Raw genomic sequence first — 144179 nt, 5'->3', positions numbered from 1 at the left:
TTGGTCCTTGGCCAATGCTGAGAAATGGGCATCACTGGTGATTGTTCAACTACACTCGCCTTCTTGATTTCAGACTTGTCTTTTAGATGTCAGCCAGCTTTCTCTGACTGGTCTTCATGCTTATTCTCCCTCCCAGAGATGACTTCTGGCAGACTCTTCCTTTAGAGTCTGGTGCTTTGTGGTAAGTAAATCAATATAATTTTAGTGATAGCAGAAAGGGGGGGTAGTTGTGCAATTCTTTATTATTCTTAATCTCTCCCCCAAGAGAAATAAATCTGGAAAAATAATAGGGAGGTTCAATGGGAAAGGCCAGGGTGAATTTTGTTTCTGAGAAGACAGGATTATAGCAACAGCTGTGCAGGGCAGGAGGAGCTTGCCCTGGAGTTCCCCATGAACTCCTGGCAGCTCCTTGCTTATCGCTCCCCTCATTCCCTGTCCACCCACACCCACACTACTTCTGGTGGTTTTATAAATTTGAAGCAATGCATTTACAAGGTCTGAGACCATGACTGATCATATTCCCTCACAGGATAGTTCAGCCACCTAGACCTAGACTACCTGGAAAGACTTCTGAATTCATGTTGTATCTGGGTAGACAAGTGTGATATATAATTCTAATGTCAAATGAGTCAGGACACACACTCCAGCTCAGATAAAATCTTGCCAATGCTTCCTTTGGACCAACACCTCTTTCAGAACTACATCATCTTGTAAATTTGTTCCTTGCTTATTAGCAGGTGTCATGCACAATTGCACCAACTGTAAAGTCACCAGTAATTACTGCAGTTCAGGAGCTGTCCCAAGTGCTTTATAAAGCTCAATATGCTAAATTCCTAATAATCTCAAGAAATATCTATTTTTTCTCTTCATCAGGATGGTGAAAAACAGGTCAAGAAAGGGTCAGCCTCTCTGTCTAACCACTAAATAGTGGTATAGCTGGAATTCTGACTGAAATTGTTGGACTTTAGAGTTTATGCTTTGGTCTTCCTATACTCACCACTGTGTAGCAGAAAGTAGTAAACAAATTAGCACATAATAAAAGCCTGAGCCATTGGATGTAGGTGGGGAATGTCTAAAGTAGAATCACAGAAAATGTTATAATATAATCTGGTACTGTGTATTGTATGTTTTCCACCTCTATCAGAAATGAATACAGAATGTTGGACAGTTAAGAGGCCTTAAGCAAGGAATTGAAGCCTGATTTCACTCTACCTCTGGGGCTCCATCTATTCTGCCGGCTGCCATCCCCACAGTCCTTTTTTAGGAGAACCACATGGAGCCTCCATAATCCTTGCACTTCCCAAGGCAGAACAGTTACTGTATGGGGCCCACCAAGTTAACTGGTCTAAGACCTCATAACAGTGGACCTCACCTAGCAAAGGATTAATGGAGATAGAGGTCTGTAGTTCCAATGGAGCCCATGGATGTCCACTAGCTCTCATGTGGTCTTGTCTAAGCCTCTCCCAAAGGTTGACTCATACAAAAAGTGAAAAAGGCTCAGTTATGTACCTGCCCGACCAGGCATCACTTCTCTTTGGTTTGAAGGAGTGAAAGGAGAGAAGATTGGGGCCTGTTCTTCAGCTTCCATCATCACTTTCCAGTGAGACAAAAAGCTCTGAGGCTCTTCAAGCAAACTCCAGCTTTCTGGGATCCTCCCAAACACACTGACATAGCTCTCCACCTCAGGTGACTCCTTTGCTCCAGACTTTAATAAAAAGTCATCATGATACATTTGGGAGTCTTCGACAGATACCATGGGGGAGGTTTTGGTTTACAAATAAAGGCACAAGAGTTTTAGTTTTTGAATAGAAAGTTATCATGTCCTCTGATTTTTGTTCACTCACATTACTTAAATATTCCCATGTTAGCTATGAAACTAGAATCTGTCCTGTGAACCTCACATGTCTTTGGTGATGACAGGAGTCAAAGCACTTGGTTGGCATTTAAAAACATCTCTTTACACAAAAACTGTGTGCACAACTGGCTTCACTAAAATGCTTTGGTTTTTCTTTACCCTCTTCTCCTTAGGGACCAACAATCTTGTTGAAAAAAAAAGAAAAAAAGTTACTGTGGGAAATTTTATGAGTTTTTTTTAATCCCCACACAAGACTCCAGTCTGAATCTTGGTTTGCAGAAGAGTTCTTGCAAGAGGTCTTTCCGCAGACAGTACTTTATGACATGTCAGACTGATGTGGGGAAGAAGACTGTGGTGGCTTGTTCAGCCATGCACTTACAGTTTTGGTCTTCCTGTTGATTTTAGGGAAGTCAGATTACAGATCAAGTTGTTTTCTGTTGTTGTTTCAATCTAGTTCTCTTCTGCACAATCATATGCATATAGTAATTGAAAGAAATAGATTTACATTATTTCAAATAAATCATAGAACATTGGGAATCACATAAACCAAAAAAATCATCATTGAAATCTACCAACCAGAGTTATTATGATATTGGTGACTGTCCCCTCCTTTTGTAGGTAACACTCAGAAGAATAAAGTGTGTCTGTTCTTTATAGATAAGAAAACCATACCTGTGTCCATATATCCTATACTGTAGTCATTTTCTTCTCAGCTACAAATACACTGCCTGTTACATATTGAACATTTTCCAACCTAGGAGTCTATAAGAGGATAGCCCATCAACAAACTACAATGTATTTTTACAATGAATTTGTACTCAGCAATAAAAAATGAATAAGCCATACAAACACACAGCAATATGGACACATATCAAAAAATGATTCTTAGAGGAAAAAAGGATTTACACATAAAAGTGCCATATTGCATTGATCCATTTGTATGCAGTTATAGAACAGATAGCATTTGTATATGCTGGAGGAAAAGAGATTGGGACAGTGATTGTGTGGCCAGATGGAACAGGGAAGGAGGTCAGAGCACAGGAACTTTCTAGATGACTTTGATATTCTGTATCTTGATAAGAGTTTGTCAATACTCATCTAAGTATTCTGTAACTTTGTACATTTTGGGCCTGGGGAGATGACTCTGTGCTTAAGGGAATTTGCTGCTCTATAGAGGACCAAAATTGGGTTCTTGGCATCTACAACGTGGCTCACAACTGTCTGTAACTCAAGCTCCAGAGGAACTAATGCTTTATTCTGTCTTCGTTGGGTACCTACATATGTTTGCACATAACCTCCCACTGACACAAAAACATAAAAAAAAACTTTGTGGTTTTCAAATTGTGCATTTCATACATGTAAAATGTATGTGCAATAAAAGAACAAATATTGAAAATGTTTGAGGGAAGTGAACTCATGTATCTCTAATATTTAAAAACAATAAAATGAATTGATTAGGGATCAGGAGGAGGGGATGGAGAGGGAACTGTGACTGGTATGTAAAACAAACAAAATTTTTTCAATAAAAAATAGACTGATGAACACAGAACTAGACAGAGGAATGCGTGCTATAACAATTATAGTGAAACTTAATTATAGAATCTAATTGTATTTATAAGAATGTTCTCTACAAACTTAACCTACTTTTCTGTGAACTTGGAATTTTTAAATTTCATACCTCTGTGAGAAAAATAATACAGTACGATTAAATGTCAAATATTCTTATGAAGCATATCATAGGTCTGATTGAATCAGCAATAGTTCCAGAATAAAACACCTTATAAGCATGATTAAATATTTTGGTGATATTTAGGCCCTTAACTTTTACAATAAATTGAAAAATGTGTGGAATTGAGGAGGTAGCTCAGTTAGTAAAGTAATTGTCTTGCAAGAACAAAGAGCTGAGTTCGATCTCCCAGTACATATGTAAAACAAAAACAAACAAACCAACAAAAACTGCAGGCCATAATAATATAGGGCTTAACTCCAGAGCTAGATCATGTTGGTCTCTAGTACTTACTGTCTTATTTAGTTACTCCAAGGCCAGAAACAAACAAAAATACAAAAGACAACCTCCTTAAAATTTGGAATGTGGATATTGCTTAAGAATGGTACTCTAGGATGTCCTCTAGCCTTCAAATTCACACACTCACACACACATACACACACAAACACACACACACACATGCATGTGTACACCTGTATACCCATGCATGTGTAACCTCCTTCCGCCCCATGCACAAACCAAGATCTGTAATAGTAAATGTTGAATCCCCTGAAGTAGAGGATTTGGCTCAGCTTCTGATTCAAATGTTTCCAGGAGAACTGAGGGCTGTCGCTCTTCCTAAAGAGAATGATCTATTTCATTGAATTTTCAAAGTTTCTTGCATTTTTTGCTGATGACAGTTTATCTGTAGACTGTCTCCTTTAATTCTTCAGAGACAAACAAAAAAAACTGCACAGAAAAAGACAAATTTTAATGCTTACTCCTGAACCCCAGTGCTACTTGCCTCAGAGGTCAAAGTCATGTTTACATCTTATTTTCATTATTTGAAGTGGTATCCATCCTTCATATAAGAGCCTCTGATTGAAAATAAATAAAAGTAGTGACTTTTCTATGAATATCCTATGACTACACAAGATACTAATTATAAGAGGCATTTACTTCCCATGCTGTTATATCATTGTAGTTTCTCATGGACCCCAGACTGATAGCTGGGAAACCAGAATAGTACTGATCAAGACCCCCTGAATGTGGATGTCATTTAGGAAGTCTACGCAATCTATGGGGTCTCTGGTAGTGGATCAGTATTTATCCTGAGTATACGAATGGACTTTGTGAGCCCATTCCACATAAAGGGATACTCTCTCGGCTGAGATGCACCGGGGAGGACGTAGGTCTTGATCCAAATGATATAACAGACTTTGAAGATCTCCCATGTAAGGCCTCACCCTCCCTGGGGAGCAGAAAGGGGATGTGTAGAGAGAAGCCTTTTTCTTGTCAGCCACTTTGCTTTTTTCCCCACCAGTCGCCTGGGCTCTCCCGCATTGTAGTCCCCAAATAACACAAGACTCTGTATTAATTATGAAGCTGTTGGCCTTGCTTCTTTCTTACTGGCTATCTCTGACTTCAGTATTTACCCCATAACTGCAATCTAAGTATTTCTCTTACCCGAGAAATGTTTCCGGGCTTCTTACCCCTATGGCAGTTACATCCTGACTCGCTGTGTTTCTCCTACCAAGAGTCCTCCTGGACTCCTAGTCCCACCTATCTTGCTTCCCTATTGGCCAACAGTGCTTTATTGACATATACACAGGACTTCCCCCATCAGCGATAGAATAGGGAGTCGGTGGGGGGCAGGGGAGGAGAGGATGGAGGGAATTGGAATTGACATGGTAAAACAAGCTTGTTTCTAATTTAAATAAATAGTAGTAAGAAAAAATATCATAATTTAGAAGTTATCTTTGTGTTAATACAAAACTACATAAAACCCACGAAATGCCAAATTAGGCTATTAGTGTTTAAATGATTAAGAATTTAGACAATCTAGGTTGAAATTTAATGTGTTGAAGAACAATACACAAGCAAAATATCCACCTGTCTACTGTTCTCACCTTATTCCTTGTGGTAGATACTCCAGTCCCCATTTTATTCCTTTCTCAGGCTCTTTCAACAGCAGATAAAACCACGGAAGCATACAAGCCAGTTCATGAGACCAGACAGCAATTTCCCTTTCCCAATAGCAGCACATGGCCCTTCCCTGCACTTTACAGACAACCTTTGTGGCTGTGTATTTTGATGTCTGTCTAAACAAAGTAACACTTCATCATTGGGTTATATAAGAGCTTGAGATTCAAAATGAAAATTCTCTCTCCCGGGTGTTGATTTGAATCCAAGGTATTTTAGAAAAGAAAAAAGGAAATATGGGTGTATATTTACTTATTCCTCGTGGAGATTTATTGCTGAAAAGTGATAGATGTGGTTTACAGTTTCAGAAAATGGCATGGAGTGCCAAACAATTTCTCAGCATTACTCTGGCATCAACTTCCAAAAGAGTGAGTTTAATCTACTCTTAGGTCACATTCTATTCTTTATACAAGTTAATACTATTGACTCTTGGAATGTCATTTTCCTCTCTGATTTACTTCAGAATGTGCTTTCTGCCCTCCCAACTATCTCACTCTCCCTGTGTTTTCTTAATTATCTTAGTGCATTATCACTAATACCCAAAGTAGTTATCACTCAAATATCAACAGGCAGTTTATGTTCTGTTTTGAACTTGGCAAATTCTGGCTTGCAGACCTACTCATTGCTTTAGCTTCGTGTTTCAGTTTTGTTCATATGCATAAATATTTCCCTTTTTTTCCTACTTGGTTATGTTCTTTTGAAATGCATTACACAAAGTCAATGTGAAGTGAAAACTTTTCTAATAATTTTAAAAACCCAGAACAATTTTAAAATGAAAACATAAAGTCAGTATCAAAAAAGAATGAAGCAGCCGGGCGATGGTGGCGCACGCCTTTAATCCCAGCACTCAGGAGGCAGAGGCAGGCGGATCTCTGTGAGTTCGAGGCCAGGCTGGACCGACAACCTTGAAAACAATACAGAGAAACCCTGTCTCGAAAAACAAAAAAAAAAAATGAAGCAAACAAACAAATGAAATTTATCTTAAATTTAAATATAAACAAATACATATGCCTAAGTTGAATACTAGAAAAATTATTTTATGAGAAACTATATTGAAGTACCAAAATAAGTTCTACTTTATTTAGATTAAATGTTATTTACATATATTGCTAGATTTGGTTAATATGTCTTCATTTGGCATATTACAAAGGAAAATTCATGTAAGTCTAATAACTGAAGAGCAATGTAATTAAGATCCAACAGCTATTAAATATGGAGAATCTGAACAAACTTTGAGTGCAAGAAAAATGGAAATATAAGAGACTTTAGTAAAATCAACTATTGTCACGAGTAAAACACTTTAATTAAAACAGGTATCAACTATTTCATTATTTATTATTATATTTTGGTTCAAGTGAATATGTGTCACTAAAATTCCTTCTCAGGGGTTAAATATAAACTGTCTGCCCTCATCCCAAGGTTCCAATGACAAACCAAGTCACAAATATGCTAAAGTTCACTCTGGAAAACCAATGGGTTTGTTGGGTTTCCCTACAGAACATAAGTGAGAGGTAACTTACAAGGCTGTGGGTATTCCTCTCCCAAGCTGCCAACCTGGGAAGCCTTACCCAGAAGGGATGAAGGCTTCCCTGTACCCTCATGGATGGAGCTCTCACACTAGTCATCCTAACTCTGCATTCTAAAGACCCTCCCAGAGGCCACATGCAATGAATACATTTCTCTTAGTGGGAAGGGGCTCAAGAATAGCAACAGAAAGTATAAAAAGAACAATAGAAGGTTTTTTGTTTCCCAGTCTAATAGGACTAAATCGAAATGTGTGGAATAAGCAAATATGACATCAGAATAGCTATGAAATGATTCCTCACTCAGTAGAACAGGACACAGAACCCACAGATACTAGTATATGTGATAACTTTAAAGTTTGACTAAACCTGTAATCATTTGAAATGAAAAGAAAAATAATATATTCATAGTCAATCACTAGTCTGAATGAAAACAAAGACAAAACAAAACTAGACCTCATTATTAAATCACTTAAAGAGATAATTTAAATATGATACAAACTAGTAGTACTAATGTACCCAAAATAATTGTAAATTATCTAAATGATCATACGTATAATCTAAAGCTGAGCTTCTTCACCAAGACTGACATGTGAGAATTAATTAAACATAGATAGATTTGAATTTCTAAGATGAAACTCTTACAATGTAGAAAAATTATCATGTGCTAATGACGATAATTAACTAGTGATGTTTACAGCAAAAATGAGCTCTACAAGTGGATACAAAAGATAGCCCCAAGGAAGACTTTCTGGAAGATATGATTGGGAAATTTTATTTGCATATGTGTGTTTTTCTGATTTCTTTAATTATTATTATTACAAGAATACATGCATATAAATATATAACTTGCTGAGTCTATTTAGTGCTGCTTGCATATATACATTCCTAGGGCTCACATTTAGGGGACTCATCCCTGGGAATCTGATTCTTCCTCTGCTAATGGTCATTAATTGCCTGCACCTCTTCATCTAGGAGTAGGCCCTTATGAGATTTCCTCCATCCGTTCTTGTAACTACGGTTGACCTTGTTCTTGTAATATTTGGGTTACCATGTTATTGAAATTCCCTGTTATATATAAAAGACATTGTCTCATAACAGACATTCTGGTCCTCTAGGTCTTAAAATTGTCTCCCACTCTGTAATGCTGTTCCTTGATGTTCCTTGAGTCTTAGGCATAGGAGTTGTATTATAGATCTATCAGTTGGGCTTATGCATCCCACAGAAACAGAAGAGTCATCCTGTATTCCACTGCAAAGTCAGTATTACTCTAATACAAAAAAAAACAGGTAAAAACACAACAACAACAAAAAACTACAGTCCAATATGTCTGATGAACACAAATGTAAAAAATCAGTAACTTATTTTCAATGGCAAAGGGCTGATAAGAAGATCATGGAAACACTCAGTCAGAAGAAACTTTTTTAAAAAATCTACAAATAAACCTAGCCCAGGAGGTGAAAGACCTCTACAATGAAAACTTTAAATCTCTGAAGAAAAAGATGGAGGAAGATTCTGAAAATGGAAATAACTCAGATGATCACAAATGGGTAGAATTACAATTGTGAAAATGATCATCCCAGAAAGATAAATTCACAGATTTGGTGTACTCACAATGAAAATCTCCACAGCATTCTTCACAAAAAATAGGAAAAATCCTGAAGTTCATTTGGAACCACAACAGATCCCAGAGATCGAAAGCAATGATGAGCAAAAGGAACAATGCTGGCGTGAATACCATACCAGATTTCAAATTATATTGCAGAAACATAGTACTAAAAACAATGTCATTGGCATAAAAATAGACATGTAGATCAATGGAAGAAAGCAGGAGACTCAAATGTAAGTTGTAACTATAAGAACTTGATATTTGACAAGAATGCAAAAAGCATACACTAGAGACAAAATAGGGTTCTAGGAGATAAAGAACATTCTATAGTAATAAAAGTTTCAGTAAAGCAAAAAAAGGGCAATCTATAACAACATGTAAAACAAAAACTGAGATTTGAAAAACAGATTATTTCTATAATGTGATATGAAATGTTCATTCATCTGTTAATAATCTATACTCACTATTGAATAAAACTCCCAAACAGAAGATATATAAGGAAACAAGGATAAGAAACTAACTAAATAAACGGCACATGTTTGTGTACATATACACACAAATACACACACATGTCCTTATGAGCTACTCTACCTAATAAAAAGAAAATGAAGATTTTTTTCATTTACCTTTGAAAAATTCTCTAGGTTAGACCTCATGTGGAACACAAATTAAATGAAATGGACTTTGAATATTAGCCCACAAAGCCTGTCCTCTGATTACAATCATATGGAGTTGGAAAGCAATCATAGGTTGGTGAGATGGCTCAGGGGGTAGAGGTGCTTGTCATCAAGCCTGATGATCTGAGTTCAATTCCTGGGCCTATATGGTAGAGAGGAGAGGCAATTTTTCTGGGTTATTCTATGACCTTCATATATGTATGACTGTGGAATGAATGTGCATTCATTCCATACACGTGTGCACACAAAAACAAAACAGCAAGAAGGCATAATCAAAATAAATACTGTGGCTACTTAGATTTACAGTTCCACAGAGATACAGTTCATCTCAGAAGGATGCATATATCACAATAGGAAGACGGCAGATGACTCTGTGTTACCACTTAGGAAGCAGAGCGTGAACATGAAGTAAAACCAGGACATAATGCCTCAAGGTCAGCTCCTATTTTGTCCCACTTCCACAAAAGTCCACTTCCTAAAGGTTCCACAACCTTCTCAAATGTACCACCATCTGGGGACTAGGTAAACATATCAGCCTATGGGATGTATTTCATAGTTAGCTCACAACAATACACTAACAATAATAATCTCAATAAAAGTAAACAATTTTAACCAAAATAATGTGAAAAATCATTAAAATATTAGTGACTTTAGTAAACTAAGAATGCCAAGACATTGCTGAAAGAATTTAAAGAAAAGAATGATATGAAATGTTCATTCATCAGAAGCCTTAGTGCTAAGATGTCAATTCTATTAAATTCCACATAAAGAACCAACACAATTGCTATCAAAGTCCCAGTGGTGGCATTTTGCAGAAATAAATGATTATTTCTACAATTCACATGGAATATTAAGACACCACGAATAGACAAAACAACTTTGAAAATTAAAATCTGAGACATTCACAGTTAATGCTTCAGTAACCAAACTACATGTTCCTGGAGTAAAGGCAGACAGGAACCACGGGCATACCATGGAGGACAATGAGGGAAGCACCTAAACACAGTACAGGGTGGGGGTGTTATGAAGGATCCAATACCATCTCATAGCCAAAGGGCAGTCTTTTCAAAAATGATGCTGGGAAAACTGGACACCCACACCCAAAACAACCAAGCTAAATATCCTCTAACATGATATTTTGAAAAAACGAACTGAAAATACATCAAGGGACTAAACTAAACTTGAAATCCACAACTTTCAAATCCATAAATAAAAGCATAAAACTTTACAACATTGGAATTACTGGGTATGGTACCAAAATATACTGATAATAAAAAAATACACATACTACTTTATAATAAAATCTCTTTGCATCAAAATGTACTGGCAAAAAAAGAAGAAGAAAGCAAGAAGGTACATGGAAATTTGATTCTTGTGCCCAGGAGAGTATATGTGCAGAGAAGGAAGCCCTGTGTCTTGTTGGAGTCAATACAACTAAGGAGAAGAGCATGATAAGTCTTCAGAAGTCAAAAAAACAAAATGATTCCATCATGCCAATTCCAAAATAAGTGAACATATGGTCTTTATGATAGATATGAATGCCCGTGATGATGGCAACATTATTAGCCATAGCTGAAATGTGAGAGCAACCTAAATATCCATCAACAGTAGATTAGAAAAATTATATATATGTATAATTATATAAATACATATATATACATATATTTCATCATTTCAAAGGAAGGGAATTCTGACATTTGCTATAGTATAGATGAATCTTGGAGACATTTTTAAATATAATTTTATTTTTTAAATTAGTATACAAAGTTTTCGATATCTCTAACAGCATTTTTAAACAAAGTGTGTCATAGTTCATTCTCTCTATCTTAATTTCGCCAATCTGTCTTCTCCATTTTTGCTTTCATGCGTCCACACACACACATGCTTGTGAATGTACTCTGTACATATTCTTATCTTCTCTGTCTCCTTTAAAGTTTTTGTGGGTTTTATCCACATTTCTTAATCAAATGGTTACAAAAAAGTACTTTCTGATGCTACTTTTGTGAATTATGTAGAGGCTAAAGCAAGTAGAATAGTAGTATAGGTTGCTGAGGGGGTGAATAATGGACAGTGATCGTCCATGAGAGATAGAGTTTCAATTTGAAAGATGAAAACCGTGCAGGAAATGATGCTGTTTTCCCTAACATAAGAATGTGCCTAAACATCCATCCACATACTTGGAAACAGTTAAGATGGCAAAATTTATGTGTACTTTACCCCAAATCAAAATCTTCCAGGGGATGTGTATTTCAATTCCCAAGTAAAGTTTTCCTGTATCCTCCCTAGGAATAACATGGATATTTAATCTCATATTGCCCCTGCACTAAATGAAATCGTACTAAATAAAATAGCACACTCTGCAAAGTGGGACTGTTTACAAAATTGAACTATGATAGAGATGAATGCAGTACTTGCCTGGAGAAAGGAAAACAACATTTCAGCAACTGGAGTGGGTGTGTTAGCTTATATTATGTGTTTGCAGAGAATGTGTTTTTAGCTGCCATCTTTTACTGTGAGAATATTAATAGCCAGCCTCGCTTCTTTTCATGGAAATACATTTGAGCTTCCAGAGACAAATTGAAATGCTAACTGCCATCCTGAATGGATGAACATAAACTATGAGGGTTTCAGGTCCTTCCATAAGCTGATTTTATGATGCCTGAAAGCAAGCCACTCCTTGAGACTTCTTAAGGATTACCCTGAGGCTTCAAATTACTTCCCCAAATAAATATGCTGGCTACTGTTCTTTGATTAAAGGGTTAAGAGAACGTTCACAGGACATGGTTGACCTGAGTTTGTTATTAATGGCTGATCACTTGGTTTTGGCAGGCTGAGTGGTAACACTGACTTCCAGAAGAGAGGATGTTTTGGAAAATGATAATGTGTGTGACTGTCTGTGCCAGTCCATCCTGTGTTGGCAGAGACTCTATTCTAGTGTCTGTTTCCTTTGGTTTGGTTTAACCTATTTTTCAATATTGTGAGTTCACATTCTTTCCAAGACTCTGGACAGGGTCTTTCGTTTTTTGCTTAGCATCAGATGAGATTTTACTGCAAAACCTCAAACCATATTAAATTTGATCACTCTGAAACATGCCATTGACTTAGAGTTCTAGAGATGTGCTTAAATGTTGCCTCTTTGTCCAAAATTTTCCTTAAAGGAAGCAGACAACCTTTTGGCCTACAAATTACCAGTCTTTGTGGCCTTTGTTAGTTGGTTGCTATTTAGACTCCATTTCATCAATTCTAAGATTTGTTTTAGTAAGAGGAATCATCTCTGGTTACAAAGTCTCCAACCATCACCATAATCAAACTTGAGACTAAAGGATAGAAAATGTGAGAATATATTCCTTTCTTGTAGCCAAGGCTCATTTGGAGGAATAGGTATGAGACATGTGCCACACTGATTGTCCAATTTTCATTCACCAACTTATGTTATGCTGTACGTCAGCATAACAGAGTTGAGAGAAAGAGACTAAACCTAGGTATAAGACACATCACATGACGCTCATGGTATGATTCCAGAAATCATTCCTTTCTCATCAGCACTCTTTCATTATGTTTAGGAGGCTGTAATGGTGGCAGTATTTCCATCCTCATCAACTTGAGGGAAAACGAGCATGTGTGCAAGCACATTCACTGTTACATTCAAAAGAAGCAATGGGCACAATAGACTTAAGTGGGACTACAAATTATGGCTAGTTTCTTTTTTCCTTTTCCCTCCTTCCTCCCATGGATAGTTTCTTTAATTCTTTGGAACCTTCTATCTCTCACCAATGACGATTTAAAAGATTTTTGAATAATGAATATAAATGTATGTATGAATGTGAGATGTTTCAGCCTTTAGTATGATATTTATACATGCATATGTTTTTTCCTAACGAATTAATGGTGGAAGACTCCATGATGCCATTGGAACAGGGCCATGGTGGCCTGTTATTTGCCAGAGCACCTATGTGCTCTGTTGCCTGTGGCACTTTCCATATTCTGAACTCCTTTTCTCATCTTTGGCTTTGACCTTCATAAACTCATGATTATAGTGAATATTAATACAGGAAGGCAGACAAGCCACATATGCACTCCTTAAATGCAAAGTTGTGTGCCCCTTCTATTCAGCTTACACCTTACACATGATATGCTGTGTTATCACTTCTTCAAGCATCTTGATCATTGTTTTTCTCTGGGGCAGTATACAGACTAAAACTTCATCAAGTGGAAATTAAGTTTCCTATTATGATTATATATTTATAAGAGTTTAATGAGATTAAAGTATAAACTTAAAATAGTAAAATTGCAAATAAACCTGAGGGATACGTTTTAAGTTATAAATGATAATGTGTATGGACTAGAAGCATAGGGTCAGACATTCTTACATTAGCAGAGGTGTTAACTTATACTGATGAAGAGGGCTGGGGAAAGCCTGACAGGAATTGCCTATGGTTCTTAGCTGGATTTTGAAAATTTCATTAGTCAATACCCTTCGATTCTATCTCCTATTCACTCAATTTCTCTCTGCCAGTGAACATATTACTTAGGACCTGTGAGCAATACTTTGAGTGTAACTACTGGTATATTGTCTAGTTCATTTTCTCTTGATATAGCAAACACTTGAAGATGAATATTCTATATAAATCAAAGTGATTTGCTTGAACATGAGTTTTTAAAAAAGTAAAACAACCACAGAAATCAGGAGCTTGGTGTCATTATCCAATCTGCTCTATAAAGACATCACGCTGTCCCATACATGAAAGGAATATGTAGGTGAGCCTAAGAAGTGGTTCACACAAGCAAGAGTGCAGAAAGGGGGAGACTTACTCCATAAAAGTGCACTCTTCTCAGAATTAATTCCCTCTTCCAGTCTCACTCGAATGACATTAATTCTCTTTAAAACTCTGCCATTCTTCAACAGCATTACATTAGTATCCAAGTCACAATAAGAGTTCTGGTGGGGCACAGCTGTAGCAGATCAAAGCAAATATTGTAACATTTAAATAACATGAGATCGACAATAAATATTAAGTGTGTTACCGAGAATTTCAGGTAGTCCTTCCTCAAAATAATGTGCCAGACTTTGTTGACTCCCCATGGGAAGCCTCACCCTTTGTGAGGAGTGGATGAGGGCAGGGTGGGGAGAAGGTAGGGGAAGCAGGAAGAGGGGAGGGAGTGGGAACTGGTATTGGTGTGTAAAATGAGAAATGATTGTTTTAAAATAAAAAATGATTAAAAATTTTAAAATGAGGTTGTTCAATCTACTTGAATTTAGGCTTATACACTCTAAATATAAATGCCTAGAATTGGCAATACGCATGGCTATAACAACAGACAGAGAGTGTTTTACTATCCACACTGCAGTTCACCATATTTCCTGATGAGAAGCTCACAAATTTATTTGCCCTATTGGGTCCACAAGTGGCTTATGATGCCATTGCACCTTCTTCAATCCTATAATCTCATCGACACTTTTTGGGTTTCTCTTTTCCTTGATTACAGCCATCTTAGTGAACATGAAGGGGTATTTCATGGCATTTTGGTTTGCATTTCTTTATTAATTGATAATGTTGAGCACCTTTTCATTTCCTTTGTAATGTGCATATCTTCTTTAGAGAAGTATCCACTCAAGTACTTTATATATTTCTTTATTTAGGTTGTCCTATGGTCTGAAGATTGGTTTAGGATCCTGGTGCATACATGGTATATATTAAATAGAATTAAAAATTGCAGACTTACAACTGCAAAGAAAAAGAAACCGAAGAATGTTCATCCCTAAACAGGATATCTCTATCACCCTGTATATCACAATGCCTCTCCTCCCAAGGCACAGGGATCATTTCAAAAGGAGGGGTAGAAAAATTGTAGGACCCAGAGGAAGTACATAGTCTTCCACACACCAAAACTATTTTCTGGACATAGCAGGGTGATTGCTCATATGCATTCACAACAACTGAAGTAGCATGAGTAAGACCTATCCAAGATTAATCCAGTCAAAATGGTTGGTTCTGGTAAAAGAAGAGTCAGTTTCTATTAAAGTCCCTGGTAGGTTGCCCATGCCTCAGTGAAGGCCACACATCCTAGAGTATATGGACAATTGTACTTGATGGGTTTAAGGAAAAATAAAGGACATAAAGTTGGGTGGGCAGTGAAGAGGGAAATATATCTGTGAGGAGTGGAGGAAGGGAGGAATACAACCAAAATAGATTACATGAAATTCTCAACAAATAAATAAAAATGTGAGAAAAAAGAGAGTTGTTGTATTTAGGAAAGTGTTTGAATTATAGAGGCTTCACCTACATAAATGGATTCAATTCTTTGCATAGGAGTCTGAGGTAAATGAGTTAGAAGCTTGGTGAGGGCATATCAATGAGAAACAGACCTTAACCAGACACAGAACTTGCCAGTCTGTTGATTGTGGACTGAGCACCTTCCAAAACTAGGAATAGTAAATTTCTGCCACTTGTAAATTCCCTGAAATTAGAATGGGGAGATGACTGTGGGCAAATCACTTGTCACACATGCATGAGGATTGGAGTTTGGACTCCCAGAATCCACATAAGGAGCCAGGCTGTTGTGACTGCTTCCTGTAGTCCCAGTACTTGGAGCAAGTTGGCTAGATAGACTAGTCAATTACTGAGTACTGGGTTTAACTGAGAGACCCTGCCTCAATAAATAAAGTGGAGAGTGATCAAGAAAGACACATATTGTCAACTGTGGGCCTCTACAAGCACATATGGCCACACACATGTGCACCCATAATTTTAACACATATTTATATACACGTACATCAAAAATATCACAATCATTGCTTAAATCACTTGAACATGCTGAGACATTTGCCTGGATGTTTTTATTAATTAAGGTAGGGAGTTCTTTATGGCTAAGCGGGACATTCGATAGTACCAGACAGAAGGATTGTAAATATTGTCTTCCATTCTTTTCACTTTGATGATGATTTTCTTTTTTAAAAAAAGAAAGTCTTGAGTTTTGATAAATTTCAATTAACCTACTTTATCTTTTTTAGTTTTTTGTGTCATGTATAAGAATTCAAGCACCCACACAGTTCCAGGAGATCAAACAACCTCTTCTGGCCTCCTTGACATTTGCACATACATAGTGCACATACATAGAGTCAGACACACAAAAAATAAATAAATAAAATTTGCTTCATTTTCAGAAGCATATATTGGCAATTCCAAGATTAAGAAGATGCATTCTTGATTAAAAGTTATTCATCTTTAACTCTTATAACTTTGATCAATTTTGAGTTAAAATTGAATGTATATGAGGAAAGGGTTCAATATCCTTCTCACTTTTTTTGCATTTAGTTGCCCCAGCACCACTTGTTAAAATAATACTTTTTGTTCCTTGAATGACTGACACAATTTTATTGAAAATCCATTTGCCACAGACATACAGGTTTACTTCTGAATTCTATGTCCTATTTCAAGAGTTTATGAGTTATCATTGTGCCACAATGTCATGATGTACTGGTTGTTTTGGCAACTATACACAAACCTAAAGTTATATTGGAAGAAGAACCTCAGATGGGGAAATGCTGCCATCAGATTACCTGTAGGCAAGTCTGTAGTGCATATTCTTGATTAATGATTGGTGTGGGAGGGCCCAGACCACTGGGGGAAGTGCCATTCTAGGCTGGTGGTCTTGGATGGTAAAGAAAAGCAGAATGAGAATTTAAATTTAAAAATTACATAAAAAGAAGATAATGATTATTTTTAACATCAGAGCATCCCATGTTACAACTCTGTGATCATAGCAAGAAATCAACCACAGAGAGGATGAGAGGAAACAAGTATGTCTGTCCTATTGAAAACACAGCATTAGAGTCTCACACTCATGGTCATCATTAACATCATCATTTTATACCTTTCCCATGACAAAAGTCAGGCTGTGCCAAATAACATATCCAAATAGTTAGAAACAGAATCCCTAGAAATTGTAAGATAGAACATAAAACTTTTAGGTCCTTTATAGCCATTCTTATTAAGATGCTAAAATAAAGCATTGCCAACTTGGGGAAGGAATAGTTTATTTGGCTTAAAAGTCATTAGCCCATCATGCCGGGAAGCCATGGCGGGAACTAAAGCAGGTAAATGGAGGCAAATTGCTTACTGGATTGCTTCCTGGGCTCCCTAAGATTTCTTGTATAGCCTGGGGCTATTGACCTGGAGATGTACTGCTCACAGATAACTCAGCACTCCTATATCAATAACATGCATGCAGACCAGTCTGGTCGAGGCAATTGAGTTTTTCTCTTCCGAGATGTGACAAGGTGACAATGAAACTAACCAGGACAAGCAAGATACAACTCCATGTGATTAAAGAGGCTTCTAGAGCTACCAGGTTCCATTTACGATTAATAATTTAAAAATCAGTCAGGATATATCTATCACCTACTAACATTTAGCCTTAGAGAACAGAATTTTCTTTTAATTATATCTTCACCACTAGGTGGCACTCACCAAAGTTTTTATTCTATTACTATTAATTAAATCTATTTTTAACACATTTTCACACATGTACACAATTCATACCCACCTCACCCACATCCCTCCTCCACAAATCACTCTCTCATATTCATGACTACTGGTTTGCTTTGTGACCCACTGAAATAATCCAGCGCTATGCGACCAGGTTATGGAGCTACTGGTTGGAGCCCTGTTGACTCAGCAGTGGGTGCACATAGTTTCTCCTATCAGGAACCAAACCAACTAAGACTCTCTGGCACTTCTATGGGGAGTGCATGCATGATCCACGCTATCTACTGCTTATGTTCATCTGCTTTCACACATGTTCCAGTCTGGTATGTGGACATTGTTTTCTTTCTAATCTTTACACTAGGAATCTGCTCAAATTTTATTTTATGGATTTTTCTTAGCTATATCTGTTTATTACAAGACAGAAAAATATATTAGTATTGAAATACTCTTCAGAAATACAAACTTTGATGTTAAAACAGAAAAATAAGGGAATTATGATCTGTCAACATACAAATGAATCTTGAATTAAAGACAGATAGCAGAGGGTCCAAGACAAGATAACATTCTCTCATGCCAACAAACATCTTGTTGCAAAAACAGTCTATAATCTTAATGGCTACAAACACTTTCTCTTAGAGAATTTATGAATTAAAGTATTTTGTAAAGATGAAGCATAAAACCTTACAATTGCATTTAGACTACATGAAGCATCCTCATCAGTTCAGTGCCAAGAAGATGATCTATAAACCTATTTGTTAAGGGAAGCTTTTTCTTTGCTAGCCGCTTTGGTTTATCCCCCGCCAGTCGCCTGGGCTCTGCCGCGGCAGCCTGGTTCTAGAGCCGCATTAGTCCCAAATAAACACACAGGAGGCTATATTAATTATGAAGCTGTTGGCCTTGCTTGTTTGTTACTGGCTAGCTCTGACTTAAGTAATTACCCCATAATTGTTAATCTGAGTATGTTTCTTACCGGAGAATAGTTGCCGGCTTCCTACCCCATGCGAACTCTCTTGTCTTTCTCTTTCCCAGAATCCTCCTCGACTCCTAGTCCCTCCTATCTAGGTTTTCTATAGGCTCAACAGTACTTTATTGACAAATAACAGGACTTCCCCAACACTATTGAAAGGAAAAAAGAAATAATTATTCTTTGCCATATAAGAGCTAGGGATCCATACAACCAAACAGACAATGACAGCTAAAGGAAACTTCCAACACAGAAGAATATATAAATAAAATCATCTTTAAAATTTATTCTCACTTAAATATAATCTGCAGCCTTAAGCATAGATCTGAGATGATGCACATATATAAAGAAAATGCTCAGCATACAATTGAATATCATGAAATGAACAGAATAGAAATGGCCTTGGCCAATTTGCTTTAGATGTACAGTAACAGAGAAATATAAATACTGATCAACCAATAAGAAATTCTCAACACAACACAAAGTCATAGTTGAAATGAACTGTTTACCAACTCAATCTCCACCACCCATCTTCAGATCTTATTTATTATTTCCCTAAAACCCCAACACTACCTAGGCCCTTTGTTGGAGCTAGAGCACCAGGACCGTCAACATCAGTGTTATCCAATTATAAGTAACCACCACCTAACTTCTGAACACAAACAAAACATGGGTATCACTAACTAGGAATATTCTTTCCTGAGCATTAAGATGTGCCTATATGAGGCAACTTCCAGAAGTGGAATTAAGTATACATTCTGAAAATATATTTTAGATCAATCAACCCTCCAGGAAGGTTTTTTTGTCACTGTAGTACTAATTTCTGTATAAATCAAGAAAACTGACTTGTGAAGTCTATTTAGCACAAAGGTGAATGTTGTTAAGTAATTCTTTTATAACAGTGATAGAATACATTCTCCAGCAAAATAGCAAGAATTACAATTAAAGATCTATTAATTCAAGTTTTTGTTCTTTTAATGTTTAGGCAAAGCCATGTGCATTAGTATTCTCATCTGTTAGGGGAAGTGAAGGGAGCTAGAATTTCAGCACTCCATGCTTTCCCATGCTGTATTAGTGTGAAGCAGACATCCTCTTTCCAAGTCACCCACCCCCTAAACCAGGATACTCTACAATTCAGTTCCAGGATATAGCTTCAGGATGTTTGGTCAGAGGTATGGAAGGAAGCTTGTTGACATTGTGGTTGTTCTTTGTGGTTTGTAGGCAGTCCACGTGTCAGAATTGCAGTTATATTTCAATTCTCACAGAATATTATGGGATTCCATGCTCCAGGGTGCTTCAAATGAAAACAGAGACCTCCTTCTGTGGCTATGGAGTGACATGCAGCATCATGTCACTTCATCAGAATTCAGCTGTTCAACCAGAGTGTTTATTATAAAATGCAGCAAAGCAGAACAGAACCACAGGCAAACATGAAGCCTCCCGCATCTTTTTAAATTAGTTTGAGGAGGGTATTTTCCTTTATGGAAGGGAAAAGGGGCCTACTTTAGAGTTCACTGTACCCACTAGCTCTCTCTCACAGAGTGAACTTCCCATGAGATCTATAAAACCATATGACTGGGGTAAGAACAAGATAAATACATGTTCTGCAGACTATTGCTTGAGGCCCAGTGAGTATGAGGTTCAGAGAAGGGGATATAAGCAAGAATGCTTTAGGACCACAAGTTAAAATACCTCAACAAGGTTACATATTTGGTGTCAAAAAAGAGCTGAAAGAAATCAATATGTGTCTAACTAATGTATGTAGACAATGACTTGAAAATTCTGTCACTAGCTTGTTGGTCAGACTCTGCCACTGGCTCCTTTGCTGATCTGGATTCATCAAAGCCAGTTTTGCACTTCTATCCTATGTGTTGACATAATTGAAGGGACAGAAAAAGAACATACAACTTGTCTTTTTTCTTCTTTCTTCTTTTCCTTTGTTTAAAAACTTCAGTTGGCTAGAACTTCTCTTCTTTCATTGCTTGAGGCAGCTAGAAGGTTGTCTGATAAATCAAAGCAAGCTGTTATCCTTTCTAAACCATTAAACACTTACATTTGACTGTTCAAAGAGCATCTTTTCTTAAGTATCTTTACCTTTGATTGAACACAAACATTTGGAAACAGTAATTTGGAGAATGTATCACTCCATCAGAAGTCTCAACTTAGTGAATCATTGCTGAGGGACTAAAAAAATTAAGAACCAGGGCGGACTTTTAAAAACGTTATCCTTGGAGTACAAAAGTATTCTAAACCAGCAAAGTGAAGGACATGGTGAGTTCATGGTGGTTTTCGTTGAATTTCACCAGCTTAGGCCAAAATGAAAATTTGCTTAGGTGGGCAATGGATCTTTTTACAGAGCCTGCCATTCTCCTCCCTGAGGTCAGGGCATTGGTCCCCTAGGAAGAACTACAAAAGCTCTGGTGATGTTGTGAAGCACTCAGAGGCACAGTGTATAGAGACAGCTTCCACTCTGGCATGACTGAAGCCATATGAACACATACGTGTGTGCGTGCGTGCAAACGTCTCTCTCTCTCTCTCTCTCTCTCTCTCTCTCTCTCTCTCTCTCTCTCTCTCTCTCTCTCTGTGTGTGTGTGTGTGTGTGTGTGTGTAAGAACTCAAGAAAGTCTTCAAAGATAATAGATATTCAGCCACAAAGCAATAAGCCTACAGCGTACTCTAGTTCCCGTGTGAGCTGTGGGTGATATTATTTAAGGGTACAGAGGAAAATCAAATTAAATGCTAATAAACTGTGCTGGAAGAAAAAAATCATAAATCTACTTTTTCCATTCTCCGGAAACCATTTCTGTGACTCTTCCATTTGCATACTTTGCAGATTGGGCAAAGCCGTGGTTATCCACAGCAGTTAATGAGAACAGCCCAAGAGTTCCATTTTTCCATAGTGTTTCAAAACCTCCAGGCCAAGTCATCCTCTCGTTGACGCATCTTCAAACATTACACCTCATATCCGATTATCCATCACATGGCCTTTTATTAAAAAAGTAGTGAAATAAATGTGCAATTGAAACTCCCTGTGGTACCATCACCTTGAAAAGAGCCCTGCTGGTGGTAGCTCACAATCCCAACCTGCTTAGGTTATATTTAAGGGAAGCCTACATGCTGACTTTTCCCGTCCTTTCCGATAGTCAGCACTTTCCAGGATCTAATTAATAGTTACTTTTAGCCAGATTCTTCTTAAACCTTAAGGAAAATGAGATGGGAATTAGAGAAATTGTTGAGTCAGAAGCCCTGCTCTCCATTCCCCCCAGTATTGATCTGGGACTTTGATGAAGACACAGTTGGGTGTGATGGAAACCATTCTTGGGGCCCTTGCCCTCTCTCATTAAGCTGAAAGGCCAGTCTGGTTGCATTTAGGCCTCAGGAATGTGTGTAGCTTCTAAAATCACAGATTGCAAATCCCTGCACCCTCACCATGACCTCCCAGCCTTCCAGTTCTCAGAGATCATCTTCCCTCTGGCCCTGCCTTTATCACAGAGACATCCTTGATCACCCCCTCCCAACTTGTGACTGTTCCCTCACCACAGAGGCTTCTTTCCCTACTCTGATCTCCAGGACTGATCTGTCTTCTCTCCCACCAGAGCCTCTGTCTGCTTCTGTCCCACCCTCCTACCACAATCGTTCTGGATGTTGTGCTGTCTTTGTATAGAAGAAGTGATACACATTTGTGATCTACCACCTCAGAGACAAAGCCCTGCCAGAAGACATAATATGACCTTGTAAAAGAGGAAGCCAATTCTTGGAGTATCCGCTTTGCCAAGACACTGCCACTTTTATGTGTGAGCAGTAGCTTTTTCTTCTGGTCCCGAGGAGACTTTCTATAACTGAACTCTAAGTTTTCTTAGTTCACAACCCAAACCCATTCTGTGCCATTCACATTCTCACACAGCTTTTCAATCTCACTTTCGTGCTTGGATTATGTTTAAGACATTTAGCAGTTTGTTTGTTGTGGGATACATTTTCCATCCAGAACTTTACACCATCTGAAAAGTTCCCACTAATGCGTGTTCAACTTTCTTTCTTCATATCTAAAAGTGGTACTTATCTGCCATCCTTCCAGCCATGGACCATCTCTCACATACCCAACTTTTCCACACCTGTTCTTTGTCCTTCCTTTCCCCCTTAAGACAAGATCAGAAACCTACACTTAAAATGCATTCTCTGAGAGCTATCTTTACATCTTTGAAACCCAGATTAATGAAGGAGAAAACACTAGGGGACAGCCTGCCTAATCTGGCATTTTTACTTCTGAAGGTCAAGCTTGACATCAAAATTATTCTGCTAGACATTACCCTAAATTTTAACAATCATTTTTGTTTTCCATCATCCTGACTTTCTCTATATAATACTGTTCATGCTATTCCTTTTATATTTTGATTTTTTTCTTTACCAAGACACACTTTTATCTCTATTCTAATTTCTATATTAAAAACCCCTTTCTTTCATGTACTACTAAACCTTAGACTGTCTATCTTCATCTTCAGAAATGGGTAGAATCAACTGGTGTCTGTGTACTCTGGAACTCTGTCACCTGTGAGTGGCATGACTGAGCATCTGTGATTATCTGCAGAAGATCATCACAAAATGGAGCCCATCAATGTTCTTTTGAAGAAGGGAGGGAGTGTCCATGAGACAGCACCAGTGCCTCACAAGGTGGCTTACAGGCCCTGTTCCTAAGGGCAGTGGTGACTGGGGTCAAGGCACTCTGTTTTGACAGTACAGTGGTTGTAAGTTACTCACACTCCTTTGAGCAACTAAACTCACTGGATCATCAAGGAAGACATGGGTGACACTGTTTCTCTAGGTTGCCATTGGCGATCTGTCTAGGGGAAATAGACATTTGTTCATGTCTCCCTAGGAAGAATTAGGGAAACATAACTCTCTGGGACTGATATGTGTATATGCAAATTGAAGATTGTGGCATCTTTGCTCCTCAACATCAACAATGAAAAGAAAAATAATCTCTTGAAAAGTCATCAGAATAAAACCCATAGCCTAAATGTATCTTGCACTGTATTTCCCTACAGACTTGGAGCTACAGCTTTGCTTATTTGTTTTTAAACAGAATAAAACAAAGCGCAAACTATATGTGCCTCTAAGAAGCTTAGTAAAAGCTTGCCTAGCATGTTCAAAGTTTAACTCCCATAACTGCTAAAGATATACTAAAAACTTTCAGCACTTTTTATTATTTCTTCATTTGAGAAGAATTCTTAGCATTGTTTTAGCTTTACTTTAAAGGTATCAGTGTTTGCTTTTCTTCCTGTACATTTTTTGCTGTTGTTTTGTTGACTCTTATAGTTTGTTTGTGTTTCTGTACTCAGGCAAATATACAACCACTGATCTACATTTATTTATTCATTTAAAATTTTAAAATGTTTGATTTAATTTGGTTCAGGGTTTTACTATGTGCTTCTGGGTACTTGGAATGTTGACTGGGATGACTTCGGGCTCACAGAGATCCACCTACTACTGACTTCTAAGTGCTGGACTTAAAGACATATAACACCACATCCTCACTAGGCTTTTCTTTCTTTTTAAAGATCTACTTTTATTATTTTCAAAAGGCGATATTTAAATTATACGTACACACACACACACACACATATACATACATATATGTCTGTGAAGATATAAATACACAAAGGCCAGAGGAAAGCATCAGATGCTTGGAACTGGAGTTACAAGCAATTGTGAGTCACCTCAAGTAGGTGCTGGAATGCAGAATTGGGTCCCTGGAAAGGTCACAAATACCTGCAAGCATTGAGTCATCTTTCCAACATACCTTTACTCTTTGAAAATTAAAATTGGCAGTATGGGACTTAGGGTATATTTTTGCTTTTTAAATCATTTATATAAGATTAATACTCCTAAAACAGATTTGTCTATTGTTGAAACTTTCTTATTTAATTGGATTGTTTATAATTTAGTGATATGTGGGAATTACTTGAAGCAATGTATGTGGAGAGAAGAAACAATTAAGCAGATGCATTAAAGGAGAAGTTGGCCATGAGTTGAATTGATCGTGGGAGGTAATGATGACGTTGTTGTACTGTTCTCTAGACTTAGATGTACAGATTTTTAATGTCCCTCATCTTCCTGGGCACATTGTTTCTGTAGAAGGATGGCACTGCTTCATCTCGAGATCCTGTTGCAGAATTATGTGTGGTTTCGTATATTCCTTTTGTTTGTTAAAACAGGATCTCCCTATGCATCCCAGGTTCAACTGAAGCTTGTTCTTCTCCTGCTTTAGCCTCACAAGTGTTGGAATTGAAATCAGGCACAACTGCTAAATTTCACTTATTACTTACAATAGAAAAGACATTATATTCCACTCTTTCTATGTAGCATCTCATTGTAATGCCTTCCGGGCTAATTTTCAAAATTAACACTTATAGGATTTTTTCTTGGGTTTTTGGTTTTGATATACAAGACAATTTTGTAACATTTTCATTCACATGGTTTGTGAGTTTGCTGTCCTAAGAAATTATCTAGATTTGGAATCTGGACCAAATGGATAAAGTGTATATGGTGAAAGTTGCTTACCTTTTCCAAGGTTGTACACACATCTGTAAAATGGGTCCCTGTGCTCCTCTCTGCAACAGTTACATAGTGTACTTGCACAGGATTCATACAACTCCAAAAAAGGAGAGCATTCCCTTCCTGAATGTAAGAAACAGGTTTTTCATTTGTATACAACTTAGAGTCTTTTCTTACAGGAATGCACAGTAACTTACAAGCAACAGCCATTCTAGTTTAATTAAGGATGCTGATTCAGTGGGTCAGTGTATAGCATAGAAGCTAGGACTGGGGAGAAACTCAGAATTTTGACGCAAAACCTCAGAATATTCAATGAGCACCCATACCAATGTGTTTATTCTAGGGAGGGGTTCGAAATGGATGTTACAGTATTTATAAGCTGAATTACCCCAGTCTTTACAAACTTTCTTGATTATGAAGCTCCTTTGAGAAAATTTTAAGATGTTTGTAGGCATTCAAAAGCCCTCCCCTGCAGAGATGTATGCATGGGGACCAGGGCAGGAGTCTGGACTTCATCTGTTGCCTTAGGTGGTTCTTATGACCAGGAAAGTATAGGAATGCGGCATCAGATGAGCTGTCTGTTTTGCTGACTTAGGGAAAGTGTATATAGGAAAACTAACCACAAAAATTAGATTTTTCTAAGTCATAATATGACCAAATTCAATCACTGTTTTCTCAGAGTTAGGAGTGGGCTGAAGCCTGTAGGGCTGAAAAGTTAATTACAGTGAAGGTCATTTGGCCACATAGTACTCTGTGGCAGGGTTGTATTTCTGGGTTAATCTATGTAGCAATTCCTTCCCTCACTATTTCTCATTGGTACTTCAGGATTTCCTTCATCCCCAATCTATTTCCCCCAATCCCAGAGTAGCTAACACTAAAGCAGAGAGCAAAACCAAAGGAACTTTTTTTCAAAATCTGTTTGTCTTACAATGAGGAAGAAGAAAGGTCCTCTTCTCTACCCTTGGATTTTGTCTGGTTTTATTTGTAGAGGTCTAATGTATGCTGGCATAGTTCATATGTGCATCAGCCACATTTTGTCTAGATGAACATAGCAAAAACCAATCCCTAATAGTAGCTAACACAGACCCACAATGGGACAATGTGCAGAGAGTGAGAGACATGGAGCACTCAGGGAGCTATGAAGAAAGAAGATGAGGTGGAAAGACTACCAGCCAGGGGTGCTGAACAACTCCAAGTAACAATTTTCTCTGGAATGGAGTATTTTTACAAGTTTGAGCTTGAAGCTGCAAAATATAGGTTACTAACCAACCAGTGATTGAGACAGTGCCCCCTCTTTTCCTAGTGTGTGGGTACCTTCCAGAGCAGTAAGGCACCTTTTACTGTATCTTCTAAAGTGACCTCAAGCAGGAAAAGCATAATGAACTCATGGTGACAACAAGTGTATATTTTAAAACATGAAACAGTTTTGTCTTTAAATTTAGAAATCACTATGACAGAGACAAGGCCTTGTCAATTCTGGACCAAGAGTCTAGAACTAGGCATTTTTGTAAGACAAATGGGTTAAATTTTAATTTGAAAACAAGAGGCAGTTTCCCTGACAGCAGTGTTTCCTTCACATCAACAGGAAGGAATCTTGTGAGGATTCTCTTATTCCCTCTGTCAAAATCAAATTACCTCTCTCTTCCACTCAGCGACATGTTTTATGCAATAATTTTGTCACATTGCCCCGTGTCAGTTCAGTGACATATGTGCATAAATGTCATCTGTGTCTTATCAAAAATACTAGACAGTCCTGATGGACATTGCAGCTTCTTAGCAGTGGTCTGAACAACAGAATGGATCCATATTTTTTGCATACTTGAAAGCGCTGCAAGGGCTCCCAGCACTAACTGTGAAGTCATGATGTTGTGACTGGCTGTGCCTATCTGGATCCCTGTTGCTGCAGCTTTCTTTCTCCATTCCACTCCAGTAATGCAGCTGGAGGAATCCACCCTTCTGCAGCAGTTTTATCACTCTAGACAAGAGTGTACTTCAGCAGTAAATAGTTCTTGGCATTGGCTTCAGCTCTTGTCTTTGTTCTGATAGCTAGACCTGGCCCCGTATCAAATAAACACAGACAACAACAACAACTCCCCTCCCACAACAAACCACTTATGTTTCATACCCTGCTCCAAAGTGATTTACAGCCTTAAATATGAATAGAAAGCTGTAGTACTTTTAGGGGAAAAAGTCATAGAATATTTTAGGATGCTCTCAGATTTGGCCAAAACACATTTTCAATAGAGGGAATATAATAACTAATCTCTGTTGTCAACTTGTCACACCCAAGAAAAGGAATTGCCACTATGAGATTGGTCCACGGGCATTTTTAAACCTTTTTTAAAGATTTTCTTTATTTTTTATGTATGAATATTTTCATATGCAGGCCTGGTATCCCAGAGGTCAGAAGAAGGCACAGCATATCTTGAAGCTGGAGTTACAGATGGCTGGGAGCTACCATGTAAGGAACCAAAACCAAACCAGGTGCTCTGAAAGAGCAGAAAGCATTCTTACATATTGAGCCATTTCTCCAGCCCCTGTGGGCATTTTCTTGATTGCTGATAGATATAGGAACATCCAGTACACTGTGGGTAGTACCATTCATGGTCACATAGGTCTGGGCTATATAAGAATGGGAGCTGAATTTGAGAAGCAAAGGCAGATGGATCTGTGTGAGTTGGAAGCCAACATGGCATACACAAAAAGTTCCTAGTCAGTCAGGGCTATCTATCTATCTAGATGTATGTATGTATGTATGTATGTATGTATGTATGTATGTATGTATGACTTGCCAGAGGAACAAGTCAAAAAGTAGTATTCCTGCATGGCTTCTGCTTTACTTTCTGACTCAATGTCCCTGGTTGGCAATTTGCCTTGAGTACTTGCGTTGGTTACCTAACTGGATGGCAGACTGCAACCTTTAAGCTGAAAGGAACCTTTCCTCTCCAAGTTGCTCTTGGTCATGGTGTTTATCAGAATAACCAAACTAGGACAGGAAACACTGTTAAACTGGAGTTCATTATCATTAAAAGATGAATCTTAGTCATGTTAAGAAGGTAAAACCACAGCTACAAGCCAGAAGAGAATTTTTAAACTACAAATCTTACAAATGGCTAGTATTTAGAACAACACAAAATTCTTACAATAGAATAAAATAAACAGTTCAATCACAAAACAGGAAGATGGCATTTTCAAGAAAAGGGTATGTAAATGGCAAATAACTTCATGTTCATGCAATTAGCCATTGGGAATATAAATTTAAGCCAAAGCAAGGTATCACTGCATACTTGTTAGAATGTATAAAATAAAAATAATGACATCAACTGCACAATGGGACCTGGGCCACTCCTATGCTGGTGAAGATGTGGAGAAATTGTATTGTTCATACTGTGTTGATGAGAATGAAAATGTATGGCTTGTCCAGACAACAATTTTCCAATTTGTTTTAAAAATTCTCCATGCAACTACCTTTTAACCAAACAACTAAATTTCAGAACATTCAAACTCAAAGAAATAAATGTTCATGTGAACACAAAATCTTTATATCATTTTTAGAGTAGTTTTACACATAATAGCATTTGGAACCAAACCAGATGTCCATCTATGGCAAGTGGTCAAATAAATCAGATAATATACATATAATGGAAAACTGTTTGAGAGTATACAGTAACAAGCTCTTGTCTTGTGCAGAAACTTGTATGAATATCCAGAAGAGGAGAATCAATGTTTTGACAATAGTCCTCCTAAATTAATCTGTATATTCAAGTACAATTCTAATCATAGATCTGATTATGCATTTATATGGAAATAAGGAAATGCCAAAGGAACAGAAAAAATTAATTTTCAAAAAGGAATACATTTAAAATATGCCACTCCAACTGTAATTTCTGATTTCAAAGTTTTTTTAGTAGAGCCACAGACACTGTTATAAATATATAAAGGCACAATGATCAAAGAAGTAGAGGAAGCATTCCCAAACTAGATCTACACAGAGAAATAGCAATTAATTTCCAGTGAAGATAGCTGCACAATTTAATATTGGAAAAAGCTTTTCAAATAAATAATGATGGATATTTAAATTTGTGTGTATAAGTAAAAGTACTTCAATCAATAAAGTCTCTTGGGAAAATAACAGTAAATCTTCATGACCTAAGGTTAGGCAAAGATTTCCTGAATAGAAATCCAAAATCTACAAACAGTAACAGAGAAATAGAAGATATATACAAAATAAATTAACAAATGATGATATGGACATAATCAAAGTATTTGTTCTTGTCATTAAAAATTAAATGTAAATCAGATAAAAGATTATTTTCAAAGCCAGAATTTAGCAAGGAATTTCTCTTGAGAATAGGTACAGAATGTTTGTAACTCAGTAGTGAGAACATGTTTTCTATTGTGGAGTGAGCAGCTTAATGTCAGAACTATGACCACTCTGCCAAAATGACCTACAAGCCCACTATAATTCTGTACAATATACAAAGGGCTTGTCTTATGAATGCAGTTTGGTGAGATGAATGGGGCTATTATGGAAATGCAGATGGACAGAAAAAATTGCTCATGAAGGAAGGAAGTCAAGGATTCCAGTTTTAAAAAGTTCTCATTTCAAAGCAATAAACTTTGGAAAAGACCAATAGGACAGTATAAATTATAAGACAGAGACACATATATGAGGAAACTCCATGAAAGGGGAAGATGCCATTGTTCTGGCTGACTGTCCTTCTACAGAAAAAATAGATCTCTGTCTTATGCTTTAATTCCAAGTTTATCCAAGTCTGAGTTAAACCAAACAAATGTAGAAGATACCGCAATAAAACTTTAGATAGAGAGGAAAAGAGATATTTTGATAAACAGGAGTAAAGAAGAACTTTATTCAACAACAACAAAAGCATAGACATACAAGAAAGAACTAACATATTACCACATTAAAATGAGTCACAGTGAGAAAATGACAGAAATAAGACAAATAAAGTTTATGCTGGAGAGGCTGTGGAGAACGAGGAACATTCCTCCACTGCTGGTGGGAGTGCCAACTCATATAGCCACTTTGGAAATCAGTATGGCAGTTCCTCAGGAAAATGGAACTCAGTCTACCAAAAGACCCAGCAATCCCACTCTTAGGCATATATCCAAAAGATGCACATTCATACAACAAGGACATCTGTTCAATCATGTTCATAGAAGCATTATTTGTAATAGCCAGAACCTGAAAACAACTTAGATGCCCCTCAACTGAAGAATAGATAGAGAAAATGTGATACATTTACACAATGGAGTACTACTACTCAGCAGAAAAAAAACAATGGATTCTTGAAATTTGCAAGCAACTGGATGGAGCTAGAAGAAATCATCCTGAGTGAGGTAACCCAGTCACAAAAAGACAAACACGGTATGTGCTCACTCATATATGGATTTTAGATATAGAGCAAAATCCACACCACTAGAGAAGCTAGGAAACAAGGAGGACCCTAAGAAAGAGACATACATGGTCCCCTGGAGAAGGGGAAAGGGACAAGATCTCCTGAGCTAATTGGGAGCATGAGGGGAGGAGAAAGGGAATTAGGAGAAAAAGAAGGGGAGAAGAGGAGAGGAGAGGAGGATGTGAGGGAGCAGGAAGATTGAATCAGGGGAAGAATAGAGGAGAGCAAGAAAAGAGATATCATAATAGAGGAAATTATAGGTTTAAAGAAAAATCTGTCACTAGGGAAATGCCCAGAGATCTACAAGGTTAACCCAAACTAACAATCTAAGCAATAGAGGAGAGGCTACCTTAAATGCTCTTCTCTGATAATGAGATTAATGACTATCTTATATGCCATCCTAGAGTCTTCATCTAGCAGTTGATGGAAGCAGAAGCAGACACCCACAGCTAAACACCGAGCTGAACTCCTGGAATCCAGTTACAGAGAGGGAAGAGTGATGAGCAAAGGGGTCAAAACCAGGCTGGAGAGACCCACAGAAACAGCTGACTTGAACAAGGGGGAGCTCATGGACCCCAGACTGACAGGTGGGAAACCAGCATAGGACTTTTCCAGACACTCTGAATCTGGATGTCAGTTTGGAGATCTGGACAATCTATGGGGCCTCTAGTAGTGGATCAGTATTTATCCCTAATACACGAATGGACTTTGGGAGCCCACTCCACAAAGAGGGATACTCTTTCAACCTAGACATATGGGAGAGGGTCTAGGACCTGATCCAAATGATATGACAAACTTTGAAGATACCCCCATGGAAGGCCTCATCTTCCCTGGGGAGCAGAAAGGGAATAGGATAGGGGGTTAGTGGGGAGCAGAGGAGGAGGAGAGGGAGAGGGAGCTGGGATTGATATGTAAATTAAAAAATAAACAAAAAAGACAAATAACAATGACCAACAAATTTAAGAAATTTATAAATTATGTAACCATAGAAGTTTGTCCAAAAGTATATCAACCACAAATGAACAAGGAAAAATATGGTTCAGAAAACTCTATTCAGTAGAAAAAGTGCTCAACAAATATGAATACAAATTTCATAAAAAGGAAGAAAAACAGGTGTTCATTAGCTATCAGTGAAATGCAATTTTAAAAATAAGAAGCCACTGTTTGAACTGGAGTTGGCTATGATATTAATAGGTTTTGCTGTTTTTCCAGAGAGCCTGAGGTCCAAGCACTCTTGCCGGGAGACTCACAACCTCCTATAAGCCCAGCTTCACTGCAGCTGCTACAGGGTAATGTGATGTCCTCTTCAACCTTTCCCGAGTGCTCACATCCACATGTAAACATTTACACAGACATACACAACACAAACATTAAAAAAGAAAATAAAAGAAACTGCTATTATCCACAAAACAGAAAATGCTGTAGAATTTATCTGACGGAATGTTAGGGAAACAGAGTCCTTATCCACAAAATGGTGCTTTGTACAGTAATTGCTAGGGAAAATAAATTTGCCTATGTAGAACCCTTTAATCTATCATTATATGTTTTTTCAGAAACTTCTGCATTTTTACATACATATATAAAAGACATGTTCTTCAGTATCTCTAGCAGCTATTCTTATAATTAATTGTGGACTATGCCTTTACACTGTATGAATATATGTCACTGTAATTGGTTTAATAGAAAAAATAAGTGGCCAGTAGTTAGGTAGGATTTTTGGTCCAGAGAGAATACTGGGAAGAAGGACAGAGTCTGAGTAGTCATCACCTATATGCAGAGGAAGCAAGACATGTACAAAGTGAGGTAACAAGCCATGATCCACTGGCGTCAAGTGAGTAAATAGAAATAGGTTAATTTAAGTTGCAAGAGTTAATTAATAACAAGCATAAGTTATTGGCCAAGAATTTATAATCAATAATAAGACTCTGTGCGGTCATTTGGGAGCTGCCAGCCAGTGGTCCTAATGAAGAAAAACTCCAAGTACAATAAATCCTGTGTCACTTAAAGCGTAAAGTTGTGGTGCAGTCATACAAGGGGAAATTAAACTAAGGCTTACCTTCATTTGTAAAAATAAATCTTAAACATTATGTTGAGTAAAGGAAGCAAATCATAGAGAAGAGCAGTAATTTACATTACACTACATTCAAAACCATATAACATTTAAATTTTGTTAATGGATACCAAATAAGTTAAAAACAAAACAGTAGAGAAAGATGAGGTTTAAGTGCTCCACATTGATACAGAGCAGGGAGAGGGAATAAAAGAAGGGAGGGAGCTGGCAGTGGCTTCGGGTATCCACCAGTACTGTTGTCCTTGGTCTTGCCTTGGCAAAGGTTGTTGGACACCTTATAATTGTACTTTAAGCAAACAACATACGTTCTCATAATCTCTACTGTAAACATGCTATATTTAACCATATTTAAAGGATTAGATACAGAAACAAAAACCACAGGAAGAAAGCCTAGATTTGAAATAAGTACACGAAAGAAAACAGAAATTTTATCAGTGCCATGTGGGAGAATATATGATATAGATTGGAAACAAGACAATCACTTTCTGATGCAGAAATTGAAAGAAAATTCAAAGAAGTTCACGGGTCTAAGTCCACCTGAGCTCTGGACTGGAAGCCAGGTTCAGGTAAGATCAAGAGACTAGAAAACACAAGGTATCACACACTCACACTCATGGCTTCATTCCAGGAAGTTGGGTTGGTCATGAAGAGGCCCACAAGTAAGTGTGGGAGTGGTCTGGAGGGGAATGCCCAACAAACTCTAACTGACCAAAGCAGCAAGTAACTAGAGCTTTGAGGAAGCTATGGGCAGAAGGAAATGGGGTGCTGCAGAAGCAGCCCCACAAGCAGAAATGGAAAGCAACTACTGGTCATATCAGCTTTGGGTTTTATGTAAATCTAGTCTGCATTGAAATGGCATGATGTTTCACTGGAGGCAAGCTGAAATCTGAGACTGGGAGATGAGAGAACAAGCAACTGATAGGCAGACTGACAGATAGACCAAGCGCCTTGGAAAAATTAAGTTCCAAAACATGAGTAAGTAATAGCAGCTAACAAAATGAACAAACAGAAACTTTTGACATAAATTCTTGAATTGATAGGTTTAAAAAGCACATAGAAAACTTATTAGAATCTATAAAAACAAACAGAAATCATAAAACATGAAGAATATTGTGAAACTGGGAATCATGATTTTTAAAATGGAACTAAAAATTTCATAAATACAAAATAATGTCAATTAATGTAATGGGGACAGTATAAGTCAACAAAATGAAAATAGCACTGAGGAATTTCCCCAAGGCACAGCATGAATAGTTAATATATTAAAATGCAATGAAAGAGTACACAGGATGGAGGAACACCAAAGAGAATATGACATGTGCCAGAAAAGGTTGAAGCAACAACAGTCAGTGTACTGGGTAGAAACCACAACCAGAGAGAAACAACATTTTGCAGGCGAAGCATGAGAAACATTTCTTTAGCTTTTTTCTGTCAAGGTGACTAGCCTACCGAGGGCCAATCTTTCATAAATTTCTCCTACGTGGAAAAATATTTATACAAATCCTTCATCTCTCTTACCTACTAAAACCTTTTTTACTCAAAGACCTTGGTCAATTTCTGGCACTTGATGATCCCAGTGGCTGAGCTCTCCCTCTTGCCTTCATTTCCTTTGCACCACTTTGCAAATTTGCCAATCAGCAGTAGACTGTAAGACTGAACCTCAGCTGGTGAGGAACTGCTGAGATCCTTCCTTGAGTTAGTAGTAAAAGACAGAGGCACCTTGGCCCTGTGTGCTGTTTGCCAGTCCAGTTTGGGTCATGGTGCATCCTTTTGTAAAAAAAAATTCTTTGCTCATTACTTTTTATTTTGTACAAGTGTTTCTTTGTGCAACCATAAGAGTATTTTTTCTCACAAGTAAATGACAACACAGTTACAGTAGGAGACTTCAATAACATTCTTCTAGTAACGAATAGTGCAATGGGAGCCAATAAGGGACAGGACAACTTGGACACTTACATATCAACTGGACATAGACATACCTAAGAAGTACATCCCACCACCGTAAGAATATACATTATTCTCAAGGGCACATTGAATAGCCCACAGTGTAAACCCTATGCTAGGCCACAAAATGGGCTAGCAAATTAAGAGCCATACTGAGTATCAGTTATAACCATGTGCTGGATGGACAGCTTTTTCTTAATTACTGTCTGATGTGGGAGGGGCAGCCCATTGTGGGTGGTGTCACCTCTACGGAGGTGGTCTTACGGTATATTGGAAAACAGGCTGAGCAAGCTCCGAGGATCAAGCCAGTAAGCAGCATTCCTCTACATGACAAAAAGTCTATGACCTCTACTTCAGTTCCTATTTCCAGGTTCCTGCCTGGAGTTCTTGCTCTGACTTCCACTGATGATGGCTTATAACCTGCAAACTGTAAGAACCCCTTTCCTCCCCAAGTTGGTTTTGGTCATTGTGTGTTAGCACAGCAACAGAAACCTTGAGACAAACCACAATGGAATGAGATCAGAAAACAGTAGCAGGAGACCTGTATGCTTCATGAAAGCAGAAGTCAGAAAAGTCTTAAGAAAACCAGGTCACAGAAGAACTCTAAAGGAATTTAGAAAATAACTTGGGAAAGTGAAAATACAGTATACCAAAACTTACTGGTTGCAGTGAAAGCAGTACCAAGGGAAGATTACAGACATGAATGCTGTCATTAAAAAGGCACACTTGAAACTAACAAGCTAATGTTAAACCTCAGCAAACCAGAAAACAAGAATAACCTAGTCAAAATTTACAGAGGAAGAAAGTAATAAACATTAGAGAATAAATAAATAAAATATTGTAATAGAAAGCCATATAGAAGCCAACATAATTGAGATTTTTGAAAGATTAACAAAATGGATAAACTCTTGGCTAAAATATGAAAAGAAATCGGGGAAAGACTAAAATAAAATCATATGAAAGAGGAGATACTACAAGTGATATAATATAAATTAAAATGATTATAAGAATCTAGATAGATGGCTCAGCAGTTGAGAGTGTAGTTTTTTTTTCTCTTGCAGAGGATCCAGGTTCTGTTCCCAACACCCACATGGTGGGTCACAACAAACTGTAACTCCAGTTACAGATGATCCTATGAGTTCTTCCGGCCTCTTTCCTCAGGCACTGAACACACAAGATGGACAGATATATATGGAGGCAAAACCCCCAACCACATTAAACAAAAACATATTCTGAGACTAAATAGTTATATGACAAATTGGATAATCTAGAATTTGGATAAATTTCTAAAATCATATAACCTACAAAGACTAAAACGTGAACAAATGAAAGTTCTTAAAATATCTGTAATAAGGAATCGAAATTATCTCCCAACAAGAGTCTGCGACAGATGGATTTCCCATGGAATTCTACAAGTACTTTAAAAAGAGAATTGACATTAATGCTTCTAAAGACTTCCAACATACATACTGAAGGAGACAGAGAAGGAGCATTTCCAAAGTCGTCCTAGGAGACAGGAAATTACACCTATACGAAAGCTAAATATTAGTTGCATTTATATATAACCACAGGGGAAATGTTTTAAAAATGCATTAAATAATCACCATATACTTCATCAAAAATAGGGTTGGGAAAATAGCCCCCTGATAAAGTGCTTGCCTAGCATTTGTAAGGCCATGGGTTCTATTCCTAGCATCACAAAAATATAAAATAGTTTAGGGACTGATAAGATGGCTCAAAGGGTAAAACCCTGAATTCTATGGATCATAACTTGAGTTTAGTTTCTGAGATCCACATGGTGGAATGAGAAACTCAACTCCCATAAGTCACCCCCTGACCTCCATACTCATGTGCACACGTGCACACACACAAAATAAATAAATTTAATAAATTAAGTAATTAGGAATAAAATTAATGAAAGAAAAAAAAAGACTTGTAAGCCTTAAACTACAATATTCTGCTAAAAAGTTTAAAGACAAGGGTAAATGAAGGAACATCTCAGAAGTGTGTGCTGAAGGACAGTGAACACAGGGCCCATACTACTGAATGAAATTTTTGCTTTTAATGTAATCCTTATACAATGTTAATGACACTGCTTTTCAGAGATAACTAAAGGAATCCTAAAATTCACATGGAATATCAAGAATCATAAACAACTAACACTATGCTCAAACAAATGAGCAAACACCACAGAATTAAAGATCTCATGTCTCCTGATTGAAACATTATTAAGCTAAAGTAATTAAAACCAATGCCACAGAAAGAGAGGCATTTGAACCAATAGAACATATATATGAGGAAATATATGAGAAAAAGGCCCTATTAGGTTTGTATTCCAATGATCATGGATAAAAGCAACAAACTACACTAGGAAAAGATTACAGTGGTGAAGTGCAGTGAGAAAATCGGATACCAGCATGCAAAACAATAGATGTGCATGTTTACAATGCATATTAAAGCTAACAACAGATTAAAAGTGGAAATATTAGAGATAAAACTGGCATAGGCACAAATTTCTTGTTACTAGATTTTGCATTTTTTTATTCTAAAACACAACCATAGGAAATAAGGACCAAAAAATGGGACTACTTAAAATTGCTCATCAAAGGAAAATATAAACAGGGTAAATAAACATCCATTAAAGGAGAAAATATTTGCAAATCATATAATTTTCTAAGATCTAGTGTCAAAATGCACAAAGAACTCCTAAAACTTATCAGTGAGCAAAAGCAACTCAATGTGGTTCATATGGCAAAGGACTTGGAGGGATTGCTTTACCAAGAAGCTACACAAATGAATAAGAGCATATGTCTTATGTTGTTGGTTTTTTCCTGTTGCTGTGATAAAATATGCTGAGAAGGCAGTTTAAGGGATAAAGGGTTTATTCTGTCTCACAGGTCAAGAGTGCAGTCCACCAGGGGAAGGAAGTCAATGTGGCTAGAGTTTGAAGCAGCTGGGCACATGACATCTGCAATTAGGAAGCAGACCACAGTGCCCAGCTCACTTTCACTGCTTATATGGTCTAGGATTCCAGCCAGGGAATGGTGCCACTCACAGGGGGAAGGGATTTCTACCTCAATTAATGTAATCAAGATAATCACCCACAGGCATACCCATCTCCTGTCTCCAAGGTTACTCTAGATTCTCTCAGGTTGACAACATGTATCACAACATATAACATAATCCCAGCAGAATTACTCATTACAGAAATGAAAATAAAAACTATAATGAGATGTTACCCTCCAAAAGGCCCCATTCCTGAGATGTGGAAAACTGGAACTTCTGTGCTCTGCTGATATAAATGTAAAATTGTGCATCTGTCAGGGAAAAGCAAGGATGTTACTGTTTTAAAAATCCAAATATATCTACCACGGGATTCAATAACCCCATTTCTGTGTAAATACACAAAAGAATTTAAAGCAGCATCTTCAAGCAATATTTTCATACCCACGTTCACATGCAGCCCCATAGCCAAGAGGTAGAACCCCAAATAGCCTCAAAACACAAAAGAATAAAGCAAATATATACATACAATGCAATACAATTAAACCTTAAGAAAGTAAATCCTGTGATATCTTTATGGCATGGGTGGACACTGACAACACTGTAATATGTACACTGAACCAACTACAAATAGAAGAATACTAAATAATCCCACTGATATGAGATATTTGAAAGGAAAAGTCATAGAAACAGAGTCCCTGGGCAGGAAGAAGAGATGTGAATACTATTCAGTAGACGCAGTTTCTACAAGCAAGATTAGAAAGTTCTAGAAGTTAATTTGAACATAATGAGTACCAGTTAGCTATACACCTAAAACCAAAAAAGCTAGTTGAATTTTATATAATTCTTTTTATTATAAAATCAAAACATCATGAAACCCTGTGGCCCAGAGATGACAGAACCACCTGCAAAAAAGTCACATTAAAGTAACACCACATTTCTTACCTGCTCTCTATGCCACCTCAGTCTCTTTTCCATGTTCTGCCAGCTTCATGCTCAAGGGGTCAGAAATCACTGCCAGGGCATGGTCAAGGACTAGTTAGATAAGGGCATCTCTTCCTTAATAACAGGTTATCGACTTGTATTGAACTATGCTTTCCTTCCAGAAGATGGTAAGGTGCATTCCAACTCCAAGCACAGATCTGTGGCTTATAACTAATAGTTACATAGGAGTGGGCAAAAGGAATATATAGGACCACTTTCATCCACTGGCTAAGCAAGAAATTTCATACCCAGGAATTTACAGAAGAGGGAAAGCGATAGCTAAGATGCCGTCAGATGTGTTTTGCTTGTTCAGTGTGCTAGACACGAAATAGCTGTACTGGCAAGAGAGATAACTTGGAAAGATTGTACACTAAACTGTTAGCAGTAGTGATTTTCTGGATAGCATTAGGAAGTGGGGTGGTGGCATTTGAAAGATTTCACTCTTTACTGGAAATATATCTATTATTTTATTTATTACAAAATAATGTATTCACATATTATTTATCTGACACAAGCTCAAAGTTGAAATTTATGCATCATGAAGGTTCATTTCACATTGGTAAGGAATGGGTCTGAGTATTGTCCAGCTACCTGTAAGCAGTCCTTAATGAGTCTCCTGAAGTCAAACAGGCTTTGAAAATGTTTGACTCCAACATTGTCAATAGTTGTGAACCAAGTGTAGTAGAAATTATGTTTTCTCCAAAGTATGAGTTGTGTGTGTGGTGGGGACAGGGCAGGGGGTGTTAGGGATACAGCTGTCACCTCATTCCTCTAAACTTTTTTTCTTTTGTTAATTAGCCTTTTTTTAAGATCCCTTAGTAGCCCTGCTTCCATGAGTGACCAAGATAAAGTGGGCAGGGAGCAACCAGCTGGTGCAGGGAGTGTCACTTCTATATTTCATTTATAAACAGGACCAAATGGACAAGTACAGAGTCACTATTGTGGTTAGAAGTTGGCAACATGAGATGGGGAGGGAGGAGGAGTGGGGGTGTCTTTAAGAATAGTAAGGCTCTCTCAAAAACTTGGTCTTCTTCTATTCAGTAATCAGAAGATAGAAACTAGTTTGGACTGGCCAGAGACATTGGGATGGAAGGAGGAGGGTGGTCCAGGGAGTGGAGAGATGGGGATATCTGGCAACTGGGATGAAGGGATTGACCTCCTTCTGCTGGTAACCCCCAGACCCTCTGGTCTGGCAGGAAAGAGGCAGCCTGTAGCACCCAAGAGCAGGTTTAGGGCTGCCAGATACCCGAGGCAGAGGGCTGGAGGCAACTCGCAAAGGCTTGCCCTCTAGGGGCAACTGCTCTGCCACCTAGCTCTTCTGCCAGGGAGCAGCGGTACTTGACCCCCTCCTAGAAGTTTGCTTGTAACTCATGCTTGATTCCTGTCAGCTTCTTGACAGCATCCTTGGACCTGGCATAGACCATTTTTCTTGTAAGGCGTGCACTCTCGGGCCCCAGAAAATGACCACCAGAGTCCTCCTTGCTTTCCTTGGTCTCATAGATTGCATCACAGAGAGCATAATGGCAGTTCTTGTCCAGCAGCATCTTGACAATAGTGATGTAGGAGTCATCCACAGTCTGCCCAACTCCTACCAGGATCCCCTTGTTGTCCTCCAGGATGACTTTTTGGTCTCACTCAGGCAAAAGAGCCCATATTCTTGTGTTTCTTCACTTTGATATTGATGAACACCTGGATGATACCATCACAGACAGTCACAACAGAGGCCTGTTTCAGGAAGCAAAAGAGAGACAGGGAGAGCTACAGAAGAAATGAAGAGCTGCTGCAGTTACTGCCCCAAACCTGATTCTCCCCTACACTTCTAAACAGACAAACAACAAAACAACAATTGATGTAGTACATCCTTCTGTATTCTATGAATGTATGTCTCTCTTATTGTTTTGTGAATAAATGCTGATTGACCAGTAACCAGGCAGGAAGTATAGACTAGGCTACCAGACTAGGAATGTGGGGAAGAGGAGAATGGAGAGGGAGCTGCCATGTAGCCATCCAAGCAGTAACATGCCAGAGCATTGCAGGAAGCTTGGGCATTCTCTGGTAAGAAAAGGCCATGCAGAAATACATAGATTAATATTTATGGGTTGATAATTAAGAGAGAGCTAGCCAGTAACAAGCCTAAGCCATCATCCAACAGTTTATAATTAATATAAGCCTCTGTGTGTTTCTTTGGGACTAAAGGGCTACGGAACAGAAATTTCTGCCCACAAAAAAACCATACAGAAGGAGGAGGAGGAGGAAGAGGAGGAGGAGGAGGAGGAGAAGAAGAAGAAGAAGAAGAACAACAACAACAACAACAATCACCACCACCACCAAACACCCCAGTAACTCTGTCAGCTCCTGTTAGTGAAAAACAGATATCCCAAGAACAAGTGCTGACTGTTTATTGTTGCCTACATGTGTCATGCATGATTTATTTCCTTTCCAAGGGATATTATGGAGAACAAAACTTATGGAGAAAAGTTTGCACCACTACAGGGCTGCAAAAGCTAGGAATTACAATCTATTCAAATTGTGACATCACAGCAAGAACAGCAAACTACAGATGCTTACAGTAAAACTAAAACTTCTCAATAAGAGAAAAATGCAATGAAGATAACTTTCTTTGAAGACTATTCATAACAATAGTAAGCATTGCTTTCCTGGATATTCCACCATTATTTTGGCCCTTCCTCACACATTACCACCAGAAATTTCAGGAGATTGTTCCTGCCAATATAAATATTGTGTGAAAACTTTGTAAGTATAGCTGGGAAGAATAGGCCCGTGACCTCTGTGTGACTCCTTGATACTTTGCAAGGAAAAGGCCTAATTTGACATGTGGATTTGGTGGTCTAACCAACCTTGGCTAGCAGTGGGTCCACATGTAAGGGAGATGCAGTGGTTCCCTACCCAGGTCACCAGCTCAGTCTCATGCATGGTGAGTCATAGTGGCAGAAGGGTACCTCCTTCCTGGCCATTTTGACTCACTCAGTGGAGCAGGAGAGAATTTTCATTGGAGTTGTGGTCCTGAGTTACATGAGAGACCACATTGAGCTAAATAGTTTCACCAAAATGCAAATGGATCCCTCATATTTGGAGAGAACAGGATGGAAATGACCAAATTCACTGATTATTTTGGTTGGCAAAGTTCTACCAAGTTCTAACATTAGCTATGGACTCATAAATCATATTTTCTTTGTCTTTTCAACTTCTTAAAGGTAATTTGCTACATCTGAACCATACTATGCAACGAGCTCTATAGGAATTTTTATTCCATTCACTATAAAGAGTAAGTTATCATTCAAAGTCCACCCAAAATAGACACAAATGTCTCAATTTGATTTAGATCCCATGGTCTGGATTGTGTGGATTGTCCACCTCCCAATGTCCTTTCATGGTCTTGTTCTTTCAAAAACTGGTGTGTTTTTCCTGTTTAAGTTGGAAACAGCAATCCTGGTGTTTAAACATTATTTATTTAACAACATCATTTCTTGGAAACTAAGTAATAATATACCTTTGTACTTTGTCTATCACTAAATGATTAAAGGGATTGTTCTTTTAGACAAATGACTAAAACTATTTTAATCGCAAATTAATGGAAAAAGAAAGGCATGGAAAATGTCAGCACAAAACATTTCTTCCTTCCTTCCTTCATCAAATGACCCACTGCAAGCCCTCACAGAATTAGTCTAACCCATGCGGTTCCACGCATCATTTAATCAATTTAATAAAGAATGAAATCATTGCTGATATGGTCCCAGAGTTGTATGATGCAACAAAAATTGAAATAATGATGAATATATGGGTAAATATAAACACTGTTTATGTAAATTAAAATTGAACTCTGCTTGATTTAAAAGACAATTTAATTGCATGGCATATTTACATAATACTAAGGAAATTAAAATATTTGAAGGCTTGCATTGTACCAACTAGAAAGAATATTTATAGTAGATTCCAAGAAATTAAAGATTAATTTTTGTAATGTAAAGGTAAACTGCAGGGTAAGAAAATGTATTCAAAATATTTTCACCACTCTAGTTAGAGGAATGCACCTGGGAGAGTGGAGCCTAAAAACTAGGGGGACTAAAGTCTCATACAATAGCCACTTTATACAGGGTATCAGACAATTTATAGTATGAGGATATTTTGAGGGTTAAGCAAGGTTATGTAAGCAAAGTTCACTTGAGTTCAACTTGAATACAGTCACAAGGACAAGGTTGCATGAGTTTAGGCTGTATACATTACGGTGGATAACTTGTGCTTGTAAACATCTTTCTGAACAATAACGGCTAAGGTAACGGGTAAGCTAAAGTAAGCTGACCTTTATCCTACACCTGGAGAGGGGCACAAAAGCACATTCCAAGAATGAATCCATGTTATGGAGGAACAAAGGTTATAAGACTCTTGTTTACTGGACGTTTTCTCACAAGCTCTCAGACATCTCCTGACACAGCTTCATTTTGTTAATCCCACTGGGCAAGAATAAGATCACCACCCCAATTTTTGAGATAAATTTTAAGCAAACTTTATTAAATACCAGTCAGCATGACGGACACTGGCTAGATCCATACCCAGGATTACCAGAGAATGGCAGCAAATTACATTAGTCTGGTGTGTATAAAGGCAAAATCCACAAGGCTACACACTTCCTGCCTTTGTACAATCAGTGGCAAGCTTATATCCTAATGTACTTCCTGCCTATGTACCTCCTGCCTACATGTTATCAACCACATCTCATGTAGTTGGGGCAATCAACCTTGTTTACTGAACTAAAAACATGTGACTTACATTATCTTACTTGAACAATAGCCCCCAGCATTGCAAGAAGTTATCTGTCCTTAGGCAAATGGAGCTTAAAGATTAGAGGCATTTTGTTGTATAGATCTCTTAAGCACAGTAATTAAAACTTAAAACATAACTTTAGCCCTCATAATTCATGGACTGTGTTCCAACACAATGTTTGAGATGAAGGACTCATTAAGAATGTAAAGTATCCTTAAGAAAAAGACAGATAGTATAATTAAAGAGCAAGAAAAAAAACTTTGGCAGGCATTGACAAAAGAAGCTATCCAAATAATCTAAGTGTATAAACTTGTTTTTATCTAGAAAATGCAAGTTAAATCCACATGGTGATGTCCATAAGTATACATGAGCAATAGATTAAAAGACATATGTACAAAAGAACACAACTGAAAATATTATCTTTGCCAAATGCTGAGTAATCAGATTTTTTTTCCTTGTTTGTGAATGTGGAAATTGATGAAACCAAAAAATATCCTGGGATTTGACCATTACTGCTAAACACACACACACACACACACACACACACATATATATATCCTATGGCATAGTGATATGACACTTCATAATATACCAAGATCAAATGTATAGGTGTAGGCACAAATGATATGGTACAAGAATATACCCAGCAGCATTATTTGTAATTATGACAAACTTTAAATAACCCAATATTGAGAAACAGTAGAATAAATAAAATCCTAAATTATGAACAAAATTGAGAATGTTAAACTACTACAATATTCTTGTAAAATATATCAATTACAATTGTAATATATAAATTTTATAAATATGATGTTACAGTATTACAAATATTACTTATTTTCCTTATTGCTTAGATAAAATATAAAACAAACAAAACCAAGTTAAGGACAGAAACATTTATTTTGTCTCACATTTAGGGTACACTCCAAATGGCAAAGAAGGCATGATAGCACCAGTGTGAGGCCTATGGTCAGAGGCATACACAGTCTGGAAACACATCAAGATAAATGCAGGTGCTCAGCTCATTTCTCCATTTTATTTGTTCTGGGACTCCAGAACATGAATGTTGCTCCTCATATTCAGGGTAGGTTTCCCACTCAATTAATGCAACCTGGAAGCTTTCACAGACATGCCCAGAAGTCTGTCTCCCAGGCAATTCTAGATCCTGTGAAGTTGATAATCAATATAAGCCATCATGGATATCAACGTAGCAGAGGCACTCAGATTTTGTCCATTGTCTGGATTGTCTGAAATCAGGGGAAACAAATGGAAGTGGCGGTAATTTCAGAACAGGGTGTACTGTTTTAATTTCTACCAAGAAGGCTTCTGCGTTACAGCAGTTACACAAGCTGCTTCACCTCATCACCCAAATAATTTCACACAAAATTCCTGCACTTAGTTTGTATCTATACAAACACCTTGTCCTTTAATTTTTTCACTCCTATCAATTTAGGTTAAAAACAAAATGAAACTTGCATGCTAATTTCTCTTCAAAGGAATGCTAGAAAGGATTATTTAAATGCTCTGAGTGGAAATGGACACTGCAGCAGCACTAGGGGATCTTATCAGAGGCATCTACTGCTAGGATTGAAGACACGTATATCCTGAGATCCGTGTGTTCTCTTTTTATCTGCACCATAGCCAGTACTTTGACAGAACTAGGAAAAAATTTAAAGGTAGCATTTCTCCTATTAACAATAAAAGAAAAACAACTGTATGTCTGAGGGCACAGAAATGGCAAATAATACCTATTGGTTCTAAGGACTTTTGCACAACATTTAAAAAACCATGAAGATCAGAACTTGAGTGTTTACAAATATTGTCACATGTCAACGCACTAGGACCCATCACATAAATATTGGTATATACACAAGTTTTGCACATCTTACAATGTTCAAAAATTTTGCTCGTATATAAAATTACTTTTTTATAAAAGTATTTAATTTCAACACTGTTTTCCTCCAACAGGCTGAGCATCTTCAGAACTGCTAATGGCATTTACATTTTTTGAAAAATGTAACTAACCATCTACTGGGAAAAGCATAAACATCACTTAGTGCTCAATTTCGTGTATAATAATTATGCAAATACAATATGCATTACGGATTGGGAGAGAGAAAGAAATAAAGATTTTCCTATGTAAGTCTGGGCGAGTTGAGATTTATGGTGATCCTAAGAAAGTTCTTAGTGGACAGCTCAAACCAAGGTGGCAGAGCTTGAAATCCACCCTCAGGATTACTTTTCACTGGCAGCAGTCTAAACCCTATAAAGCAACTAATCGAAGCCGGCATCAGGAAGATGAAACCAACTCCAACCTGCAATTGTAAACTGCTTAAGCTAACGAACTCTGGAGGCTCGGTCTAGTTATAGACCCGCCCACTTACTCCTTCCAGCGCCGTTTATTGGTCGTCACGAGAATGACAATTCCACAAACGAATCTGCTGTCTTCTGTACCTCTTCACTGTTCCGGGGAGCTGCAGCGTCTTGCGTGATCAGCGCGTTGACGTCAGCCGCGGGTCCCGCCCTGCAGCCCCGCCCCAGCCCGGCCGGCCTGGACCGTGGAGCCGGGTCTGCAGGCCAGCGGGCGGCTCGCGCCACAGAGGAGGTAGGCTGTTTTCCCGAGCCCTGAGGGCCAGGTCACAAAGGTTCGGGGCTCGCCGGAACCCCCACACCTGGCCAGGACCATGTGGCCTATGGGTGCAAATGTGGCGGAGTATGGGAGGGATGCTGGGCCCCGGGCATACTCCCACACTCACCAGGAGGCGAGTGATCCAGCCTCGGCCCAGTGCCACACACCCCTGTCATGACCGAGATGACATGCAGGTGTGGGCTGGCAGGTTACTGTCAGTTACCAGCCTTGCACCTGCATCAAAAAAGCCCTGATATAACAAAACAAAACGAAAATTAAAGCATGAGTCACGGATGTTCAAGCTATGGTTTTAGCTCTCAGCTTTGCCCACTCATCCTGCCTTTTATTATTATTTTTTCAAATCTCAGTAGAGTTCTTTCTCTTCCTCCTTTGGTTGGAACAAGGGTGGTCATTGTGGAACTTTTCTTAGTGTTCTCTTAACAACGGCAGTTGCAAAGGCATTTGTCTTTATTCACAGATGGAATCACCGAATCCATCACTTGACCCAGTACTCGTTAGGGTAAGGTTAGTAAAGGTGAACTCAGTGATAGGTCCAACTTCTCAGTGTACTAGAGTTACTCCAGCATGTTCCGTCTGTTGTCTTTGTTTAAGGATACTAAAGGGAATTCCCATTTTCACTTCATCTGTCCCTCTTCCTCTTCTAGAGCAGGATTTGATAAAAAAAAGAACACGTTTTGCGGTATTTTGGCTGTGTTTATGGCTAAGTAAAATGCTGGATAAACATGCCCATGAAGGGACAGTGTATACTGTGTCCCCCTCTATATCCACTCCTTGATATCCATACGTATGTACTATTTTGTATTGTTAGGAAGAATGCATTTTTCTTTGAAATCTCCCAGACCTTTACAAATTACATCATCAAATGCATTTAAAAAAAGGAAATTAAAACTGCTTTGTGGATTTATCTTCTCAGGATAGTGATTATTGTTTGGATTTCTCACAGTTTATATGATGAATGTCTATGCCACACGCTGTTTTAGATGTTGGAAATTGAGTATTGAACACCCTCAAATCCCTTAGTTCCTGGTGAAAATAGAATATATGTGCAGGTGAAAACATGGTTCTGGATGGGAATGATTGCTAGAAAATGGAGCAGTAAGACACATTGCTGTGACTGTGGTATGTGGGATCCAGGAAAAGGGCTCTAAAGAGGTGATGGTTTGGATGAGTCCTGAATGTTTACAGTGAGTCATGGGAAGATCAGGAAGTTTCCAGTAACAAGGCAAAGTCTGGAAAGGAAGCGGTAGCTCAGTGGGAGGGGAGTCTGGGATGGCTCTAACAGGAAAGGGTGGGCCAGTGCACCTTGGTTGGAGGTGATGCTGCACAAGGAACAGGAGTAGCCTGTGTGAAGGGGCAGACTTCAGACTTGCGCTCAGGCTCTCAGCAGTTTTCTGTTTGTTTTGATTATAGAATCATTGTTAATTCATTTTCTATTTCCCCCTTTGGGAGTCCTCTTAATGAAAAATGGCCCTCCTTTCCCTAGCACTGTATGCCACACAGCTGTTCTTCTCCTTCATTGATGTGTGCAAACTCAAACCCTCTGCTTATCTTCAGCACTGGCTTTTATCTCTTTACTCCCCATCCTCAATCATTTTCAATACAGTCTTTGCCTGCTTTCCATTGGAAAGCACTGGCAGCCAGTCCTGCTCTGTCCAAACACGTGCTAAGAAAGTGCAACAGTAAATAGATTAGCCTCTCCCATTAGAACTTGTATTAATGACTCTGTCTTTATTTAGTTTCTGCTGTTTTCTGGGCACATTATGTGCATTCTGTTCCTTCAGACATACTGTAAATATGTCAGCTAGACTAGAGAGGTCTTTAGCTTTACTCCTATCCACTTTTACTGTGTTACATCCCTTCTCTACCAAGCATGTAACAGGATCTACAGGTTGATGATGTTTCAAACTTGGTTCCTGATGTGATATTTTAGAGCTCATGTAATGGACCCTTTCAGGGGCTCTGGAATTGTAGATGTTGCAGTAGTTTCTCAAACTCAACATGTAAAATGGCTAAGCATGCCAAATGCTTACCTCCAAATTTTCATGTTGGTGTTCTATTTTGTTCTGTTTTCCTTCTTGAAAATCCTTAAGCAAAGAGTGTCTGCATATAGTGAAGAATAGCATGTCAGTATCTTGAACGCATTGTTCCTGAACTCATAGGAGGCAGTTTAAAAGCTGGGACAGTACTTTTCTTTGGACTGAAATAATCCTCCTTTAATTTTCCCCTTTTGTGAAGAAATACATGTCAGCACTTTACATGTGCCCTTCCTTTTTGTTAGAATGTTATCACTTGTAAGTGACTCCCTTTTCAGTGATACATATGGCTTGTAAGCGACTCCAAATACAGTGATATAGGATTGTAGCACCAACCATATGCAAAGCTCGGGGAGGGGACATCCCAAGTTGTAGTCTAGCCTAGACTACAACTTAGCAAAACCATATCTTCTAATAAAAATAACAAGCTTAGGAAAAGAATACTTGAACAGCCTTGGATTCAACCCACAGTGTACCAGAAGTTTTTTTTTAAATACAAGTTTTAATTTCAGAGATATTTGGAAGATATTTAAAAGTTGATAATACTTTCCGAGCCTGATCTTATTCTTAGACATGTGGCATGCAGTGTGCTGGTTTATTGTTTCTGGTAGCAAGTGGAGTTCTTCCCATAAGTGAGGAAGTACTTGGGTCAGCTCAGTGATGTAATTTCTCTCATGCTACTTTTAAAAAGTAGAAACCAGTTTATAAACTTTTTATGGTTGAATAACCAGTTTGTTGCATGGTTGAGAAATAGTGTAGCATGGTCCTACATTTTAAAAAGAACCATTAGTTGTAAGGTTCTCTCTTGATAAACTACATGAGGATAATAACATTGACTTATAAAAATTAAAATCAGTAGTTTAATTTGCTTTCTGGTTGTCCTTTTGACCTGTTGTCATAATGTAAATTGAGTTAAATGGCTTTAGTATATATTAGTAGAACTGGCATCTTTCTTAAATATCAGAAGATATTTACACTTATGCTAAAGAAATTTTTTTGTACTTTAACCCAAAATGTCAAAACTATATTTAGACCAAGTCTCACTGTTTGTAAGGATGCTCCTGTAACCTGTGCCCATATTCTTAGAGATCTACGCTGTCAAGATCAGACCCCACATTGTAGGCATCCAGAATATCTTCTCATAGTGAGTCCTGTGCCCCAAACAGGGACCCTGATGGCCTCAGTGCCACTCTTGTGTTCTGCTTGACAGCTGGCCAAAGCTCTGCCTATGCTTCAGAGTCCACTCTAATGTTGGACTTTCTCAATAAAATGTTCCTTTTGTCTCCAGGATGTGAGCTTTCCCTTTTCATAGCACTTCTGGGATGCTTTCTGTTTCTTTACCTTCACACCTTTGGTCATGGGTTATGATAGAGGCATCCTCAACTCTGCGTTGGCTAAGGTTTAAAAGACTTCATCTGTGCTGTACACGGAGTGATTTGTGTAGTGTAGAGCCCTCTAGCTTCATTTGCATTTTCAGTACTGTCTTTGAGACAAGTGCTGGTGTTTCTTGACTTTGATTCCACAGAACTGTCTTCCTGTTGCAGCTTGGGTCTGACTTCTATGGTTTCCAGCCAGTCCCTTTTGAGAAACTTAAATCTTTGGATATAAATGTTGAGAGCACATTACTACTGAAAAAGTCATGGTCAAATAGTTATGGTCATTAATATTGTTAGTATAGATGGAAAAGCTGAGGTCCAGAGAGGATAGCCTAGGGGCTCTTGGCTACTTACCTGGGCCTGGTCAGCTCTTCAGCTCTCAGCGACATCCTTCTTTTCCTGTGTTGTAAATTCATCAGAGGTAATAGCAGCTTTTGAGGTGTTAAAAGTCACTCCAGCACAGGTGAAATCACCAAGTCAGGACTTGCTTTGGCATTGTTGCTGGTAATTAGCACAGAAGATTTTCTGCGTCAAGAGCTGTGTCATGGGGCTATGCTGCTAGCCTTTGTTATGGGGCTTGCCTTTGCATTGTAGGGGGCTCAAGGCCTTCTCTGGTCTCTACCCATAGATGGACAACGACATGGCAAATGCCACAGGGCTGCAAGCAAATTCTTCTCCCTAATGCCCCTATCCCATAGGGAACCTGTGCTGTTTTTAATTTATTCTCCAAACCTCCCTCTAAATTAGGTCTTGTGGAAATTAAAGCTGGTCATCTAAATGGTCTGCCCCAGTCTGCTGCTGATGTAAACTAAACTGCCAGCTTTTAGCTGCGACAAGTATTGTTCATAACTTTCTCTTTTATGACTTAACACTTGCCCCAGTGTTTAAATAACATCTCGTGGGATGTTGAGAACACATGGACTCTGGAACTGAATGTTTCCTTCCATCCTGGAGAAATGAACCACAGCCATACTTCATAGTGTTGAGAGCCGCTTACCCTGGAGTCCTTGTTTACCTTTCTTTGAACAAGGAAGTTCTCTGCCAGTGTTTAGAAATACTGAACTCTTGCCGGCCTTTGGTGTTTGCCCTGTCCTTCTGACTCTGCTCCTCTCGGTCCAGGCTGTGGGAAAGGAGCTTTCACTCCCATGCTGTCCTTTCACAGCTCTCTCTGACTTATCCACTCCCCTCTGTTCCAGCCTTCCAGTTGTTTCCTTTGGTTCCCTCGACAGGGTTCCCCTGACAGAGGATGATTCATTGTTGGTGCACATGCTCGCACTTAATCAATTTTAAGTTGCCTTTGTCTTCCTCTTCATTGGTACATTGAACAGATTTTCAGGTCATTCAAAGTCATGTTCTTCTAAGGGTAGCCTTTTCCTGATGGCATTTCTGGTACCCCTATACCTGTTTTATACTTTGTCTTCAAACTACTTGTATAATTTGTACATGAGAGTGTCTTTTCCATCTTACTTTACCTCACAGCAACTAGCACAATACTGTTCATGCAGCAGATGCAGTAAATCTGCCCATCTCTTTGGGGTGGTATCCCAGGCATGTAGTTGATGTGTTTTTGTTTTCTGTGTATGTACAGCACTTTTGTGCTATGCCTTTGCATGTTGGAAAGATAGATGACCAATCTAATCTATTTGGGAAGGTTAGGACATTCTTACTAATTCCATTGTCAAGAGTAGAAACTGAAATTATTATTCTTTATTTGGGACTAAGCATAGTTGTACATGCAAGAGAGTCAGGGCAAGGACACCCTCCCCCCACACACATACTACACAACGAGTTCATGAAACCCTAGCTCAGAAAAGCCAAAATCTTCTCAGTATATTAGTGTATTATGTTGAAATTCTAAACATGTATATACATTTCTTTATTTTAGTTAGCAAGTACCCAGACTCTATTCCCCCCTTCCTTGTTTGAGACAGAGTCTCTTTATGTAGTCTTGGCTGTCCTAGAATTCACTATGTATACTTGGCTGACCTTAAGTCACAGAGATCCTCTTGTCTCTGCCTCCTGAGTGCTGGGACTAAAGGCATATGCCATACATTGGTAATTGTAGTTATAAATCTAACAAGCAAATAAGATGTCTTGAATGCCCACCATTTCTCTAGGATACAGAATTGTTCTCTAGGAGGTTTTCTGTTTGTGTTTTTGTTTTCTTGTTTTTCTTTCTCATTTTGTTTTGTTTTTGATGGGGCCTCGTATAACCCAAGCTGGCCTTGAGGTTCCTGTGTAGCTAAGGATAACCTTGAACCTGTGCTTCTCCTGTTCCTGTCTTTACATTAGGTACCTCTGTACCTGACTTTCTAGGAGCTTTTAATGTGTAAGAAAAATTGTTAAGGATATCTCATTGTTCTATAGGAGCTTTTGATATTGTGCTTCACAAAAAACCTGTGAACAATTTGTGAAATATATATAAGATGGGGGAAATCCTTATTTAGTTTCCATTTTTTTTTTTTTTTTTTGGTTTTAGGAGACAGGGTTTCTCTGTATTGTTTTGGAGGCTGTCAGTCCAGCCTGGCCTGGCCTCGAACTCACAGAGATCCGCCTGCCTCTGCCTCCCGAGTGCTGGGATTAAAGGCGTGCACCACCACCGCCCGGCTTTAGTTCCCATTTTTAAAAATACATTTTTCTTTTGAACTTATAATTACATTATTTCCCTTCCCCTTTCTCCCTCCAACTCGTTACATATATCCATCTTTACTCTCTTTCACATTCATGGCCCCCTTTTTCATTGTTGTTATATACGTGTGTTTGTGTATGTATATTTCTAAATATATAAGTACAGCCTGCTCAGTTTGTATAATGTTACTTATATGTAAATGTTTTCAGGGTTGGCCATTTAGTATAATAGAGGTTAGTTTGATGATACCTATACGTATTATAACTAGAAGAAGTAATCTGTTACTATAAGGTAATTTTATAAAGGAGATGCTTATTTTGTAACTAGAGCTCCTGCTTAGCTTCAGCTGTCTCCTTGGCACTGCCTAGGGTTACTCTGAGGGAGGTTCAGTTGATGGATAGCCTGTATCAGAATGGTTCATGGGCGTGCCTCTGGGGTAGTTTTGATTGCTAATTGATGTAAGAGGGCCCAGCCCACTAGGGAAGGTGAGCCTGGGCTTTTAAAGAAAGGAGCTGATTGCAAGTCTGGGAGGAAGCCAATAAGCAATACTCTTCCATGATTCCTTCTGCTGCTGTCGTTTTTAGTTCCTGCTCTGACTTCCTCAGTGATGGACTGTGGCCTGAAGTATAAACCCAATAAACCCTTCTGTCCCCAAGTTGCTTTTGGTAATTGTGTTTATCACAACAACAGAAAGCATGAGAACAGCATGCCACCTTTGCTGTAGAATGGGTGCATCTTGAGCACATTGTGATAAATAACAGAAGCCCCACACTAAATACAGCATGTTCATTCTTATGGAATATCCCAAACAGATCAGTGTTGTCAGGGCAGGACAAAGGGGAGGAATAGGGAGTTACTGTGTAATTGCTATGAAATTTCCATTGGCAGTGCTGAAAATATTTTGAAACTATATAGAAGTGAACATTATACAATATTGAAAATATGTTCAACACCTCTGAATTGTACACTCAGTTTTTATAATTTTATATTATGTAAAGTCTACCTCAGTGTTAGAAAGAGAGGTTATTTAGCTCATTGTTTTGGTGAGATAGCTCCATAGCTCAGTCTCTGGCAAGAGTCCCTGACTGTCTCAGCATAGCAGAGGAATGGACAGGCAAAAGCTCTGTGCAGAGATTGCATGCTAAAACAGAAGACTCAGGGCCCACAACTTCTCTTTTGTAACCTTGTGCCTTTCTCAGAAGCAGCCATTCCCCGGGAACTGCAGTAATGATGCCTTTCTCCAGTGAGCTGATTATCCCCACCAGGCCCTGCCTCCTAATGCTTTCCCCATCTGTTACATGTCTCGCTCTCCACATTGAGAATCAAGATGCTAGCACCTGAGCCTTTGAGGGAGGCACTCAGAAGCCCTTGGGGACCTGGAGAGTGTTTTGAGGAGGTGACACATGAGCTTTCTTGAGGAGTGGGTAGGCTGATGATAGGCCTTCTAGGTAGGGCTGAAGTATGGCAAAGGTGCAAATGCCAAAACCTGTACTGAGAAGATGGAGGGATGGCTGCTGGGAATTGGAAAGGCTGTGTTGTTGGATGAGAGGTGAATTAGAAGAGGCTTCTGAGGACTGATAGGGGCTGTGTATTTTTGTTTTGTTTTACAGGTGAGGATGGTGCTAGCCGCATAGTCAACCTTAACATGTTTTCCTCTCAGAGCTGTAAATCAGACATTATTGTTGATTAGTGACTATTCTTAGATATTTGGAAGTGTTTATAGGTAATGTGTATATGTCAGTATCTTTGTTTAGTCACTATAATTTTGACTTTGTAATTGCTTATTTCTAAGAATTACAAGATGAAACTTTTTGAGAATGTTGTTAAAATCTTTACAGATACCTGATAAGATTTTAGAGGTCCTCCAACAGCCCACATGGTGGAACATGCCTGTCAGTCCTACAGTTGGATTTTTGGGGTGGCAGTAGAAGGTTCAAGGTTATCCTCTAGTACATAGCAGTATCAAAGCCAACCTGAGTTACATGAGATTCTGTTTCCAAATAAATGAGAGAGGGGACAGAATGGAGAGAGAAGGGGGGAGAAGAAGAAGGAGGGAAGCAGGATGGTGTTTTCACTTTTGGGTATGCAGCACACGCTTTTCTTAGAATATCAGCCTGTAGTTGCATTGTATCTCTTAGTATTCTTTGTTCTTTTATATAATTCTGTTTTCTGAAACACAGATTAGTTTTATAAAGATCATAGTGGAAGTTGTACCTGATTCTTGTCATTTGCAGACCTAATTTCTTGTGTAAGTATGAAAAAAATATCTAATGAACAAAGAAATGCTTTAAAAAATCTAGATATCAGTATTTTAAGATGACATCTGTAGCTCATATTCACTACATTTTCAACTACGGACATTTATCTGTGGTAGAGATTAGAAAATTATTTTTGAAGCTGTAACCATCTTGTGTGCATATTGCATTGTAGGAAATGATACATGCAACTTCTACCCGTAAATACTCTTTGTCATACATAAAAGTGACTCATCCTTTTATTGAAATGCTCTAGTTTGTGAAAGAGGAAGGTGGTCTCAAGTGACTTTAGGGGAATTTGATATTGTGTATGTATTCTCATGTGTTTTCTTCTTGAGTCCTTCTTACATTAGAGGCAGTAGGTTGATTTGCCAGCAGCTAGAATGACATGTTCAGGAGTTCCTACCCCACCTTCCACAGAAAGAGTCCTGTGATATTAAATGAATAAAAACTCATCTCCGAAGATGCTTGTAGAGGGGGTTGACTACTTATTAGGCTGCACTTCAGTTCAGCTCTTGTCTATCTGCATTAAAAAAGATAGGTCTGGGAAACATCAAGAATATGTGGTAAAGCCAGTCCTAATTCTGGTTTTTGGGATGCAAAATAATTACTATAAGAGGTTCAATTTTAAAAATAATGCTTTTATTAATTATTGAGAATTCATACAGTATATTTTGATCATATTCATCCCCTCCCCCAATTCTTCTCAGATCCTCCCACTTCCCTATCCAACTTCTTACCCCTAACCTGCAACATAACATGTTCAGTTTGTGATGGCCAGCTACTCCTGGGTATGAGGCCTGCTCTAGAGTGTATTTGATATGTCAAATGTCACACCATTAAGTATAAATTCTCTCTCTCTCTAAAAAGCAGTCAGATGCCAAAAGATCATCAAATAAGGGTGGGACCTCATTCCCACTTCCCTCCTGTAAGCTGGGATTTTATCTGGATTAAGCTTGTGCAGGATTTGTGCATGCCTTCACAATCACTGTGCGTTTATATTTGCATCTTCCCTCTTTTGTCTGGAAACACTTTCATTGAAGTCATCACCCTTTGCTTTTAAAGTCTTTCTGCTCTTTTGTCCATAAATGATCCCTCAGCCTTGAGGGGAGTGATGAGATAAGCACATCATATTGAGGGCTTGTGCTGGTTAGTTTCTGTGACTTGATGCAGATAGAGTCATCTGGAAAGAAGGAACTTTATTTGAGAAAATGCCTCTATCAGATTGCCTTGTAGACAAGTCTGTGGAACATTTTCTTAGTTGATGGTTGATGTGGGAAGGCTTAGCCCACTGTGGGTGATTCCAACTCTTGATAGGTGGTCTGGGGAGGTCTAAGAAAAGTAGCTGAGTGTGAATTTGGAGAACAAGCAAGTAGTATATGGTATTGCTCCATGGCTTCTGCTTCAGATCCTATCTTGAGGTTCATGCTTGAACTCCTGTCCTGCCCTTTCTCAGTAATATATTGTGAACTGGGAATTGTAAGGTGAAATAAACCCTTTCTTCCACAAGTTGCTTTTAGTCATTGGTTGTGGTGTTTGTCACAACAGTAGAAGGTAAACTAAGGGACTGGAGAAATGGCTCAACAGTTAAGAATTTATGCTGTTTTTCCAAAGGACTTGAGTTCAATTCCCTGTATAATCTCATGGTTATCTTACAGTTCCACCTGTAAATCCAGACCTAGAAGGTAATCGGATGTGTCTGACCTCAGTGTGCACCTGCACTTATGTGCACATACCCATACACAGACTCACACACATACTTAAAAAGATAAATCTAAAAAAGCAAACCAAGATCGGACTGAACACTCAGTAGTCTCTTATTCTCTGTGCATCAACCAATTCTGAGTATCTCTGCATTAATTACCATATGATGTAAGAAGAAGCTTCTGTTGAAGGTTAAGCAGTGTATTGATATGTGTGCATAGCAATGAGTCATCAGGGAGCATTTTAGTACCCTTTCCGTTTAGCAGAGTAATAGCAGGATCTCCACTAGGACCTATCTAGCCATAGGTTCTTGACCTTGTTGACAGTGTCTGTTTAGACACAGATTCTTGGCCTTGTTAACAGTTATATCTAATTTTAAAAAATTGGTTGATTACTCCTATAACATGCATGCCACTGTTACACCAGTGAGCCTATGTTACCAGGCAGATCACTGTTGTACCTTTCAGGATTCACAGCTGGGTGAGATTAATGATTACATTTCTCCTCCAGGAGCAGGCATATCATCTTCAAACATTATGAAGCCAGCCAACAGGGTTGAAGCTTCTAGTTAAGTACCAGCTAATTTTTTCCATGTTCTGTGACTCAAGTATATTGCTACAATCAACAATATGGTCTTATGACCAAATTCTGGATAGGAACAAACAGTGTTGGAAATAGCCTATAATGTCTGGGATTCAATGATACTATTTGCCAATAATGCCAAATGAGATAACCCATTCCTCTGAGAGATTGAGGAAAAAGAGTTTTAGGTGTTGTGTGGAGATGAAATGTTTTGAGTGTAATATTAGAGCCTAAGATGCCAAATTCATATGAGTACTAGAAGGGCCTTTCTAGGAGGATACTCAGGATTGGAGAGACAGTAGCAATGGAGGATGGTTACTATGAAGACTCCTTTGTTCCAGTTATCCTGGAGTAACTGATAGCAGCTTCTGAAAAACTTGAGAAAGAAATCAAAGAACCTGGAGTCCTTCTTGGGAGAGGCTTTCACTAAAGCAGTGATGAGGTATGGCTGTACCATTGTACCCATATAACTTAGCAGTGTAGAGTGAATATCAAGTGTTGATCCCTTCAGGGTAGGTGAGCTGCCAAGTCTTATACACCACCCAACAGGACCTTGGCCACTTTGTGACATCCTGTGGAAGAAGAAAGGCATATAGGCTGATGTCTTGCAGTCATAGCCCAAGCAGCAGCCCCAGTGACCATTATTATCTTGAGTTTGCATTGGAATTTTCTCTTGTTGAGTCACTCCCTTGTTTTGTTTTCTTTTCTGACCAGATGTAGGTACTACTAGCAGCAGGGATCTTTGATTCAACATTTTGAACTTTCTAAATGTCTCTGGTATTAACATTTTCTTGATGACTAGGGCTTGCTTGTTAATATGGGAACTCTTAGTAAACTCACATAGGACCCATCCCAAAAATATTTTATGTTCTGCAAATAAATTTACCTCATTAGTTCTTTTTTTTTCCTTCTTTATACTTTGAAGAGATAATGTTATGGAATCTTTTGGCTTTTAGTTCTGTCTGTCCTGTGTTGACCCAATAATGTATGTATCAGCCAGTGTCTGGCCGCTGAACTTCTGGTTCACCTCACGGCTTATTTTTATTTGGATTTGAATAAATACCCTCTACTTCATGCATCAAACAGAATGCCTATTCTGTCTCCAGTTGTCCTCCCTCTGTCTTCTCCATTTCTGTATGCACCAGCCTTTTCTTGTTCCCTTCTGGTTCTCAATTCTTTCCATACATCATGCCCAGTCTCACCTCAGATACTCTGGGCTTGGCATGAGAACCAGGTAGTTTTCAGTTTTCATCATCTCTACTGCCATGACCTAGTCTCCCATCTCCATATATTTTTTTCTGAGTTACTGCCATATTGTGTCTGCTGAGGGGTCCTTGGATTCTGCTTCTCTTCACAGTGTACATGCTTACTGTACACATGGGTCATAGTTGTCTTCTGGAGAACACCTTCTAGGGAATCCTATCTTATTTGGAGTGGAATTCTCATATGCCCAGGCCTTGTTACCCTTCCCAGTTCTTATCCTCATGTGCGTCCTCACGTACTTCAGCTGCTCTGACTTGTTGGCCACACTCCTTCCTGGGTGGCCAGCCACACCTGGAGCCTTTCCTCTGCCTGCTGTACACCCACTCATCCTGATGCCTGTCTGTCACTTCTCTCTTGTCTCCTGTTAGTATTGCTCAGATGAACCCACCAGTGACATCATCATGGCCAGTTTCAATCACAGTGTTCACAAACCCTTGTCTTTTTCTTTTTTTTTTTTTCATCTATGATCTCTAGAAGGTAAGCTCACACAGCAGAGGAAATGACCTGGGTTTGTTAATCACTGAATTCCGGTGCTCAGAGGATGGCCTGCTCAAGCTCTCAGTATGCAAATGTGGTTGAGGAATAGGTGAAGAATGCCCTTAGCAACCTTTGGATTTTTCAGTCATTATCTATTCTGAGATCTTACAGTCAGGCTCTTATTTTGGCTCTCAGTACATAGTTCAAACCCATCTCATAAATTATGAAAACACTGTCACATTCTTATCCAGTCTTTGTATCTTAATATTTCTCTCAACACACTTGTTAACTAAAAATTCAGTAAAATTTTAATATTGCTAAATGAACGTTTCATGTTCAGTTATATTTATATTGTATATTTTCTTATATGTATTGTCTATAGAATGATGTAGATATAGTAACTCCGTCCTCAAATACGGTCACAGCCTGTGGTTGTGAAACTACTCTGACATCATTTGCAAGTATCTAGATGCTTAGTCCTCAGTGCTCCAGAATGTGTCTCTTCTAAGAGTGAGGGCATCCCATGTAACAAGTTCAAAACGCTAATCCATTCTGCAATTGTTGTTTGTAGCCTTTCCCTTTTTTGTTCTTGAAAACTAAAATTTTCTTTAAAACTGGTAAAAAATACGTGTTTGTGTGTCTGTGTGCACGTGCCTGTGTGTGCACACAGGTGCCTGTGTGTGTAGGCTCACTGAGCTGTGGTGTACATGTGAAGGACACATGTGGGGTCTGTTTTCTTTTTCAGCCTCTCTGGACTCCAGGGACTGAATGTGGGCTGTCATGCTTGGGCTGTATATGGTTTTAACCACTGAACCATCTCACACCCTTGTTCTTTTTTAATTCGTTGTACAAACAAGGCCTTCCAGCACTTTTTGTTTGCTCTTTATATCCTTTTCATTTTGAAGAGTTTTCACACTACTGCACTTAATGTTTGTTGACTGGTTTTTGTATGTGATCGATTGCTTCCTTATAACTGCTTACTTATAACTATATGCAGGATAAACGTTTATAGTAGGGAGTATGCTGTAATTGTTGTTACATGTTTATTACAACACAATAAATGATATCATGTGTACTTGTTCCAGCATTGGTCCAGGTGATCACTGCCAAGTCTCCTGTCTATAAAAGTATATTGTCCCCAATAGAACTGAACTTATTCAAGAGGTAATACTTTGAGACTATTTCTCACAAACATAATACTTGTTAGCTTCTACTAATGTTTTTTTTCTAAAGAATCCCTGCATTGAGAATTGTAAACTGACTTTTTCTAATTTTCTTCCTCCTACATGTTTATCTGACCTCCTGCCACTCTTAATCTGTTTTTACAATATAGCTGTAATCTATTAAGATTTAGGTTTTTCCCCCAGCATGAATTCCAACCATGCTGTTACAAGTCATACATCAATTTTCACAATGTCTCAGATTGGACAGTAGGTGGTCTTTCAAGACAGCCTGCACAAAACTTTTTTAAAAAAATAGTCAAGAGATTTTGTTTTTTGGAGATTATAACTACATAATTTACCCTTTGCCTTTCCTCCCTGCAAACCTTCCTATCTACCCCTTCTTGCTCTTTTTCAAATTTATGGCCTTCTTTCATTAATTTTTATTATGTATGTGTATACATATACATATATTTCTAGATACATAAGCATATACATATTCATTTGTATGTTTCTAAATACATAAACACAACCTGCTCAGTCTGTATAATGTTACTTGTATGTATGATTTCAGGGGTAGCCATTTTATATTGGGTAACCAATTGGTGTGTTATTTCCTAGGGAAGATTAGTCTCCACTCTCAGCATTCCTTAGTTTGCCGTATTTCTTTGTGTAGGGTTGAGGCCTCATGGACTTTCACCATCCATGCTATCCATGCTGGCATGCCCATTGTTATTGTCCTTGTTCACTTCAAGGTAGTCATAGTCAGGAGACTTTATGGCTGAGCCGGTGTTTCCCATGAATGTGAGTACATACCATGCTTGTCTTTTTATGACTGGGTTACCTCACTCAGGATGGTTTCTTCCAGTGCCATCTATTTGCCTGTAAATTTCAGGATGCCATTTTTTTTTCTGTTGAGTAGTACTCCATTGTGTAAATGTACCACATTTTCTCTATTCACTCTTCAGTTGAGGGCATCTAGGTTTTTTTTCCAGGTTCTGGCTATTATAAATAATGTTGCTATTAACATAGTTGAGCAGATGTCCTTATTGTATGAGGGTACATCTTTTTGAGTATATGCCTAAGACTGGAATTGCTAGATCTTGTGGTAGACTGATTTCCATTTTTCTGAGGAATCTCCATACTAATCTCCAAAGTGGTTGCACAAGTTGGTATTCCCACCAGCAGTGGAGGAGTGTTCCCCTTTCTCCACATCCTCTCCATCATAAACTGTCATTAGTGTTTTTGATTCTAGCCATTCTGATGAGAGTGAGATGGTTTCTCAGAGTTGTTTTGATTTGCATTTCCCTAATGGCTAAAGCTGTTGAGCACTTTCTCAAGTTTCTCTTTGGCCATTTTTGACTCCTCTATTGAGACTTCTCTATTTAGTTCTGTGCCCCATTTTTTTTAAATTGGCTCCTTTGGTGTTCTGGAGACTTGCTTCTTGAGTTTTTTGTAAATTTTGGAGATCAGCCCTCTGTCAGATATGGAGTTTGTGAATATCTTTTCCCATTCTGTGGACTGTCGTTGTATCTTGTTGACTGTGTCCTTTGCCTTGTAGAAACTCCTCAGTTTCAGGAGGTCCCATTTATTAATTGTCGATTTCAGTGTCTGTGCTACTGGTGTTATGTTCAAGAAACTGTCTCCTGTACCAATTCGTTCAAAGGTACTTCCCACTTTCTCCTCTAGGAGATTCAGTGTGGCTGGATTGATGTTGAGGTCTTTGATCTATTTGGACTTAAGTTTTGTGCATGGTGATAGATATGGATCTATGTGTTGTCTTTTACGTGCAAGCCTCCAGTTACTCCAGCACTATTTGTTGAAGATGCTTTCTTTTTTACATTGTATAGTTTAGCTTCTTTGACAAAGATCAGGTGTTCAAAGGTGTGTGGGTTGATATTAGGGTCTTTGATTCGATTCCATTGGTCTACCTGTCTCCTTTTGTGCCAGTACCAAGCTGTTTTCAGGACTATAGCTCTATAATAAAGCTTGAAGTCAGGGATGGTGATGCCTCCAGAGGTTCCTTTATTTATTATACAGGGTTGCTTTGGCTACCCTGGGTCTTTGTTTTTCCATATAAAATTAAGGATTGCCCTTTCTAGGTCGGTGAAAAATTGTGCTGGTATTTTGATAGGGATTGCATTGAATCTGTAGATTGCTTTTGGTAAGATTGTCATTTTTACTACGTTGAACCTACCTATCCAAGAGCATGGGAGATCTTTCCATTTTCTGGTATCTTCTTTAATTTTGTTTTTTAAGGACTCAAAGTTCTTGTTATACAGATCTTTCACTTATAGTTACCCCAAGATATTTTATGGTGTTTGTGGCTATTGTAAAGGGTGATGTTTCTCTGATTTCTTTCTCATCCCCTTTATTGTCTATATACAGTAGGGCTACTGATTTTTTTAGTTTACTTTATATCCTGCCACTTTGCTGAAGCTGTTTATCAGCTGTAGGAGTTTACTGGTAGAATTCTTTGGGTTGCTTACGTAGACTATCAAATCATCTGCAAATAGTGAAAGTTTGACTTCTTCCTTTCCAATTCATATCCCCTTGATCTCCTTCTGTTGTCTTATTGCTCTAGCTAGAACTTCAAATACAATATTGAAGAGATACGGAGAAAGTGGACATCCTTGTCTTGTTCCTGATGTTAGAGGAATCGCCTTTAGTTTCTCTCCCTTTAGCTTGATGCTGGCTGTTGGTTTGCTGTATATAGCTTTTATTATGTTTAGGTATGTTTCTGTTATCCCTGATCTCTCTGAGACCTTTATCATGAAGGGGTGTTGGATATTGTCAAAGGCTTTTTCAGCATCTAGTGAGATGATCATGTGGTTTTTCTTTTTCAGCTTGTTTAAATGGTGGATTACACTGATGGATTTCCGTATGTTGAACCATTCCTGTATCCCTGGGTTGAAGCCTACTTGATGATGGTGTATTATTTTTCTGATGTGTTCTTGGATTCGATTTGCCAGTATTTTATTGAGTATTTTTGCATCAATGTTCATGAGGGAGATTGGCCTATAATTCCCTATCTTGGTTGTGTTCTTTGTGTGGTTTGGCTATTAATGAAATTGTAGCCTTGTAAAAAGAATTTGGCAGTGATCCTTCTGCTTCTATTGTGTGGAACAATTTGAAGAGTATTGGAATTAGCTCTTCCTTGAATTTTTGGTAGAATTCTGCACTGAAACCATCTGGCCCTGGGCTTTTCTTGGTTGGAAGACTTTTTATGGCTACTTCTATTTCTTTAGGGGATATAGATCTGTTTAAATTGTTTATCTCTTCTTGATTTAATTTTGGTAAATGATATCTATACAGAAAATCATCCATTTCCTTTAGATTTTCCAATTTAGTGGAGTACAGATTTTCAAAATACGACCTGATGATTTTTTGGATTTCCCCAATGTCTGTTGTTATGTCCCCTTTTTCATTTCTGATTTTGTTAATTAGCATGTTCTTTTTCTGTCTTTTAATCATATTTGATTAAGGTTTGTCTATCTTGTTGATTTTCTCTAAGAACCAACTCTTTGTTTCTTTGATCTTTGTTTCTATTTTATGATTAAAATTTTACTGGAAATTTTATTAAAAGACTACACATACATGTACATGAATGTAGAATTACCGAGTCAACATAGGTTCAAAAGTTAGAACTTCACCATGTTCCCAGCTTTAAGCTTCCAGGCACTATGTCCCTCTCTGCTGCCAAGGAAACTACTGACTGACTTTCAGTGCTATAGATTAGATTTTCATTAAATGCTTGTGGTTTGGTTATTTCCTTTAAACCTCTAAAAGTAGAGTTACTCTAGCAAGATATATATTTTAAAATACCGGTTCATATTATCTAATTGCTTTAAAAAAGATTGTTATTTGATACCACCATATGATACAAATGCATGGAGAGGATTTTTATACCTAAGAGTAGGAAAATAGAGAATAGAGCCAATTGGAAGAAGAGAGGGTGCTGGCAAGTGAGTAAGACTGAATGAGACCACCACCACCTTGGGGAAATCTTAATATTCTGTTTTCAAATTCTGTTTCATCCTAACGATGATCTTGGTCTGAATGCTGCCAGTCATGCGGCAGAAAGGTGAGCATATGAATCTGGACACAAGAACCATCCAAATTTCTGTCTATGTTCATGGCCAAAGCAAAACACGAATATCAGTGGAGCCAGATGTACAAACATAATCCTCTGGCAGGAAGAGCTATCACTGGATGGAAAGCTGGAATGCACAGCAATGCAGCCACTCACTGTTTGTGTTCAGTGACCTCACCCCATCATTGAGAAATCTGCTTATTTAGATTACTCCTCTTCAGTCTTATTGTAGAGTAAAACACTCCAGGTTTTGGGGAATCCCTATATGGAACCATAACTTCTGTAGTTATCAATCTGGTGTTTACATAGTACTGGACTTTTAGGGGTATAAACCCTGCCTTCCTTAGAAGATGCCTGGAAAACGTACTTGTTCATTAAGAGATGGTAGGGGAATGCTAAATTTAGTGATGTCTTTTTGGTAGAAAGCAGTTCCTCACTAGGAGCAATTTTATAGCTAGTTCATGTGTTCTGCTTCCATCATCTGGGAAGATGTTTGGTATATGGCTTCCTAGCCCACAGGTAATAGCAAGACCATGGAGATTTACCTGCTGGTGTGGCAAGGGAGCTGGCTCCCTGTTCTGGGGAATGCTTTGGCATTGTGTTTAATACCCTGTCTTAACCACTTCTTACTGTAAGTTTGTTTTCTTATTCAATGGCATTCTTTTCTAAAGCAGCTACTTAGTAATACTAAGGACAAGTGTTGCTTCTTATTATACTTCTTTTTTTCCTATCCAAACATAAATGTCTTATGGGAAAGCCCTGTGGCTCAATTAGACTGAATCTCCTGCTGGTGAGGATGCTTGTATGACTCCCGCAGGGGTTTAACATAGATTTTCTCTTTTGTTCTCTGAAGGTTGCTTCTCACTAGGGATGGTGGAGTTGGATGGAGACTCCTTTAGTCCTCCTCCAGGATGAACCACTTGCCAGAAGACATGGAAAATCCTCTGACTGGGAGCCAGAGCTCACACGCTTCTCTGCGTGACATCCATTCCATCAACCCTGCACAGCTCATGGCCAGGATTGAGTCCTATGAAGGAAGGGAAAAAAAAGGCATATCTGATGTCAGGAGGACTTTCTGTCTGTTTGTCACCTTTGACCTCTTATTTGTAACATTACTGTGGATAATAGAGTTAAATGTAAGTTGATTTTGTTCATAACTTCATATTTCCAGAAGTATAGAAGTTTACATTTTTCTCATCATTTTTGTGGTATTTAGTGAATTCCATCTTTTTTTAAACAATGCAGTGGTTACCCATCTCCAGCTGACTTAAGTGCTTCTTACTTTTTAGTGTTAGTATGTGAAACACACTTGGTATAAAGTTTGAATTCCTGGTGCTTAGTTTAATGATACAGAGTTGAAAGCAACACAGCCTGTAGGACAAATTCAGCTGGCTGGCTTTACAAAACCGCTCTAGGACACTGTAGTGCTCATTGTACATGGGTTTAGTTATCTATGCCTGTTCCTTGGCTTGAGTAGTTGAGGAAAACCTGACTTCAAAGGCAAACATAACTATTTCCTGGGTATTTTTAGATAACAGTTTCCTAGCTCTTCCCCTAAAAAACAAAAACAACATGTTCAGGGTAGAGAGATGGCTCAGTGGTTAGGAGTACTGGCTGTTCTTTCAGAGGACCTAGGTTCTATTCTAAGCAAAGCATCGTGGCTCACACATCTGTTAACACCAGTTCCAGGTGATCTGATGCCCTCTTCTGGCCTGTGAGGGCACCGGCACATACATGGTGCATAAACACGTATGCAGGCAACAAAGCATCCATATACATATGATAATTTTAATATTAAAATATATGTGTAAAATGCTTCTGAAATATGCATTCTATAATATGTCTGCTTTTTCACTCCCTTGTTTAAGATTTTGCAAAAGAGATGATTTCTACATGTTTTATTGAACAAATTGTAGAATAATTTGGAGAACTATGTGATTATGTTGCCCAATAATTATCTATGTAAGTACTACCAAATAGAAATACAATACAAACTTTGACGTATGTTATTTTAGATTCTCTAGTCGTACACTACTAACATTAAAATAAACAGGTGGAAGTTATTGTAATTCTGCATTTGTCTAAGCCAGGTGCTGTTATTCTTAAAGCCTTGGGTCTGGATGCTATGTTTCCCACCACCTAACCTGAGCCCTCAGGAAGACACTCCTATACAAACACTGTCCACCTTATCTGCCAGTGGTTCATTTCCTCCCTCAGCCATTCTGGCCTCCTGCTTTGAGAATGGAACAGCTCCTGTCTATCTTAAGACCACTATAGTAGTGTTCCTTCTGTATAAAATTATTAGTTTCCTGTATCCTCTTGGAGACTGTGAGAGCCTGTCATGCTGGTATCAGTATAAATGTCACCATTATTCTGTCACTGTCTTGTAGCTTTGTGTTGTGATTCTTTGTTGCTGTCTTTTACACAATGGCAAGCTCCTGAAGACATGCATTGTTTTACTTACTGAAATATTTCTTGTATTTGGAACACTGCTGTTCACACAGTAGGTTCCCGGTAGATATTTTGTCAGTGAGTGAAGATCATTGTGAAGATCACCAGCAATGGTGAGCAGCTGGATTAAGCTAGAGGCAGGTTGGCAGCAAGAACACAGTCAGAAGCTGGTGAAGGAATGCCACTCAAGGTGCCTAACTGGGAAGAAAACTCATTCAGGAGAGTTGTGGCAGACTTGTTGACAGTCGATTTGTATCCACCCCAGTGTTTCAGACCACTCTGTTGATGAAACCCAAAAGAGGATAGAGACACTGTCTCTTACCTAAGGTGCTTGGGCTCAGAAGTGCTTCAGACTCCAGATTTTGAGGGTATTAGAATATTTACATACACACAGAAAGATATCTTGGGAATGTGGCCCAATATAATGACAGATTTACTTATTTATACTTTGTCCACATAGTCTGATGGCCGGGTTAGACTCTTCAGTGGCCCTGAAGTTGAACTGAGACCCTTCCCGTGAGGTTAAGTGTGGAAGTTCTCACTTGCAGAATGTGTGTACTTAGAAAACCTCAGGTTCTGAAGCAGTTAAGATTTCAGAGGTGTGGTAATAAGGGATGCTCAATTTATTCTAGACAGATGATTGGAAGAGATTTGGTTGAACTTTTGTGTAGTGGTCTGCTCGAGAACCCCTGATGAAAGACTGTGAAATAAGGATTTAAAATTTAAGTTTGGGTTGCAGAAATAGACTATAATAGGCAACAGAGCGTCAAGATACAGTACACCCAGATAGCAAAGAAAAGCATTTCCTCCTGGCCAGTGTGCATCCAGAAGCAGAGCAGGAGGGAGCTGTCTGTGCTAGAGAACCTTCTTCATGTGGGCCACTGGAAGTAATATTCTGGGCGGCAACTTTCTGTAGTTTGCAGAGACACAGTGTGAGGCCAGGTGACTGTATTCTCTTTTCTATGCTTCACTTGTGCAGTTCAATAGTAGGTTTATAGCTACTTGTATGACAAGTATTGATCAATACCTGTCACTTAGAACCCTAAACTCTTCAAGACTTGTAATGCACAAAATAGTGTGCATGCTTTGCCTCCATTCCTATAGCAAATGCAAGTCAATGGAATAGCTAAGACCTCCCTTTCAATGTGACCATTTCTATTCCAAGTGGAGCAACTATGGAATCTTGAGAAATGATTCTTCATTAATTTTCCCTCTTACCCAGTTGACTGCTTAATTGTTCCGTCCTTTTTTCAAATGCTGTCTGTTAGGACTGCATTTGTAATCAGAAATTTGAATTGACAAGACTGAGCTACAGCCCAAGGTTATAGAGAGCCTGCGTGGACTGCATAAATGGCCTGGAATATGGCTCCTATTTGAGTTTTTAAAAAATTACTGTGCATAGTTTAATCTTTAGAATTCTGAAGTCAATCACTTAAAATTCATTTTGGTAGTGTGAAGAACAAAAAATAGGGTATACATTGGATTTTATTGTCCTCATTTGCCATAACTTTAACAAGAAAATCTATCTGTCAAATTTTTAAATGTCAAGAGCAAATTAAAACAAAACTAGCTTAGAAAATGTTGGCACATATGCGCTGTCATGGCAACTGGCCTTAGGGATGATTGCTATGAGATCAGGGTCCCAGACTCTTCCAAGAACTCTATGAAGACACGTCAAACTGATGGATTTTTTATTTTTTGGTTGTTTGTTTTGTTTTTGTTTTAGGTTTTTTTTTGTATTCCACCTTTGAACATTTCTGAGTTTCAGGGAGGTTTACAGAGAAGTATGTAGAAACCTCATTGTTTGATTCTCACTCACTTCTCTCCTCATCTTGCTGCTGCTTCTCCTAGGTGAATGGAGGCATCGAGAACACACTGAAGAGGGAAGTGATTCATTATGACTACTACTCCTCTTACTTTGATATATTTGTGAGTGTTTTATATCCTAATTCAGATATAATACACCAAGAGGCATGGCCCCTTGAAATAGGATGTAAATGCAGTGCTATTTTCCTTCCTCTGAGCAGTGACCATGCTTCTTTTCCCTGAATTACCTGCTCTCTCGGTGCTCTCTGTCTCACTAAGTTGATGGTGAGAGAAAAGAAAAGGTCAACGATAGACAAGGAAGGCCAGCAGAGGAGCCCTTCCCACGCCCATCCTCTCTCCAGCTGAAACTGAGCACACTGACAGGCTCAGGTCCCTCCTCTGGTTTCTCCGTACTTCTGTTTATATTGAGAATAGGGACTTGACTTGAAACCTTAGCTGGAAGGATCTAGAGCCACAGTTCCAAACTTCCACATGGCAGTCTGGGGTTCAAACCTCTCCAGGCTGTCCACAGCTGAGTCAGAAAAACGATAGTAAATTGAAGCTGCTTTATTTTTTGCATATTTGAGTGCCTTCTTTTCCTACCGCTTCCTCCTCAGCTTTTGGCAGTGTTTCGATTTAAAGTGCTGATACTTGGATATGCTGTGTGCAGACTGCGCCACTGGTGGGCAATAGCGGTGAGTGTGTGTCATCGTGGGTCATCTTCAGGGCTGGTGGCCAGGGTGCTCCCAGCAGGCTGTGCTGAGAGGAGACAAGATTTTAATAAGCTCTATTTTCACTAGTTTTTTTTTTTCTAAGTCCCCTCCTCCCCTCACTTTAGTACGTTTAATTTGCCAGGGTCTTGCTGCAGTGAAGAGAGCTAGTTCCAACACTGGCAGGGCCTTTAGTGAGGAATCTAGAGGCCCAGAAGTACACACTGGTCAGGGTCTCCTCCCCCTCATCCTTCAGATGATGTTCTTCTGGTTCTCCAGACCAGGCCACTCCCATCTCTTTCCTTGCATCTAACGCAGAGGCTGGGCACAGTCTGTTCATTTCACCTACCCTTTCTTATGTGTATTAGAGTCGTACCTTGTACTGACAGGTATTCCCAACACAATAGTTGGGAAGTTCTACAGTTCAAGAGAAGGAATGTTGTATACAGCCACCCAGATTGTGTGCCACAGAAAATCCTTTTTTCCTAGAATGGGTGTGGGAAAGCACAAATAATGTGGGAAGTAGCCAGGCTGGACAGGGCTTGCTGAGGCACTGTCTGCTCTTGGCTCAGCTTTCTTGTTGATGGAGGGGCCCTCATGGTGTGGAATGTCCTGTCTGAGGAGTGTTATATTGTGTGTCTTGCAGTTGACGACAGCGGTGACCAGTGCCTTTTTATTAGCAAAAGTGATCCTCTCAAAGGTAAGTGTGGCTCTCCTTTTCTGTACCATTGCCCACTGCCATGATGAAGCCCTCCTTCCTGTGTGAGCTGATGGTGGCTACTTTCCCTCAACGACTCCTGTTCCCCAGCTTTTCTCTCAAGGGGCATTTGGCTATGTGTTGCCCATCATTTCCTTCATCCTCGCCTGGATCGAGACGTGGTTCCTGGATTTCAAAGTGTTGCCTCAAGAGGCGGAAGAAGAAAACAGTAAGATTTTTGTGTTTTCTACCTTCCGCTTTCCAGGCTTGCACATACCACACTGCAGGGAACTGCCGGGGTTCTTACTGTGAGGGAAGCTTCAGGGACCACACTGAGGCGGTGGCTCATGCTCCTCAGTGACTGTCTGAACTGAGGGAAAGTGGGGATAGATTAGTACATAATGACAAAGTGGCTCCTCTTTCTGCCTGCTGGAGCAGACCGCTAGAAGATATGGCCACTGGTCGAACAGACATTCATAAAATAAGAAGATATGGCCACCGCTTCCTTCTCCCCAGGTGGCTTGATCTTTTCTCACTATAACGGTCTTCATAGGTTGCTAAGTATTTATACAGAGCAGAACTGTGCCTTTTGGGGGCGGAGCATGGTGAACCAATTTGAAGTGAATTGAAGAAGCAGTTTTAAAGAAGCCAGTGGCTCTGCAGAGTGCAGTATTGCAGTGTATACACAGGCTTAGGATGGGCCAAAGATAGAACAGACACTTAAATGCCTGGCACTGGGACCATGGTGGTTTATTTGGAGTTCAGAGTAGAATTCCAGCTATAGCAGCGTCCTGCCCTCACAGCCTTCCTCTGTCCTCCTTTGAGTGGCTGAGTGACATCTGGCACCATATTTTTCTAAGAACTGACAAAGTTATTACATAACCACATGGTATCCCATGTGCAGGGGTACTGAGGAGGAAGCTCAGATAGTCCATTGAGAGCTGTGTGGTTGGTTACTGACCTGGGTTATTCTCCGTTGAAACATTTAGAGGAGGCCCAGTGCTAATTCCCCCTCTGGAAGGGAAATGGATCAGAACTCAGTTTAGCTATGCATGCTACTTCAGACATATCCCTGTTGGATCCTTTCCCAGCATCTGGCTCAATTTGCCAGGAAAAAAAAACTTTTGTTTTATAGAAAATTAAACATAACTATAGCTCCAAAAGCAACAGGATCAAGAATCACTTTACATGAAGTTTGATTTGAAAAATTTGCTCAACAGAAAGAAGCAAATTTATAAAAGAATTCTAGTTCAAGAGTGAATTTACAGAGCAGTGATCCAAGATGCTTTTGCCATTCTGTGTCCTTTGCTTTAGCAGAGATGGGGAGTGTCAAGTTAGTGGAGGGAGGCCACTTTTTATTATATGAACACCAAACTGAACATTGTTGAAAACATACCAAATGTTCACATGACTTAGGTTTGAATGGCTATGTGATTAAAGCTATTTCTCAGTGTTTAATAAAGCTGAAGGCAGAGGCTGGAGATTTGGCTCAGTGAGTAAGGATGCCTGCTGCCATGTCTGATGACCTAAACTCAGTTCCAAGAACCCAAATGTAGAAGAAGGGAACTGACTCATAAATTGTCTTCTAATTATACACTGTAGCACATGCTCACCCCCACATGGGCACAAAAACACAAATAAACAAACTCGAATTAAAAATTAAAAAGAAGTGAACATTAAGAAAAGTCACTCAGTATCAGAAAAAATACATAGTCTCCCTAATATGCAGATACTAGCCTATAATGTATGCATTGTATTATATGCATACATTTAGTTATACATATAAATGCATCTATAAGTACAGTATATCATGTAGAAAGATGAGAAGGACAAGTGGTATTAGGTGCTGAGGAAGGACAAGGCAAGCAAAGGACTCATGAAAGAGGATATAAAGCCAATTGTTTCTCTGGTTTTAGCTCTCTTCACTTTTCTCTTTTGGTGGTGGGTAAATGCATTAAAATGTAGCTGATACAGAAAGTGGCTGTATAGAAGTTCATAGAGGTATAGAGTTCAGGGCTGGGCAAGTGCTTGTTGCATGGCTACACTAATCTGGCTGCATGATGTTTTTATTTGTTAGTTCATTATATTAAAGTGATTTTTATGTTAAAACTGAAAACACACTTCATGAAATTTAAAGCAGCAATTGTCATCATTGTAGTGGCACACAGGCCACATACCTGGTGTCTGCTGTGTAGCCAGGTACTTGCTGCCACGGTTCCTAACACTGACACTGATTTAAGCAAAAAAAAAAAAACCTCCAAGGATTGATGGTTTTCCTCTTCATATGAGGTTCTTTCACTCCTCTTTTTGCTTTTTAATACCATGTTTTTCTTTGAGAAAAGTTAAATAAAATAGACACCAGGGCCAGAGAGATAGCTCCACTTTTATGAGTATATCCTGCTCTTATAGAGAACCTGAGTTTGGTTCCCAGCACCCAAATAGGGTGGCTCACAAGTGACTGTAACTCCTGTTCCTAGGGACCAGATGATCTCTCCTGATCTATGAATACCTACACCCACACGGACATACTTCTACACAGACACAGATAGATACACAGGCATCCTGGAGTACATGCATGCACACACTCACATAATTAAAAATATTTAAAAAGTTAAATAAGCAAATAGCAATTTATTATCTGCAGCACTCCCTGCTGTTGGTAAAAGGTCGTGTAGGCATTATATTTGACATCTTCCTTTTCTCTATCCAAGTCTAGAGAGTAGACCGTTTGTCCATGCTGACTCAGTTTTGATTTCACTTTGTGTTTGCCTTTGAAGTTGGTGTTGATGTTTGTAGAGAAATGAGATTACTCAAGGGAATGAAGGTCTGAATACTGAGTAAGCCAAGGAGTAATTGGAAATAATTATTAGAACTATTTGTTTTCTGTTTTTCCTTAATCTTCACAGGGTTGATGTATAGTTTATTAATGAAATTTTTATTTGATGGTTGAAAGATTTTCAAAAAACCTTATTTTGCTAGTAGTTTATTTGGTATACTGAAATACCATTACTATAATAGTTAATCTTGCCAGGAAGGCGATGTGGTTCTTAGCATCTACATTTCTTCTCTTACAGGACTCCTGCTAGTTCAGGATGCATCAGAGAGGGCAGTCCTCATCCCTGCAGGACTTTCTGATGGTCAGTTTTACTCCCCTCCTGAGTCTGAAGCAGGTAAAGCTGTCACTCACTGTTTGTGTTGGTCTGTTTTGAAGTCCCTCCTGCCCTATTTCCCAGTCTGTTCAGCAGATACTGAGCTTGCCATGATATAAATCTGAGTAGGGAGAGTCTCCGGGAGACTATTGGTGAGACAGATATAAGACAGAAGTTCTGGAATGGCATAGACACTGGAACTTGTGATATATGTCCCAGGAAAAAGGAAGAAGGGAGCAGACTTGGTTCTGTCCCCATTCCTCCATCCCTACCCACATTCCTCTAGGATTGCTCATGGCTGAGAGAGGCAGCTCAGTCAGTCTAAGTGCTCCCATCAGGAAGTGTCTCAAGATTGCCTCTCTCCCTCATGGCTGACATCTCATCATTCTTAGGCTTTTGATTAGCCAGAGTTCTCTGCCTGCATCATCTGCTTCAAGTCACACCATTTCTACTGATTCCAAAGGGATGCCATTTCTTGGTTACTATCTGCCACTTCCTCTCTTGCATAGCTACTAGGTTTGCTTCTCAATAACTAGCTGCAGAGTACACTTAACTATAGCAACAGCAGCAGGCCCTGACTACAGATGCCCAATATCTAGAATAAACATTTTACAAAAAAGGTATGCACACAGCCAGTGATCTTTGGAAAAATACAAACAAAAGCTATGCTTAGGTACCACTGTATTCTGTTAATGTATTTTTAAAGTCCCCTACTTTGGTGAGAACATGGAACAGGTCAAATGTGCATGCACAACAATTAAGAGGACAAAATGACACAGCTCCTATTGAAAATGGCATGATGTTTCCAGCAAAATTCAACATAGGATTAACTAAGATATCACTCAACAGTTGCTTCGCTGGCCTTCTGTTCAAGAAGAAGAAAAACAAATGCAAGAGACACAGTGAGACCTGTAATCATAGCAGCATTGTGGACAGTAGCTATCAACGGGTTAAACACATAAAGTGGGACATACTATAGCATCAAAAAGGAATTAAATTCTGACCCATGCTACAGCATCTGTAAACCTTGAGAATATGTGAAATGAAATCAGCCAGATGCAAAAAGCTACCACTTGCATGACTCTGGTTATTGAAGTTATCAGTGAGGTCAGATCCCAAGAGTCAGAAAAATAATGGCTGCCCAGGATGGAGGAAGTTGTGCAAGTGAATCATGCTGATGATTGCATAGTAATGTGAACTTAATACCACTGTGTGGAACACATCAGAATGGTTCAATTGCTATAGTGGGTGAGGTGAAAAATCTCTATTTATATTTACTTTGATGCAACATAAAAAATGTTTTAAATTGCTGGGACTTTACAGGCAAGTACCTGGTACCAGGGCTACTGGTGTTCGCTCATTCACCCCTTATAACCACTCTGTGAGGTGAGCTTATTGTACCACTGAAGAAGAGCAGTCAGGCACAGAACAGACGTATGGCAGCATCAGTGAGTGGTGGTGCTGGGCACAGTGCTGACTCCAGTATGAGAGCCGTGCTCAAACCTGTCTGTGTAAGTGCCAGAATGACTGGGCCAGCCCTCTGCCCAAAGCCTTCAGTGACCTGGCCGAAATCACCTCTGTTGCCCCTCTCATTTCCTGTCTACCTCTCACCGGCCTTCTTTCTCTTCCTAACTTTCCAGAAAAGCTGAGTTCCAAGGCCCACAGGCTGCTGTGCATCTCGCTGCTTCTTTTCAGAACATTCTAGGTCTTGCTGAAGCTCTAAGAATCTCCACTCAGCCTTCCCCACCTGCCCACCCTCCTGCTCTCTTGGTTAGGGTACCCGGGGACCTCTAGCTCCTGCTTCTTCCACAGGGTGGACCACCTGTACTGTCTCTAGCAGTCAGTTGGTCTGTCTCTGCCCCTAGGATGGAGCTAGAATTAGTGGCTACATTGTTGTAGTCTCAACATTAGATAGAGGGAACATTTTAAACTCTATTAACAGGCAGAAAGAGCTCTGAAAACAAGGGAAGGTGCAGGCCTGTGCAGTGTTGCTGCATTTGCATTACTTGCTTGTGTATTATTGATGTGGGATCTAAAACAGTCTGAAATGGTAAAATCATAGGCCCCATGAAGAACGGGTGTATGTTAGCATCAGTCTGATGCCATAGAAAGTAGAATTAAAAGTGAAACTTTTTACTGCTTAATAATGAGTATTTGATTCAGACATTTTATGTCATAGGACTTGTTTGTAAAATGAAATTTATAATCTAATTCAAATGTAACTATTTTAGCTTAGTTTCTCCAGGCTAATGCAATTTGTCAATATCAATATGTTTCCTCAACAAGGAGCTCAGAACTGCCAATAATACCATGAAGAGTTCTTTGCTATCAAGCAGTCCAGGACTAATGCAGGGCCTCTGTCTGTGATGTGTGTCACCACCTGGTGGTCCTTTGGGGCCTTACCACTGGGCTATGGTGACAAACCAGAACCAATTCTGTTGTGTTCCTTCTTCACACAAGATGCACATTAGTAGAGGTGAATGGGGTGGATGCTCAACAGGCTTGCTCTCTGGTGTTGCATTTATGTTATCTGAGTGTTTAACTTGGGAAGCAGTAGCTTTACTGCAGAAGGTAATGTGCCATAACTACTCTTCTCTCTAGCGCAGGCTCTTGCAATGCTGAGAGTGAGCAGCACTGCTTGCCCAGAGACCAGTGTGTTGGAGACTGGGCCGCCTTGCTTGCCTTGTTCCCAAGCATCCAAACTACTGCTTGACACATGATAGATTTCTTTCTGGTGGAGGGTTGAATTAAAGTAGAGGAGGAAATTGAAGGAAGAGTAATAAAAATGTATTCTTTCCTTATGAAGGAACAATTTGAAATTTAGAGTGGGCATTAAGGAATCTAAGAACTCAGCACGTCTTCGCAGATGTGTTGCTGAACTGTCACTGTGGCATGTTTACAAAGATAAAATTTTGGTCTTAACAAGAGCCTGCTTGCCTATATGTCCCATGCTTAGAGGAAGAAGGCACAGGCCTCTTTGGGTGAAGGTGAAGGTGCTGAACATGGCCAGAGAGCAACATGGATGAAATGGGTGCTTAGGTCAGGAAAGTCTGGTGTGAATGCAGACTAGCTTGGGACTGAAGATGTGCCCTTCAGATGCGTTTGATCCTAATGCAGCACATAGATGTGACTGTTAGAATCCTTTATCCCTCCTAAGGGCTCTAAATTAGGGGGTTACCCTTTATATAGGAAATGTATTTAATGTAATAAAACACACTCCCAGGGTTATTCATTAATAGGTGTTTTAAGCTCCATGGAGTTGAATATAACTTTTCATACAATAAATAAATTCACCTTTTGTGAATGTATAAATTCTTCCCCACCAAGCTTTCCAGGATGGATGCAGGGCCTTTTGTCTGTGGTATCTACTCCCACCTAGTGGTCCTTTCAGGGATTACCTCAGGGTTATGGCTTAAGGCTAGTGATAATTTTAGGCCATTTTCTTAAACTAATGTATTTTCCATGCCTGGTTGCCCTTAAACCCCCCCCCCAACACACACACACACACACACACACATACACCCCTGACTGAAAATCTCATCCAAAGGTGACTGTGGTTCTGCTTCCTGTCTGGACATTATGTCTCCTGGACATTTTCTAGCAATGGTCTTATAGTGTGGTTTCTGCAATCAGTTGCTTTTTCAGTGTAAAGTTTTAGGAAATGACAGCCTCTAGCAAGCATAATTCTTGTTCCTTTTATGGTGTGACACTGCACCCTTTGTCAATCAGTGGCAATTCAAGTTTTGCAGTTTGAGCTAGTATAAGTAATTGAGTTATGAGCATCCACATATGCGTTTGGAAATTTATTGAGCTGTATAGTAAATGTCTCTAGAACTTTTCACACGCTGCTCTTTGAAGTTCTTTGTTTCTTATGTCCTTCAAGCAGTGGATATTGGCATAACTCTCTCGGAATCTTTACCAACACTTGATGATGTCTGCACACTTTTGTTTCTGTCATCTGACAAAACTGGAGAGGTGCCCATTGTGCACCTGTCCCTGGTGACCCTGACATGCCTTCCACACTCCTGATCCACGTTATTTATGTCTTTTCCTTTCTATGTTTCTTCATATTTTCAACTAGATTCTTTGATAATCTCATACATTTATATAACACAATCTGATCACACTAATTCCCCCCTCCCAGTCTCACGTCTTTTGCTTGATTTTGTGGCCTGCTGGTTTTAACCAGGATCCCTGTGAGTACAGGTGTGCAGCTGTCCTTTGCGGCATGGGGAACTCACCAGAGGCTGTTGGGCCTAAGAAAGGCTCAGATGTGAGGCCCAGTGTAACCTTCTGAGCCTGGCTAGAGTTTAGAAACCTGTCTCTAACCTGTAACCTCCACGTGGGGGTGACTCAACCAGATCTGATGCAAGATTGCCCCCTGCCTAGCTACCTGCCTGCTTGGTGGAATACTATTGGCCCTTAACGCCTCACGTCACCTTACCCTATCCCAAGATTCCCATCCCCTACCTCAGTCCTATGTAAGTTCCTGTGTATTGGAATAAATGGAGATCCTGCTTCGACAGACTCCCTACTCAGTGTGGTTTTTTTCTCCCTGGTAACTAATGGGGGGAGGGTCTGAGTCAATACTCACCTTCCCAATACTCACCATCCCGCTCAGCCCCCCAGGAAGAGGCCCGCTGGACAGGCCCTTCCCCTGCTCTACCTGCAGGGAGGACCCTGCAGAGAGGCCACACTGCTGAAGACAATGACTACTCCTTCCCCAGTAGCCACCAGCATTAGGTAGCTCCCCAGGGAGGAGCGGGGCCTCTTGAGCCCTCCCCATTCATGACTGACTGTTGATCTTCCCCATCTTGTATGAGCAACTGCAGCTGCTGTGAGTTCATTATTGCAGTATCCATATCATATCCATCCGGTAGTGATTCACATCCCCTCCCCATCATGGGTCTCACAATCGTTCTGTCCTTTTCCCTTGATGTTCTATGAGCCTTGGAGGTGATGTGGATGTCCTTGGTAGGACCAAACACTCCACACTCACTTATTCTCAGCACCCTGAGTGGCCTGAGTGGCCGTGACCTTCTCCATTTTCCTCTGGTGGCAGCAGAAGGAAGCTTCTCTAACCAAGGCTGAGGCCTTTGTCCTGGCAGTCTTCAGGCCACTGCCACGTGGTGCCTGCTGTGTGCTCTTCTCAAGTGTTACGTTCATGGGTTTGCTATTTTGAGGATGGTATGTTTGTAGACATCGAAGATCTCTTTACCGTCACTCTGAGCCATAAGGGAATTTTCCTGTGGTTTCTATCTAGAAGTTTCAATCAAGATTTGGGATATTTTGTTTGTTTGTTTTGCATTTTCCTAGGATTATAGTATACTTTAATATACTATAGTAATTTTATTATATTACTTAATTGCATAATTACTTATGTTACTTTTCATATATAGAAGAAGTAAAGGACTTTATGCATGTCCTCTTAATGTTGGCTGTCTGTCCATTGTCTTTGAAACAGTTAACAAAATTGTGACTCCCCACTGAACCCACTTACCATTTGTTAAAGTCTTTTGCTGGGAGTGCATTAAATCAGCTATTTCTTTCACTCCTTTTGGATTGGGTTTAAGCACATTCTGTTTCTATGTTTAAAGAGTCACTTATTTTGCTTGGTTGACTTGACCTTTCTTACGGTCTGATACGGGCATTTAAAGCTGTAGTTTCTTCTAGGTCTTGCTTTACTGGTGTCCCCTACATTCTGACCTGCTATATTTCCTGTATTCCCTGTTGACCAACAGGCTGGTGATGTGTCCCTCAGTGTAGATCCTTATTCGCACATCTTCAGCCTCTTAGATGTATGAATTGATGACTCTCAACAAACCCAGGAAAATTTGGCCAGCATCTCCCTGATCCCCAGTGTCCCCGATGCACATATTGGTGTTACCTGACCAGTGTCTGTCTCTACTCAGCATCCTGTGGTCTTTGTCTGCTGTGCAGACCACACCCTGTCTGTCACTCCCTAATGAAGCCAAAGGCCCCTGCTGTCTGTCTGCACTTGCTTTCCCAAATTCCTTCTCACAGATTCTCCCGACTGCAGCTTTCCCATTCCAGGACTTGTTTTTTCAATCTCTGTTCATTTTTAATATTTGCCCTTCTTGACAATCTGTTTATCTCATGCTTTTCTTTCTTAAGTTGAGTCTGTATTCTTTGAGTGCATTTGTTTCAACTGTTTTGATGTTTTCTTGATTAGATACAGTATTTGGGGACACACAGAGGGCTTGTTTTGACTTTTGTCTGTCTTTTTCCAGAAGGATAACATTAGCTTGTTGTGCTGTTTAAATAACACTTCCATGACTTTTCTGTTGCATTTTGTTGACTGTTTAGTGGAACAGTTCTGAATTTGGATTTTTTTCCTCTCTCAAAAGGGCACCATTGTTCACTTAATAAATTGACCATAAATTGCACTCTATATGGACAAATACTACTTCTCTTTTACGTTTTGTTTTCCTTTTTGGAAAAATGTGATTTTACTAACTTTTAAGAAAATTTTCCTTGGTTTTGAAGACTTCATTTATGTATAAGGTATGTGTGCTCCCTCCCTCTAGGTCTCTGTGAGCACCTCCAGCACACCTGCTTCGTGCTTGACTTTCTCTTTTGTCTTTAACTGATCCACTGAATCCAGTTAGTGCTGCCCGCATGTGCAGGGTGTTAGAGCATAGGGCAATCCACTGGGGCATGAACAGCCCACCCACGGTGAAGCCCACAGAAAGTGACTGCCCCTGCCCTAGCAGCCATCAACTGTCAAACCTCCTCCACTACACTGGGCCCCTGGGTGCCCTCCTCCTTCCACTCTAGCATTGTAAACTTGCATGGTCTTGTGCAGGTCACAACGGTTGCTGTGAGCTCATGTGTGTGAAATATCATCCCTGGTAGACAAAATTTCACAGCACTCCTCCACATCCTCTGCTCATAAGGTTGTGCCCATATTTTATATATATTTTATTTAACTATTTATGCATGTCACCTCTCCCTCCCCTCCTCACCCAGCCCCCAATCCTCCCAACCCCTGACCCCTACTCCATCCCCCCTCTGCTCCCCAGGGAGGGCAAGGGCCTCCATGAAGGATTTTCAGAGTCTATCACATCATCCTGGGAAGGGCCTAGGTTCTGCCCCATATGTCCAGGATGAGAGAGCATCCCTCCATGTGGTATAGGTTCCCAGAGTCCTTCTGTGTGCCAGGAATAAATACTGTTCTACTCTCCAAGGTCCCACAGATTGCCAAGGCCTCCTCTCTGTCACCCAGGTTCAGTGGGAGGGTGTCTGGATCAGTCCCATGCTGGCCCCTCAGTCATCAGTCTGGGGTCCATGTGTTCCCCCTTGTTTAGGTCAGCTGCCTCTGTGGGTTTCGCAAGCCCGATCTTGATTCCTTTGGTCATCACTCTTCTTTGCAACTGGGTTCTAGGAGTTCAATTCAGTTCACAGCTGTGGGTATCTGCCTCTGTCTCCATCAGCCACTGGATGGGAGTATTAGGATGGCATATAAGGTAGTCATCATTCTCATTATCAGGAGAGGGCATTTAAGGTAGCCTTAATGCCAGTTGGTATCATTCTTGTAGATCTGTGAAGATCTCACTAGTGCCAGATCTCTCCTCCAACTTATACTGGCTCCCTCTTTTTTGGTATCTGCCATCCTTTTCTTTCTTACCCTGGCTCAGCCTTCCTGCTCTCCCATGTCCTCTTCTCCCCTCCTCTTTTCTCCCTCTCTTTCTCCCATCTCCTTCTAGCTTCCCCTTCCCCTCAATCCAATTAGGAGATCACATCCCCTAACTCTTCTCCGGGTTACCATGCATATCTCTCTTAGGGTCCTCCCTGTACCCCAGACTCTCTGGCGGTGGGGTTGTGGGCTGGTAATGCCCTGCTGCATGTCTAAAATCCATATATGAGTGAGTACATACCATGCTTGTCTTTTTATGACTGGGTTACCTCACTCAGGATGGTTTCTTCCAGTACCATCCATTTGCCTGTAAATTTCAAGATGCCATTTTTTTTTCTGTTGAGTAGTACTCCATTGTGTAAATGTACCATATTTTCTCTATCCACTCTTCAGTTGAGAGCATCTAGGTTCTTTCCACATTCTGGCTATTATAAATAATGTTGCTATTAACATAGTTGAGCAGATGTCCTTATTGTTTGAGGGTATATGTTTTGAGTATATGCCTAAGACTGTAATTGCTGGATCTTGTGATAGACTGAATTCCATTTTTCTGAGGAATCTCCATACTAATTTCCAAAGTGGTTGCACAAATTGGTATTCCCACCAGCAGTGGAGGAGTATTCCCCTTTCTCCACATCCTCTCCATCATAAACTGTCATTAGTGTTTTTGATCTTAACCATTCTGATGGGAGTGAGATGGTATCTCAGAGTTGTTTTGATTTGCATTTCCCTAATGGCTAAAGCTGTTGAGCACTTTCTCAAGTTTCTCTTGGCCATTTTGGACTCCTCTATTGAGAATTCTCTATTTAGTTCTGTATCCCATGTTTTAATTGGCTCCTTTGATGTTCTGGAGACATGCTTCTTGAGTTCTTTGTAAATTTTGGAGATCAGCCCTCTGTCAGATGTGGGGTTTGTGAATATCTTTTCCCATTCTGTGGACTGTCATTTTGTTTTGTTGACTGTGTCCTTTGCCCTGTAGAAGCTCCTCAGTTTCAGGAGTTCCCATTTTTTAATTGTCAATCTCAGTGTCTGTGCTACTGGTGTTATGTTCAGGAAGCTGTCTCCTGTAACAATTAGTTCAAGGGTACTTCCCACTTTCTCCTCTAAGAGATTCAGTGTGGCTGGATTGATGTTGAAGTCTTTGTTTGATCCATTTAGACTTAAGTTTTATGCATGGCAATAGTTATGGGTCTATCTGTTGTCTTTGACATATCAGCATCCAGTTACTCCAGCACCATTTGTTAGAGATGCTTTCTTTTTTCCATTGTACACTTTTAGCTTCTTTGTCAAAGATTAGGTGTTCAAAGGTGTGTGGGTTGATATCGGGGTCTTCGATTCGATTCCATTAGTCTACGTGTCTGCTTTTGTACCAATACCAAGCTATTTTCAGGACTATAGCTCTATAACAGAACTTGAAGTGAGGGATGGTGATGCCTCCGTAAGTTCCTTTCTTGTGCAGGGTTGCCTTGTCTATCCTGGGTCTTTTGTTTTTCCATATAAAGTTGAGGATTGTCCTTTCGAGGTCAGTGAAAAATTGTGCTGGTATTTTGATAGGGATTGTATTGAATCTGTAGATTGCTTTTGGTAAGATTGCCATTTTTACTACGTTGGTCCTACCTATCCAAGAGCATGGGAGATCTTTCCATTTTCTGGTATCTTCTTTAATTTATTTCTTTAAACACTCCAGGTTTTTGTTATACAGGTCTTTTACCTGTTTGGTTAGAGTTACCCCAAGATATTTTATGGTGTTTGTGACTATTGTAAAGGGTGATGTTTCTCTGATTTCTTTTTCATCCCCTTTATTGTGTATATACAGTAGGGCTACTGACTTTTTTTTTAGTTAATTTTGTATCCCACCACTTTGCTGGAGGTGCTTATCAGCTGTTGGAGTTTCCTGGTAGAATTCTTTGGGTCACTTACATACACTATCATATCATCTGCAAATAGTGAAAGTTTGACTTCTTCCTTTCCAATTTATATCCCCTTGATCTCCTTTTGTTGTCTTGTTGCTCTAGCTAGAACTTTGAGTACAGTATTGATGAGATACGGAGAGAGTGGACATCCTTGTCTTGTTCCTGATTTTAGAGGAATCTCCTTTAGCTTCTCTCCATTTAGTTTGATGTTGGCTGTTGGTTTGCTGTATATAGCTTTTATTATGTTTAGATATGTTCCTGTTACCCTGATCTCTTCAAGACCTTTATTATGAAAGGGTGCTGGATATTGTCAAAGGCTTTTTCAGCATCTAGTGAGATGATCATGTGGTTTTTCTTTTTCAGCTTGTTTATATGGTGGATTACACTGATGGATTTTCGTATTTTGAACCATCCCTGCATCCCTGGGTTGAAGCCTACTTGATGATGGTGTATTATTTTTCTGATGTGTTCTTGGATTCGATTTGCCAGTATTTTATTAAGTATTTTTACATCAATGTTCATGAGGGAGATTGGTCTGTAATTCCCTATCTTGGTTGTGTCTTTGTGTGGTTTGGCTATTAATGTAGCCTTGTAAAAAGAATTTGGCAGTGATCTTTCTGCTTCTATTGTGTGGAGCAATTTGAAGAGTATTGGTCTCAGCTGTTCCTTGAATTTTTGGTAGAATTTCGCACTGAAACCATCTGGCTCTGCACTTTTCTTGGATGGATTTAAGACTTTTTTTTGTTGATGAATCTATTTCCTCTGGTTTATCTTCAGTGCACGAGATTCTGTCTTCCATCTCTTGTATTCTGTTAGTTATGCTTGCATCTGTAGTTCCTGATTGTTTTTTCAGCCTTTCAATTTCCAGCATTACCTCAGTTTGTATTTTTCTTATTGTCTCCATTTTGATGTTCAGGTCTTGAACTGCTTGAATTGTTTCCTTCATCTGTTTGATTTTTTTTTCTTGGCTTTCCTTGCTTTGTTTAAGAAATTTGTTGATTTCTCGCATTTTTTGGTTTGTGTTTTCTTCCATTTTTTAAGGGATTTTTTGTATCCTTTTTGAGGGCCTCTATCACTTTTAGGAGGCTGTTTTGAAGGTCATTCTTTTCTGTTTCATCTGTGTTGAAATGTTCAGGTTTTGCTAGTGTGAAATTTCTAGACTCTGGTGTTGTCATACTGGTTCCTCTGTTGTTGGCTATGTTTTTATATTGCCTTCTTCCCATCCTTTCTTTCAGTGGGAGCTCATGGGGTGTCTTCCTCTCCTGGTGGGTTTGTGTCTAAGAATCCTTTCCAGTGCATTCAAGCAAGTCCAATACTTCAATGGGTGCAGATGGGTCTGGGACACTCTCAAGCACTGGGCAGAGACCAGAGGGGACTGAAGACTTAAGCACCAGGAAAGAACTGGAAGACACTGAATACTGAGGTGTGGGCAGACTCAGGGTGATCCTTCCCGGAAGGCAGTTCCACTCTAGGTGCAGAAAATGCCCAGGGAGACAGAGCAGGGGGATGTAGGGAATTGGAACTCAGAGCAGGGCCCCTACTCACCTTAAGCACCAGGAAAGGGCCAGAAGACACTGAAGACCGAGGTGTGGGCCAATTCAGGGCAGCCCTTCTGGGAGGGACAGGTCCTCTCTAAGCACAGAAAACTCCCAGGGGGATGGGGCCGGGGATGTAGGGAGTTGGGGCTAAGAGCAGGGCCTCCACTCACCTTAAGCACTGAGAAAAGGCCAGAAGACACTAAAGACTCTGTGCCCACATTTTAACCTCACAAATGTTAGCCATTTCCAGTGAATCTGGAATGACTAGGCAAAGGTAAAGTGGTGAGGCTTCCCCTCAACTCACCAACTGCTTACTGTATTTGATGGAGTCTTGCTTTCCTCTTGAAGCCTCACTTCCCAGAAGTCTCTGGACTTTGCCATGCTTAGTGGCAACCAGTGACTAGACAGAATTCAGGCTCAAGCTCCTGGACTAGCTAGCCTCTCTTCTCTGCCCAATGGCAGAATGCAGCTGTATGTAGAAGACCCAAGACATTAACGCTTGTTTATGCCATTGGCCAGGCAGCTGTCAGTTGGGCCTGAGAGCAGGAATGTGCAGCTTGGATATCTCCTAAGCCTGCTTCCCTACCCCTCCCCACATGCACACTGAAAGGTAGTTAGCCCACCCAGAGTCTCCATGAAATTCAGCAAGCATTTGGTGGGCTAGAGGTGTCACATCACCACTTTACCTTCACCCAGTCACTCCAAATTCACCAGAAATGGTTAACATGTGTGAGGTTAAAATGCAGGGTACAACCCTAAGATTCTCCACCATGCCTTCCCTTGGACCATTCATGTTCTTTGCTTTATCGAGTTGAAGTTTCTAAAGACATCATGCCCTTGAGAGCACATCATTTCACAGTTATTACAGCCCATGAGGCTGCCACCTCCTTACCTGTGCCTCTTACTCTTCTCACTCTCCTTCTTAAAAATCCCACCCTGGTTGTAAGAATACTATATTCCCATAACAACTCAAAGCTGACCTGCTCCTCAAACTACAGAGCAATGTCAGCATTCCCAGCTCATGGTGTTTTCCTCTAGCTGTGTGTGTGTAATTTCACACCACTGTGACTGTCTGCCCTATAGTAAAAGCAAAACTCTGTTCATGCAGTAATGAGTTAAAAGCTAGTTATTATCACTTTACTGTAGACATTTTGAAATATTAAAAATATGTAAATATTACATGATTATTTTGTATATATACATTAGGCTTTTTAATTTTTGTCATTCAAGCTTAGAATATATAAATTTTATTAAACTATTGGTTAAGAATTGCTTTTGCAATAATTCCCATGTTGTTATAAATTACATATAAATGAGTTTTAAATGAGTGCAAGTTAATTCACAGAAATATAACTCAGACAATATAACTCAAGACAGGTAGCTCTGATTTCTGATCTTTAGAGGAAAAGTCTTTATGAGTTTTGTTCAGTATCAATCCAAAGGAAGGAATTTCAGAACTAGACGACTTGACTTGCTCAGTTGTTTGAAATCTGTCTGTCAGTGGTGAGCTGATCAGTGGTCCCTGGGCAGATGACCGTCTGGCAGCGCATTAGGAGCCACCACTTCAGCATTAGGAGCCACCACTGTGCAGTGGTTTTGAGAACACCTAGATTAAATATTATTTGCACTTCACCATGCATATACAGAGGGACTAGAGAGACGCCTCACTAGCAGCCGTTCCAGAGAACTTAGATTCTATTCCAAGCACCCACAGAGAAGCTCACAACTGCCTGCAACTCCAGTTCTAGGAGATCCGATTCCCTGCTCAGGCGTGCTTGCGCTGCACAAACACATGTGCAGACAGAACACCTATGCACATAAAATAAGGTTAAAGCACACACAGTCTTAACAAGGAGGGAGATGGAGACTAGCAGCCAATAACTCTTGATATGTGAATTCCTTTGACTAGTATATAAGTGAATCCATTTCACCAAGCTATATTTAGAGGTGGTGCTTGAAGTTCCCCCTACAGAACCTACAATCAAACCTTTTTTAAGTGGCAGTTTATTAATCTCAGTCTCTTGAGGATTAAACTTGTATCTTTTACATACATTATTGTGAAGAAGTTTGTAAGTTAACACAATGAGACCCTATTTTTCCTTTTCTTTCCTACCTCCTAGGATCTGAAGAAGAAGCTGAGGAAAAACAGGACAGCGAGAAACCACTTTTAGAACTCTGAGTTCTGCTCTATGAAGTAAGCGTAAGTGAAATTGTATCAGCAAAGTGTTTAAGAGTAGGTATTTTCTTTGGGTGGATTTGAATGAAGTATCTCCAGAGTGTACAGCCAAGCAGGGCCAGGCTTGTTCTGCAAGTGTGTAGGTGCGTGTGGGTGTGTGTGTGATAATTGCGCTTTTCTCTGGAATGCCTTCTATAGTTTGAAAGATCCCAGAGACCCACATTTCTAAAAGAAGGAGCATTAACTTAGCCAGAGTATCAGTGCTAGGTGCTGGCTTGATTTAAGCAACCACCTAATCATGTTCTGAGGTCCGTGATCCTGTGAGGTATGGGATTGCTGTTCCCTCCATGTCACACTTTTGGATGGAGAAGATGGGTGAGGAGCTTGGTTGAGGAGGCACAGCATGAAATGGGGACCTAAGCTCCACCTAGTTGTACCCCAGAAACTTCTGCAGCTCCCTACAGGGATGCATCTCAGGATCTTAGTGCTTCTTAAGGAAAGCTGGGAGCTCCAGCATAGACATTGGCGAGTAGCTTCAAATGACAAGGACTTCATTTCAACATCCTACGAGCTAGGACAGTAGTCAGCAAGCAAAGGGCAGCAGCACTTCTGGCCACAGTCACCGGGGAAGAAGCAGTCAGACTGTGGTTCCTGAAACAAGGGCAGACATTTGGGTTGCTGGCTCAGACCATACAACAGCAGATGAGCACAGTGTCCCCGTCAGTGTCAGCATGCCACATGCCACAGCAGCTGGACACACAAGAGGCAAAGATGTCCACATGAAATAGTCATTTTGTGAAACCCTTTAAAATAAAGCCATCCGCTGTCATATTGTCCTTACTGTGTCTCTGTCACCTTCAGTACTGACTTAGGAAACTGCTAGGCAACATAGCACTGGGGTCTAACCACTACTCAGTATTCGTCTGCATTCCTTTTCTAAGTGTGAAGAACCCTCACTGCAAGTAATCCAAGGAGAACTGGTGGAGATGGGGTTTCCTTGACAGTGAGATGGTGGATCTGTGCGTCGCCGGTTATTGACGAGTAACGGATTTACTTATGGTGATACCTCATGGACATCGCTCCACCTCCATTCACTGCATCCCTGCCCGTGGCCGTTGGGTCATGCTGTGCTCCTTCTCTATTCTGTGAGTCTCGGTCTGGCCTGATAATGAATAACTCGGTCTTGTGCTGCATCCGAATCAAAAGACTGCTTAATATATTGAAATAACAGTTTTGTAGTAAGTGGGATATCTTTTTATTTCAATTCACAGAACGTATTTTTTTGTTTCTTGTCTCAGATTTCTTTTGTATTTCTTTTTTAACTCCTTACATTTCACTTGTGTTTTTAAACTCATGCACATGTGCTCTTTATACAATTTTAAAATAATAAATCCAGCATATCAAAATGACTGTTTTGTTTTTTCTGTGTTATATATTTGACCAGGAGTGGTGGGTTATAAAAGGAAGAGGGTGAGACATGGGTGCATAGAAACCATTGTCCTGTGTTTTGTATGATTCTACTGGAATATCTTGTTCTGAGATAGGGGTCTGATATTCTGCAATGGTCATGGATGCCTATGCTACCACTTTCCCTGGATGTTTACTTAGCTTGGATAAAAATGAATTAATTTACATCTTCCACTGTTTCTCCAAATTTACTTTCCCAGTGGGGCAGACTGTGGGTCTCCACCACTGGCTGTGTCACTCTAGGAAGGCCAACTGCATGAAGTGGTGATGCTGCAAGCGTGGGTGGAAACAGAGTCAGTGCAGACCCAGGACTGAACTGCACTGCTCTGAGCCCACCTCAGCAGTGCCACAAGGAGTCAGGCAGGGAGGCTGGGATGCAACCAAGAAGGGCTACTCAGGGTTAGCGAGAGTAAAGGAGACTCTCAGGACCTGTTCTTGGGACAGGACCTCAGGAACTTGATGGAACAAACTCTTGTGTCAGGAATGGAATAGTATATACTTCTAGCCATGACAATGCTGAGAACACCGCTAGAGTGTGGCCTGAGCCAGTAGATGTGGCCAGTCCTCTCTTGGGAACAGTGCAGCCACTGAAGAAGTTGACTGATCACAGACACTGGTGGGCAGTATGTGACTGTGAGAGAGATCAGACACTGAGATCCTACAGTGCGTATCTCAGCTGTAGTCATGGCTCCTCGGAAACAGGCAAATGAACCCAAGGGGGCTTGGGTGTTCTGTGACCTCTCATTACTGCATACTCATATCCTACAGTTAGCCTTGCTGCGATGCCTCTGATATCACACTCACATACTCAGGCATGCACTTATGCATGCACACGTGCGCACACACACGCACGCACACACGCACTCACGCACACACACACACACATACACACACCTGGCAAAGATGACTGTTTCACTAACATTGAGTAACATTTCTTTGCTCATAAAGCACATTACTGTGTATCACAAAATGCACATCTTTCACCCTCTGCACTCTGATTAAAAGAGACTAAAGCATCAGCATCTGTAGATGAAGTGCTCAGAGCCCCAGCAAGATGCTAAGCTGATGTTGGAGCTACAGGGAACCTTCTATGATCCTTAGAGCATTCCAGGGGATGATCAGAGATCTATTGTGTGTCCTGGTCATCAAATTGCAAATGAAGCAGCTGAACACTCAGTGTGCACCCAGGAGTCCCACTGCCCTTAGTGCAGCTCTTCGGTTTGACAGCCACCCCCACACAATGAAGCTAATTTTTTTCCCCACTAGCCATGGCCTTTTGAAACCAAGCAGAGCTGGCTGTGGTTTAACTGCCCTTATTTTCCTTTCTAACACCCTAGCTACCCTTTGTGTTGCCACAATCAGTAAGGGTGGGTTCATTTTCCAGGAAGCAACCACATTGACAGAGCAGGTAAATAAAGATGCCTGAGAAAATGAAGCCATCAGCCACAGCACCACCATCGTGCACACCCTCAGCCCGCAGTGTCCCCTCCTCCCCTGCAACTGGCGCTCTTCTCCACTGCTGAGACTTGAGAGACTCCGGAAGAAGGGTGCTGAGAGATTTGAGACAACAGAGATACTGTGTGTGACTTAGCTAGTCACAGCCTCACAAAGCTTCTGTGGATTGTCAGTTTCCGGCCTCTTCATCTGTTCCTCCCACTGTAGAAATAGTTCCGTGTCTGTGAAGCAGGGCCAGGAGCTTGGCCTGAAAAGGTCTAATCAACTCAGGATCATCAAGTAGTTAACGTTAATCTCTTTGAGTCTCTTGTATTGTTCCAAATGTGCAGCTCTGTTTGCTTTCCAACAGAACCAGCTCTGTAAACTTGGCTGGTTGGAAACAACCTTTCCAACATTTAAGTTAGATATCATTTTCATTCAGATGCAGAAGTTCTAACTTTGTATGTGCCCATTGGAAAAGGTGTGGATCACACGCTGAACTTTCACCCAGATACCACATGTAAAACATTTGTTTAATATCTCTACTTACAGAAATGCAGCATGGCTAGCAGGTGCCAGGCTTACTGGTATTACTGCACAGTAGAAAATGGGTAAACACACCTATAAAAAGGACATATAGCCAGTCGTTGGTGGCGCACGCCTTTAATCCTAGCACTCGGGAGACAGAGGCAGACAGATCTCTGTGAGTTTGAGGCCAGCCTGGTCTATAGAGCAAGTTTCAGGACAGCCTCCAAAACAATACAGAGAAACCCTGTTTCGGAGAAAAAAAAAACCGTAGGACGTACAAATAGACCTTGACCAGATGAGATGCTTATCGTCAGAAAGAATGAATTGCTGCCACAGTAAGATGTTGTTTAATGCTTGGAAAGATAGCATAGTTCTGAAATCTGACAGGCCTTGTGGGGGTTCACATACCCCTGGGCTGCAGAGCTAAGTGCGCTGTCTGTGAAGGGTGACTGTAGATACCGCTTCAGTGTCATGAGATGACATGGATAAGACGATCTGTGATTGCACATATATGCAGGTGTGTGCATGTCCATGTGGAAACAACCCCAAGTGTTGTACATCTTTTTTATTAAGACTGGGACTCTCAGTGGCCTGGAACTCCTCCAGTAGGCTAGGCTAACTAGCCAGTGAGCACCAAGAATATGCGTGTCCCAGCCTTCTCCTGAGATTACAAGCATGCATCGCCGTTCCTGGATTCTTATGAGGGTTCTAGGGATTGATCGAAGCCCTCCTCATTGTAAATTTTGTGAGAAAAATACAGAGCAGTGGACATTTGTAATGGAGAAAGTTCTGAGTTGTGTTGCATAGAAGTTTTCACTTTGATTGGTAACATCTGAAGTAATTGTATTTATAGTTGAGAAGTGTTTGAAATACTGTTTTCCTGTGCACAGTAGGGTGTGTAGAAAAACTTAAAGAAACTTGAGAATGGGATTTTCCCAGCTGTGAGGTGGTTGCAGCACACTTAGCTGTTTCTTAAGGCCTGCCATTGGGCAAGTAACTGGGTAATTACGCACAAGATCTTTTGAAGCTTTGCAAGGAAGGGTACAGTTGCACAGGATTTTCTGTATGGGGGAATATAAAAACTTTATTTTCCCCAAGAAACAGCTGACCTGAAAGGGTTAACTCTTGAATCCCAGGCTGATGCCTGGGAATCCAACATGGGACTAATCAAGACCCCCTGAATGGGGGTGTCAGTGAGGAGGCCTAGGTAATCTATTGAGCCTTGGGCAGTAGATCAGTATTCATCCCGAGTATACACATGGACTTTGGACTCCCATCCAACAATGTGAGGTGCACTCTCACCCTGAACTCTTGTGGGGAGGGTCTAGGCCCTGCCCTGGATGAAATGACAGACTATGGACACCCCCATGGAGGGCCTCACCCTCCCTGGGGAAATGATGGGATAATGGGGGAGTTGGGGGAGGGCATGGGAGGAGGGGAGGGAAAGGGAGAGGGACCTGGAACTGACTTGTGAACCAACCATGTTTCTAATCTAAATTTAAACATAAAAATAAAAAACCACTTTATTTTCTACTGAATTACCCTGGGTGCAAACTTCCGTTTCTGAATTCATTTCATGCCAACATGAGCTGCTCAGTATGGCAGCCTGATTGATGGACAGGAAGTCTGTGTGGGAGTCGGCCTGGCTTGGACAATCCTGTGACAGGTTGCCCTCTAGCTCTGTAATTTTAGAAACAGCATAAATCCAGGAGCAAAGGTAGACAGATCATTCTCTTGAATAGTTCCTATCCTGGTGAGGAAGGTTTTCCTGAGGAATACCTTGTTTCTGTTCCATAACCAAATGCTTTAGAAAGAAATAGTTGGCTCTTGAAGCCAGACAGCTTGGGCTCAAATCCTAGCTATAGTTTTTATTAGTTGCATAGCTATGGGAAAGTACCTTACCCATCTCTGCCTCACTTTCCCAACTTGGAATGTCACTTGTGCTTGTCTCTTGAGTACAAATGGGACAGAAAATAAAGCAACACATACCTGGTGCACACTGAACACTGTGATCATTGTTCTTCATTAGGTTTCTGCAATTGACTTTGCAGCTGCATAGAAACCTGAAATTAATTTGAGTCTGTTCTCCAAGAGATAGTTATGTTTCAGCACAAGATTAACCATACATGTAATGTGTGTTTCACATAGTTGGAAGAAAAATATTGAATGTTTTTGAAGACTGATTTGAGGGAAAGATACATTTACAATGATTTGAAAATTTTACAGTATGCACATTTATCAAGCCATCACATGGGATTCTGTAATTACATTCTATGTATCACTGTGGGAGGGGAAAGACTAATGTAACTAGTTAGAGATAGATAAACTATCTCAGACTCTTAAATGACTTAGAAGTGTGATTCCTGACCCAGGGTCCTCCCACCAATCCACATGGCTTCCCTATGTATAGCAGTTTTGTTGAACCAGCCTTGGATGAAGAAGGATAATTAACTGTCTTCCTCCCCAGCATTGTACCTAGCTTCATCAGTCTTCCATATGGTGAGTCTAAGGACCTCAGAGCCCCAAGTGTGGAAGAGCTAAGTGTCAGAATGTTGTTCACACCCAAGAGCTTTGGTAATGTCCCTAAGGTACTTGCAGCCCTCTTCATTAGTGCTTGTGCAGAAGAGTAGGTGAAGTACTCAGAGGTCAAGGTGGAGCTTCTACTGATGGCAGGGGGAGAGAATACTGTGATTCCATAGTAGGACACAGTCTTTCCCAAAGAAGAAAGACGGAGAAATTGGTGAACAACAGATAACCTGTGTGTATGTAAGGAAAGCATAGACGTATGAGTGTCCAGTCATTTGCTTTATTTTTCTCAATTGAGAGTGACTTCGAGGAAGGTACATGATATTGGATAAATTATTTGTGTCTGTAAAACACACACACTGAATTCAAAGACTTCTCATTTTAAATTATGACTGTTACTTGAAAATCAGTGAATTTAAATGTTCTAATCTGTAGAGTAGAATTGGACTCACATCAAAGGACTCTTAGAGAATCATAATTTGGTGCATGGCAGAAGCTGAGTCCATCACCTATGCTCACTTTCAGAGTTTTAGTGTGATGTGCCGATGGGATAATGCAGTATTTCTAAGGTAGACTTGGGAACATGTCTCAAGCACGAAGCTTTATTAACCCATCTAATGTGCCTAGCTCCGGGGGACACACCTTCTAACTTTGTTCTGTGGTAGGAAACTATAGTGTGGAGAGTTCAGTATTTGATCCTACTAAATTCTGGATCCAGGACTGAAACCCCAGACCTCAGGTCTGCAGTCCATGTGTTCATTTCCTCCATCACCTTTCCTCTCTGGAGTTTGGGCAACTCTCCTGGGAACAGTGTGAGGATTAGGGAGCATGATACTGTGACACTGACACAGAGTTGATCACACAGCTCACATCCTACTAGAGCCTTTTCTGCTTCCATAGCAATGACATAAACCAAATGACCCAGGCCCAGTTTCCCCTGAGTGAACAGGCATTTGGGCTTTTGCACTTGGCTGCAGCTCCTAGGACCCACTGTTCAGAAAATTGTCCCAACCACCATCTAAAGGACAGACTTAGGAATATACTTTTGGACCTTTTTACAAACAAGTATTGTGTGTCATAGCTTGGTTGTAATGTTACTTTTGCACCTTGAGCCTTCAATCACTGTCACAAATAAAAGCACACATCATAATCAAAAGTAGAACTGATTTTTATTGTATTTTGCAAAACAAAACACAGAGTTTGGTTCTTCAGAACATGTGAAGTAGAGGCTTTTAAGGCATTATCTGCTCCAAGGGCATGAAGTGGGGGTGACTAGAAGCTGCAGTTTGTGTGCATTGGGGCTGTGATTCTCTGAGCTGTTGGGGAGAGATGGAAGATGAGATAGGAATGGAAGAGGATGGCTGAGCACTTCATGGGCAACTATTTGTTGTAGGGTGGAGTTGATCAGTTCCCTCCCTGTTTTGAAAACATTTGGATAGTAATGATACAAAATTCCACATATGTGATCTTGAGAGGTCAAAGCAGTAAGCACAAGCAGCTAGACCCTCAGAAGATATTGGGGGTAAAAGGATGAAGATAACATGACCCTCCTGTTTCATCATCCATTATGATCTTTGACCATCACAAGGCACAGCTCTTCTAAGCAGACTGAAGGTAACGAAGGCCAAGTAGAGGGCACTCTTCAAGAACAGGATGAGGTAGGCGTAGAATGCAGACGTGTTTGTAACTTGATGCTGCAGCATATCTAAGAAGAATCCTGCAGTTAGTTTCATCTGCCCTTTTGACAGAATAGCACAGATAGGTGACTTTTTTCTCGTGACCTACATTGAATGACATCTGAACACCTACCACTCTTACCAGAACTAGGAAGAAAAATCATCTTGGAAGTCAGATTAATAACAGCCCCTGATAAGTGCATTTGTAATCTTTCACTACTGAAAAGAGAAGTTGCACTTGGGGTAGATGGGTCCATTTAAAGGTTAAGTGGGAGATAAATTTAGAATTCTTCACTTCCAGTGTTTCTAAATGATAGCAAATAATATCCATCATGTACAAAGCAAATTATAAACAATATTCTGACATCTTTGCCCACGAAACATTCAATTTTTATAGTAAATAAATAGCTTTTGGTGGAGGAATTATTTTCATTTCCATTTGCAGAAGGCACAGAAAAATAGCTTGCCAAATATGTACTGAGTAAGCCACAGCCTAAGTCTTAATCCTTAGAAGTGACTTTTAAAAATTGTCACTTTCTGTTTACATTTCCAAGTATAATTATCATCTCAGACATTAAAATATAAGCACAAACACAAAACAACATCCAAAGCTTTGTAGACAGAGCCTGCTGTGCTGTGTCAGGAGGCACTGTCCATAGAAATCCAGTGGTAGCACAGCAGGGTGCATGGGAGATTGTAGAAGAGGGCAGGAAAGCCTGAAGGAACTCATCAGTCCAGATTTCCCAAATCTCTCAACTGTCTCTCTCAAGACTGTCATTAGCATAAAATGGGTAACTGGAACCAAAATATTTTGCAGTTTTATAAGAAATATGTGCTGTCATAAAAATTAAAACAATGATGGGAATTGGAAAACCACAGTAACCACTTTGTGAGTCAAGGCCATGATTTTTTTCTGTGTAAGAGATCTCAAGTAATAAAAATGTAATCTCTGCCCATGTTCACATTCATTGCTCATGTGGTACCTCAGATTCTGAGCTCATGGAATTGAGGATATGGAAGAACAGTCAGCGCTAGAACAAATATATGAGTCTCCTTTGGTGCGTATGTAGGGAGAAGGGACCAGAAACTAGTACTAAATAGAATAACTGCTTACTAAATATAATAACTATGTTGGGCATTTGATATCTAGGCACTCAATGCAATAACTGTGAATTTGGGGTAATTATTCTCCATTGTCAAGGAAGAAAAGTTTGCTTACAGAATGGAAGGCATTCATGCATATATGTGTACACTGATCATTAGAATGACTGGACCACTAGTCTGATATGGGGCAGTCTGAAGCTCATGCTCTTCCCAACTCATATGGCATTGCACTATAGGCAACGCTTTACACTGTGACTTAGAGGGAAATTACAAAACTGAGTAAGTGATCAATTGCCATTTGATGATCTGAGTTTGAAGCGCCCAGATCCGGATGTGTGACATGCCGCAGGAGTTAATATTAGGTCACTGACCACATCTGAAAAAATGGAGGAAACTGTCACAGTGTATGAGAGGAGTAAAAAGAGAAGTATACAAGATATACACACAGAATTCAGATCAAGGGCCTTTTGTCTAAAAGGGACTCTGTAGTTGCCAGGAAATGCGATTAGTACAAAACAAACAAACAAACAAAAAAAAAAACAACAAGAAAAACCTACTAAAAAGTTCCGTGGATCCTAATCAAAGTCTTACTTATGAAGACCAATTGTTGATATGACTAGGAAGTAATGGGTCAAATTACACTATCACCCACTCTATCCTGCAATTCTAGGCTTTTCTTTAAATTAGATAAATTCAAAGTTAAGATGATTGAGGTCATGTTCTCTATAAGATATAAAGTGAGCAGATGCTAAGACACCCTTTGTTCCTTCCAAGCAAGCTTCAAGATTAGTAGCATTATTAGCTAGAAGAAATGAGAACAAGTTCTAGTGAGTTACTGTGGCCATTATTTGGTGTGCTTGTGTGTGTGTGTGTGTGTGTGTGTGTGTGAGAGAGAGAGAGAGAGAGAGAGAGAGAGAGAGAGATCTCATCAAACAGAATTGATGATGAAAGCTCATGATTGTAGACTAATGATTGCTATACCAGGCAATGTATTAAATGATTCACATTCATTGTATTTAGTTCCACAGTAGGACTTAAATGAGTGACTCCATGTGTGAGAAAAGAATTAGGCTTAAAAGGTGTATTCAAAAATCTTACATGATTTTGTTAAGACAGGGTCATTATTTGGAAAATTAATCCATTGATAAAAGTGCTTGTCTTCAAAATTTAAGAATCTGCTTTGATTCTCATAACACATGCAAAAATGCTAGGTTTGGGTACATTCTGGAAATCACTGCCCTTTATAGGTAGGGAAAGCCTCCAAGGTTTTCCTCTAGACTTCACAAGAATGTGCATACACACACACATAAACTTGTACAATATGCTCTCTCTCTCTCACACACACACACACACACACACTTTTGGATTACAGCCATGCCATGTAACACTTACTTTGAACATCTTAATTCTTAATTATTCTTAGCAAATAACTATTTTTTTGTTTTACAATACAATGACTGAGAATTCCAGTGAAATTCATTCTATTAGTGGAAAGATCGCAGAAAAACCAACTATTTTGTGAATAAAGATTGAGATGGAAATAGTTTTTAGTGACATGGAGAGAATATTGATTTAAAATGCCATTCAGTCTCTTCTGCTATATTTAGCAATTATTTTTGTTTGTTTTTAATATTAATCCAAATATTTTCAGAAGATAAGGTGATAGAAGGAAAACAAACAGTTTCTCAAGAGGCAAAGGCAAATATAAATTAAAACTTACCATTTTCACATCTCATAACATTTTCTCTGGAGTTAATATCAATAGTTGTGAAAGCTGAAAGAAATTAAAGTACTAGTTAGTTATTGATGTTTATTATTTGAAAGTGTGTGTGTGTGTGTATGTGTGTGGGGGAGAATTAATACATATGAAGTGTTGATACAGAGACCTGAGAAGTTATATTTAAAAATATGAGGCTTGCAATTTCCAGAATAATTGATGTTACTATGAGATGCCATAGAAAACAGTTGTGATATGTTTTTGCACACAAAGATTTCAAAGTTTGTGATATCATTGCTTATTTTTTCTACACCTGTAATACTGTATTCCAGATTGCCTGATTTTCTTCTGAATCTAAATCTCCATGCACACAATTTGCCAAAAAGATGCACCAAAGATATGATCAATGGAAAAATGTCCAAACTGGCTGATTTTCAGACTTGTGCAAATAGGCTGATAAGTCGTGTCACACACAATGAATGTATCTAACATTAAAGTCAACAACAGAATCATGCATGGGGTAGTCTGACATGGACCAATTTCTATCTAAGAAGAGGAAAGCAGTCACAGCTTTGTAAGTCACTCATTTCCCTAAATCCCCCACTTGTATGCTTGGTTACTGGTGAGGAGATGCTTGTGGACATGTGCATTTGTGTTAATAAGAGCTGCTGTCTGTTCTGTGATTGCTGCTATACCAGGGGATGACTAAATGCATCCTAAACATCATAATGCTTAATTCTCCTGTAACACTAAAGTGAGTTGAAGTCTAGATATCCTAATTAAAAATTAAAAAATAAATTTCAACGAGCTTATATAACTCATAACTGTGAATGAGATGGTCAATATTTAATGAATGGTATGGATTTAATACAAAGGATATGTGGGAAATAAATTGTAAATATCATCAAACTTGTGGAACATTTGTATTTTTCAATCAAAATAAAAAACATCTAGAATAGAATACTTGTTTGAGAAAATATTACATTTATATATCAATAAAGAAAAATAAGTATGACCATAAATTCATGAATTCTGGTAAATGATCAAGAGATTAAACCGAGAAACCATGGAGTAGGAGAAACAGCTAAGTTAAAATGGGAAAAATGAACTATTCACTCCATATGTCTAAAAAATGTTCTCATTGAAATTATAGAACATCGCCAAACCAGTGAAAGATATAGACTTCCAAACACAAGAGGTACTTAGAATCCCAAATATGTAAGATCAGAGAAGACCTCCACATGGCACATTAAACCCAAGATACAAAAATTACAATAGAAGGAATCCATGAAAGGCTACAGAAATAAAATACCAAGTCACAGGGTTTCAGAGGTTTGCAAAAGGAACCCTCAAAGCAAGGAACTAGCCCAGAGATGAATTTTAGAGCTTAAAAAACGGCTGATGTTGTGTGCAGTTGTACCAAGGAAATAGCATCTGATAAATTAATGGAGAAGCAAAGATCTTTTAAGCAGTGCACAAAATGAAACACTTTGTGACCACCAAAGCCATCATTGTAAAAGGAATTTGGAATTACATACACCAACACCAAAGAGGGAAGAAAGACAGTATCAACCAGAGCACAGTAAACAAGGAATATCATGAGGGAAATATATGAACAAAGGAGAACTAGATACTGACAGCTCAGTCACACAAAAGTTCCTGATAGAAATAGAAGAGAAGGAAAAAGATCAATTACTTCAAGCAGAAAAGCAACAAGCACAAATGAAAGGACTCAGCAAAGCTCCTTCAGTAATAATCTGAAACACAAATGGTTTTAGTCTCCGATGAAAATATGTCAAGCAACTGGTTGAATTAAACAAAACAAAAACCAGGATCAAAATGTTGTTGTTTTCAAGACCCCTATATCTGGTGAAGATATGCACAGATTGGCACAGAAAGGATGCAAATCATTTGACAGGCAAATAGGAGCCCCAAACAAGTAGATGTAGCTATAGTTGCACTTGGTAAGTAGACTTCAATACAAAATTGATGGGGAGAGATTAAGAGGATCACAATATCAAGATGCTATAATAACTATGCATATATTTTCATCGACTGTTGAGTGAAACAGACATTAATGGACATGAAGACTAGATAAGACCAAGTAAATAAATAGTGAGTTACTTACAATAGACAGATCACCTAGACATTGCAAAATCAACAAATTTCAAATTTTAACTCTACTTCCAAAGGATTTAATAGACATCTAAAGAATATTATATTTAACTCATTGAGAATACACATTTATTCTTAAAAGCTTATGAAACTTTATTTCAGATAACATTTTAGGCAATAAAGCTAGTGTTAACAAATAATAAAATAAATAATACCTTTTATATTATCAAAACACAGTGGAACAAAACTAGATAAAAGTACCAGGAGAAACTATAAAAAGTGTGCAATGTATGAAGATTCAGCAGAATGACCTTGAATGATTAGTGGGTCCTCAAAGAAATCAGGAAAAAATATAAAATCGTTTATATTTAAGTGAAAATTAAAGAAAATTTTATTAGAAACTATGGGATACTGTGACTTTATTATATCCTGGGGAAAGACAAGAGAAACCTATGTAGTTTTCTTTTTAAGTGTCTGGTTATCTGAATCAAACTTGGGATGTGTTTTATTTGTCAGTGTTTATAAGCAATACTAGAATAACTTGATATCACACTTTTCTCAGTCATTAAATGTTGGGTGAATAGTTGGGTGGATGGATGGGTGGTGAGATAGTTGGATGGTTGGATGGATGGGTGAATGGATGGATGGATGTGGTGATGGGGTTCTTCTTTGCAGTCATTCAGAGCTACTCACTGAACTCTCATTTGTTAATTTGCTGTGTTAATATGATGCCGAGGAAATGACCGATTGCTTTAAATGTCATTCAGTCTGGCAAAATTCAGTCATTCTAGGTTTTTGTCTACCTAAAGCAAGGTGGATTCCAATGTTAAGATGATTAGGAGGAGGAAAATAAATCTAAAACTTACCATTTTCAGTTGTCAAATAAGCTTCTGTAGGAGTAACGGTGTTGACAACTAAAGGTAAGGAAAGCAAACATCGGTCAGGTATACATGTATTTGTGAAAGTATACATAGACCTATTTGTACACATTTGCATATAACTATAATGTCAACAGAAAGACAGCCATTAAAATATGACCCTTGCAATCCTAGAAGCATTAGTTGCACTGTATGTAATTTGGTGGGTGACACTCATATGATGTTTCTACATGTGACCATGTTGAAGTTCACAAGGATTGCGCCATTATCATAATCTCAATGTAATGCCCAAAACTTCCCTGCCAGACCCACTTTTCCTAGAAAAACTTTTGCCTCAAAAAAGACAATGTACAAATGAAAACTCAATGGAAAAATAGAGAGACTATTGGTTGACATATGGGCATTCATATCCTTGACTTGACGTGTCACGCTGTGTAGTTATTTCTGAGGATAGACAGATAGCCCAAATTATATTTCCAGTTTTCTGTGTGAAGCTTGAGGTAAGAGAAACCCCTATGAGTGTTTTAAAAGCAAAAATAATGTGCTTAATTATTATAGTGTTGGAGAAGCATACACCTGTTCTTTGAGGTTATTATTCTGCTAAATGTGTTCTTGTAAGTATGTATTTCCTTTCACTACACAATGTTATTGAAGGACATGTTCTGTGTGCATTAAAATGGATTTGAGTGTGTATTTGGTGAAAATATACATACAGTCATTTGGTTTCTGTTTCAAGATCTGCCTTAATAGCTCTAAAGTCTATTTTTAATCATTTAGGGGACTTTATTATCTAAAAGATAAATGAAAAGCATCATCACCATGAATTGATTGAAGTACAAAAGAATAGGCTTACTAATAATACAATCTATGTGTTTCTAAACTCCCTCAGACAAAGGTAATTGCAGTCTTAGCATTCAGCTTCATGTCCTTTCATAATCATGGCATTAAGTTATTTTATCAAGACAAACCATATGAAATGAAACATCTTCCCAGAGGCAGCATTAGAAATTCTTTGGTGAATGCTGTTACAAGAAATGCCTTGATTGCTTTCCTGCCATGAGACACGATTTTTAACTTTGTGTATTTGTCTTGCCTCTGTAAGCTGGAAATTGAATATTGGGTCTCTCTTATAATGATTTGCTATGCTGTTGCAAACAGCAACTTCCTTCATTGCTGTTACTTCATTTTCTCTTCATGAAAACTCTAGGTAAAGGTAGGAAACTTTACAGACATCACTGGCCACTACTGAAACAACGTATTCCAGAGGAGCAAGACTTACTGAGGACATACCAAAGATGTCCCCATGTTTTGGCATTTGTATATTTTTCCACAGATCAAAAGTGTTTGTCAACCACATGGGAGAAAATAAAAGGATTCTCTTTCTCTGTCATTCTGGGTCCTTAGGAAAGTTTTCAAGACTAAGAATGAGAACACACCCACATGGAGAGTTACCTACTGGTCCAGTTACAACCTGTCTTTTCCCACTCAGTCTTCTGCTGGCTGGAAGTATCTAGGTCATGGCTCCTGAATAATACATGATTCTAAATGATGAGGAACAGAATAAAAGCTATTCATTGCAGCCATTGGGTCACTAGCTCATCGAAACTATTCGTCCACATCTCACTTGTATCTGGCATACAGGTGACATAGAAAATGTCTACCCAAGTGACTGCATTTACAGAAACAAGAAATGAACTCACCATGGAAAACAGAAATGTATGTGTTAGCCTCATCCACACTTAAATTGTGAATGCTGTGTAACAGTGACATGTAAAACAAAAATCAGAAAACCTCAAGGTTGCCATAAATCTTCAGTGGCTGAATAGTTCTAATTTTTTGGTTGTTGTTGAATATAAATTTTCATAGGAGCACTAGCTTGTCAGTTAAAAACTTACTGTAGACAAAATTTAGTGCATTGAAATTGAATTAGGCAATTTTGCTTATTTTACATGGTTGAACATTTCTGAAAGGTGTCTATTGTTCTTGTGTCTGAATCAAGCACAGTCAGCAAAAGTGGAAATGGTAACTTCAACATCTAGCACTGAATGGCTAGATGCCTTTCAGGGATGTTGTTTCACTTAATGCGTGAAGCAATCCTAGAAAATAAGACATGATCTTCATATTTTATATAGTATAACTGAATCCAAGTAAATTAAAAGCAAATATTTTGCTATTTTCCCTATAATATTCTCTGAGACAGAACAGCATGGTTCTGTGTTTACAATATATATATATATATATACATATATATATAGTAAGATTTTAAAAAGATTCATTTTATCAATATACATTATAACAATGGGATCATTCCCTTTTACATATGTTTTCTTGAAACACACTTACATTACCATATGTATACCTTTATCAATAGGAGGAAACAGAATTTCTTTGTCAACTCCTCTCTGATTGTTTTCATGTTTGACAATACACCTGTACTGTTTATCCATTGAATCTTCAGTCACAGTCAGCCAACTTAACTTCATGTATGTATCATCGGTCTTCATGGTATTTCCTTCTTTAGATTCCAGAATCTTATCACCATCCTTTTCTTTCCAATATACATGTATAACATCAGGGAAGAATTTCTCAAGGAGACAAAGATATGTCCCAGCCTTATGGAGATTTGTTTCAGCAACAGAAGGGAGAAAGATGGTGGGCTTGGGAGAAATGTCTGAATCAAAGTGCTTGTCTGTCAGGAAATATAAAACATAAGAAGAGAATTATTAGGGAGACTCAATTATTAAATGGATTTGACACAATCTGGTGCAGTGTGCTGGGAAGACAAGTTGAGACTAAGTTAGTGCCCACTGTAGATTTGTGTCCACTTAGGTTGTAGAGATATACTATTGTCCCCACTTTAGAGTTGCACAATTAATAAAGGGTTTTGCATGACTTTCAGAAGTCAGCTGTTTACTTGAGGGGCCTAATTAAATCTGTCTTTTGTTGCTCCACAGGTCAGCATGGATTCTTTGTTATATCTCCTGTGTTTTCTCAGATTAGATCACACTTTTAGGATGGATGAAAGAGTCCTGGGAATGACTATATGATGTCTCTGAGAACTGGGATCTACACTTCACTAATGGCTAGTGCTCTCTCCCTTTGTCTCTTAGATTGTCTAACTAAGTCTCTCCCCCATGCATTTGCAATTCAGTTACCCCACTCTCTATTTAGCTGATTCTCAAATGTACTCCTTTTATATCATATCACATACGAGATGTCACAAGTTGAGTTGCCTGTTTTAATGGCCAATTCCTCCAAAGTACAATAGCACACATTAAATATGTCTGTGGGTCTCTGCCCAATTCTGTAGATACTACTGTTTCTCTGTCATGCCACAGCATCTTATTTCCACATCTAAACCATTCTACGCTTGTGAACTGGACCGCTTTAAAAGTTTTCCTTTCAAATGATTTACAGTGTCTATAATTTGGGGGCTATAAAACAACTTCTTTTAACAATATTTAATGTTTTTATGTTAATCTTACAGAGTTATACACTTACACATTTTGTTTAGCTTTAGAAAAAACTTTAATTTTTGTTTCATTTAAAGTTGAAGCATTACTAAGATAAAATAGAAGTGTGTTTCTCCAACTTATTTTAATATAAATTTATCTTATTTAAGAGACGCTTGATCCATCTTTGACATCCAAGGTTAGAGGCTTCAGCTCTTTATCCTATTATTAGTGTGAATTGGTTTAACTTCACTACCAGGAAGATAAACCAAAGTAAAACAAACAAACAAAAAAAAACAAAGTATTTGGAGAAGCAACTTGATGGCAATCCTACAGAAACATAAAAGGTCACTGTTATTATCATCGTAACTACTAGAGGATTTTTTTTGTACTTGCTCATGGAAATCTAGAAGAATCGTTCCACTCCAAGTCAGCAGCATGGCACATGGAAGTCATCTCTTTTCCCATAAAGAACAGCTGAAAACAGATTCTAGCCAGCTTGTTCCAAAAAGGAGCTTGAAACTGCTGGCTTAGTCTCAATGCAGGCTGACTATAAGAATAGCAGATGGCCAGACTGCACAGCCATCATAGGTCCCTAAGTGCCAACTACCATACCATATCCTATCTTCTGAGGGTTCCCAGTTTGCATGGCTCTAACTGTCAAAGGTTCACAGCACTGACACATTGACAGTGTCATCGGTTCATGTACAAGTCTCTCAGTGGATGGAGGACAGTGCCTGCTCTGCTTTGCTTTCCTTCTGAAGGTCTCATGCACTGAAATCCTTACGTAAATTTATTTTGGATTTTAAAATATAATTTGCTTCTTTTTATCAACTAATTAAAGGTATGTGTTTCACTATATTTTCTGTTATTTTTTATCATAAAATTTTAGGTAGCCACAACAACTTTTCCTTTTCGTTCTTCTGTTGTTTCTTAGCTGGATGTCTCCTTATGGATATTGTCTCAGTTCTTAAAAGGATTTTAGAAACAGGCATTGAAAACAATCAATCCACAGTTCCTATGGTATAGCTGTTTCTCTTTCTACCTTATGGTGTGATTGTTGGAGGATGTGGTAGATATGTTTGGCAGTCCTGGCTTTATGACTAGATGCTACTGGCTGCATTTAAGCAGATCTAAAATGAGAGAACATAGACTGAGGCTTTCTTTACTAAATCGTTTCTTGTGATATAGGGGTAACTGTGCATGTACACTTTGTGCATCCAACGTGTGAAAAGATTCTCTTCTGTCTTTCTGAACCAAAGCACAATTTAGAGAATATATCAGATTTATATGGACTCAGTTAATGCTAACTTTGGAGTGGAATTCATAACAGGAACTCATAAAACTAGAAAGCTTCTGTACAGAAGAGGAAATAATCAATTAAGAGATGAAGAAACCCGCCGGGAGGTGGTGGCACACACCTTTAATCCCAGCACTCGGGAGGCAGAGGCAGGCGGATCTCTGTGAGTTCGAGGCCAGGCTGGACCGACAGCCTCCAAAACAATACAGAGAAACCCTGTCTCATAAAACCAAAGAGAGAGAGAGAGAGAGAGAGAGAGAGAGAGAGAGAGAGAGAGAGAGAGAGAGAGAGAGAGAGAGAAAGAGAAAGAGAGATGAAGAAACCCACAAAGTGGAAGAGAATCTTTGCCAGCTATACATCTTACAGAGAGTTAATATACAGAATATATAAAGAAACCCCTCTAAAAACAGTCAGGGACTGCAGAGATCACTCAGCAACTCAGAGCACTTGATGTTTGAGGGAGCATTTTAAGTGGGGAAGGAGAAGGGAAAGCAAACTGTAGGAGGAAGGGAGGATATATAACACTAAAGAGGTTTGAAAAGCCATAGGGAATCATATTTACTTAAGATTGAGAGAGAGACAAAGACAGAGAGAGAGAGAGAGAGAGAGAGAGAGAGAGAGAGAGAGAGAGAGAGAGAGAGAGAGAGAGAGAGAGAGAGAGAGAGAGAGAGAGAGAGAGAGAGAGAGAGAGAGAGAGAGAGAGAGAGAGAGAGAGAGACTGACTTAGGGTACTTAGGCTTCTCCTCATCTATAGGCTATTTCACAAAACCCCCAGAGCCAACCGCAGGAAAATTCATTTTGGTTTTTGATTAGAGTCCAAGAGACCCTCAAAACAATATAGGTTATTTACATTGCCTTTGGTTTCCTCTAAGAATTTGCAAATAAGACCCTATTGCTAAATAGACCATACTTTAAATATAGGACATGGAGGAATTGAAGTGGATTTGACCTGGAAGCCTCCTTCCTGAGGATTATCTCTCATAGTACCAGAAGGAGGTATGCAAGCTGCCAAGGCAGAAAAGTAATTGATGACCTATGAACTACAATGACCAGATGGCAAGATATCCTTAAAGGGGCAGTAATTGCAAGCATATATTAGGGGAAACCAACAACCATCTAATTGGATTTAAAGGTTTCTCAAATGGAAAGAATGTGTGCCTAATACTGTAAAACAGCTTGGCTGGTAAGGTTGTCAACCCTGGGAGAGTCTACTACTGCCACTTCCCTAAACCAGTATAATCTCTAACTGCATTCCAAATGCCTATCCTTAATGCACACAGCTTGATGTGGTAAAGAATTTTCCCTTTTCAGCAGATGTAAAACCATTACAGAAAGCCACAACTGGTCAAAATGCAGAGAACAATTGACTGTTAAGTGCATTGTTGCATTTCATATATGTGAGACTCAGGGCATATCATGGAAGAAAGAGTAGAAGATTGTAAAAGTCAGAGGACCAGGATATCTGCTGGGAGTGTCTTCCCTATGTGAAAGGGAAGCTTCACCTAGGAAGCCTCAAGAATATAGTTACCTGAACAAAAACTGGAAAAAAATACCATCAAATGACATGCTGGAAGAAATCTTACAATGTCGCTCTTCCTGGATGAAAGACTACATGCAATTAATGGCTGCCGAGAGGGAGAATTAGGGTCTCTGATAGGTTATCTAATCTCAAGTAGTCGGCTCTAATCATATACACACAAGCAACAAAAAGGAATTCAGCATGTTGTAGTTACAAATTCATTGTGTGTGTGTGTGTGTGTGAGAGAGAGAGTGTGTGTGTGTGCGTGTGTGTGTAAGAATACTAATAGGAGGCCATAAACTTGAGAGAGTTGGAAGAAGACGTTAGTGGTGTTAGTGGGAGGAAAGGAAGGAATGATGTAAATATAGTGCTCATGATACAACCAAAAATTAAGATTATAAAAGGGAAAAATGAAAACACAGTTAACATGTATTTAGTAATTATCACATGAGACAGTAACTTCTACAGTTAATGCTTGTTTCACACATATATTGACAAAAATATTAAATGCAGAGATGCTTTTCTTTTGTTGTGCGATTAGATAATTGCCTTGGCACATAAAATCATCATGATACCACAAAATGGACACTCAGGAAGAAGATGGTTGCTGTGTGTAGATGTGTAAGTCGGGTGAAGTCTGGAATCACTCTGATGAGATGTAAGGGCTCAGAAGCATTCTTTAACTGATGCTGGTATCGATAGACATTTTAACTTTGTTTAAATTTAAGTTAAGAAATATGATTTCTATGTGCTAGTTTGACTGAAGTATCTGTTATCTCTTTAAGTTTATTCAAATTAGAGTGGAAAACTTTTTTTCTATATTTAGCTACTGGGAAATAAAGGTCACCTCAGCTTCACCATCTACAAGACGCATGTTAAATTGAAATGACTTTTGGAATCATGGAGTATTTGTTTTAGAAGGAAAAAGCATGATGCAAACCCTAACAGTTCTAGTGTGAGATTTGTGTTTGGTGTGACCCAAACATATGCATTACTGAGATCATATACGGAAGTTAATATTTAATTATCTACCAGTCTCAGGGAAGGAGTTAAATAATTTCTTTTTTAGTTTCAAATAATTCTTAAAATACCCACTAAGAGGGATGCCATTATCCTCATGGTACACGCAAACTATGGGATGCCTTGCTCAGCCTTAAGGCATGGGAGAGGAGCCTGTCCCTGTTCCCAGCCTATAGTGCCAGAATATGTTGACTCCTCATGGGAGCCCTTACCCGTGAGAAGATGAGGACTGGGGGTGGGCTGATAGGGGTGCCATGAAGGGTGGGAGGTGGTGAGGAGAGGGGTGAGAAGGGGGTGTGGGAGGGAGAACTGTGGTTTGAATATAAAATGAAATAAAAAATAAAAATGGCAAAAAGAAAATATGAATAATTTTAAGAACAGTTGGGTAGACTCTTCATGACACAGTACCAAGCAAAACCAGTCAAATCCAGTATCATGAATCTATTCTACCCTGATTTTGCTAATATAATTAAAGTATACCAGATAAATGATCTAATGGAAATTTTACAGAATAACGACCATGAATGACAGTAGCATTATTTTTGCTTATTTATGTATCTTAGCAATTCTGCTATGATCAATAGGAACCTTAAAAACTATAAGAAGAAATCTGTTCCCTTAAACAGTTTTCATGTATTAATCAGCTCTTAGCCTAGAATGTAATTAGACTTTTAAAATATTTCTTAACTTTTGATGTACCAGTAATAGTATTCATGAATTTGAACATTTAGCAAATAGATATTAAATAATATTTTAGGCATTTGGTGATTCAGATGAATTAAATGATTGGCTTCTAGATGGATTATAACAGGATTTCTTACTAAGATCCAATTCCAACTGAGAAAAGACTTGCGCTATCTCACAGAGTATATTCATACTTTTCTCTGGGACCAAGCCTCTGGCATGCTAGGCAATAATTCTACCACCAGCTGCTATTTCCAGCCCCAAGGTGTGAATTATTAATGATGACCTCACAAGCTAGTCTTTGATTGGAAAATATCCTTTCGACTTAAAGATTCCTTGACAGTTTCTAGGACACTGAATTTGAATTCTGCACTGTACATTAGAACACGCTAACTTGTGTTTATGTCTATAGTTGTCTCATCCTGAGAGTCCAGGCAGCTGTGAGTTATGCAACCAAGGAGTGCATTTAATACAACTTACCTCTTTCCTTTTCAATATTTCCAGAAATTTGATGCCAAAACAGAAATAAAAGTAAGTCTTGTCATACTGTCAGGTCACATTATATAAATAACCCAAGAACCATACCATAATCATTTAATAAACACATATTCAGAATTATCTCCTTCATTTTTTGTGGAGAGAAGAAAGTTTGGCTCCACAACAGAAGCGTTTCATTCTTGTGATGCTTCATACAAATTATGAATGTTTAAAATCAAGTGGCAATGAAAGTGTCCATGTAAAAGGTCAAGCCACAGAGCAGGAAATATTCTGAACTTAAAACCTGACAATGCTTGTGATGTTGCAGTACATGGTTATTTGCCGCCATTGTGTGTTCTGTAATGGAAAATCAAGTACCTCAGCCCCGGTGTTTCCCCTGTGAAAGGAGATAAAGGTCTGTGTAAAGATGTGGAGTAATGACCGAAGGCACACACGCTCCTTAACATAATGTCTAGTTTTCAATTCTTTTCTCATGCTATTTTTCTCTTTAATGCGATGATTTGTAGCCACACCCTCTCATTTTTCTTGGTCCACATTTCAAGTATCGTTCACAACATTCTTAGACTCACAAGTGTTTCAGATCTTATATGGTTTTGTATTTAAAAGGCTCATCCTAAATTTGGATTTTAAAAGCAATAGCTATTACACAAATTAATAGTGGAAAGGATTCCAGGAACCTAGGCCCTCCTGACTTTCTGGAAGCCATAGTCCAAGGTATAATGAGGCCTATCACAGTATCTAACCTTGAGGAGGGGAGCTCTTTCATGCAGAGTTTATGTCATGGCTACTCTTTTTATCTCTAACATTCTGAGCAACCTGTTTAGCAGCTGAGAGAATACATGGTCCAATGCAGATGCAGAGCCATGGAGAGTCTTTGCATGGACCCAGGAATCAAAGGCCCCATGGAACATATATATTTCATTAAATTGGGCAGTCTTTAAGCAGCCTCCATATGTCTTACTGCCGTAGATTCTGTCTGTCCTCACATTACCCTAAGGTTTCAGGCAAATGAGAGGGCTGTATTGACATCTTTAGAATTTTCTGTGAGAATTAATGTTTTCAGGGTACTTAGGTATATAATCATAAGCAGGAATAAAGATCTTTCAATTTTCTGAAGAAAGGAATATATTGTAATCCCCCAAATATGTAGAAAAGAAACTAATACAATTACACTTTGAGGAGACCCTCTTTAAAAGACCTTCTACAGAAAAGGAACTTGGTGTAGTATTGGTAATATTAGTAATATTGGTGAATAGCATAAGCACAGTCCTCACAGAATTCTAACTTCTACCCCCTGTGTATGCATTTTAAATGCAGGATTTCAGTTTGCTTACTGACAAGAAAGGAAGAAATTGCTTACAAAGTAGCTTCATTTCTCTTCATTTCTATGTCCAGTAACTCATAACTGAAGTTAATCACAATTGTTTTTTCTAAAAATAAGAAAAAAATTTCACTGGTTATTCACTACTAAGATAACAATGCAACAACTTCCTTACCTGAGGGAATTACTATGAGCTTTGTCCCTTTTGAAAATATCTTGGTCCATGAACCTGTCAGTCACATTGCTCAGACCTTCTACAAAAATGTGAAGCCTCTCTTGGCCTTCAGTACGATGAGCCATTTAGGAACTCTTAGAAAGTTGACCTGGATTCCCCCGGAAAGTTTTGTATCATCCAATAATTTGTAAGTTTCCTCGCAAACTGATTTGACAAACTGTTCTCTTGTCTGAGGCAGCAGTTACTGTAAAATATCAACAGACAATGGGAAGGTTAAAAACAGAAGGAGGGCCGGGCCAGGCCACAAACCAAGAGCTTTCCTAAGTTACAGGAAACATATTCTGAGAATTAAGTCTCTTTTTTTAATTCCGAGATGTTTAGTCTTGCTGAAACTGCTAAGATAATTTATTAAATGTGTCTCTACTCACAGAAATACCAAGGCCACACCTTCAGTAATTTGGGAGTTTCTTAGGGGAGAAAGCTCTCTAGCAATGGCAAGGGAAATGGAGCAACCAAGGAAAGTTTAAGGATGGTGAGCCAAGCCCTCCATGTTCTAAGAAGCCACATGACCTCTTGCCTGATGATTTATTATCAGGGTGGTGGCAACTAGGAAATGGCTTTTTCTGACGACTTCCTATTCCCTTTCAAAGAATAAAATAAAATTATACAAATCTGTCTCTCATGGAATTATAAATCCCTTGTTTATTCTAGAAAGTGGAAACTAAATCCAGTGCTCTGAAATTCTGAAAATAAATTTGAAGGCATTTCTGTGCTCTCCCAAAACTCACCTCAGAAGGAGAGGAATAGCCAGAAATGCCCTGAAGTACAGGTGAAGCCAGGCCTTGACTGGCCACCATGTCCTTCCTAGACCCAACAGTCCAGGCCTAAGTTACATGAGCAGACATAAACTCTGTCCCTAAAGACTGTAGGTGATCGGAATGTCCATCAATAGCCCTCTCTCAGCCACCAACCCAGACGAGAGGACAAGATTATAGAAAAAAAATTAAGTTCCGAATATAGTTTTAAATGTAAATGCTTAAAAATTTAGTTTTACATATGTATTTTGCCTGAATATATGTTTGTATATCACACGCATGCTTAGTGCCAGCAGAAGCCAGAAGAGGAGCTGGATCCCATGGACCTGGAGTTACAGGCAGTTGTGAGCCTTTGTGTGGGTGCTGGGAGCTAAACCGAGACCCTGCTAGAACAGAAAGCACTCTTGCTGCTAAGCCACCTGTCCAGCCCCCAACTGGCATTTGAGACAAATAATAGATTTGCATTGAGTTCACATCAGTTCATCTTCTAGAAATGTTGATGACTTTTAATGACTTCTAGTCCCTAACTAATTGGAGTCTTCTATGAGAAAAACAAGTGTATGCATGCACACACACACACACACACACACACACACACACACACACACACACACTGACATGTGCAAGACAGAGAAAATGCATATGCTTTCACAGACTGGCTTCATTTAGGTGCCATCACAAACCAACAAAAATTTTTCATTCAGACTCTCCAAGGGATTCTGACTTGCGCCAAGTTGAGAATTAAAGCTAATCAAAATAGTTTCAAAAAGAAACTTGGCTCAGCACTGATCATAAGAGAGGTAAGAAGAGGCAAGAGGCACTGAGAATTAAATACTAGTGCAGCCACCTTTGTAGGTCACTAGTTCCAGACCCTCTTTGGCTGCAGTTTCCTCATTTGCAGTGACAGCTTTGAGCTAAATGAGTCCCAAGGACCTACCCAGACCCAACACCTGTGAACCTATTACTGCAAGCACTGAGGATCCTCAGTGGTCAAGGGACTGTGAGTGTAGCTGAGGAGCAGGGATAGGAAGGTTTTCTTACAGGTTCCTTCAGATAATGAGACACCGTGAGATCCCAGCAGGTACAATAGTATGTGGCTTCATCTGCTGTGATAGCAATGTTGATTATCAGGTTGAAGGTGCCATCATTCTTTTCAGCTGTTTCCAAGGAGGAGTTGGGTTTGTCTGACTTATAAGTCCTGTCTGAGCCATAGAAGATTCGTTTCAGGCCTCCCCTTCTTTCAGTTGGTACCAGAGCACAATGGTGTTCTGGATGGAGGACCCAGATAGCTTGTAACTTATGTACACCATCTTGTTTGGCCTTTAGGCAAAGGACAGCTGATCCTCAGATACTGTAAGTTTGAAATCTCTAGCTGAAAAGTGAGAAGGAGAAATTAGAGATGTTTAAATAATGTTTATTCCCAAATACAAAAATAATGAAAGGGAAGAAGGAAACAAAATCAACTTACAAACCCAAGGCAAAGTCAGAAGGAAAAACTCAAGGGGTTGGCATTTCCAATGATAGTTGCAATTGACAGCAGAGACAGTGAATAGGGCCACAACTATGGTGGATTAAGGTGGAGCCCTAGCACTAGAGGAATGGACCAGGTCATTTTATCATGTTCCTATTGCAAAGGAACTATTAAATACCAGAAGACCTCATTGTTATGCACATGTTTCAGTAACAGAGCTACTTTTCCCTTGGTAGTGGCAGTTGCCCCTCACCTTTTATCCATTGCATGCTTCAAAGACAACTCTCTTTGACATCATTTTAAGAAACTGATGTTTGTATTTTTCCATATTATTTTAAGAGATTTGTAACAGTGTATGATTATAATAATCGCATGGGAAAATTTGTCTTATTATACACAGTACAGAATAAGATGAGAATTTCACAACCATAAAGAATTTCAGAGCCTTGTGAATATTAAACACTCCTCGTAGATACAACATTTTACAGAGTCTTAAGCTTGATTATAGTTATTTTAGTGATCATATTGCTGTAGATTACACACACTGCTGTGAATGAACACCTTCTACTTTTACCCTATTCATAGTTATTCATTTTTTAGCTAAAACATACAGAGTAGCGAAAGGGAAATTTTGTATTCATCAAGATGTGCTACAGAAGATAGAAGAGAGGTATGGATGGCGAGAGAGGTAAAAGAGAGATGCTGGAGGCAATTGAGATAACACCGAAATAAGATGTTAAGTAATGGATACATATAGGCAAATGTTAGATGATAGATAGACAGACGGAAAGTAGACAGATTATAGATAGTAGATATATAGATTATGCATAGTAGATAGATGATTGACAGATGAAAGATTGATGATAGGTAGGTGGTAGATAATAGATGACATAGATAAATATATAAATGATAGGTACTGAGTGGATATCTAAATGGTAGTTAAGAGATAGATAGAAATTAGATAGTCCCTGAGGTCTACATTTGAAATTTCTCTTGGGCAACACTTTTCTACTAACACTGATGCTCTGGTGAGTACACTTCACCTGGAATATTTGGTAATAGGCTGCAGGGAGAATTTGCGTCCATCCTAACTTTAGACTTCTGACCACCCAGCCAAAGAAACTTGCTTCAGGCTTTGTTTTGCTGTTAAGTGTTGCCATTAAATGGCCAAGTTAAAGATGACATAATATGGCTGGGCAGTGGTGGCACACGCCTTTAATCCCAGCACTCGGGAGGCAGAGGCAGGCGGATCTCTGTGAGTTTGAGGCCAGGCTGGACCGACAGCCTCCAAAACAATACAGAGAAACCCTGTCTCGAAAAACCAAAAAAAAAGACATAATATGTCCCTGTACTGTTTTAATATGCATTAAAAACAAACCTGTATATTTTAGCTAGAGCCATATAAATTAGTTTTCTAAATACTTACATGCACTAATATGTGCTAATAATCCAGAACATCAGTCTAAAGCTTCAATTATTGAATAATGTATTAGTACAGGCGTTACAAAAACTTTATGTGTATTATTTGAAGAGACTTTTCAATAGTTTATTAAGGTTAATATTGTGTTCCCCATTGCAAATTAGGGAAATTAATCAAAGATATGTAATTTAACCAAAGCCATACAGACAACATCAGGGAATGTGTATGTAACACATATTGATTTAGTAGGCATTGGGAAATAGGAAAAGATAAAAATAAATTGAGCATACCTTAGCCAACTCTTGCCATCCCAACACCATCAAGATGTACAGAACCCTCCAGAATACCTGCCCATTTTTCAGGTAAAAGATCACACCACCCACCTCTGGTACCCCAAACCCTCCCACCATAGGACACTGCTTGCTCTCCAAGTCCTAAAGACAACACCCCTGACAACCATGGCACTCCATTATTTCCCTGACAACTCAAGGAGAACCCAGCCTCCAAAATAATCAAACATGAAAAGCAAGGCTATATCTCCTCCAGTTACCAAACAAGCAGTCCCTAGCAAGAGCAATTTAGACAAAACTCCAGGAAAATGGTTTTAAAATTATGTTCTGAGAATTCAAAGAGAACATGAATTAACTCTCAAATAGATTCAAAGAGGATAAGAGTAAACTCCTGAACTGGTCACAATGGTGCATGCTTTTGATCCAAGTAATTGGGAGGCAGAAGAAGGTGCATTTTTGTGAGTTCAAGGCCAGATTGGTCTACAAAGCAAGTTCCAGGACAGTTAGGGCTACATAGAAATTTTTTAAAAAAAGAATAAACTCCTGGATGAATTCTAAGAGAATACAAACAAACAACTGAATGAAATAATGAAGACAATTCTTAATCTGAAAATAAAATTGAACAAAGTGAGAGAGACAGGGAAGAAAAACTAATGCTTGAACTGGAAAATTCGGTAAGTCAAATAAAAAGATAAATGGAAAGTCTCATCAATAGCATAATCTTGTGGAGAACAGAATATCAGGGCTTGAAGTCAAGGTAGAAAAATTGAATCATTAAGTTAAAGAAAATAATAAATATTAACCTTATGAATGCAACATGTGAGGCCTTGGGACTTGAAGAAAAGAACGAGTCTACAAATAATATGTATAGAAAATGGAGGAGAATTACAGGTTATCAATGCAGAAATGTCTTCAATAAAATCATAGAAGAAAATTTACAAAAATTATGGAAAGGCACACATTATAAGTATATCTACTATTAACACTAATTACATGAGGAACATCAAAAACACTTTCTTCTACTTTGCTTTCCCCTGCCCTTCCCATCCTGTTCTGGACTAGTGCCTCACACTGTTACTGTCCTCGGTGCCTTGCTCTTCTTGCCTTGGGCTTCCAAATGTTGTGATTAGAACAGCACCTACCAAGTATACTTTTTGAAATCAGAATTTTTCTCCATAATTTTTGAAGTATCTTTGTAAAACATAGCTCTGACTTCAATGGGAACAAGAGACAAATGATTTCAGAGGGAGATATAAATGACCATTGCCTAGGAACACTGATTGAGATGCTCATAGATGCTGTGTTCAAACATGCAGCAGTTTAAGTAAGTTTTGTGGTAATGGAACAAAATAAGTTCATAAACCAAGGCACTTTTCAATTACTTTGGTGAAAATATTAAGTATATGGGTTATAGCAAAGTGGGGACATCTCTACCATAGACAGCAGATAATATATCATAGCATGCTTAGCCTTTGGGATGGTGGCAGCTAGTGGTCTGTCAATATATTCCAAGGATTTATTTGTTAGTTACAAGGATGCTGCTCAAACACTAACAAGGACAATTAACAATTAGGTGACCAACAATAGTCCAGGGTAGTTGGGACTCAAACCACAACATACCAATTCTTCAACACCATGGAGGTTCTAGGCAGATGGTTTTCCCCTTGGAACTTCAGTACACAGAAAGTAGATTTTTAAGGACATGGGAGAGGAAATTTTTATTTTTATACTTTTATACTTTTATTTTTATACTTTTGTAACACTGTTCCTTGGATGTACTCAATCATCCCACCACTAAACTCAGAATAAACATTAATTGTCAACCACTGTTTCTTACATTGTTGTTTTTTGAGATGCAGGGAGATTTTTTCCTTTTTGTTAACTTATTGCTTGAGAAATTTATACATGTATCTAACACACTGTGTTCACACTCACCACCCTACTTACTCTCTTATTTAGCTCATCCCGAATCCTACCTTTTTAACCAACCCACTCACTGTAGCATTCCGTTTGTTTGGTTTTCTGTTTTGTTCTGTGACCTACTGCATTTCTTGGCTCTCTTGTTCTTTCTTTTCATTATTTTCTTGGCAGATCACCAAAGTACAGGATCACAGCTTGCTTTGACCCAACCACGAGTCCAAAGGTGTAGACTAACATTTGTCACATTGAGCTGCCTCCCAAAAATCCTACTTTGATCTCTAATATCCCTCAATGAGCTGATTATGTACTTACAGGTGTAGTGGCCACTAGTTTTCTTCACTTTCAAATACAGATTGTAACTAAAGACAGATCTCTCCATCTCTGAAAATCTCCACTGCTTGTGAAGGAACTAGGAATCTATAGCAGAATATATCCCTGTGGGATGAATGTCTCTGTTTACATTTAGCACTATCCTGACATAATTCTAAGCCATTCTTTTCCTGCAAACCTTTGTGCAATGAAATTAACAAAAGACCAGATCATGCTGCAAGCTCTCCATTCTGTATTTGAATAACTCTCAGATACCGAGTAGGATATAGTGTGGGGCCATCCTGCCTTTAGACTATAGTCCACAGGACCTCACTGGGGAAATAGAACCCCAGATGTTGCCTAGAAGCTCAAAACTCAGGTGGCCCCTCAGCTAAACAGTTGTGATCCCCAGGAAGGATGTGGGTTGTCACAGATAGGAGATGGTTCTTATGCAGGCTGTTATAGAAACTCTAATGTTGTGCTCAATCCAGAGAGCACAGTAGTAGATGCCTTCATCTTTTTTCTTCAAGAAATTTACTTTCAAAATTGAAGTAGAAGTTTGAACATCTTTACTTGCTTCCATTTTCTTGTTTACTCCTTCTAAGGGGCGTTCATTATAGTTCGTCCTGACATATATTAGATACTCAAACTGTTGATTTGGTTTCTGCCGGTACCAATGTATATCTACTTTGCTAAAGTCTTGAAGAGAAACCTTACAGGATATTTGGGCACTCTTATCCATTGCTCTGGTGACTGATATTTCAGTTTGTTCCAACTGCCCAAGCCCAACTGCAAGCAAAAGAAAATCTCATGAACAAACAAAACATCATTTGAAGAAATGGAAATAAGGATGACTTCATTGCCTCTTGCACATGAAAATGTCTACTTACAAACCCAGAGACAGGATAAGGTGAATCCACTCAGGAGCAACATCCCAACTGTATAGCTGCTTCACAAGGAGGCAGGAAGTAGTCTGTGAGCTGGAGTCTCAGGTCACAAGCAGGAGGGTGGGGCTGTCCTAGTGTCTCAGATAACTGCAGGGCCAGTGGATACCCCTGGGTGGATCATGATCTGCTCCAGTTCTGAATAGTAATGGGGTTTCCTGTCCAACAACAGCAAGTCAAATATATCTGTGGGTTAAAGTTCTAAATAACATCCTTTTTCTGTATGTCTTCATCTGGTACATTGTAGGGAGAGTCACCAGTCTGTCCTTCACTCTGCTGTAGGTGTGTTGCCCGGAGACCAGAAAGAGACATTTGCTATACTCTGTCTATGTATTTGTGATTTTATATTGATTAAAGACCCAGATACAAAGGCTGACCATGATGTTCTGAACCGGGAGAAAACAAAACAAAACAATACAAAAACACCTCAGATGCTGTATTTGGCAGATACTCTGTGCACAAGCATATAGATATTTTGTGTTTTTTCTATTAACTCCAAAGTCACACAGTAGAATGTGACTTGGACAATTATATTTAATTTCTTTTTATATTTTATTAAAATTATTTTTCATTTTACATACCAACCCCAGTTCTACCTCCCTCCCCTTCTCTCACTCCCCATCTTCCTCCATCCCTCATAAGGGATAAGGCCTCCTTTGGGTAATCAATACTTAATTTCTTATATAGGAACTTCAAAGAAAAAAACTGGATTAAAATTGTCAACAGGTATCAAGCAAGTCAACGTATAAAAAGTGTCATCTCCTCTTAATAGAGCTTGGAGTCAAATATATTAAGCAGAGACAGAGCCATGATTAACTTTAAGGTTAGCATTAGTGTTTCATAGCCATTAGAGATTTCTAGGCATTTGACAAGCTTTATTATATGACTTCATTTAACACTATCCACAGCCCTATGAATTGGGTGCTGTGCTCATCTCTATTTGACAAATGGAGATAGCGGCAAAGAGAAATCAATCACACATTCAATAATAATGAATTCTTAAGAATGATAGTTCAGATAAGCAAAGATCTGTTAATGAATATCTGAGTAAGCTGAAAATGTCACAAAGACACTTTCCATTTACATTTTCTTAAACTTTCCTCTACATATTTATGAATAGAAATAGTATTGCTCCCGAGAGAGAGAGAGACAGAGACAGAGAGAGAGAGAGAGAGAGAGAGAGAGAGAGAGAGAGAGAGAGAGACTGTGCATGTGCCCTCTCCCAGGAATAGAAATCTTCTTGTCAAAGAGATATAAGTTAACCTTGGTTTCTAACCATGGATGAATGGATAAAAAAATGTGAGGTGTGTGTGTGTGTGTGTGTGTGTGTGTGTGTGTGTGTGTGTGTACACACTCATGCATGCAATGAGACTTTATTCACCTATCAAAAGGAACAAATTCTATTGTTTGTAGGAACAATGATAACATTGAAAGATTGTGTTGCTTGAAATGAGGGAAACAGAGAAAGACATTTGTGTATCATTCTTCATTTCTGTTATAAGAGAGCCTTCATATACCACATATGTGTGGATGCTGAAAAATTGGTGTCAGAGATGTAGAGAACAAAAATCATGATTGATAGAGCTTGTGAAGAGTTCTGAGGAGAAAGAAATGGAGATAGTTTGGTTGAAAGTACAGGGTTCAGTTAGGCAGTGGGAATGATCTCTAATGTTTTCCAGCAGGCTAGAATGACTGTGGGCAGCTACTCCAATTCCCTGAATTATTTAAAGTATCATACTTCTGGCTCAGCTATAGCATAGAGTACTTGCTTAGCCCTGGGTTTGATTCCCAGCACTACAAAAACTGGGTGTGTAGCAAGCATATAATACCAGAACTTGAGAAGAGGAAGTCAAAGGATCAGAAGTTTAAGGGCATCCTTGGATAAATGTCAAGTTCCAGGTCATTTGGGGCTACATAAGACTGCCTCAAAATGAAATAAAACAAAATAAATATTCCACTTTATCCTGTAAATATTACTATATACAACTACTTTGTGCTGCTTACAAAATACATATTTTATTTGTTTATAATTCTGGAAACTTCTTAAAAACAGATTTTATGGTTTACTTAGTGAAATCAAGGGTGATAAAATATCCTTTGTTATTATACACACATACAGAGGCACACAGTGTATGTGTTAGTGCTGTTTGCATGTATGTATTGTGTGACTTCTTATTCTCTTCCATTGATTAACTAACGTGAGAAATACCATAGAGTGTTTAATAATCTATGTGAGTATTTAATGAAGACCAAGAGAAAGAAGCCTCCGATATTTCTTTAGCTTACATAATGCTGACTAAACTATTCAAGCTTCTATTTCACCACATGTACTTTGTCTACACTTGAATTTTTAGAATCACTAAGAGGATGACACCATTGCTGAGTGGAGGTGGCACATGCCTTTAATCCCAGCACTCAAGAGGCAGAGGTAGGCAGATCTCTGTGAGTTCCAGGCCAACCTGGTCTACAGAGCAAGTGCCAGGGTAGATTCCAAAGCTACACAGAGAATCCCTGTCTCGGGAAAAAAAGAAAGAAAAACAAAAACAAAAAAGAAGATGCCACCAAAATATGACATAAAATTGTCACATAATAGCAGCCAACACATCAGGAGTCTTCAAAATGTCATCAAGTCCTAGCATTGCTTTTATCATCAATAAGAGAAAATGAAGTATTTAAAATATATGTTGGCCTTGGTGGCACATACCTTTAATCCCAGCACTTTGGAGGCAGAGGCAGGCAGATCTCTGTGAGTTGTAGGTAAGCCTGGTGTATAGAGCGAGTTCCAGGACAGGGTCCAAAACAATACAGAGAAATCCTGTCTCAAAAAATAAACAAAAAATGCAGAGTAATGTATCACTTCCTTTTTCTGTAGAGTACTGCCTTCTACATACCATGGACTCATACTCACAGATGTCTTACACTTGACACTGAATTCTTCACATTTCTTTTTTAGCCCCAAGTTCCTAGGGTAAATCTTCTTCTGTTACTCAAAGTAACTTCTCAGAGTATTTTTATAGTGTGTTGTGTTTAATTCTCAGAATTGCTTACTACTGGGTCTTAGAGAGACCCTGATTAAAACTTTGCGTATTCATTAAGAGGATTCTGTCCCAGAGCTCTCCACTCTTAGTCCTGCTTCACTTTCACTTACTTTCATTTATCTCTGTTTTGAGACAAAGTCTCACTCTGATGCCTGGGCTGGGCTTGTGTTCTATGCTGAAGATATCCTTCTCTTTCAGTCCTCTAAGAAGTACAGGCTATAAGCTTCTGCAACCATGCCGAAGCCTCCAAATGCTGGATAGTGGTGCCCCCTTGTGTCCTGTTCTGTCACAACCTTTTCTGACTATTTTCTATTATGAACCGTTTCAGGAGATGGAGACCTTGGCTAGTTAGTTTTTTATTTTTATTATTATTTGTTTGAGGAGTAGATGAAAAATAGAAGGAATTACTGAACTAGTGAATGTACAAGTATTTAGATTTATTATGATGCCTGTGAAAGATAACCACTTATGGTGTAAATTTTGAAAAAAACTTAGTAAAGAACAATAACAAAGTACTTCACCCATTAGATTATGGTACTTCACAAATGTAAATACCATGGAAGAGGTTTAAATGCATTCAACAGCTCTTTAAGGACACCTGAATCTTACTCTGCCTGTCTGCAAGGTTTGTGTCCTTTGAACCTTCCCTGGCTTCTGTTCCTTCATCTATCTGATAACACTAAAATGAGGAATGCCCTGTCCACCAACACACACACACACACACACACACACACACACACACACACACACACACACACACACATATATATATATATACCCATGCACATGCACATACACACCACTCACTGTGTGTCTGTGACAGCCAATAATCAAGCCCAAGAGAAGTGTTAAACAGAGTGGCTGACACACACACTGAGCCTCTAGAAACCAATGGGGACTTCTGACAAATCGTGCCATATTGCTTCCAGTGATCTGTGCAGGTCAGCTGCCACAGTCATCAGCCAAGTTTGTCATAGGACATCCCTCAGAGATAGGCAGCAGGAGGCTCCAAGTAAGCGGCTAAGAGAGTGAAATAATGTGGGACCATCCTTATGTGCAGGTATTGTTGAGTTGAGAAATGATACCATGAAGGAATGACACATGACAGCATAGTCTGGAACATGTTTCCTGTATAAATTTCAGCTGATGACAGTCACCCAGAGGCCAGATGAAAATCCTGCTGAGTTCCTTGCCTGACTTTCAGAGGCCTTCCTTCAGATGCTAGATCCTAATTCTCAAGAGGACACACTTGTGTTCAACTTTCACTTTCTCTCCCAATCAACAATTGATATTGGAAAAAAATTTAAAGGCTGGATGATGTCCCTAAAACTCCCACAGAGAGATCTATTGAATATACTATTTAAGGTGGTTAATAGAAGGGAGGAGTGGGAAAAGATTGAGAAGCTTCTTGTGATAGACAGTAGTTCCAGCTGTAGAGATAGGACTAAGGTCTGCTCCAAAGAAGATGATGGCACAGAAGAAATCTACCTGGATCTTGCTTTAAATGTGACAAAGCTGGCAGTGGGTGAAAAACAGTCCTTCACCCCACCTCTGCCCAAACTGTGGGCAAGCAGGACATTGGAATGTTGATTGCCCTACTTCACCTAGGCACGATAGACCCCTCCACCAAGTTCCTCCTCCATAGTAAAGTCTCTGAGATCTTCTGGACCCGGTACTTAAAGACTAAAACTGTACCGAACATCTGTCCCTAATGAAATAAAAATTTCTTCCCCCCTAAACATCTCTGGGTGGTAACCCTAGGCTCCAATAGTTTTGATAGCTTCATTGGGAGTGGTGGTTAGGCCTGCAGCTGCCATACAGGACAAAATAACATGTCCATCACTGTAGAGGACAGCACCAGCCTTCAGATGTCAGACATGAAAGGTCTGAAAGATTTTCCTGTGGAGAAGGAACTTGGCAGAGTAGAGCAGTCAACACAACAGTATATAGTTTGTGTAGGGCCCTGGCAGCAGGCAAAACATGGGGCAGGTTTAATGATTAGTGTTACAATCCAAGTAGAGTCTGTGCCTCATTGTCTTCTTTGGAGACTTTGGGGTCACCACTAGGATTTGGAATTTCTGTCTATCATGTGAAAATTTTAATTAAATACTTTATTACTTTAAGTTAGAAACAAGCTTGTTTCACATGTCAATCCCAGCTCCCTCTCCCTCCCCTTCTCCCCTGCCCTCCCCACCAGGTCCCTTCAATGGTGGATCTCCAGTGACTGCCATTTCATCCAGGGCAGGGCCTAGGCCCTCCTGCAAGAGTCCCAGCTGAGAGAGCATCCCATATTGTGGAATGGGCACTCAAAGTCTATTTGTAGGCCAGGGATAAATACTAACCAAGGCCCCATAGATTACCTAGGCTGCCTCACGGACACCCACCTTCAGGGGGTCTGGGTCAGTCCCATGCTTTCTACACAGCCGTCAATCTGGGGTCCAAGAGCTCCCCCTTGTTCAAATCGACTGTTTCTTTGGGTTAAACCAGTCCAGTGTTAAATCCTTTTGCCCATAATATCTCTCTTTCTGACACTGGATTCCAGGAGTTCAGTTCAGTGTTTGTCTGTGGGTATCTGCCTCTGCTTTCATCAGCTGCTGGATGAAGGTTCTGTTTCCCAGACTCTCTGGCAGTGGGATTGCAGGCTGTCACTCCCCTGATTCACGTCTAAAATCCATAAATGAATGAGTACATACCATGTTTCTCTTTTTGTGATTGGGTACCTCACTCAGGATGGTTTCTTCTAGTGCCATCCATTTGCCTGCAAATTTCAAGATTATTTCAAGATTCCACTGTTTTTTCTTTCTGCTGAGTAGTACTCTGTTGTGTAAATGTACCACATTTTCTCTATCCACTCTTCAGTTGAGTAGTATTTAGGTTGCTTCCAGGTTCTAGCTATTACAAATAATGCTGCTATGAACATAGTGGAACAGAAATCCTTGTTGTATGAATTTGCCTCTTTTGGATATATGCCTAAGAGGGAATTGCTGAGTCTTGTGGTAGACTGGTTCCCATTGTTGTATTCAACAGATATTGCAGTTTGAGGACCAATATTTATAAACCTTACTTGTTTTTTGTTACTTATTTTATACTTAACATCGAAAACACATACAGGAGGCTAAGTAAAACTTGTCACTAAATGAATTACGTAAGAGTTTACAAGTTAGTAGCTTTTCTAAGATTAGGATTTACAGTTTTATCATTGTTAAGTTTGAGTCCTAAAATTTGAGTTGAAGCTCCATTAGCAACAAAATAAAACTTTAAACCATGTATACAGTCCTCAGAGAAACTAGGAACGTTACAAAACCAAAAATATAGTCCATAGAGAGACTTGGAGATTTATCCTTTTATAGTGCCCCATTATAGAATATCAGAGTTTCTTGTGTTACTCTTTATCTGTTCTGATTAGAGTAGCGTTGAACATGGTTGAGCAAGTCTTCCTTGTGGTGGGATGAAGATATGTGAGAGACTAGCCAGAGCCATCTGCGAGAGTCCAGAGCAGAGAAAGAAAAAAGTTTATTGACTAGCAGACTCGACATTTCCAAGAGAGAGGCAGAAGCAAAGTAGAGTGAGAGACTTAGAGATGAAGGCAAAGGAGTTCAGGCAAAAGAGAGAGCATAGTCAAATATCAAATAACAGGGTTACAAGGAGAAATGAGTAGCTGCCGGAGGGGAGCCCATAAGCTGGAGCCACTTAAGCTGACAAGAGCAAGGATGCCAGTATAGACTTTGAAATTTGCAACTGCAAGTCTCCATCCTGGTTGTGTCTTTCTAGAAAAGTTACCTGCACAGCAGTGATGCTGCAGGTTTTGGTGGAAATAGTTTCTATGCAGAACATCTGTGCTGTTCTGATTGTATGCCCACTTCAGCAGTGCCACAGGAGGACTGGCAGGGAGGCTGAGGTGCAGCCAAGGGCTATTCATGGTGAAAAGAATATAAGAATATCTGGAACTCCCCAATGCTTGTCTTGGGACAAGACCTCAGGAACTAGGTGGGGCTAATTCTGTGACAATTTCCTGTCTCAGTAATAGAGCTGCATGTACTCCAAGCCCACAGTCATGAGTAAGCAAGATGTAATCTTATCCATTTCTGCTGAGATGAGTGCTTGCTCCCTAGAGCAAGAGGTTAAGAGCCAATAGGTGAAGCTAATCCTCTTAGGAGGCAGCCAGTCTGGTGTAGAAGTTGGCTCGGATTATACACAAAGTTATCATGGTATCTGATTCGATTTCAGACTGTGAAAACTAGACTCAAATGTTTCATTTATATTTATGTTTTCCCTGGGACTGGACGACTGAGGTCAAGTATTTGCTGACCACTCTGTCCCCAGTCTGTGCAACAAGGTTTGGAGATAGTTTCTTCCTGTGTTAGTATTTCTGAGCATTTCTTTTCCGAGTTTACTCTCTCATTTACCTGATAGTTAAGTGAATACCTTCAACTAAGCCTTTCTCAGGTGACTCTGACAGCATTTTCCTCCCAAGTTGGAACTGCCATTCAGTGGGTGGCTTTAACACAACTGAACTCAGGGCATTCTGTGACTTCCTGTAGTACATTGTTCTTGCCCACATCTTCATTTTCCTCTTCTGCTTGGCTTAGGAAACAGTCTTATTCCTTTTCTCCACTAAGAAATGAAACAAAAAGCTGTTTGTGAATTCAAATCAAGCACTGGTGAAAAGAACAGTCCCTTGATGGAATGTTAAAATTATCTTGGGGCTACATCGCTCCGCTTTTTCTTCCTGGGTGCAGAGTCTACACCTTTCTGGGAACCAGATTCCAATCTCCACAGCAGCTGAGCTCTATGAGCACCAATCACAGCAAATCCCGCCTCCATCAGCACAGAATGAGTTTCTGGGCACTTCCAGTATGTGGGGTTGGAGGTTTTCTCTCTGATAGCTGTGGTCTTTTAAAAGCAAGCGGAACCGGCGGTGGTTTAACTGCTCCTATTTGTCGTCTAACACCTTAGCCACATCTTGTGCTGCCCCTAACAGTGGTGGTTTAAGTTTAACCATTTTCCAGGAAGCAACCACACTCACAGAGCAGGTAAACAAAAGAAGCTTGAGAAAGTAAAACTTCTATTAGCCACAGGATATTCTCTCTCCATCCCCCTACCCCTAGCACTGTCTGTACACCCCAGGCTCCAGGCTGCCCAGTTGGATACAAGCAGGAGGGCGCTAAGAGGTTTGACACCACATAAGACACAGCTTGGTGCTATTGGTCAGTGATAACAACCCCACAAGTTTTGCTGATTGTCAGCTTCCAGTCATGGCATCTGTTTCCTTGTGCAGACTGGGTCTCTGTTTAGAGGCCAGAAACTGGATCTGAAGAAGTCTAGTCAGTTCAGGAACATGTAAATTAAATTTCATCTTCTTAAGTCTGGCTATTCTTGTCCCCATGCCCATGCTTGGTTTCACAGAAACTGAAGTTGGTTTTGTAAACTCTAAAACCTTTTCATCTTAAGTTAAAGATATGAACTCTAGCTTGAGAAAATGTGGATAGGTAAAGAGGTTATTCCCTTCACCCACTCTGAGCCTAATATGATAAGAAGGTTTTCTTAAAGAATAGCCTGTTTCCATCCTACAAACAAAAGCTGTACTAGTAAGAGCAGAACTGCTCACACCAACCAGCTGAGGTCCAAATTCTGCAGTTCTCTGTGGAGCTTTAGGAGAGTCCACTCTTCTCCCTGCCATAGTTTCTCCTCATAGGGAACTGAGAGACATTCTATACATGGTACTGTGTTGTGATGCTTGCTTCAAGTGACACATACTTAATCCACTGCCTGGAAAATACCACAGCATCCGTGATTTCAACCATTACTTGATTCAGATGTCAACCACTTGGTTTGTAACTTTATATGAAATACTTAAATTACTTACCTTAATGCATTATTCTAAATACACATAAATTTTAGTGTGAGACTAAAACATTACAAAATAATAATATGATGTATTTCTCAAAAGGTAAATTATTTGAATATTCTCATGACATAGAAATAATGAATAAATGTTTTAGGAAAAAGCCATGCTTACCCTGATTTAAAGAATACTCCATGTGTATATGGACTCAAACATTGCATAGGATTCCATAAATGTGAATAAATTTTGTCATTCAAAAGAGAAGCTGGTATAACTTAGAAAAGGCAGACAAAGTGGCTAGTATTCTATGAAATGTGGTTCCTGATTCAGGGTTCTCCCAGAAAATCATGTAGTTACCTGCTTGAGGCTGTTGTGTTGTGATAAAAAGTCATGGACCAAGGAAGTTGCATATCCTCATTCCTGCATCAGAAACTACCTAGATTCCCAGAATCTTCTACAAACCATCGAGTCTGTGGACGAACCTGAACATTGGGATGCTACTCACATCCACACAACACATTAAAGGATCTTCCATGCCTGAGACTCACAGCTCACTGTGTGTCTCCCTAGAAGATCAGTTTCAAACCAGACAAATGCTCAATGGAAAGCAGAATAGCTTTTCTAATGTACAGAAGTGGCACAATTATGACTATTGTAGAGTAGATTGCACTTCCAGCTAGAGGAAGGATGAATGAGAAAGAATGACAAGCCAGTGTCCTGGAGTAATCATCAGGAATAAAGAGAAGAATTCACAAGTCCTAAAGGAAATTACCACTAACTTTATCAAGGAAGCAGTGGGTATTTTTGTAATTTGTGGGTTGTTTAATTTAATATTACTGAAAGATATAAGATACATTCTCTCTCTCTAACAATCACACACACACACACACACGATCAGAGAAATATGACTTTAAATTACAAACACTTCTTCAAAACAGTGACCTTTAATAGTGAGATTAACTCTCCAATCTGTAAACGGTGACCCCAGATTGTATCTATTTCAAAGGGCTGTTAGAGGATCAGGGACTGCTTGGTGTGTAGCACAAGACATGATCCTATTGCACTCTGCCATCCTTCCCATTAAAAGAATATAAACCACTATTGGTGCCTTTCTGTGTGAGTGTGGTATCCACTCTCTCAGGTAGGATCAAAGGGCTATACTGGGGCTCTCAAGGACTTGCTTGTATTTGCTGTTACTAGTTCATTTAACATAAAAACCATAGGGGATAGAATATTCTAACTTCATTTCACAGAAGGCAACTGTGGTATTGGGAGTTGAGTTCCTGGGGTCACTCTCCTCCATTGCTTTTCCTCTCTGAAGTTCTGGTAGCTTTCAGTGAGCAGTCTGAGGATCAGAAAACATACTGCTGTGAAACACAGGCACAGAGTTCAGCACACACAGCTGGAGTCATGTTAATATTTGTTCATTGCCAGAAGAAAGCCCCAAACCAAATGACCCAAAATCTGATGGCCTTTAAGAGCAATAACATGGCTGTTTAAATTGCCTGTTTCTCCTCATACATCCACTGTTATAAGAAATGTCACAACCACAGACTCTAGACCAATGTTAGGAATGTGATTTTGGACTCTTGTTGCCAACCATTGCTGAATGACATGGCTCAGTTTTTGTACTATGCCTTTCAGGGTTAGGAAATGAAAGTAAAGATTGACAAAAGTAGACTTCTGATTTTTTAGAAAATTTATTTTCTCGAATGTGAAATACAAGACAAAAATCCAAGCAGTAAAGAAGGCTCTTCAGGATGTCTAAAGTGGAGGCTTTCAGGGAATTAGCTGGTTCAAGGCCAATAAGGACAACGGGTAAAAGCTGCAAGCTATCCTTACCAGAGCTGTGATGCTTCAGGCTCCTGGGGGAGGAGACTATCGAAGAGGATGGAATCAGGAGAGAGGTGTGCTCAGTTATACAGATGTTGCTCAGTTTTGAAAACTTCTAAACAAAGTCAGAATGATATACATTGGACTTTACAGAGGTCAATGTTAGCAAGAAAATTCAGCTGGCATCCTTTGACAGAAAAGGATAAAAATTAGCTGACTTGTTGTAGTATCGTTCACTTCCTTAGGAACGCTTCTTATTGCCACAGCTAGCTGTTCTTCTAAACAGAAAGAAGCTGACCATGGCCAAGTGGATCACACTCTTGAGGAGTAGGAGAAGGTAGGTATAGTAGGCTGAGGTGTTCGTGAATTGAAGCTGCTGCATGTCTAAAAGAGTTCTTTAATTAGTTCTGTCTGCTTTTTTTTTTTTTTTACATCATGTCACATCTTACTGAGGAGGGAGCAATAGGTACTGATTTCTGAGGACTTACGTTGAGTAACAGCTCCCCACACCAAACCTGAAACTCATCATTTGCACTCACCCTCCACTAAGAGGGAAGTTGAACTTGGAAGTCAGTTTCTCTAAACCCATCAATGCCAGCAACTAGCAAGTAACTGGATGACTTTAAAAACCTAGACTTAACTTTTATCATGCTTTCTTTGGTGGTTAGACATATGAATAAATGAATTCCTTTGTTAAAATAGGTTAGGGTACATCACTGTGCCCCTCCTTAAAGTCCATTTCAATTTATATGGCACTGTGTTGTTGTGATGTGTGTGTAGTGACACATTAGCTGTAAATACCAGTGTCCATTAAGTAACACCCAGGCATTTAGATATTCCTAAATCAATTCAAGGCAGTTCAAGCATTGTTATCTTCAAAAGAAAAAGTGCTGTAATGTGACAAAAAGGCAAACATACTAAAACCTACCATTTTCATGCCAGCAAGTTGTAAGTTCAGTACTCATGGCAACTACAAGAAATGACAACAAGAATTTGTTAATTAATATGCACATTACTTGACAGTTCTCTCTGTGTTTGTAAATATGCATATATTTACATGCAAATGAATACACAGATATTCTCACAGAAGTGTATTAAAATATGAACTCCATAATTATACAATTATGTATGAACATGACTCAGTACATATCATTCACTTGTGTTTCTGTATACAGAAAAGCAGAAATTCAACAACAATATTTTTTCCTAAAAACATATAGTAAACTGTCTAAAATAGTCTTCTATGGAAAACAACCATATCTTTCCAAACCACGTTCCTTCCCAAAGCAACTGTTCAAAGGTTACTGTTCATTTTAATGACTGGGGATTCCAGAGGAGAAACCCAGGCAGTGACCAGTAAGAGGTTCAAAGGTTTTATATACTCATTACTCACAGGTTCATAAAGTCCCCCGGGTCTTGGAACTATTTTTCAATGCCAACAGTTATAACACAGTGAATTGTGAGACCACCGCTAGGCCCTGTGCACATTCAACTCTCTGACTGGACATGAAACTATATATCTCACTTAATTAAGGGGATCCTTCTAGATCTTATATCTGAAATATTGTGAACAAGATGGAAAGAGTATGCATTCTTCACTGTACAGCCCCCTCCATGTTGGAACACTGACTAATCCTGGTCTAACTACCCACATTACTATTCAAGCCTATGTGGGCTTTCAGAAATGCATTATAATGTCAAGATTAATTATGAGGCATGCTTGCAAACAGTATCCTCATTCAATCTTTAACTATAATAGTCTATATGATAGTGATGCACACAACAACAACAAAATCTTCCATTTGAATATTTTGTTAACTAAGACATCAGTGTTTGGGAGTTGAACTTTGTACACAATAAGATTAAAGTAAATGACTTTACTTATTTGATAGAACATTCCTAACTAAGTCATCAAAAGTGGAACCTCCATTTTAGCATTTATTACGTACTTAGCAGCTTGTTGCTTTAAAGTGTCATTTCTTTAAATTAACAATTACTAAACAGAAAGAAAGAAAGACAGAAAGGAAGGAAGAAAAAAAGAAAGACAGACAGGCAGGAAGCAAAGAGGGAAGAAAGGAAGGAAGGAAGAAAGAAAGAAAGAAAGAAAGAAAGAAAGAGAAAATCAGATCTGAATATTCTGTATAATGATGCTAGACTTAGAAAAGTTTAAGCAAAATTTTCACCTTTTCTCCTAAAGCCTCTGCCATCTTATTTCTTTGGTAAAGTATAAAGTAAAATAAATGCAATGGCCCTGTTAATATAAGACCTTTAATTTTTATTAGTACATAATAGAAAACCTGGGTATTTTCAAATGCATTTCTAGGAAGCTATATTTCAAAGACTATATGCACATACCTTTTTTTATTGGAGGAAAGGAAATCTCTTGGTCAATTCCTTTTTTGTTGTTCTCATGTTTGACAATACATCTGTGCTCTTTGTGCATTGACTTTTCCGCCACAGTAAGCCAGCTAAGTTTCATGTACGTGTAATTAGTTTTCAGTGTATTCCCTTCCCGGGATTCCAGGATCTTGTCGCCATCCTTTTCTTTCCAGTATACCCTTATAATGTCTGGGAAGAATTTTTCAAGGAGACAAAGATATGTCCCAGCCTTATGGAGATTTGTTTCAGCAATAGAAGGAAGAAAAATGGTGGGCTTGGGAGAAAGGTCCTCATCAAGGCTTTTGTCTGTAAGATAAAATGGAAAATTAATAAAGATAATAATAATGCAGATAGTAGTTCTTATTTAAACAGAGCCTCATGTAGCCCAATGTAGTATCAAATTTTCTTTGTACCCATGGATGGTGTCCTCCTGGTCTGCCTGATCCTGATCCCCCGGCCTCTGCCTCCCAAGTGCTAGCATAACAGACATGCACCACTAAATCCACTCACTCAAAATAATTATTACATATACACAAATATTGAATGATTAAGAACAATTTATTTCTTCATACTACCTTTGTTTTCTCAGGGTGAAGCATACAGGCATTTGGATGGATGCATGGGAGGCAAGGAGACGGAGTTGCTTCTGGTCATAGAACCAATGAAGGTTTCTTGTCATTTCTAACATGCTCCCCATCCCCATTCTTTGGTACTTTGTTCTCTGGCAAAGCAACCTACTGCTCATTTAGCTGACTCTATCATGTGCCCTGCCTTTCTTATAGCTCAGTGGAATAGATGTCAGAAGGTAGCTTTGAATTTTTCTTTATAACTATGTGCAGTCCCTTGTGTGATGGTGGTATCCTTCCATGGGTATTTACAGTCCATCAAGTAGATCTGCTAGCTGCAATTGCAGATCCCATTCTCAGTCTTGACATTCTTAGGGGATCTCCTAGTTAATCTTTACTTTTAGAAACGATCTCACTCTCACATGAGAACCATTTCAGGTTTGGGCATTGGGCATGTAGCTGCCCCTCCAAATTATCCCTAGTGTGTTGAATTTAGGTACTTCAATATGAATGATCTCAGTGGATGAGCACCTAGTAAGATACCAGAGACAGGGGGGAATCTTCTGGGGAAGAATTTATATAGAATGTAGTGCTATAAAGGAAACTAGAGTATGATTCAATAGGGAGAAGGATGGGAATGCAGAGTAGAAGATGGAATATGGATATGGAAAACTAACATTAAAGGGTCTTTGAAAAATCACATGGAAATATACAACTGTAGAAGGTTCCTAAAATATATACTAGAAGGTACTCTGTATGATTCTAGAGGAGAAGCTGTACTACCTGCAATAGCAACCAGCTTGAAAGATATAATGGTAAAATTGTAGAGCATTTTATGGAATAATTAACCATTTTGATTGGACTTAAGGCCCACTCCATGAGATGGAAGCCATACCTGATGCTGCTAAAGACTAGATAGGTCACAAGCCTAGGAAAAAATATACTCCTATAATTCTGCCAATGGAACATAGCAATAAAATGTCTCCTAATGACATATTGCTATACACATAGACTAGTACATTGCTCAACCCTCATCAGAGAAGCTCTTCTTGAAGCATATGGTGATTAACACAGGGAACCACAACTAGACAATGTTCAGAGAGTGATAAACTTTGGAGCACACAGTCCTAAGTGGGATGTTGTCATCCAATCTGGTCCCTCAAGGCTCAAGACTATGTGGAAAGGAGGCAGAAAAATTGAAGAGCCAAAGGATTGGGGCATCTGTTTCAATAGTGCCTTCTATATATGACAGGAAATTGAACCTATTAAATCTTAACAATATGGTATCCTAAACGATGAGATATGCACAGTTACAACACCACTCGACATTCAAACATGAGTGGGGAAAATTTCTCAAGATAAAGAACCACAGATAATCAATGGATGCTAAGAGAAGGAGAATCGGTGTTCTGTAGGAATGGGACCCTGACAGGTCATCTAATTCCAAGTGATTAGACATAAACATATGAATAACACTAAATGAACTTATCAGGTTGTATTTACATATATACATAATAGCATATATATTTATATAACAATAACAGTTACAGAAGAGTCATGAATTTCACAGGGAGTTGGAGGAGTTAAAAGAGGACGAGGTTTGTAAAGTAGAAAGGGTGTAAATAAAGTACTCATGTATGAAATTCTCAAAAATGTAAAATAATTTCAAAAATAGAAGCACATCTTCTATTAACAATATTTTCTTTTTGCTTTTTGAGATAGGGTTTCTCGGTGTAGCTTTGGAGCCTGTCCTGGAACTTGTTCTGTTGATTATGTTAGCCTCAAACTCATGGAGATTGACGGCCTCTGCCTCCCAAGTTCTGAGCTTAAAGGCATGTGCCACCACTACCCAGCTGTCAATAAAATCCTTTAAAAACATATTTAGAGTCATGTTTCCTGTCAAATAATGAAATAGGTTGCTAAAGAGAAACAAATGCCTCCAGATAGAAATTGTGTGAGTGTGTGTACATAAATATGAAGATTATCTTCCATTTTAGCAGTTAGAAGTCCAGTTGCATCTCCCAGAAAACTTTGCTGTGTAATATATGTTATTGGCTAAAACAACAACAAATCACTTCTCCATGGTGGAGACAGTCCTCTCTGCAGTTTTTGTGTCTAATGATTTGGACAATGTACCGCATGCTTTATTCACATTATCACCTTCTGTTCTCACATAATCTTGCTGTTCTCATGCCCTCATCTGTCTTACTGATTAGGAACTTAGCACAAAGTCTCCTATGTGGAATAAATGGAGAAGCAAAAGATCCATGTCTGAGTTAAAGGCCAGACTTATCCACAGCACACTGGACCTGGAGGAAAAGGAAGGTGACTGTCTATTGAGTCTATCACAGACTTATCTGTAATAATAAGCACCACACCAGTGTCAAATGTTTCAATAATAACTTCCATACGTGACATATGAATGTTTTATGAAAGTCCAAATGTCTGCAGGACGTTTGTACACTGTTCTTCAGTATCAACATTTGTAATTGTAATCTCCTAGAAAGTGTTTCAGGAAATCCTGCTCATAGCCCTCTTCTTTCTAAACATTATCACCTCTACTCCACCATGGCCATGGTTTGCCTTCTCTCAATTGCTTTGAAAATATATTCATTCAATATCCACCTATGACAACACATTTCATTCCTCTACCAAACATGGAGGAACTCCTCAGTGTTTCAACCCATATCAAAACTGCATTACTTTAGTGTCCTTAACTCTTTAGATTCCAAGGACAACATCATGGTCTGGAATTCTCATAAGAATAAGGCTTGGTCCTGACTTAACTGATTCATAATAAGTTATGAGATTGAGCAAGTCAAACAACTTCTAAGTTTTATCTGTTTTATTTTTTATAAAAAATATCTGCTATTGTAAATCAATTCAGCCTCACTACATCAACAAAACCAAAATGAAACAAGATGAAAAACTGATTAAAAAACTAAAATGCAGAGATTATTGCTGTCATCAATATGGCTGATAGCAACAACTAATGCTATGACTTGCACTTGAACAAAATATTGTCTTTCCATGGGAAAAAGTTTTGCTATTAACCATGGAAATGGAAGGTTTTACTTGAAATGAAATCTAGGTCAAATGAGAGCCCCATCTGCAGTCTACTTTGCTATAGTCTACCTAGATTCCCAAATCCACCATCACAAGAAGCCTGCTGCTCTAGGACAGTAAAGGGAGATGTTATTAAGCCTAGAGTGCACGCCGATGCATGGGACACTTGGTATTTACTGTCCAAAACAGTGCCTGTTCTCCCACTCAGCAGCACAACCCATGGGAATTAGATCTTTCTCCAAAAGTTCAGATACAGGATCAGCTCATGCCAACCTCTATTTTGCAGCTTCTGTCTTGACTCTTTCTTGAAAATGAACTGAAGAAATACCATGAGATCTGGTTCTCAAAGTCGTGTTAGGACTCTGCTATCTACCTGACCTCATAGGCTAAGAGTCCTGGTGTGTGTGTGTGTGTGTGTGTGAGAGAGAGAGAGAGAGAGAGAGAGAGAGAGAGAGAGAGAGAGAGAGAGAGAGAGAGAGAGAGAGAGAGAGAGAGACCAAATGTTATGATGTAGTTGCAGTAGTATCAGTGGGTTTGTTTAATTGCCACTATTTTTCATTTCTCAAAATGAATGTTGGAGATAATATCTACTCAATATCCGTTTTTCTTCTGAAGGATATGTGCTTTGAAATGTTTTCCATTTTTCTTTTTTCTGCCTTTCTGTGTATGTGAAACATGCAGGTTCCTGTGTGTGACTTCAGCAAACCCTTGCCACATGTCCGTATGGCAGTCAGCAGATGATAACCTTGCTTCAGTCATTACCTTCCATCTTGTTTCAGACAAGATCTCCTTGCTATTTACCATTCCAGATTCCAGTGTACCAGTCAGGTGGCCTTCTGGAGCTATCCAGGTCTCAGTGTCCTGCCTTACTTTAGGGGCACAAGTGGGTTCTGCTGTGCATGACTTTAGACTTACTGTGGGGATTCAAACCCAGGTCCTCACATTTATGCTGCAAGCCCTGTACCCACCAACTCATCTCCCCAACTACTTCTCTAAATTTACAGTGGAAAATTTAACACATTTGAAAACTGATATACTCCTCTATCAGTCAATAAAACAGGTGTTGTATTATATTTTATTTTAATCTCTAAAAAAGTTGTGCTCTTCAATTACCTTAACTTTTTGCCCAGGTCTTCCATGCCAGAAAGGGAAGAACACAGCTATCTTATTTGTAGCCTGATCTCTCTAGACATAATTGGTCAAAGCAGGAACCATTCTAGGGAAACCGAGGCTGGATCTCACAGCACCTGCACCCGTGCCTCTCTCCCTTCTCTACTCTACTCTGCAGAATAGAAATAAAATGTTTCTGTAGGTACGTGCTTTGTGCCAGGGTGAAACACTTGGATGGATTTGCATATAATACCCAACATCTGAAATTCAGCTTGTGAACATGTAAAATCGCTGACAATATTTTGTTACTATTTATATGAATATGTAAAAGTGGCTCTGTTGATGTTGAGGCAAAACTCAAAGTCACATAAGAGCTAAGTGTAACCAGGAATCTAAGGTCTGAGCACACTCTGCCTTGTAGTTTGTGTCAGTTCACATGGATGGACAAGTTTTTTTTATTTTTTTCAACATTGTCCAGATGTTCTTGTATTTCCTCCACTAAAGAGTTGTAATTTATTAACAAATTCTCATCCTAAGATGCAATTTAATGTTAATTGAGATGTCTTTTTCAGAGGAAAATTTTCAGGGAGAAATAAAAGCAGTAGTATTTAGGCATAACTACTAATAATTTGGCAACAAATATGTTCTTATGTAAAACAAACAAGATTAAAAAATGAAAATTTTCAAGTATAAAATCATCCTAAGCTTCCTTGAGGGAATTATGATCAAATAAAGATGAAAAACTATGAAGAGCCTTTTACATGGACACTCGACAGAAGTAGTTTGTGTAAATTATAAATTCTAACAGAAATCTCCAGATAATCTTTCAAGGATCAGAGTAACATAAACCGTGACTAGTCACAACCTATCCTCCAAGGAGTCAGACAAATAAGAAGGGGTTTTTTCATGTTCTACAGTAATTTACTGTGAATTGTGATCAAAACCAACAATAATTATTTCCCAATTTATCTGGAGAATGTAGCACTAGTTTTGTTTCAAAATACAGAGGAAAACCATGAGTAAAACTCCATTTTGAGGACGCGCTAAAAAAATCCTTTTATAACACTCTCCTGAAGCAATAATTTATACCAATAGTCTATGCACATGATCCTCAGAATGACTCCCTCTTACACTTTGTATATGTGACTATTCTAAATACAGCTTCAGTGTTTTCTCGATGGAAAGAAGAAACCATTTATAAAGTACTTTCTGCATCATATCTAATAATCTATCCTGAAAAATGACTCAGGCTAAGATACAGTGACTCATATTTGTCATCATTGTAGAAAAACAGAAAATCCTACTTACCAGAAGGTATTACTATGAGCTTCGTTCCTTCTGCAAATACCTTGATCCAGCCCGAGCTATCACAGTGCTCCCAGCTTCTACAAAAATCTGAACCTTCTCCGAACATTCATGACATGATATCAGGCTAAAATTTGTCATAACAAACTGATACGGGTTCCTTAGAAATCCATTGACCATAAATCGTACGACATCTGGTAATTTGTAAGATTCTTTACAAACTGACTTCATTCATTGTTTTCCCTGGAGGCAGTGATAATACAAAGTAGAGGGGATACAATTGGAGAAGAAGAGAGTTGGACTAAGTAATACACCAACTGCTATTTTTCCAAGTAACTAGGAAAAATATTCTAAGAAATTTTTTGTTTTCCCTTTCCAGGAGTTCAGTTGTGTTGAAACTGCTCAGTGTTTACATCAAAGGAATGTGTCATCTGTTCTCACAAGCACTGCCCTCCCTTGGGAAAGGGGGAAATATTTCTGAAAAGAGGAAGCTCTTTAGTAATTTAAAATAAAAATGTGCATATTTGACAAACGTGAGCCAAATTCTATATGTTCAAAAAGCTACCATTATTGGTTACTATTAATCAAGAACTATTATTATAGACATGTCAATGAAAAATGTAATCTGTCATGCCATACTAGAATAGAGAAGAAAGCTGGATAGAAATTTCATCTGTAAAGTGCTGTAAAATTTTATTTATTGATTGTTTTTAAATAGTATTTTATTTGAAAATTCTATTTTTCTAATACCCAGAATAGTTGCTTACTCTTTGGACTTCACACAGCATGGTGCACTCTTAGTCCCTGTTTTCTACTGTTAGTCTTTGCTCCAAGACCAGGAGGAGAATTATCAGAAGCCTTAAAACTTGTCTGTATTTAGAGAAACATAAACTAATTTAAAACACAAAAGAGTAAGTAATGAATGATGACAAGGTAGCTCAGTAGGCAAAAGCACTTATTTCCAGACCCAATAATCCAAGTTTGACTTCTGGAACTCACATGGTGGAAGAAGAGAACCAACCCTCTTAAGTTGATTTCCAGTCTCTGCATGCATGCCTTAGCATGTGCACATCCACACACATATGCATACACACAATGTAATTGTAAAAATTAATGAGATAAAATGTTTCATTGCATTTATAAAAAAAGCAGTGACACACACATCTCTAATTGTACTTAAGACCTCTCAACAAGAGGTCTACCATGTCTGGTACTGGAAATCCAGCTAACTATTTAATGCTAGTAAACTCCTGGTTATTGGGAAAGAATCTCCAACTACTGATTTACTAAACCAGCATAATCACTAACAACAATCTATAAACATTTATCCTTATGACCTCAGGTGGGTGTAGTCTTCACACTTCATCAAGAAAATTTCTATTTACTACAGATGGAGAAAATCATAATCAGAAAAAGTAGTGGAACACAATCCCAGTGGATATATCTACAAAGATAAATCCCCCATACTTATGGATGAAGGTACATTATGGAAGAGGGTGCTGGGATTAAAGGCGTGTGCCACCACCGCCCGGCTTATGTATCATTTATTTTTGCAATTTATATGAATAGATGTTTTGCCTGAATATATGTATGTATGAGCACCATGTACATAGCTGGTACCCATAAAGCCAGAAGATGTGCTGGATTCTCTGGAACTAGAGTTGCAGACAGTCGTGAATGATCATGCGATGTGAATACTAGTAATTTAACCCAGGTCCTCTGAAAAAGTAGTCGGTGATTTTAAGCACTGAGCCATTTCTCCAGCTCCTGTATATTACTTTTAACAATGTAGCCATTTAGACAATATTTATTCTGGCTATCTGTGAACAAAGATAGCCTTTCATCTTCAACTGTCGTCTCTAATTTCTTTCTTGAGTACTTTATAATTTTCACTGTAGTTATATTTTGAACATCCATACATTGTTTGACCATTTCTATGAAATGTTTTGAGTTTCACTATTTAATGATTCTTGTATCAATATTATATTATGCCATTAGTCTAATGTCTTTTTAACTGTTTTTAATTAAATAATTAATTACTTTTCATAGGACTTGGAATGAACCTAGAGTTATATATAAGTTCTATACAGTAAAGTCATATCTGTAGCCACCACTTAATTTTTCATTTTTGAGGCAGTCTCATTACATTGTCCCAACTGACTTTGAACCCACTATGAAGCCTAGGTTGACTTTAAACTTGTGAACCTCCAGCCTGAACCTCCTAATTAGCTATGGTTAAAGCCACCAGTCCTAGATAAGAATTATTTTTGCTATTTAATGCTCATGAATCTTCACAGAATCTATAATACACTTATTTATCCAAAATTTAGCACTCTCATGTAAGAAAAAGCAAAGCAAACTACAATAGTAGTCAAGATTGGAATTGTAGCTAGTTTAAATATGAATTTAGAAGATGCTGGCTTCCTGATAAGTGTAGGTTTTTTTCTCTATAATTGTGTTTCTTCATGTATTCATAGTTTAGTGGACAATTACTAAAACTTATACTGTTTTGTTCATACAGTCCTCATATTTTCAAAAAGTTTTATTTAATTGGCACCCTCTCTTTTAAAAATAGATTCTTGCTGGGCGGTGGTGGCGCATGCCTTTAATCCCAGCACTCGGGAGGCAGAGGCAGGCGGATCTCTGTGAGTTCGAGGCCAGGCTGGACCGACAGCCTCCAAAACAATACAGAGAAACCCTGTCTCGTAAACCCCCAAAAATGATACATAAATTTGAACTGGGCAGCTGTGGCACGTGCCTTTAATCCCAGCACTTGAGAGGCAGAGGCAGTGGATCTCTGTGAGTTTGAGGCCAGTCTGGTCTACATAGTGAGTTCCAGTACAGCCAGGACTGTTACACAGAGAAATCCTGTCTCAAAAAAAGGGGGGCTCATAAATTATATTGAATTCCCATCAAAATTCCAGTGATAGTCTTCACAGAAGTAGGAAAAACAGTCATTAAATTGAAGGGATACACAAAAGACTTTAATGCCAAAGCAAGCCTAAGAAAGAAGGCTAATGTTGAAAGCATCATAATACTTAATTTTAAACCAGACTCCAGACCAACAGAGAAAAGACAGCCCAATGTGAGACCAGCACACAGATTAGTTGTGTGGAACAATGCAATAGATTAGAAGACCCAGAACAATTGCCATTCTCAATGAAGGTGAATAGGCAATCTCTTTATTAAGTAATACTGGGAACAGTGGGTATTCCATGTAGAAGCCTCTACAAAAAAAAAAAAAAAACATCTAAAATGGCTTGAAGTGGGCCTTAATGGAAGGTGCTGAAACTTGAAATCAATAGACGAAAACAGGAGAAACACTGTTAGAAATAACACCGGATGGTTCATTTTCAAAGTACCTGAGACAGCTCAGGGCCAGCTACAAATGAAGACAGAACATTAGATTCTTGCTACCATCTGCTGATGGAGTTATTCACTTCCCGCACCCAAAGTAGTCAGACTAGTACCCATGCTAGGTCATGTTCATGATAATTTTAAAACAAACTATGTAAAATGTGGAGATGAGTACACACATGATTTTATTGAGAAGACTGAAGATCAAGAGTATGTCTTCCTGATTATCAAAAAAGGAAAGGAAGAGTCATGTGTCTAGTTTTTATATATTCTTCTCTACACTCAATGAAAGGCCTGCCATTCTAGGCTCATATCTGGCTTTGTAGTGTTGTAAATAAAATTGCTTCATTTTCACTTCTCTCAGTCTCCAGTATTCTTAATGAAAGTGAGGGCCAGGATTTCCCACAAACACTGCAACTCTGGACATAGAAAATAACTTCTTCTAGAGGACTCTAAATAGCTCAGGGTACAAAAGCAAGTTTTGATTAATGGGATTGGATCAAATTAAAAGACTTAAAGAAACAACAACCAAGTAAGTGACAACCTACTGATGGGAGAAAGTCTCTGCCAAATTTTCTTCTGAAAAAGGATTAGTATCTAGGATACATAAAGAATTTAAAAAGTTGAACAGAAACACACTCTCCCCAGTCCCATCAACAATGGTCAATGAAATGCAGACATTTCTTCTTTTTTAAAAAAATAATCTTATTTTACATATCAATTCCAGCTCCCTGGATCTCCCTTCCTCCCAACCCTCACTATCTCCCCACGTCCCCCACCCATCTACTCCTCAGAGAGGGTGAGGCCTCCCATAGGGAATCATCAAAGTCTGTTATATCATTTGGTGCAAGACCAAGGCCCCCTCCCCAGATTTAGGCCGAGTAAGGCATCCCTCCACAGGGAATGGGCTCCAAAGATCCAGTCCATACACTAGTTCCACTGACAGTGGCCCCAGAAACTGCCAAAGCTCCCCAATTGTCAGCCACATTTAGGGTGCCCATGTCGATCTCCTGCAGGTTCCCCAGCTGTCAGTCTGGCATCACTGAGCTTCCACTTGCTCAGGTCAGCTGTATCTGTGGTCTCGACAATTTTGCTCATATTATCACTCTTCCCTCTCTATTACTGGACTTCAGGAGTTTGGTTCAGTGCTTAACTGTGCATCTCTGCATCTGCTTCCATAAGTTACTGGATGAAGGCTCTATGGTGCCAATTAAAATACCCTCTCTACTACTGCTTAAATTCTTCCTTGGGGTCCATCCTTGTGGATTCCTTGAAATTTCCCTAGTGATAGGTTTCTGGTATTTCTTAAATGGTGAAGTCTAAATGACTGATAAGTAGTTGAAAATGTGCTTCAAATCTTTAGCCACCAGTGAAGCAGAAATGAAAATTGTTTCCCCTCCTAGTGAGAATGGCTTCCATCAAGAACATGATATCAGGGGTGGTAGTAAGGAGCCATTATGGAAAAGTTCATCCACTTTGAAAGTCAGCATGAAAGTTCACTAAAAAATAAAAGTAGAACTTCAATATGATCCAGCTTTTCCACTTCTGTATAAATACCACCATAGAACTAAAATCAGCTTACTATAGAGATATGTGCACATTTGTGTTCATCGCAAGACTAGTCATAATAGTTAATTATGGGATCAGCCTAGGTGCCTACCCATAGATGACTGGATAAGGAAAAATTTGATGTGTATATGCATTAGTCATAAAAATTTCATAAGTTATATGATTTTTAGGCAAACTATGGAATTGGAGAAAACCATTTTATGTAAAGTAAATCATCTTCCTAAAGACAAATATAGCATGTTTTCTTTCATTGGTGGAAACAAGAGGGGAAAATGGACTTAAACTAATAGTTAAAGTAGTGAAAATGGAGACAGGAAGACAAACTGAGGTTAGGGAAGGGGTACAAAGAAAGAATAACAGAAATCATGGGCAAGGGCTCAAGTTTACAATCCTTTTACTCAAGAAGTAGTTCAAAGTCATTTTCATCTACATAGTGAGTTCAGATACTTCCTGGGCTGCAGGAGATCCTGTGTCAGCAAAGAATAGCTATACTTAATCAAATGTATGTATGTATGTATGTATGGATGGATGTATGGATGTATGGATGGATAGATGCATGGATGTAGAGAGAGAGAGAGGTGGTAATGAAATCCCTTTGTAAAATTAATATGCAAAGAAAGCATGATACAACATTGCAAAATTCAGATAAAATAATTGACTCTGTGTCTACCATCTATCAACGACTATCCATCAGAAACATTAAAATCTAACTTCCACGTAAGATATGTTCAAAACTATATTGAAATTTACAATGCTTTGAGAATATTATAGAACAAATGTAATGAAGTGTATTGTGTTCACTAGGTAGAATAGGAGAACAATTGTATAATGTGTTATTTAAGAAATGCAGTGTGATAAATTGTAATTTACTGTGTTTTCAAATGAATGTTTCTAGGAGAAAATCAATCAGGGCTTACTGAAGGATCTGTGGAGAAGAGTGGCATGGCCATCCCAGAGTAGAAATGCATGAGTAGGGAGGATACACCTGGGAGGTGGAAGAAACAAGTCAGCAGAAGCCATCGCTGCTGGCAGTGAGGATTAGCAAGTGGCTGGTGTGATCAACACCGAGAGGCTTAGCTGAGTTTGAAGAAGGTCCTCATGTAAGAAGTCAGATGCCTCAGAACGTTGAAATTGAGGGCCAAAAGCGGTTAGACATAAGAATGAGCATCAAATGCACTGCTTCTACTGTTGGTTAATTCTCAAGGCTCAGGATCCATATTTCAGGACTCCATAAGGTTTAATGTTTCTAGAATCAACACTCCAATGCTGTAGGTGCTCAAAAATGGTTTATTTCTCCTAACAATAATGTGGAACTTCAGTTACAGACAAGTTGTATATTTTTACACTTAATTAGTATGTGTGTATGTATGTGTGTGTGTGTGTGTGTGTGTGTGTGTGTGTGTGTGTGTGTGTGTATGTGTTCATGTAGAAGTCAGAAGACAGCTCTTGCGAGTCAATTCTCTCCTTCTGTCATGTGGAACTAAGTATTGAACTAAGATCTCCAGGCTCAGCAGCAAGCTCCTTTACTTCCTGATCCATCATGCCAGTCTGATTTATGTTTTAATAACATCTAAAACATCTTAGACTTTGGTATAAACATCAGTAATTTACCTTCTTACCCAATTCTTATTTCTTCCAATAAGACCTATTCAAGGAATAAGTACTTTTCTACAATATACACCTTCTTAGTCTGTATCATTGTAAGTCCATGTATTATGTCATTATGTAACAACAAATATGTCCCTGTGCAGAAGAGCAGGTCATGCTATAGCACTGGGCCTGTTTCGTTGTACATACCCAAAACCAGTATTTGGAAGAGGGCAGGCCATAACACAGACAGCAGGTGCTTCCTATTCATGATTTTTATCACCTTCTGCTTTCCACATTTGATTATCATCCAGTCTGTGAGGGCTTTGTTCATACTGAGCATACGACATGCCCCTACATGTATTATAGGAACTTCTCTATATAGAGAGTTCTCATAAGCAAACGTGCCAGGTGGAGCCCATGGCTCTTTTTGGCAAGTATGGAATATTTTTCTGTACCAAATGAAGATTTGTGACAGGCGTTTCTGTGGAAATTTATAGTCAGCTCAGCTCTAAAACTTTCTTTCTCCATGTTCCAGGATGACAGGTACAGATTCTGAGATTCTGAATGTACAGGAAGAGAATTCATAAATAGAGAATCTGCCATGAACCATCATCCATACATTTAACTCTTTCAGATGCATCTATAAATTTCTATGACCAATATACCAGGTGGGTCACTGAGAATTGGAGGTTTCAAAATGAACTGGGATTTGAGTTCAAGGTTAAAGATTCTAGACTTTTCAGTTTATTTCATTCAGTTGTTTTGTACTATGCTGTTGGAATAGGAAGGACTGTGTTGCTTGAGCCAGCTCTGGGACTATGTCTGGTCCACACGGGGATCTAATGGCATAGGGATTTGAAGCATATCTGTCACCATGACCCTTTGAATGAGTGTAATATTGCTAAAAGAAATTTATCTTAGTAGTGCCCATAAGAGAATCAGGAAAAGGGATTGAATGGAGGTGGAAATAGGGCTATAGCAGCCTCTCTGAGTCACTGGCTTGGGACAAGACACTCGCCTTTTCTCTAGCTCCTTATTTGCAGTGAATCTCTGAACAAAATGAGTCCCAAGGACCTGCCCAGTCCCAATACCTGTGAACCTAGGAATGAGAGCACTGAGGGTCCTCAGTGGTTGGGAGACTATGAGTGCAGCTGAGGAGCAGAGATAGGAAGGTTTTCTTACAGGTTCCTACAGATAATGAGACACTGTGAGATCCCAGCACGCACAGTAGTATGTGGCTTCGTCTGCTGTGATAACATTGTTGATTATCAGGTTGAAGGTGCCGTCGTTCTCGTCTGCCTCCAAACGGGAGTTGGGCTTGTCTTGCTTGTAATTTTTAGCTGAGCCATAGAAGATTCGTTTCAGGGGCTCACCTTCTTTCAGTTGGTACCAGTGCACAATGGTGTTCTTCAGGGGGACCCCAGAGAGCTTGCAGCTTATGTGCACGGTCTTGTTTGGTGTTCGGGTAATGGACAGCTGATTCTGAGATATCCAGGAGTCTCCATCTGAAAAGTGAGAGAAACAAATCAGAGATTTCCAAATCATTGGTAGTCCCCATTGGTTTAGTACACAAAAATAACGAAAGGGAAAAAGGAGCAAAGCCAACTTACAAACCCAAGCCAAAGACAAAAGGAAAACCCAGGGGATTGGCATTTCCAATGGCAGCTGGAGTAGACACCAGAGAGAGTGACTGGGACCTGAGCTACTGCGGTGTAAGGCACATCTGTAGCTCTGTGGAAAAGGGACAGGGGAGGAGATGCAAGACTTGTGTCTGAGCTGACAAAGGTCCTGCCCAGTGATATGTGTCATTTTGTCATGTTCCTGGTGCGAAGGATCCATCAAGTACCAGAAGATGTCATTACAACACCTGTTACAATAGCAGCATTACCTTTCCTATTGGGAGCAATTCCCCCAAACGCTACTCCTGTTATCCTTAAGTACTATTTCAATGAGACCTCTCTCTCTTTGGCATTTATTTCACTCCTTAGGTTTTAAACCACTTTCCTTTTTTTGTAAATACGGTGGGTAACTATGAATGTTCCTGTGGACCAGTTTTTT

General features: G+C 39.1%; 2 protein-coding genes, 1 long non-coding RNA gene, 1 pseudogene and 2 gene segments (V, D, J or C); 1 reads left to right on the top strand and 5 right to left on the bottom strand.

Moving 5' to 3' along the window:
- Positions 1 to 39812: 39812 nt before the first annotated feature.
- Positions 39813 to 41713, bottom strand: LOC110341177 (annotated as a pseudogene).
- A 2729-nt stretch (positions 41714 to 44442) lies between these two features.
- On the bottom strand, positions 44443 to 50436 carry LOC121143539. Its single transcript, XR_005880779.1, has 2 exons — positions 49975 to 50436; positions 44443 to 48311 (listed from the first exon to the last, which is right to left on the bottom strand). It is a non-coding gene; the product is annotated as an uncharacterized LOC121143539 (long non-coding RNA).
- Positions 46063 to 87286, top strand: Stard3nl (STARD3 N-terminal like). Of its 2 annotated transcripts, none has more exons than XM_005071812.4 (9): positions 46063 to 46166; positions 64637 to 64919; positions 68086 to 68163; positions 68658 to 68735; positions 69397 to 69450; positions 69559 to 69676; positions 72522 to 72617; positions 85825 to 85898; positions 86822 to 87286. In XM_005071812.4, exons 2-8 carry the CDS (start codon positions 64695 to 64697, stop codon positions 85881 to 85883), a joined length of 708 nt encoding a protein of 235 aa, XP_005071869.1. In that variant the 5' UTR covers positions 46063 to 46166; positions 64637 to 64694; the 3' UTR covers positions 85884 to 85898; positions 86822 to 87286. The 2 variants fall into 2 exon arrangements, with proteins under 2 accessions (XP_005071869.1, XP_012970148.1); XM_013114694.3 differs by having other exon boundaries at positions 85825 to 85904.
- A 5699-nt stretch (positions 87287 to 92985) lies between these two features.
- On the bottom strand, positions 92986 to 115589 carry LOC101835939 (T-cell receptor gamma chain C region 5/10-13). Its single transcript, XM_021228151.1, has 6 exons — positions 115523 to 115589; positions 109295 to 109348; positions 101685 to 102014; positions 99314 to 99361; positions 96336 to 96389; positions 92986 to 93540 (listed from the first exon to the last, which is right to left on the bottom strand). The coding sequence occupies exons 1-6, from the start codon at positions 115587 to 115589 to the stop codon at positions 93401 to 93403; spliced, it is 693 nt and encodes a 230-aa protein (XP_021083810.1). The 3' UTR covers positions 92986 to 93400.
- An 11441-nt stretch (positions 115590 to 127030) lies between these two features.
- On the bottom strand, positions 127031 to 135761 carry LOC101835679. The segment is given in 4 exon segments: positions 127031 to 127294; positions 128108 to 128149; positions 129535 to 129864; positions 135609 to 135761. Coding segments are annotated over 4 exon segments (513 nt in total).
- A 7548-nt stretch (positions 135762 to 143309) lies between these two features.
- On the bottom strand, positions 143310 to 143828 carry LOC121143728. The segment is given in 2 exon segments: positions 143310 to 143626; positions 143732 to 143828. Coding segments are annotated over 2 exon segments (360 nt in total).
- Between the last annotated feature and the right edge of the window lie 351 nt (positions 143829 to 144179).

Source organism: Mesocricetus auratus, unplaced genomic scaffold (assembly GCF_017639785.1).
Source record: "Mesocricetus auratus isolate SY011 unplaced genomic scaffold, BCM_Maur_2.0 Super-Scaffold_100013, whole genome shotgun sequence".
Lineage (NCBI taxonomy): Eukaryota > Metazoa > Chordata > Mammalia > Rodentia > Cricetidae > Mesocricetus > Mesocricetus auratus.
This window is presented reverse-complemented; position numbering and strand designations above follow the sequence as displayed.

Bases quoted from the DNA above. Each gene is read 5' to 3' on its own strand.
- Stard3nl (XM_005071812.4), top strand. From the start codon at position 64,695: ATGAACCACTTGCCAGAAGACATGGAAAATCCTCTGACTGGGAGCCAG. The intron at 64,920-68,085 runs GTAAGTTGATTT...TGCTTCTCCTAG, and splicing joins TGTGGATAATAGAGTTAAAT to GTGAATGGAGGCATCGAGAA. The intron at 68,736-69,396 runs GTGAGTGTGTGT...TGTGTCTTGCAG, and splicing joins GCCACTGGTGGGCAATAGCG to TTGACGACAGCGGTGACCAG.
- LOC101835939 (XM_021228151.1), bottom strand. From the start codon at position 115,589: ATGGAGAGATCTGTCTTTAGTTACAATCTGTATTTGAAAGTGAAGAAA. The intron at 109,349-115,522 runs GTAAGTACATAA...TGTGACTGACAG, and splicing joins AACTAGTGGCCACTACACCT to GTTCATGGACCAAGATATTT. The intron at 102,015-109,294 runs GTAAGGAAGTTG...ATTTCCTGACAG, and splicing joins GCTCATAGTAATTCCCTCAG to ACAAGCACTTTGATTCAGAC.